The sequence below is a fragment of the Scleropages formosus genome, chromosome 6 (assembly GCF_900964775.1).
Source record: "Scleropages formosus chromosome 6, fSclFor1.1, whole genome shotgun sequence".
NCBI lineage: Eukaryota > Metazoa > Chordata > Actinopteri > Osteoglossiformes > Osteoglossidae > Scleropages > Scleropages formosus.
In genome coordinates this window covers 24,187,384-24,294,722 of record NC_041811.1, presented here as the reverse complement: position 1 = coordinate 24,294,722, position 107,339 = coordinate 24,187,384, and the positions used below count along the sequence as shown (strand labels likewise).

Sequence of the window (107,339 nt, the reverse complement as noted above, 5' to 3'; positions counted from 1 at the left end):
CACTTGTTATCCGAAGAACATCATCTTGGCTATGGATGCCGTGGAAGCGGAGTGGGTGAACTTCCATCTAACTGCAAATGAAGACACCCAGCTCACCAAGTCCACTATGTTTAAAACCAACAAAGTGCATGGAAAACAACAAATTCTCAAGACTTCATATGCGCATAGGACAAAACAGATTTTTTTAGGGGTGACTCAGAAGAAGCAATGAAAAATACCATATTTTTGATTGCATAGGTCAATTGCTCAACCCTAGGGAAAGAACAGCCATGTTTCAAACCATGATTATCCTGTATGATCTGCCGTGTCCAAAATTGATGAGGCACATAGAAGTAAGATGAAGACTGACATGTCATTTCACTTGGGGGGGAAATGAGACGCGACAGTTTGTTTTCATAGCTTTTTTTTTTTTTTTTAGTATATATTTAAATGCATGAAGTATACACAATGCAATCTATATCTATTACAATGTCCACACTTTCATAATGCTGGAGGAAGGTACATTTTGGCTTGTAATGAATGTGACAGCGGTTGGACATTTAAGACAAAAGCACTGAGCATAGACATGTTATATCTGTAATGCGGTACATTAGGCAACATTAGTACAGTTACCAAGGAAAGTAGAAATACAACATAAACTCATGTGCCTCATATATACAAACCAGTGCCTGTCAGAGTGAACTGTTTCTCAGTAAAGTCTCTCCACTAACATCAACACAGACTTGAGCCAGCCAGAAGCCATTGCAAATACAAACAAGGTGCTATGATTTCCCACTCCTTGACTACAACACATCTGTAAGAGACCCTCCTCACTAGCATTAACGCGCGCACACACACACACACACACACACACACACACACACACACACACACACACACACACACACACACACACACACACACAGAGTTCGCCAACTTTTTACCCAAGACCAACCATCAACGGCACACAGATCAACATGCCAACATTCAAGCTTCGCACCATGGCCTCCTGCAGTGGGATGGTCAGAGCTCGCCTGTCCTTCCTGGCCCCTAGGAGGGTCTCTCTGGGTCAGGCTCTTTCACACATGGAGGCTTTGACAGGGGAGTGTCAAAATAATCTGAGCTCTGCTGGCCCACTGACCTCATGTCTACAACGACTATTCTGGCCCAAATCCACATACAAGGAAGACAGTCTTTGACCGCAGTTGGAGTCTGAACTAGTGGTCCAGCATCAAGTAACTCTCAAGCAGTTTTCTACAATTACAGCAATGGTCAGCGAGTAAACTACTTCACCTCAATCATCGCTAAGGTTTCGTAACATTGCCCCTACCATTAAATGGCACCAACCTCTTTTATTTAAATTTCTCATGGTAAAAACTGCACAGGAAATCCATTTGGCTCTCAAACGCACATACACACACCCACACACATCTATACAAATGAATGTATGTGTAAATACAAAACAAAAAGTATTGTTAAACAAAATCAGAAAAGCTAACAAGTTTGAAAAGGAGGCTGTTAGCACTCGTACCTAAATTTCAACTGGATTTTTGTGCAAGTAGTCTCGAGCAGGTCAGTAAATGGAGTGTTTTTCCAAGTCTGTAAGGACAGTTTCAGGCACCTCTATGGCCATCTCCTTACCTTTAAATATCAGTAGTATATAGACTCCTCTAATGTTAAAGCCTTATATTTTTTTATAAGTACATTTTGTCATTCGGGGCAGTTTTACCCTATGAACATTGTCCTTTAAAAACCCCGCTGAGAATTCTCTCTGGTCCCGTGAGTGGGAGGGTACCTCTGACCAGCGTTGGGGAAGGGGAAAAGAGGGACGGGATGTCAGTCTCATGCCCTACTCCCCCTTCAATTTAGGTTGTCTCTTTTCCCTGGGCACCGGTCACAGTCTTGATGGAGCTTAACGTCCTGTTGAACCAGGTCTTCTTTGCTGCTTGGACTTCATTCAAGGCGAGACCTAAATGATGCTCTAGGTCCTGCAGAGAAAGACATATTTGATCAAGAAGGGGTTGTTTTTTTTTTTTTTTTTTTCTTTTTTTTTTGAGAGGGGAGTTAGTGGATCAACTTTTGGGAAAAATACCATGATATATGAAGCATTCAGAAAACACTTCATTTAAAAGTAATATTTTATCACCAATTTATTTTATTGGTTAATAAAAGGATACAAATTTATGAGTGAATTACTTAAATCACTTAGAGCTTGGGTGTTATTGAGACCTGGCAGCAGCTTTCAGGCCCGATTTGACTTCTAGCAGGCCCTCCCAAGGCACCACCTATGAGGAGACGTGGGGTACCTGGATCTTGCACTCAGCTTCCACCAGCTGCAGTTTTGTTTGGGCCAGCTCCAACTCCATCTCCCTCAGCTGGTTCTTGAGCGCCTCCTTCTCCTCATCCGTGTCCTCCTCGCTGCCCTCCTTAGTGGCACTCGGCACCTTCAGACGGCCCTCCTTGTTGAAGAGCACACTGCACTTCTCACAGCCCTCCACCTTTTGCTGCACAGTGGGGAAAGGGCCAAGGGGTAGACACAGGGGTGTCACTGGAGGAGGACATCCCAATGTCTTTTCTGCACTGCATTCTGGCTAGTCCTGCCACAGACACACGCCTGGCGAGACAGAGAGCTGTGAGCTAGTTCTGCTTATGGTCCAGGAAACCTCACAGGCAGGGGCATCTCAGTGACAAAGATGTCATTACCCTCACTGTCATTGTGGAGACCCTGGAGAACATTGCCATGTTTAAACTGTCACCATGGAGACCCGGGGTTTATTACCACTTGTGCACTTTTACCAAAGATGCGAGAAGGTCATTACCATACCCGCATTATGAGGAGGAACTCAACAATGAAAATTCTAACAAAGCTCTTCATTTTGGATTTGAAGCTCTCTATCACAATTCTCTCTTATTGTCTCCATTTTTCTGCAACACCTATCTTATTATTCTATGTCCCTCCCTTCCTTTCGCTGTATTTATACTACAAGAGGTAAACTCATCAGCTGCTGGATGCCAAGCATGGAAACACTTCTCAGAGCTCCTGCAAGTGCAGGAATGAATGCGGGAACTTCACAATGAAGTTGCAGAGATACCCAAAGAGCAAAAGTGGATCATGAACAATAGCAGCCAGTGACATGTCAAAGTAATAGAAGGGCACCCTTGATCTGGAAAGCACAAATCGTCACACTAACCAGCCCACTTCTTTGCAGAGGGGTAATCAAGGTAACCGCTCAAGAAGATGGACATCAGCTATCAAGTGAGTGAGTGACAGTTTGGGCAGTCTCAATCTCAGAGAAGGAAAATACCGTCTACTCTATGTCTCCGCCTTGTGGTCTGGGAGACTCAAGGACAGATGGTATGAAGGGATTGAAGGTTTATCAGTGGATATAATGAAGTGTTATCTGGGTGCACAATTGGATTATTTCAAATAAAAAAAACGTCTAACATTTGCTCCACTGCTAGGAAAAAAGATGTACTCACCCGAATCTTCTCCAGCTCCCCCTTATTGGCTGCCTGCTGCTTCTCTAGACGCTCACTGAGCTGAGAGCAGATCTATGGGACACAGAGGAAATCAGAACTCTCCAAGCACACCAGGACTGTAGCCCTAAAACAATGAGCACCTTTGCTTTACCCCAAAAGGCAGGAGAAAGGTTAGTTGAAAACCTGCTGTAAAGTTGCTGGGTAATATAACAATAACTTAAGTTCTCCTGTCCTGCCCTACAGTGTCTGCTCAGAGTTATCCCAGAATCTGGTGCTAGATAGAGTCTACACATCCTCTTACAGCTACAGCACTTACAACATTTCATTGCCAAAGTCATCATAAGATCACTGGCCCCACAGACACTAAAAAAGAATGCCTTAACAGCAAGCTAAACAAAATCAAAACTGCAGTTTTCAATTCTTGTTCTCAACTATTTTACAAATATGAAAATCCATATAAAGAAAAACAAAAAACTGACTATAAACCTGTAGCTATGAATAATTTAGAGATGCCCTTGTGATTTCCCCACACTACTTCAAATTGATCAATCTATTGCTCCAGTCCAGTGTGTTGTTTGGCCATCTAATATTCAGTTTTCATAACCCTATCATATGCTCTCAGTTTTTAGCCACACCATTTGGCAAAAACTTGACTTCATGAATGTACAGTGTAAGCCACACAGCTCACTGCTCAGTTTGTGAACATGATACCCATACAAACCTCCCAAAAGTTTTCTGCTTCACTTCACTAACAAGGGGACTTGATTTTCGAGTTTACACAGAATCAATCATAGCTCACGAAGTAGATAAGATGAGGAGATAATCCTTCATTTATTGTCAGGAGCATTTTATCCCTTTAATTCTTTAGTCGCACGTTATGGTGCGATTTAAAATGTACCGAGGAGCCACAAACAGTGACCTTTATTTTTTTCACATCAGATTATGGAAGCCTTTAAAGGCAACCCCGTTCCCATCCCCCCATGTGTCACCCTGTTAAACGTCTACCTCTGTCCACCACCAAAAATCACAATCTTTTCTACCTCATCGTACAGACATCCATACGTCCTCAGCTCTGCACATATGCAGAGGTGCCATACTACTTTCCTGCAGTGGAAAGGGGGAGAGAAGACCTTTATCTTGGCTCTGCAATAAATCAAGCTGTCACAGAGGCCATTAAAGTGTGATCACCAGGGGAGAAACCAAATCTGCCTTTAATGAAGCACATTTTCACCGCTATCTGATCTGAAGATTATTCACTTATAAAACAAGGAGTTGGGACACGCATGGGAGCATCATTTGCTTGGAGCATGCTGTTACCTGCAGCATCCAGGCTGCTTGCATGGAGTGGGAGTGCAGCAGACTTCAAAGTAGCCTCTGTTTATTTCTTTGTCTTTGCAAGCCAGTCAAAGGTGTAATGTAAATATCCAGTTTCATAGCATGGTTGCTGCTAAACTCAATAACACCTCGCTTAAGCTTGGAGAAATTTAGCATTACTTTGCATATTTTTCTTTTTACAATGGTGTAGGTGCATTATTTGGAGCATTCCTGTCATTTATCCTAGCACGTGACACCATACGATAGCATTAAGCTGTGTTAGCAAATACCACAAAGCAACTCACATAACAAATCCAAATTTGGCCACACAGCACTGGTTATATTAAGCAGGCTGCTATGCGCCAGATCTCCTGCTGGTTCCTCCAGATGGTATTGCACCTTTTACACAGAGACCCAAAATACAAACATCTACACAATAACTTCCAGTCCAAAATTTACTTTTGCTTATGTCACCACGCATGCCATATTTAAGAAAACAGAAGTTCAACTGAATGCTCCGAAATACTAGAAATACTTTTCTTTTGGCGGTTATTTTCATAAACTTATGGGTTCTAGCAGACTGCCACCAAATTTTAGTGGCAAAGCTACTTTTATTAATAGCTATTTTGAAAATGGTACGTTAAAAAGGTGCCAAACTGAGTTTTGAAAAATTACTTTACAGGGAGGTCAAAGAAAGAAAAAACTAAACTGGATCAGATGTTGGCACTTAGAAGTATCTAGCAACATCACAACAGGAGCAATTCAGGGTGTGTGTGGGAGAAAATGTGCTTATTTGTTGGTGATGTATATGTGTTACCTAAGACAAATGTTTACTGTATACTGGGGGCTTCAGTGTGATCCCAACCTGCTTGTATTCGCCTATAATGGAACCGTTCTTCTTGATCTCAGACTCTGACTTGTCCAGCTCTCGTCGGCACATTTCCTTAAGCTGGGAAAAAGGAACAGGTTTTTACATGCTGTATTGAGACAAAGCACCTCAGCACTGTGACTGTGTCTTCAGCCTCTTCCTGAGATGTTTAAATAAAATCACCTCACTTTTTTAATCAATTTTAGAAACGTACTTTATTTTATACTCTTGATGTATTTATTCTATTATTTAACCTTGTCTAGTCTCATTATCCTGGGTTGGTCAGGTTATATTTCTAGAGTAGTTACATAAGTTAAGAGCCAAACTATGATATTACAGAGGGCAAGGAATATTTCTGTTGATAATAATTAGTCAGGACTCGCACCTCCAGAGCATCATCATGATGAAAGTTTAGAGTGTAATTTGTTGAAGTTCTGTGTGCTCTCTTGATTAAATAGCGGTGAGACCCCCTAGAGCAGCTCTGATAACATATCAAGGAGAGATTCATTCTGATCAATGAGCCCAATGTGTACCTTTCCCGATTCCTCCTCCAGCCTCCTCTTCTCATCCTCAGATTCCACCAGCTTCTGTTTGGTCAAAAGTAGCTCCTTGTTGAGGGCATCAGCCTTCTCTTCTGCCTGTTTCACAACAACACAGGAGGGACACAGTACGTTTGCACTAAAGAGAAGGGATTAGGAGATTAGCCCAGTGTCTGAGGGAGGATAGCTCATCATCTGATGAAGTGATCACATGTGGAAACTGAAGAAAACTGTGTGTGGACCAGATATCATTCTATATATCAGACAGCCACCCCACCAGGAGTCATTGATGGACAATCACTTTCAGAGGGCCAATTTCATTTCATTTGTCAAATGCTGAGAATGAGGACACACACAGAAACCTGGTCTTGGTTTACAGATTAACTAGTCATATCATGTTACCAAGTAAAAAGGTAAAAAGGAAAGTTTCACAAACGACATAAAAACGCCTGCTCCAGACACATCGTTTCAGCATAATTCAAAGAACGCAGTTCTGACATTGCCTGTATCATTAAGATAAAAGTGGAAGCTATTACGAGCTGCTCTAAAAACAGTTTTAAAATTGTTAATAATCAGAGTACAACTAGGGGAGTGAAGTGGTCCAAACACTGGGCCATGCAGAACTTCTACCCTACGTATTCTTTTACTATATAAACTTGAACCAGTTTTTTTTCCCCCATGTTTTTTCCTGTCAAGTGGCACATCTAGAGGATGCTTAAACACTTCTTTCCTCTTTTAGTTTGACTGCACTACATGGGACTTTCTAACTAATCATTATTACTAACTTCATTTTGATTCTTGCTGTTATATCTGTTGTTTCTCACTGTAACAACCAATTATCTGGCAAAACCATTTACAGCCATTACATGGAATAAGAATGCAAACACAAACTGTTCAAACAGGAAGCACATTACCTTGGGAGACAAAAAGTTTTGCTCAATTTTCCAAAAACACTGGCTGAGATTACAGATGTCACTCTAAATTTTAACTGTATTATTATTCATGTACTAGAGAAAACGCACATAGAAGGAAGACATGAAGACACGGTGGATGTAGAAACGTGTTCCTGTGTGCTCCAAAAGGATGAAGATAAGCAAAGCAGAAGCAATTACACATACATTGTCCAGGTCCTTTCTCAAAGCGATCTTGCTGCTGACAAGTTCATGGGCCAGGTCATCATTCTCCTGCTCTAGCCGCATGTTGGCCTCTTGCAGTCGCCGGTTTTCCCTCTGTGATAGAGAGGCAGATGTGGTCAGACTCCTTCGCTGGGTTTGCACCTCCGAATCCTGTGGACCTCTCGGTGGCTGGGTCCCCATGACAAACTATCCCTCAATCTAATATTTAACAGTCCTCGTAAACTGAGCAACCTTTGATGAGTGTTCTTGCAGCATAGATTAAAAATTCACCTGCGCATTCTTTCTAGAACGTTAGCCAGAGCAGATCCCAGATGCAGACAACAAAGTGAGCGGTTCAAGGCAATGTGTCTGAACTGTGTCTTGCATGTCCACACATGGATGGCCAGCCATCAAAAACTCAGTAATGTATACAAGTTCCTCTCACTCCCAGTTAAGGTCACACAAACTGAGAAAGGAGCAGTATGTTTCATGTATATGTGCTTGCCTCTAAGCAGACCTCTTAGTTGTATTCCAACCTAAGGCTTGGCTCATTAGCAGGCTCATTCTACTTCCTGACCATGAGGTTTGTTTCTCTTCTCAGTAAATGTGGAAGCGCAAAGGGAGGTGGGGGGCACTGTTATTTCTTTGTGGAAAAGTAGCCTTCTGCAAACTGACCGAAACTTCCCAGGTACACTGGTGAGAGGAGCATCACGCTGGCAATCAATCGTTTCCTCATCTACTCTGAATGAGACATAAAGTAGCTGATAACTCCCACCCTGATTGTTTTGAGCCTCATTATAGGAAGGTTTTCTGAAACAGATATGCTAATTCCAAGTACCCTAGAACATGTTTAAAATTCAACTGTGAAATGTTGTCTAAGCTGGTAAGAGAGAAAAATAATGACCGCACTGAAAAAATATTCTGAGCAGTGTGTGTTTTAGGAGAGGTTGCTAAAAATCCCACCCTCTGATTTGTGACTAGTGCAAATTTTCAATGTAGAGCATGAGCCTTGTGGGCAGAACTCCTGCTGGTTTCTGTCCCAACTATGCATGACACCACATGATTTAACTAATTACCTACCGGCCTTCATTCAGCACATGAATTAATTAGTTGAATCAGGTGGTGGTGCACATGGCCCAAACAAATGCCTACACAAAATTCGCTCATAAAAACAGTTGTGGACCTCTTGCCCAGAGTCAATACTCTTAGTCTAGGCCCATAATATAGCTCATACCTACACAGAAATACGGTCTTGCCACTGCTTCATGAACATACAGAAATGAAATACCCACACAAATGCTGCACTGTGTACTACCTGAGCAAATAGTTGTCAAACCATATTTAAAGACAGCCACAACATCCAGGCTGCGCACTCTTATACCAGCAATGCTTCGAAGGCCTGCTCTAAATGATCGTTCACAAACATGTACCTCATATCTCTCAATGGGATCCTCCTGCTGGGCCTGCTGCTCCCTCATCATGTAGTACTCCTTCTCAAACTTCTTCAGCTTCTTCTGACTGATCTGTGCAGGAAACCAGGAAAAAGGGATGTTAGAAAAGCATGAGAAAATCTTAAGTGAAGGCCCATTTTCACACCACTGTTATCATCATGATACAATTCCCTAACCTTCTCCAGAAAGAGATTGCAGAGCTTCCATACTCTTGAGAAAAATACCAGGCTAGTCTACCTTATATTTCAATCTAAGGATCTTTACATAGGACAACAGGCAGTATAGCGGTTAGACCCATTGCAATCTGAAGGTTACTGGTTTTACACCTGCTCCTGCTATAGATCACTCAGGTTTCACTCCAGCAGGAATCTAGCCTCTGAAATACTGTTCCATGATCTGTGATCGTAGCTCATATTATTTCCCTGTCTCTTCAAGCACAGACCAGAAACAGATCCAAGGCCAGTGCTTTAAGCCATAAAATACCAGCTGACTGGACATGAACACAACACTAGGACAGTAAGAACACCAGGTCAATCATTACAGTTATTTCATTTTGTGGTAAAATGTGTCACATACTAGCAGCAAGGGTAAAATTCAGTCTCCAATCACTTCTGGCTGAAGTAAATATTTTCTTCCCTTGGTCATAACAAACTGCCATACCTTCAATGCAGAAGAAAGTCACCAATATTTCATTGAATTAATGGTGCAGAAACAAAATATTTAACTTATCTGGGGTAAAATGCATGTTAAGGCTATAGTAGTACCCTTTTGAAAAAGTTCCCAAGAAACAACCTCTGCTTCATCTAGCAGTTAAAATTACTTATTTGTAAAAAGCAAGGAAATCTAGTTTTTTTATCCCATTTTTGATGTTGTATAAAGTTTTTGTTAAAATTGATTACATAAGTAAATGTAACCCATTTACTATAGATAAAGTAGCCCTGCCTTCCGCTGCTAAGATTTGTACAGACCCCTTCATGTTCAGAAAATCCGAGCTACCAGCCAGTCCAGGTGAAAGCAGTAGTGGTTTACATGTGGATCTGCCATCCATTACAGTAGAGTAGTGTAATGGTGGTTATGTTAGGTTCCCCGGAGGCTGCTGAGTTACAGGGAGCTGAAACATTCATCACTCAAAGGGTGTGTTTGAGTTTGACAAGCTGACAGTGTTCTGGGGGCGTTCTGGGTGGAGCAAGCTGGACATGTGACCGAGAGGAACCTTTACCAGTGTGTGGATTTATTCATGAAATCTGCAACAGCTGATGTAAGGAGCATGCAGTACTGCATTACTGCACTCCTGACTCTCTTATTAAAAAGTCACTTGTGAGGGGACCCCTTGCTAGTAAAGCCAATTTTGCCTGATGGGGAAAAAACAAGAAACATTTTTCAAGCCTCTAACCTTTGCATCATTTCAATCCCTTCCTGCAGGGTCAAAGGAAAAGGAGGATAGAGGGAACAGCTGATTCTAGGGCATTTAGTACATTATACCCCAATTCACTCTTTCCAGAAGAAATGATGGAAAGCATCAGCTTCCCATTCAGAGCTCGTCTTATGTGCTGTTTCTGCCAAAACTTAAATGTAAAGGTCTGTGGGCTCAGTATGAAACTGATGGTGCAGTACAACTATTCATCTTCAACTCTAAAGGGCATACTCTAGTGGCTGTGTGCTATCCTTGCAACTTTAAAAAAGGGAAGTTGAAGACTTTTATATCAAGGCAGGAAGCTGGATCAGATGACTCGCAAACAAGCGGAACAACTTCAACAGTGCAACCCTCCATAAAGGTAACTGAATAAAAAAACCAACCAACCAACCAACCATCCATCCATCCATAACTGCTTGTCCAGGACAGGGTCACAGTGGTCCCGAGTCAATCCTAGAAACAAAGGGTGTAAGGCAGGGTACACCCTGGATGAGATGTCAGTCCAAGCTGAACAGCCCTTATGTACAAAACAACAGTACCCATGGTATTTTAATGACACATATATAAAAAATGCAATGAAGAGCAAAACTGAAGATTAGCAAAGTGTAAAATGTGCACTGTGTCCTGTAAGACTCTGTTGTACACTAAACTGTGCTTGTGGTAGGGCCAGGGGGATTGCTAGTGATAAAGAAGAAGATGCAAAGGTGGCAAGAGGAGGACAATAATAGTGGCCTGGCCAGGGGAGGAGGAGCACAAGCTATGGAGACACATTATTTGTCTTGTTCTCCACTCTAAGCTGACAGCTGCGGGAAGCACAGGAGCAGAACAGAGACAACATGTTCCTGCTCCACTCGGTACGCAAAACAGACCCCCCATCATGGGCGGGCCGTGAACTCGGCATGCGGAGCGTGACGGCACGGGTGAGGGAGCATGTCTGTCGCACGCAAGGCATCGACAAAAAGGCCTGCTCTGGCAGTGTTTAGACAAAGGCAGGCAGAGGCATCCTGACCCCACAGAAGCCTCTTTTGGGCAGAACAACTTAGGAGTATCTTGAGAAAACGTGGCAAATCCATGGCTCTCCATGATGGAATTTGCTAGTTTGTTAAACAAGAAAGATGGGCTGAATCCACAAATATACAAATGACTTGCACAGCAGAGAATGTCCACATGGTTACTGGAGCCTAAAATACTTTCTAAGGTTAATCTCAATTTGACAACAAACTAAGCATACTTTAAACAGAGCCATGAATACAGATTCCGGCTATCAGGCAAGTCAAAATAATGTTGATTTTATTTGAGTTCACCTGAAAATGACAAGGCAAGGACACCCTGAGAAAAATAGCATTACTGAAAAAGTAAAGCTAACTGCCAAGAATCATCACAAGCTGTTTGGTATTCTGAGGCATGTCTGACACCCAGACATTATTAAATTAGCAGCAGAGCAGGGAATGTGGTCCTCATATGTCACACTCCAACGGTCACATCACTGGTCACATCACTGGTCACATGGATTGAACACACACAGCAGAACAAACCATGGTTTTTGTGTACATTGGTCATAATGATACCCTGGCTGACTCAGTTAAAATGCAGCAACATCAAGGTAATTTCAATGTACTCTCATCTAATCTCAGACAGGACTACACATGAGCCTGGGGAGGGGTGAAAGAGACAATGTACATGAATATGACCGCGCTTTGCCCATGCTGTGGCTCGATGTGGCCTAACTACTGAAGATGCATACAAACCATCCTCTAAAAGTCCTCTAAGACTATTTTTTAAATAACTGTACATCTATTAAGTGGAAGGGGGGGGGGGGGGATTAAGTGAAAATACCTAATAAAACCCACCCTCCGTTTTTGTTATTTTTCCCCTTCAGTTGGGAGTGTTACAGGATGTGTGTTTGCATACACCACCACAGAATTTGGAACAGACCTAGAACGGAAACACAGAGCCGATCTTAACACTGAGAGACAGTTGAGATTAGTGCAGTGCCAGCGGAAGCAGGCTGAAGGTAAGAATTCAGTAACATTCTGTCCAAAGGCTGGAACACTTCCGATTCCTGGGGGTAGCCCTTTGATCCTGATTTAGCTTCAGATCTCGCCACCTGGCCAGCCTCCGATTCCCCCGTAGCAGAAGAGTGGCATGGTCTGCAAGCTCTAAGGACCCCATGACTTCTGCTCGCCCCTTAATCTTGTTGATCCTGGTCTAAAATTGATTGAGCTTTTGGAATAGGCACTGACTGAAAGAATGAGAAGTTCCATGAGAAAAGCCAGGGTGAGGAACTGGAGTCACCTGAAGATCCCTGTTTTAAATAATCTCTAACATCGTCATTTGGCCAGCCCTCAGTGTTTTAAAATCTGGCAGGAAAAGCTCTAAAACTACAGAACAGATGAGCAAACACTTGTTGTCACCTTCCTTTCTGTCACTCCACTTCTGCAGTAGAACAGTACAGAAGGTGTGAAGCAATGGCGCAGCTGTGTAGACCTGTACTGGACAGCACCACTGAAGCGACCACATCTTTTGTTCAGAGAAGGGAGGTTGCTTATGGGTTGCAGCCAAGACGATCCGATTAAAGCCTGGCGATGGAGTCATGGCATTACAGCTCAACGCTGACGGCCTGTATGCCTTCAAATCATGCAGTGCTACATATGTCCACAGAACAATCACCCCCATGGAGTAGTCCAACAGATGACTTCAGACTAGTGTTTTCAACCAAGTGCAAAACCGCACAGGGGAATGATGTCTGTTAACAGCGTGAAGAATTTCACCATGGAATTAGAGTGCCCTCTACTGGCTGCTTTCCTAACAAATGGGGATTAAAAAACACCCACTTCAACTTACTTAAAAACTGCCAAGAACCAGATTAAGGGATTCCAACAGCTACTTCTCACTATCTTTAATGCAATTATCTACTTGTTTAGTTCTTAACAGATAAGTACACATTTCAAAATATAAGTGGTAAAATTCCCTGCAGTCTAGCCCTAAGGGAGCAATTTGAACATAAGTGACTAAATCATTGTTAGTGTTATACTCTAACTGCCAAGTAAACATCTTGTTATACAAGCCAGCAGCATATTTTGCATTGCTCTCTGCTTCGACAGTATTCCACAACAAATAGGTTGACGAAAACCGAGCACATCTTTAAAAGCAATAGAGATTATTACCTTCATGCTACAGGCCAGCTCCATCAGCTTCTTAGCATTTTCCTCGGACCGGTAACGCTTTGGGACTGGGACCCGAAAGAACTTCAGTGCACCCTCAAAGTCCGTCTGAAGCAGGTCGTCCTTGGACGTCTGGAGAGAGACATGGGAAGGAGATGTTGGGCCCAGCGGAGTGGATCAGCTCCAACCCCCCCTTCTCATGTGGGAGAAAAGGAGACAATGTCAGCTCTCTGAGGCCTCGAGGCGGAGGCAGGGACAAAGCAGCCCTGCTCGCATTCTAAAGGGATGCCTGTTCTCGGCATGGCGCTGACATCACGGACTGTTCTCATGGTGGGCTGCCACAAGGCAGTTGCACGTCGTCGTGACAACGGAACTCTGGAGCCAGGCTGATGGTGGGGGCTGCGTGCACAATTACCCTTAAGGCCAGGCGGGCCACTCACTCACCCAAAAGGAAAAAACAAACTGTCGGCACACTATACACAGAAAACAACACATTGCACGGATACACAGATAGCGGGACCACACTTTGAGGCGTTCATAATATGGGAACAGAGCAGACTGGTCATCAATCTACACACACACACACACACACACACACACACACAATTACATGCAGAACAAGAGAAAGGACTGAGAACAGGGTAAATGGTCGGGGCTGGTTGGCCAATCAACATTCAGGTGTTCAGTCTATATTCAAGTCTAAACAAATTATGCTCAGGATAGCAAGCCCTACTTACAGCACAGCAAATGACCACAGGTAAAAGGCTCAGTGGCTAGGCCAAGAGTGGGAAACAGGTGTGCCCACAGACTGGTGTGAAGAACGATAAGTTCTACAGAGAAAGCACTGGAGATGAGAGGTGTGGTCAATGAAAGGGCAAACTCACCTTAAGCAATGCCAGAGCCACATTGAAGATGACACTGATACCCTGAGAGAATGGAGAGGTTTAGTTAGATAGGGGTAATGGGACCTCTGGAAAACAGGCAGTAACTGAAGAAGTTAGGGAAAGGAGAGGAAGAAGGAAAAGGAGGAAAGAACTGGGGTAGAAGGAGATCAGCACAATGAAACTGAAAAACTAGAAAAAGTAATTGTCGGAAAGCATTAATAAACAGCCAACACTACCACAACATAATCTGTATATTCTTTTAATTTATATCATACACATAACCAACAATAAATACAGCCTGCTGTTGTTCACTATATTTTTGTGTGTTACACTCAGTAAAATAATCCATCCTACTGTAGGCGTAAATATAAATTACTTGTAATAGCTAATAATGCAAGAATGATCTGATACAACTCCCTTGGGAACAGCCAAAATGGAGAGGAGAAACATGCCACGTTGGCCACAGGACACACCTCGCAAAGCAGCAAGTCGATGATGTGGAACACCATGTAGAGCGGGAACTTAGCAGTGAAGAGGGTGAGGAACCACTGAGAGGCATACATATGCGCTTCCAGGTTAATATTCAGGAAGTGATTGTACAGGTCTGGGATGTACTCCTGAGGGAGCAAAAACACTCTGAAGTCACACAGGAGTCATACAAGTGCACACACAGTTTGAGACACACTCCTGGGAAAGAGAAGGCACTGAAATTGAAGAGGGAACAAGCTAATAAATACAGTACGAACATTTCCCAGACAATGTCTTCGTAAATGCATTTCTTTCTGAAATTTCTTTTGGATAGAAAAAATGGCCTGTCTTTCTGTTTTCCATCACTAGTTTTTTTTCTTTTTAAAAAAAAAAAAACTGATTTTTCAGATGGATTTGAGTCAAAGAGTACTTTATTCTTTAGAATAATATATGAAATTTTCACACAAACTACCCAACAAATAAATAAATAAAGGAAGAGGTGTATTATTACGAGCGACCAAATGCTAACAAAAATGTTTAGATGATGAAGTGGAACCATCATCCTGGCCAGTAAAATACAGTCAGGATTTTAAGGCGAAACTTTTTTTTTTTTTTTAAAAACCTTTTAACTTTAATTTTTACTCAACACTATACTTTAAACTCACTCGCATTTCTGTACTCCACATTTTCTTTATCCTGTGGCATGTGAAGTGTAGAAGTAACATGGAACTATCCCACATGTCTAAAGCAGAACACAATACAGCGAATCAAATATAGTGAACGTTAGGCAATTTGTGTTACGCTTTTGTTAGAGGTCATAATCAATTAATCAATCAATTAATAGAGGTAATAAACTAAAAAGCCCAGTCTATTTTGCTTCCTGTCTCATGCCAGATATCTACAGTGCTGAGGAACACCAAGGCCCTGCACTGTATGAGTTATTGATGAAAACGGAATAAGCAAAAGTCTGACAGCGAATATTTAATTTGTTAGTTATAACCAATGTTTAAAGAAAACCAACCCATGAATAAATAGAAGTATTAAGCTATATTATTAAGCTTTTATTGATTGCTACATAGTGGGCAGACTGACAAACTAGTTATGAGCAAAAATCTGGTCCCAGTTGTGCTCATAAATTGAGGTCCAAATGTACATGCTGCATGCAGGGCCTGTAGCGCTTTGCACAACTGAGTTACGTGATTTTTTTTTTACGTAACCAGGATTTACATGGCATTAATCTTGTCAAGGTATTAAAAATTTCTAAAAATACTGAGCTAAAACAATTAGTAAATTAACAACTTACTAAATTAACAGTTCAGTAAGGACAGAAAAGAATTTATAATAAAAGGGCCAAAAATACTACTCACTGGCAAATATTCAAGGAATGATACCTAAATGTCTTAATTTGTTTAGGTCTGAATGTAATGAGCACCTACAAAGCTAGTAGGGTAGAACAGTCTAGCGACAGAAAAAATTTAATTTCCATTTAATTGCATGGCCAGTGTTGCAGTTATGTATCTATGAAGTTGGCAATTTACACATGTCCTCCTTTGACTCTTTGCTAGTGGGAACTGTTTACCTGCATGAGTCGCTCTAGCTGAAAGAATTTGCAGTGAAGGTCCTCAAAGTTCTGCTTGAAAAGCTCCCTGAGACCGTAATCAAACATGATCTTGACTAGCACGCTGAAGGCCTGCTCCTCTGGCATCTAGGACACAACGAGCACCAACAAACACCGTTTACTCTCCCTTTGTCAGTCACGTTAGAGATGCAGTGTTGCAGGTGACCTTTTCCTATGTCCATGCATGTTTCAGACTCGTCACAGATGAATTGTCAGTTTTTTCCCATTTTTATTACAAAATGCTTCAATACATGCTTTTTAAAACTGAAAGTAAGGCTATGCACAGGAGAAAATGACACTTTACACAAAGTCAGATGGAATCTATTGCCAGCATTTTCAGCCTGATCACGGAGTTCTTTTTGCATTCATGATTATTGGTACCTGGTGGTCAGAGACATTTCACCGCATACCTGGTTTACTTGATGACTACTATTTTTCATATTTTTTTAAGCCTGGGCAAGTGTATATACTTGGAATGACTGTCACTTCACATGTACTTTACCTTAAATTTGAAGATGTTGTGAGCCTCTACTGCATTTGCAACACAAAGCAATGTCAAAGGGTCCAAAAAGAGAAAGGGTAAAGAGGACGACCACTAGATGTCAGTGTAACACATCACATTTCACTGGGCCATCTCATTTGCCCTGTCTGTGACTCACATGTAGCAGCAACACTGCAGCAAGGAAGGACTGTCCCTGGCAGTATCCGATCTCCTGGTCATACACCGAGTATGCCTGCAAAAGGGAAAACGGCACAATCAACGGTGCTGTATTCCAGCTCTCAAGGCAAACAGGTTCGTGTCGCATGGGTTTAGAAGCCGAATATTTTTATTCTGTCGCTTAGTGAATGTTTGGATGTTTGAATAAATATTTCACTGAAGAAATTAAAACTCTATACAGTTTTTCAATCTTTACACTCTCATGGGGTTTAGACTCCATTTTTCTGCATTACAGTGAAAAAAAGAAATGAATAACATTGTTCTCTGACAATGGGTCACCACGTTGTGTTGGAGACCCGGAATCACGCTGCAAAATGCCACCACTGGACAACTGACAAGTTACATTACTTAACATTAATTGGTTATACCTAGAGTTTACGAAAGTCATGCAAATGTTAAGAATTTATTTAGTGTCAATTTGACAAATATGTGAAACATTACTTTTGCCCACAAGCAGATCAATCTGAGAAGGATATCTTACAAGTAACATAACCAATATAATTAATTCCACTTAATGGTTTAATAATGAGGCTGAAATTAAAAGTTATTAAATCCATATAGCCCAGACAATCAATCAAGATGCTGTGTGTAACATGCTGTCAATACTGAGATTTCTGCCAAAGGGGAGTGATGGAATGACCTGGGGCCCAGACGACCTTGTAAATAATTAATAATATGAAGCTGAATTTTCCATGTGAAAATGATCCATATTTACAATGCCATAGTAACTTTACAGATACAAAGCTCTGGCATTCTCTGGAGCATTCATGGTCGATAAAGTGTTCGAAAACTACGGAAAGAGTAGAACTTCACAAATCAGGCAAACAGAAAATAAATGGCCTTTATTACAGTTTATCGCATGTAACGGCCTAGGTCAAACCACCTTCAGCTTGCTTCGTGCCCCCAAGTGTCAGTGACATTCCCATACATCAGTGTTCATGTATACGATATTTTATCACCAATGCTGTTGCACCATATTATTAAAATGCACATAAATAATGAATAATTTCTAAATGTGTCGATACAATTCCATTGTCCTCTAGTAGCCCTGCGAATCATACGCCTATGAATGGACTTTTGCCATATTAGTACGTTATCTGGTCAACATGTAGTAAATATATTTATTTGTGAAGGAAGATACTGCCTCCTAGTGTAACATTTACTAAATTACTTACTAGCAATGTAAGATAGCAAGACATGGGTAATTGTATGATTCACTGAAATACCTGTCAAATACAAGCAAAAAGTGAAGTAGCTGTGATGTATTTGTACATCCACAGTGTGTCCAACTGACCACTCACCTTGCAAATCTTATATAGCGAGTCCTGGCCATCTCCTCCGGTGTCCTTAAAGTAGTCGTGTGCAGGGAATGTCCGGTTAATATCTCTGGTAATGGCACTGTCTTGAGGAGATTCCTGAGCAGAATAAGAATACAGACACATCAGAGAGCCAATCCCCCCAGACAATGGTTCTGGGAGCCAGGATTTAATACAATAAATTAACAGGCATCATAATCGCAATCACAGCTGCTTCAAAAAGCAAGTTCAAAAAGTCATCTACGAATAAACTATATGCAGAAAACAAAAAATGCAGCAATAAAAACAACATGCTGCCAGAAGGACCACAACTGTAAAGTTTCTTGTTTGCCCACTCATGCAGCTAAATGATGATGTTATTAGCTCACTTTCCATTTCATTCCTTTCATACTCAAAATAAACCTTAACAGGAAATGAGGATAAATGAAACTGATTTTTGTCACTTACATGACTGCGATCCAAAATTAACTTTTATTCCATTTTAAACAGCTAGTTGTTTGAACTGGAACAGGTGTCAGGCTCTATTGTACAACAGCAGGGACTTGAAGAGGAAGGTTACAAGTCTCAAATATCCATCCTTTAGCATGATACCACCCGATGCACAAAATATGTAATTCCTTATCAAATCACGCCAAGTGCAAAATTTCACAGTATGTACAAACAATGATAAAGGAATGCTAATGACTTTCTTACATAAGTTACAATAAAAACAATAGATACCAGTAACAAGCACGAGCAACAAAATAAAAACGTTCCTTGATCATTTTGCTGATTACGCTCCTAAGACCACAGCAGTACCATATACAGCTGTACTTATCACTCAAAGAAGGAAACCACACATTGAGCAAAACCACCCCTTTGATAAACAAAGGATCTAGACATATTATAATATGTAAATACTGAAGCTCCACATATGACTGACACTGATATCAGACCAAGGGAAGAGAGAGCAAGACAACAGTCTGTGTCCTTTATATGTAGTGCCTTAATTCCATGCTGAACCTATGTAACATCAGTTATTACAGCAGTGTTACTTGAACTATAACCCTGTAGGAATCAGTTTGTGTCCATAAACACTGCACTACCTGCAGCTGTAGTTAGCAGTTGCTTAGCTATAGCAGAAAATAATGTTCATGGTTCATGGCTATTATTCAGACTTTTTGCTTTTTTTTCCTCTGCATTATTTCCCACTGGTTAACAGGCAAACTTTATTTGGCAAATTATTAAATAACTTTCTGAAATTAGCAGAATGCACTGTACTCGCTCCCCACATAAACAATCTTGTAAACTCCCCTTGAACATTTATATTTATTTATTTAGCAGATGCGTTTCTCCAAAGCGACTTCCAATGAACTCTACGTAGCGTTATCAGCCCACACAGTTTATTCACCAAGGTGACTCACACTGCTAGATACACTACTTACAATGGGTCACTCATCCATACATCAACCACATCGACATTTTATGTCTCTCACATACACACGCCATGCTTTACTCAAAAAAAAAAAAAAAATGAAATAGTCACCGATTCTGTACCATCAGTTACCTGTCAAGGATGTGCAGATGTTGCAGATCTGAGGCTAAGCCACTCAGTCATAGCAGAAGGGTAAAAAAACAACTTATATCCCCCCCCCCCCCGATTTCTCTTCAGGCAACAAAGCAGCAAAGACAGGAGAAATTAAGCAAAGACTGAACCCTCAGTGTTCACTAAAGAGGCTCTGTTCAGATGGTTCTGAATAATTCCATTTAAATCTACAGGCATTGCTTTTTGCTTAACTTATGATTTCATGTAATACATTACATTATTACACATTTATTCAAGGGAATGTTCATTAAGCAAAATTCTAATTTCTTGCCATATGTATACTATCCTTGATTTGGGACCAAAACCCTTCTGGTGTAAAGTCACCTGGTTCTTACAAAGGTTAAAAAAAGAATGTCACCTAAAAATGTGCACAATCCAGATGCACTGGTTTCAGAGCAGATTCAGCAAGAGACCTCAGGCTCCTTGCCTTGAATGTCCAGACCAGAGTGGTCACAGCAGATGAGAAGAAACAAAACCGTTATTCAGAACGGTAAAAAGCAGTGCAATCACAGGACCAGAGAGCACAGCAGCTCCTTCACAATGCCCCACAGGGGCAGAGCCAATTTACAACAGGACTTTCCTGCAGTGAACTCTCCTGTTCTACACAGCATGTTGTTTTATGAGGGTCTCATGACCAGTGTGTGATCACATGACCAGCTCAGTTGCCGTGATATTCTCTTCTTCAAGCTGCTGTGCCCACCTCTCTGAGGAAGAAGGGAACAAAACAAGAGAGGACACTGCTGGTGACAAGGAGCCTGGGCATAAAATTCTCTGGTGGCGACAACTCTTCCATCTCTCTCTCTCTCTCTCTCTCAGTCACAAGTGCTCACCCTCCTAAACATGTTAGCAGGCCTGAATCAGAATGTGAGCTGAAGTCCCCAGATGTCACGATAATTTAACCCACCCTACAAAGTAATATTTAACTGTGGATTTGTTTTCAAACAGGATGTAAGGTGCTAAATCCTTTTCCGAGGGGGACGTGCTAATCCACAGTTAACCCAAACTCAGCTCTGTAATAAAATGCAACATAGTGATGTGTCATAATAGGAGTAAAGAGAATTAATGTTGAAACAAGAGGAATATTCTTGCATAAAGAGAACCTAACTATCAGCTGAAACTGAGGTGAACAGCTGGTCATTTGGCTCACTTGGCAGGCCAGTAAATCCATTCTAGAGCTTCCTTCTAATGTAACCAAACTATGGAACGGTTAAACTAAACTTCCTATTGTGGCTTTAATCTGGAAACAATAGCTATTTATTTTTATTCACTCATTACTAAAGTAACTGGGGAAAAAAATGTGAACTGGTAAACTACTGCTTTTAACAAAGTAAATTAGAAAGAAAGAAGCAAAGAAATTCAAAGGACAAACTAAACTTGAAAGCAAGAATGGCTGTATGCTTAACAGTATGCAAAAAAAAAAAAAAAAGAATCCAAATAAAAAACTATGCTTTTTAGCATAGTCACTGAAAAACCCTTTGTAAGGTGGATTCTCGAAAGTAAAATGTGTAACTATGATAAATTTAATGCTAAAAATGTTGTGTGCCTAAGCCCCCAAATTGACACTCATTATACTAAAATATCACCAAATTCCATAAAAATGGGAACAATTAATTAATATTTAACATTAGTTATAACACAACATAGCAAGGCAGTAAAAGGAATCAATGGAAACACACACACACACAGTCTGAAACCTCTTGTCCCGAGCGGGGTCGCGGCAAACTGGAGCCTAATCCGGCAACACAGGGAGCAAGGCTGGAGGGGACACACCTGGGATGGGACGCCAGTCTGTCATAAGGCACCCCAAGTGAGACTGGAACCCCAGACCCACCAGAGAGCAGGCACAAGCCAAACCCACTGCGCCACCGCACCCCCGCCATGTGGAGATGCATAGAATCTAAATATGGTCCTGGTAATGGCTCTGAAGCTGAAGTAAGGATGAAACTCTTTATGCAGTCAAATTCTCAATGTGAATGAGCCTACATATGACTGCACAGGTAAGAATAACAAAAACAATACTGTGGTTGGAGGACTCATTAAAATAGCAAACAGAACAGATAAGTGGATTCAAGAGCTTTAACTGGATGCATATACTTGTTTACATCACATAAAAACAAAGCAAATAATGGTTCTATCATTCCAAAGTCGTCCTTTTTTTTTTTTTTTATAAACATTTCTCATTAGATTATTTACAGGGTCTGTTCATACTAAATGGGAGATAGGAGGATTATGTGAAGCATGCAAGAACATGCTAAACACATTTACAGGATAGCCTGTTTAAAGGCTTCCTGTGGCGAAGGCCGCAAATTTTAATCCCCAATATAACTTGCTTAAATTGCAAGAATGGAGTGTAACGTATTGCAGAATCCCTACAGGTTACAAAATTTAACCCAATGATGTACTGAAACGTTGCAGTACATCATTGGGTTAAATTTTGTAACCTGTAGGGAAGTTTATCATTCAATGGTAAAATAAATGTGTGGTTACAGTACAAATTGTATAAACAATACAGTGCTGCAATGCATAAACAATTGAATATTCTTTGCCATTTGTACATTAGCATTCAAAAGTTTAGAATCACTCAGAAATTTTCATATTTTTGATTGAAATTAGTACTTTTATTCACCAAGGACACCTACACCAAACGCTGCCCCAGAAAGACGATGCGCATCATGAAAGATCACAGTCGCCCCACACGGGCACTTTTCTCTTCCCAACCATCTGCAAAACAGCTTAGGTCTATTCGAACCCGCACGGCTAGGTACAGGAACAGCTTTTACCCCACTGCTGTAAGAGTATACAACACTAACCAATGTGCCACCTTTAGTAACTAGAGTCGGATTACTCCACCCAAACACATTGGTAAATTACACTGTCACTTAAGCATTCTCATTCCCATTCTCTCGTTCTGAGTTCTCTGACTGTCAACTGGCATTATTGTTACTACTGTTACCATAATTTATTGCTATTGCTGTTGCACTACTCACTGTCATTGTTTTGTTTGTGCAGTATTTCTATTGTCTTTGTCCATAGCCTGTGGAGAAGCATTCAGGAAGATTTTCGTGATACATGTACATGGTACTTGTACCTATGACAAGAAACGTGAACTTAAATTGATCAGAAATGATACATTGTTACTTTTCATCTCATATAACTGTTCTATGCACCAAACTTTACATTCATCAAAGAATCCAGTCCATCAAAGACAGTATGGACAGTCTATGTCTATGGACAGTTCAGCTTCCCGTTTCTCCACCAAATAGGTTTTGCATAGCTTAGAAGTATGCTTTGGATCGGTGTCTTGCTTGGCATGATGAGTAGTAACCTTTCTGGTTTGTTATTCCTTGCACACTCTGTAAATTTCCAACTTTAGCAGCACCAAAGCAGGCCCATACATTTCCTCCTCCATGCTTGACACAAGGCTTCAAGCACTCCTCCAGGATGATTTCATTTGCTCTACGTCTCACATGTTCTCGCCCTTGATTCAGTCCATAATGCTCTTTTCCAGTCATCCACTGTCAAACGTTTGTGTTTTTTTTCCCGTTTTAACTTTTTCTTTTTATTCCCCAGCTTCAGATATGGCTTTTTCTTTGAAACACTGCCTCTAAAGCCAGCATCCTGGAGTCATCTTCTCACTGTTGCAGATGACACTACTATTTGGTGTGTACTGGAAGTAGCCAATGGAGGACCTATAAGGCATCTGTTTCTCAAACTACACTTACTACCCTATTGTGCAGTTGTACATCTGGGGCTTTCACTTCTTTTTCTGTCCTGGTTAGATCCAGTTTGCCCTCTTCTCTTAAGACAGTAGCAGACACCTTTGTATGAAATCTTCAGTTTCTTAGCAATCTGAGGCATTAAGCAGTAACAGCCATTTGCAACGTCTTGATATATTTTTAAATCAATTTGATGGTACTCTCATTAAAAAAGTAGTTCTTTCAAAAACATTACAATTTCTGGGCGATTCCAAACTTTCATCTGGTTTTCAAAAGCTCCCTTTTACTCATTTTAAACTGTGTTTTTCTCTTTTTGAACTCAGGGACACTATTACAACAGCCACCTAAGCTCTGCGGTGTTTATGAACCAAACAACAGCACTGAAAACACATCAACAAGAGGAAACGGACGGAAATACAGAAGGTCTCTAACCCGTTTTAAAAGACAGCACTATTAATGTTTTAACTTTTCTTATACCAGCTTGAAGGAGCTGTGCAGCCCAAAAAGTCACTTTTTCTCTAAAACTGATTGTTGAAATAATGTTACCAATTTTTTTATTTGCATTTCTTATAAATTTTTCCCCTCACTGATCTGTTGTGTATTAGTGGGAAAAGCAGCTTAAAGCCACACAGCAACTATGTCCCACTGGGACAGAATTTTTTCTTTTAAAAACCTGCCACTAGCTAAAATAACATGACTGTGGGAATGTTCAGTAAAAACACCATGTAACTGGCAAAAATGCCATTTTAGTTAATTATAAGCCCACTGTTTGAAAAAGACATATTTTGATAAGCCAATATAACAGTTTTTCTTTGTATGAGACCCCATTATGTAAAAGTTTAGGGTAAATCAATAAAATACAAAATGCCAGTAATTGTGCACCCCAAAAGCACTATCATGGTGTTGAGTGTTTCAGCAGTGGGATTTGAGGACATCATGAAATATTCAGCTGCATAGAGTGCATTGCTAGATCTCAGGCATTTATCAAAAACAAGGGTTACTCCTCTCCGCAGAACACAGGGCTCTCTTGAGGGGTCAATATCTGTCAACAGAATGAACCATAATACTGTTCCACCTTGACATGGATTCCAGAAAAACCTGAAGTATCCTTAAAATTCTTCAGTGTTAGCAAAGCACTACAGTTTCAGACAGCTGGCTTCACACTTTGCTCACATCAGCCCACCTCCACCCATCCCCACCAGATGTGGTTGTAAGTCGGTGTCCCGGGAGGCAGCCTGTTCCCACGCATGCAGCTGTATCCTGTTGCATTTTACGGTTTTGTACCAGTCACCTATGAGGGAAGCTAGAATGCCAAGCATTCTGCAGTGACTACGTGCTGCGTCTGCGAGGCGACATGTTCTTAAGGGTTCGCCACTCCTTGGAATCCCATGGGTAGCTATCGGCTGCCACAACGACAGCTGAAAGTTACCAAGCCAAAGTGAGCTGCTTTTCAAAGATTAATTACCCTTCTTTACATTATTCATGCTCTGTTTATCTGGAACAGAAAAGTCTCTAAATAATAGATTGTTCGCAATATGCAGAGCCAGCAGCAAGAAGGGGAGTAAAGCAGCACGTCTAGTCTATGGCACAAAGATCCACCAATAAAAGGGAGAGACTGCTGTCCAGATGGCACACATTTCTTTCATCTCTCATCTCACCTGGACTTCAAGCAAAAGCCAAACTGCACGGTTGCAAACTAAATGTGATAGAGGCAAAGACAGGGAAGTAGACAAACACTGCAGATCAGCACTAGTCAATTTTGTACACGAGGAAGACCAGCAAATGACAATGAACACTAACAGTTGTAGTTGAAGAACGAACAAAAAAAAAAACATTAAGAAGAGACAAAAAAAAATAAAGTATGTATGGTTAATCTGAGTCATCTAAATGTGTAATTTTAATTACATTATACAGAATAAAATACTGACATTTTAAAAAATATAGCAGCTTACTAAAGGTGCATTTATTTTGTATCAGCACTGTCAAAAATACTACGTACTGGATACACACTAATTGATTCCACCTATGAAGTAGTGACTACGTATCTAAAGAATATCAGTTCAGTGGACCTGGAACTGGTCATTCCAAATACTTATTCTTCTTACAGATTTGACAGGTTAAAATCTGGATAATGCCAGCAGTCAACTGAACAGATGCTACACAACTTAAGCACACAACCTTACTCAACCTTACTTGATCATAGTGAGCACCATGTACACATAGCAGTCATCAGTGAGTCCCTTTTCTTTTTTAAACTTATCACATCCAACAGAACTTCATGTCATAATATTGATTTGTCATTAATGCCTATTATGAATACTAATTATAGTTAAAGGGCTTTTTATTCCTTTCACTGAACAAAGTTCTTCCAGCAGCACTTATATCAGCCTATGATGAGCAGTGTTTTCATTTGGATATGTAAAGAATAATTGAAGGTTCTTTCATTTTCAGTTTAACATTAGAAGACTTTATAAAAAATAAAAAATAATAAAAAAAAATCCATGCATGTTAACCATGAGACCCAGAAAATTTGATTAACTGTATAGAAATGTTTAGCAAAACAAAAGCATATTTTATATAAAAATGTTTCACATTTCCACATTTTAATTTATGCAAAACGAGTATTTAGCAGGATGTTCCTTCCCAGCTTCCTTAAATGCTTTTTTTTTTTTTTTTTTTATTAAAACAACCCATTTTAAAATTCCTGAAATGGCATAATACACACTTAAGATTTCATTAAGGTTTCATTTCAGGATGGTTAACTGGAATTCCCTGTTCAGTCTGGATTTAAGGTACACTGGTATCAGAAACCATAATCCTGTTATCAGAAATGGTGAGGATGAAAAGTTCATAGCAACTTCAAGAAAGGCAAGAATGAAAGCACGGAAAGAATGGCAGGAAGAATGAATAATAAACAGCAAAGTTGCAGGAGTCATGAGAACAGCCCTTCTCCAGATCGGTTCATATTTCCCACGGTACACCCCCCCATCCCCCTGGTCAAAATCAAGTAGCTTGTGGATACACTTCAGCTCCAGTAATCAGCAACCTTTGTGTTACCTAAACTGAAAATGCACTCAAAACGCTAAGCTCCTCAAAAGGATTGTAATGTATGCTGATATTGACCCTTTGTATGTGTTGAGGAGGGGTGGTAAAGGGGGGAGAAATCAGAGTGAGAATGGGAGTGACTTCCGCAGGAAGGACTGTACTCTCACCCCCCCCCCCATTGTTTACAATCAGGGTTTATTCTGTAGCACAACAATGGAAAAAACATGCCTGTGTTTTTCTTGTAGAGTTGGGGTATGAAGGCTGCACTAGAGCGCTGAAAACCATGAGAGCTATGTCAATATCACCTTCCCTACAGTGGACAGGAAAACGAAAGAGTCGTTGAGGGGGCTGCCAGTTTCTTCATTACATTGCAGCCCCGCCTAAGTCTGGTGCAAGCGAAGGGTGCTAAGAATAACCAGCTGCATGAAAAGGGCTCTTATTCCGCTGCATTCCTGCTGATTAGTGAGGCAACTCCAACTGCATGCCAAGAGCCTAGACCCTCACGCATGGACAGCAAGGCGAGGGGGGTCACTTCTCTTACGGGGGTCTGCGTGGCTTCTGAACATTCCCACCACCCCAAAGGGGCTACAGCAGCTAAACAAAACACACTTGGACAAGATCCGAGTTCCTTTAAATAATGTCACATTTATTGTCTCAGTGCAGATATAATCAGTATATAAATATATCATCGACACTTGTATGCTCCAAACATACATTACAAAACAAGGTACTGATGCACCTCACTGACACGCCGCATACCACAGAAGATATTTTGCACATATCTCTAAATTCTAAGAAAAAATGTCTCTGGTGTATTGTGTTTTCTGCAACATACTGTATGCAAGAACTTGCAGTCTTATCAAAATTCTCTGTGTTTTGGGACATTTCAAACCAAAGTGAAGTTTATTTAGTTTTTTTCCCCCGCCCTCCTTTTATCAGATGTCATCAGACTTACATTTCTGGACCATGAGAACTATGTTAAAGAGTTAGCCGAATAAAAAAAATTGAAGGAATTATAAAAAGAAAGTTTAATACAATGGTCTCCGATAGTGCGCGGTAGAAGAAAATGGTATGGGGCAATACAGGGGGAGGTTTCCCCTGATAGAGATGAGTTTTTCCAGTCCAAACATACATGCTCCCTAAAAGTGGGCCCCAACCAGGTTTTCAGTCCTAATATGGCACTGTGGAGCAGGTCACCACGGGAGATTCGGTCCCCCGAGATCACTAGCCCTCGACTGATTCCAAGAACATCACAGTTTTCCCACAGGAAGAAAAAAAAATAAATAATAATAAAAAAAAAAATTACACATTGGCATAAAAATGTCCCAAAACATATACTGGTGAAAATATTGTACTACACTCAGAAATTTTTGCCGACTGCATAATAATGTTGGCTCCTCGTTCTCACTGAACGTTAAACCTGCTTGCATCCTCTCTTCTGTGACATACACACTTGTACATGAAAATGTTTAACACACTTGTTCAAATGGTCCAAAAAGGCATTTCTGTCAATGGAAATGGGAAGAAAAAATAAAGAATTCAGGAGTATGTACATAGTAAAACACACGACAGCCCAGAAGCTTGAATTTTAGTGCAAGCTTCACCATAAAATTACCGCAATAAGAAACCACAACTGCCAGGAAACTGGTGAACCTTCTACAAAAAAAAAAGATTGCCTGAAAGTAGGCTTAAACATACAAATGCAACAATGGGTTTTAAAGAATAAACGTCTGATTAACACAGTATTGCTCAACATTTAGCTATTATGCCTTTAGCTTGCAGCTGAGAAAAAGTCACACTGTTGAATGCACAGGTACACGATGCTGTGCTGAAGTCATTTGAGAATTACAATATATGGAAGTTAACAGGAACGCATCATAATCTAAGCTTCACAATTGTTTTTCTACTGTGTATTTAACAACATTTGGCGGAAAAATGGATACTTATTTGCCAAGGGACAGGAAACAGTCTACGGCCACTCATAACACTTACATTTACAAATCTGGCCCAAAGGACAAAAACAAAGTGCAAGGCCATCTGCGCATTCACCTTGCACATGGACACACACAAAACCCTGCAAGACGCACACGTTCAGTAAAGCACTGAAAATTACTAGACTCTTACAGGACACTCATCAGTCTAAGAGTCTGACACAGGAATCTTACTGCAGTCCTAAAACAGCAAGTGGACATACAGGAATGACACCTGCTTTTGGTACAACAACAAACTGACTTCTCTTTTGATGCACACTAGAAACACTTTGGAATTATGCAAGAACAAAGAGCCCTTTTCCTGTAATCAGTGATATGTTTCTATCATTGTCTCAAAAAAAAAAAAAAAAAAAAAAAAAAAAACTAAAAATGTACATATTGCACGATGCCCTGCAAAAGCATGGCAATAGAAAACAGTCTGCAAGCCCATGTTAAATATAACCCCAACCCCCTTTCTGCTTCCAAAACTCACAGTTCAGTTCATGGACTGAGTACAAATTGTTAGTTTGCTATGGTTTTGTATTTATAAAAAAAGGAAATATATGCGATACTTGACATGCTAAAGACAGATGTGACAAGTAAAAAATCATTATGTAGTCACATTCAAAGGTGCTTAACACAATACCACAATAAATTAAACCCCCTATATAAGACAACAGGAGATGTTTAAAACAATGATCACCAACAGTATTGCATTCAGGAGCCTGAGAGGAAGATAGACTCAATATCCACCAATCTATAATTCTGCATCTTCAACTTTACCGCCCAAATTCTGATCCGTCAACTATTTCAAACATCTCTTCAAGCAAAGAGAGCCACTTACTGCTAAATCATTAACTTTGGTCAATTATGAGGAATATCAATGTCTACTAACAAACATTTTATGTTATGCAAATGCATTTTTGTCAAGCAATTGGTTTTAAACACCAAAAACTCTGAAGGAGCACCATCTTCAAATGACAGCAATGGAAGACTGCAACAGCACGAGTCTTGTTCCACTCGCAGTGGACCTCAAACAGGCTCTTTGTCGACACACTGATTCAGAAAGACCACAGGAGTGTGAGGTCGGAATGACAATTCTGCTCTCAGGGCACAGTGTTTAGCACCTCCTCAGGTGAGCACCTGGGTGGGATTCCATTCTCACCCTACCATCCTAAGTACACAGACTCAAAACCCTGCGTTACTCCAGACCGTGCGCAATGCGGCCAACCTTGCCTGACCCACTTACACAGCAGCAACTGTCATACAAGTTGGCCTGCATCACTTCTATGAATCTGGGAAAAAAATGGTTGTCCTTTCTGACATTATGGTCTTTTACATGCAAGCTGAGAGTAGCAGCAGCTTCCTGTGATTTCGCAGTGGCAAGCATGCAGCGTGATGTCAGGCAAGGCAGACACAAAAGTAGGGCATTGATATTAGCAGCAAACCTTCTTCCTCAGCAGTACCACAGCCAACCTTCCTTTCATTAAACCAACAAAAAATACCACACCTGCACTATGTTGTTTTACAACGGCACACTTTACACTGACATGTTTACATGACACGTCCCCATCTCTTGACCCGTAAAACTGTGCCATCCGCAGAATTTTCACTATAACTGTATCCCCTTGTTCCCACATATATAAAGCCTGACAAAAACCCCTTTTCCAATGTCATCTCGACATAGTTTAGCCTCTTAGTCTAGCCACCATCGTTTTCAAAAAGCCAACTTTTTTTTTTTTTTTTTTTTAAAAACCTGCTTCAAAAGATAACGCCACTGTCCTTCTGTAAGTTAATATATGAAAAGAATGGCTTCGCTGTCTATGAAATTCATCCCAAATCCCAAACAGAAGCAAAATTATGTTACCCCAAGCATCTACTATGGCGCGCAGCAGTGAGAGAGGAAAAATAAAATAATAAAAAAAAATAAACCTTTGCTTGACATATCACACTGTGAAAAGTATCACATTGGTGAAACACCACATTAGCCACTGTGGCTTCTGGGACAGTTCGAAGCCAGGCATTAAAAAAAATAAACAAACAGCAAGGATCATGCACCAATGTGAAGCTTTGTGAAGATAAACTCCTCCAAAACAAATAAACACTTCTCTTTAGCGGCACTCCAGGGCTAGATTATTCACAAAGTATCTACTGAGTGCCACTAAGTATAATACCACGGCATGCGTGTGACGAGGGGACAGCATTATTGTAGGATGTAGTCTGGGTTTTTGCCTGCTCTGGAACAAAAGACTTAATGTAACAGTTACCTAACTGAAACCCTAACCCTATACAGATCTGCTTATTTACAATTGGGTTGACATACCAGAACCATCTCCAACAAACATGTCAGTCATCTGTACACCGTGCCTACATTAGGAAATTTCCTGGGAATGAGAAGGAATTGTGTGATTGCTTTTTTTCTTATCCTTAAACTCGATTTAGTTAAATGATATGCCTCACAAAGCTGTGCCCTGCAAAACAAAGCAACACAAAATGCCTGAGACAAAACCTTTAGAAAACCTCTGTTGATAACCATGTTAAAGCCTGCTCAATCAGTTGCTTTCACACCAAACAAGTTCCCTCTGCAGTAGTGCCATGGGAAGCAGCCCTCTGCTTTTCATCTCTTGAATATTGTCTTTTGCATTCCAGAAAGGCTTGGCATTTTACACAGCATTATTTCACACAATGATAGGATATGAACTGTTGTACATAATGAACTTTTTTGCAGCAGACTATTTGGCAAAGACTAGTGAGAGTATGTTATCCAAAATGAGCTCCAGCAAGAGCAGGTGCTGTGAGCTTTGTCCTCCATTCCAGCCACTCTGCGCCTGGCTGACATCTCCTTCGCCTCCTGGTGTGCTGCACTGCTTCTCTCTCGACAGCCTACGGGACATGGAGGGTACTCTCTAGACGTGAATTCCGCCCTGACAGCCAAGGCCTGGGAAACCCACAGCTGTCAAACATGGCAGGTGGAGTGTGCGGCAGACACTTCAGGAGGCTTCTTGCTCTCCACCCGCCGCAGGCAGAAGGAGCACAGACGCTTCAGGCCTTTGCGGAAAGCACTGTTGGAGAGGCTATAAATGAGGCAGTTGCAGAAGCTGTTGCTGATGGCCAGCCAGGTGGTAAGGAAAGAGGCCAGGGGATGTCGATAAATCCCAGCACTCTCCAGCAGGAAGTACGTGATGTATGGCAGCCACAAGATGTAGAAGACGCTAGTGATGCGGAAAAGAACCATGGCGTAACGTTTGTCTGGGCAGGCCTGGCCCTCACCAGGTTCACCCTCCTGTGGCCCGAAACGGGCACGCCGCTCATTAATCTCGCGCGTGTGCTGCTGGCAGATGCGGAAGATGTTACCATAGGTGAAACATACTGTAAGGGCAGCTGGTGCATAGAGCAGAGCCACAATGAAAGAGGTGAAGGATGGACTGGTCCTCCAGGAGGCGGCGCACCACTCCATTATGTCACCATGGTAGCCGGGCTTTCCCCAACCGAAGAAAGAGGGAAGGAAGATGAGGCCAGAATAGAGCCAAATGAGGGTGATGCAGGCACGCAACCGGCAAGGTGTCACTAATGTGGTATAGTAGAGTGGCCGGGTGATGGCAATGTAGCGGTCCACACTGACACATGCCAGCGATGCCATAGACACGCTCTTCAGCACAGAGACCATGTAGCCAAAGATTTTACAAGTGAGCTTCTCATCAAGTCCTTTCAAATGGTGCAGCAGAGACAGGGAAGGAACAACACAGCTGACCCCTACCAGCAGATCCGCATAAGTCATGGTTTTGATGAAGGAGCTGGTGGTGTGGTGGTTGAGCAAAGGCGCACAGTGGAAGACAAAGATTACCACCATGTTTCCACATATGATGAGGACTGTAAGGAAGAGAATGATGGCTACCTCCAGGATGCAGGTGTTATGGATTTGAGAGTACCCTACATCCAGAAGACAAAATGGTGGGATGCTCTGGTTCAAATCCAAAGAAGAGTTCATTTTGACACAGGTTTTTAGCTCTATCAAGCTCTCATCTTCTGTGAGGGGGCTGAACTTCTTTTCTGTGTACTGTCCTTTTCTTTATTTCTTCTTTCTGTTCCTTTCCTTTCTCAGCAAATGCTGGCAGTTGATGTGCCTCAGCAGCAGCCCACAGATGCAGCCGCATGCAGAGCCTGCCATGTCAGCAGCGACGCAGTCAGACCTGGGGAGGGGGCATAGCTCTGGACCGGCGCATTCCTCAGAGCGGGCAGGAATTGATGGCAAGCAGGGGGGATAGTCGCAGGCAAGGATGGGCATTAGTGCCGAAGCACTGTCACTTCCGCCTCCTCCCCCCACTATCCCCCGCCTTAAACGCCCACTGGTGAAGACGAACAGCCCTGTTGGAGCAGGGCAGTGAGATGCCAGTAAAGGACATATAATTGATAACGAGGGGACGGAGAGAAGTATCCTTGCCTTCAAATCCCGTCAAGGTAAACTACAAGAAATCCTGGCCCATTTGGAAGAAAAAAAAAAAAAAAAAAAAAAAAAAGCCACAGCAAATCACTCCAGTGTTCAGGCACCACGAAGGACACGGCAGCCAGACGGTCAGCAATTCATTCCCCAAAATGCAGTTAACCTCCAGAGGACAAAACCGGTAGCAGACCTTCTCACGCCAACTCCAGAAAGAGAAAGACAGGGATAGTTTTCTAGTCTCTTCCCAACGAAAGCAAGAATGTGAAAACAAACAAAGACGTGGGAGTATGCCGAGGTGACCGGTGTTTCAAAAAGCAGATCCCTCCAGGGAGACAGCGGTGTCTGGAATGTAAATGAGGGAGACCGCAGTCAGATGCAAAGAAACGGCTTCCCTCTCCAGTGTAGCCCTGATGCAACGCAGCTTGTTCTCCAGCTCTCCCTCCTTCCCTCTCTCTGTCTCAGTCTCGTTCCCTCTCTGCAGCAGCGGCAATGGCAGCAAGCTCCACCCCCTTCTAAAAACCAGCCAGTGAGCAGCTGCATCAGGAAGCAGGACCAGGGAGGAGTCTTTGTGTCCTCATTCACTGGGTGCACACACAAAATAGACATACATATATATGTAGCAAATTTCTTCCTGCACTCTAGAAAGGAACTAAGTGAGAACACTGACCTCTGCTTTAAAAGTTTACTGGAGCTGTGAACAAAGGAAAAAAGTCCCTTACACGTACACAAAGGTGAACTTAACACCAGGCTCCCTCTCTATAGAGCATGAGGACATCGAGAAAGACGCTCCTCGGAAGGGAAACAAACATGGGGGGATACATCCAAAAAACTTAAGTGTAATTAAACAACTGAAACAAGAAAGCTATGTGATGCAAAGACTACACAAGCAATAAACAAAAAAGGAAACTAAACATCAAAACAGATATTAACTGGTAACTCTTCGTTTCCCAAAAAATAGGTCAGTCTGCAGTTGTACGCGTAAAACTTCAGCTTCTGGTGAAGTTTACCGAGATCAGGGTCAACTCACTCCGTAACATATACACATTTACAAAAACACATAAACAGCACCCTCCCTCCTCACACAGACACACTAATCATTCAACTGGCATTCACACATGGCAAATGTGCCTTGTTATTTGTAGTAAACCAGCCACTTACGCTAAGTTTGTTTTGATAAACTACAAAATTTTAGCCAAATACAAATTGTCACAAAACATTAAATTTAAGACTATATTTTATTCAATTATGACTTCTTCTTTGCAGCCATACATTTAAATTTATTCATTTAGCAGACGCTTTTGTCCAAAGCGACATACATCTCAGCAAAAGTACAATTTATGCATTACATTAAGAGAAGAAGACATAGCTGCAGACATGAAAGTCTCAAGCAAACAGAGGTAGGAATATGGAGATCTCAAAATATCCCACAATTATTTCTGTGTATTGACTTTACTTTATTCTACTTTATTATAATTCTCTCTGTGACTTCAGAAGCCTGATGAATGTAGTGTTACTCCCTTTTTGTTCCCCCCTGCTTTGCAAATTCTCTCCTTTCTGAGGAGATGAGACAACTGACTGCTATCAGCAGGTCAGCAAAGGTCATGACTCAGTAAAAGAGGTGGTCTTGTTGTTTTATGGAAGCAAACAGTGGTACCAGAATGCCAGCCTGCATAGGTTCCACACACAGAGCGTGAACCTCAAGGTGGTTCTCGCTTTGGCTTGGCTCTCCTCTGGGGAAAACAAGGTCCTTGCCTCTGCCAATTCCAATGTATGGTCATTCTTAATAAACACCACACACAAAACATACCTCTAGGCTCTTTTCTCTTCTTGATCTCCTCTGATCTTCCATTTTGTTTTTCTCTTTTTGGTTTTCTGTGCATCTCCTTGTTTTTGCATGTATTATCTTTCCAACGTACATTTATGATTACTTGACCTGCTGTGTTAGTATGTGTTTCTGCATTTTTTCCTCGTTTCCTTTTGTGGTGGGAACGAACACTGCTATGTTATCACTTGGGACACGCAGCAGTAATAGTGTCAACCAAAGTTAACAAACCCACTGCAGCTGTCCACCTCTTTTCTCTTGAACTTCCTCATTGTCAACACAGAGAACTAAAGATACATCCAGGTGAAAGAGGCCAGCTGATGCCAATCCATTATCAAGACAGGGTTAGACTTCACTTGAGTGATTCCAGATTCAATTCATTCTGCCAACTCGAGAAGGGTGACAGTACATTTGTATGAGACATTTGGCTACTGCAAGTTTGTCTCACGTAGTCAGGCTTGATTAATAATTAGAGCAAGTTTATATAGCATGAATACTCCCTGAACTATTATTTTAATGGTATACAACATTTGCAGTGATTGTCACTCACCAGAGTTGCCAGGTATTTAACTATCAGGTAAAAACTGCTGAAAAGCTACCCATCATGTCCAAGAACAGAAGACAAAAAAAAGCTGCTTTATTCTACAGCATGTTCACCCTGGTGGTGCTTGCTGTATCTGTGCCTACCCATATGACCTACCAAAAAACCTCCATTAACTACACATCAATCCAAATGGGAGCATCAGTGCCAATGACCATCGTCCAGCTGCGCCTATCCATCTGCTCTGTTTAAACTTGCCTGTCATGAAGACTTACCACTCGCCTTGTCAGAAGTGATGCAGCGAGAACAAGATGAGCCTGCACAATCAAGACATCCCTAAGCGTAATAACAGAGCAGCATTAGCCCTTGCTTTGTGATGGTAGATAGGAATCTCAGTTTCTGGTCTTATTCTCACTGTCAGAAGGTTTAGATCGGTCTTAGTCTTGAGATGTCTGGTTTTCATCATCTCTGATGTTGACAAGAAGCCGGGAAAAAGCCAACAACTTGGCAAGGGGGGGATTATGTTCTACAAAGCAATTTTACAAGGGAAAATGCAATGTTATTACCTTCAAAAACTACAATTTGGTCAGATTTACATGATAGACCTAACAGGAAGCATTAGGATTTGCTCCTAACACATGGAAACATTTTGAGAATTTAAGTGTACAGTTAAAGTTAATGCAATGGACAACCAGTAAAATTCCTTAGCTGCTGTTAAAAAACAATACTAAGCATTCCTATAAATGCTCTAAAGATTTGCTGTGGTTTGGCTTCACGCCACCTCTTTAGTTTCCACCATCTTGGGGGACCTAGAACCAAAACACTTTCAAAGGAGAGTGCTGAATGCAATGAAGCTCAAATATATCAATAAGAAAATCAGGTTGTGTTGCCAGACACAGTCTCAGAAACTTAAAGTCCCCTAGTATAATCCAGTACGATGGTAGATTGAAATTGACATGGAATGTTGATACAAAGAGACGAAACCATCAAAGAAAGCATGAAAAGTACTAACTTGCATTAATATATACATACATTTGGAGTACATTTTTTCCCCAAAATATGGTTAAAAACACAAGGAAAAATGTGTAGGGGTTAATTTGTGGGGGCCATATTTTCCATAAACATGATGAGGTGTTATTTCAAAAGAGCAAGTTTATAGGAGCATGTCCAATAAGGTTTACGTGGTAACAGCATTATACGCGGTTTTTGGCTTTACACGCGATGCCAGCAGCAGAGCAATGCAACGCACATATTTAGAGTCAATTTAGTGACCAACTGGTCTAAAACATTTGTGAAGAGAACATGCTCCACACAGACTGAACAGGTATTGAACCCATGTTGAATGGCGCAGCCCAGGTGTTGAGAGACACCAGCACTATGAGGTGCACCAACAACCTGCCCAGACCAGAGGCAAACTGACTTTTTATATTGTGTTATAACTAATATTAATTACTGAAGCAGCCTTGTCAATTTAGATATGATTTAGTGATATTTCATCATAAATGAATGGCAGTTTTTTGACTCACATTTGTACCACCAAAACTAATGGTACTTACATCTTATCTTAAAGGGTTTTTCAAGAGTGCACTATCTTCTTATGCTGCACAAAGACTGTAAATATTGAAAATCTACAGTGCCCAGCAGTATAGCTGACTTGCACATTAGGGAAATGCCTGCATCATTTTAAATTGAAAAGTTATGTTTATATCTAATTTAAATATGAGACATTTCTGTTGTATTTCAAGCAATTAAATTATCTAAATTGAGTCAAATTCTTTCACTCACAGAACAAAATGACAAAAAACTAGTTTCATCCACACGTTATATCAGCAAACGATATCAGCGTCTCGTCAGACATTTATGTCTAAATGTGCAAAGATGCAGAAGATATTTAAGAATGATATCCACCAATAAAACACTGAAAGAGAAGCCTTGTGTGTTATCCATTAGGAAGGAGGCTCTCAACCAGAGATGTCTTTTGCCACATCTTACAGAGGATACCTTTTTCATGAGTCAATATAGAAAACACAGTACAGCCGTACATTACATTTATTTATTTAGTAGACGTTTTTCTCCAAAGCGACTTCCAATGAACTCTATGTAGTGTTATCAGCCCACACACTATTCGCCAAGATGACTTACACTGCTAGATACACTACTTACAATGGGGTCACTCATCCATACATCAGTGGAACATACTCTGTTACTTACACACTATGGGTGAACCTGAACAGCATGTCTTTGGACTGTGGGAGGAAACCGGAGCAGCCAGCGGAAACACACGCAAACACGGGGAAAACACGCAAATTCCATACAGCCTGAGCGGGGATCGAACCCACGTCCTCTCTCACTACCCAGGCGCTGTGAGACAGCAGTGCTACTCACTGTGCCACCATGACACCCTAGAGTACAGTTAGCATAGATACAGGGTGAGGGGGCAAAACCAGGGCAGAGGGAGAACAGCGACACATTCCCCAGCCACCTGGGACTATGCAACATGAAAAACATGACAGTCAATAAGAGAAAATACTCAAAGACACCTAGTTAAGCATTATGCCAATACTAAGATTTCTCATAGCTTCACGTTTTAAAAACTCACCTACGTATCAAAGGAAACCCATCCATCTATCAAACTTATGAATTACACATATAGTAGATTCAACTTTAGCTAAAGTCTGAACGCAACTTCGATCTCTCTTACATTCCAAAAAAAAAATAAAAATTAAATTTAAGGTGAAATCCGAAAAGGAGCATGACATCTTCAGCTTCTAGCTTGAAAATTGATCACATCTCATGATGAGGTCGGAACATGCCCTGGATATTTTCAGATTCATCCATTTTCACTTGTTTCATGTTCCCCTAGATTGATACACACCATAACACACAACTTTCCATATATGCAAACAGTTCACTTAGACTAAAAGAATCTTTCTTGCAAGCAAAAAGACGACTAATAAGAGACACACCAGCAGTCACATGACATTTAAACTGCATTAGATAAACAGCACAATTAATGACCAGAACAAATTTGCTATTGCTGTGGATTCATTTCACAGAGGGTTTTGTTTTTGGCAACTGCCATCACTGGGTAATACCACCTTTTTTACCAAATTTTTCCCCCTCTATGCTCTTCATTAAAAGGAATTTATCATCATGCATCACCGTGGAATAACTTCAGACATAACACAAGTGCTGTGCATGCTACAGCATGTTGTCAGATTTAGGCAAATCCAACTGGCAGAAATGACCTTTACATTGGTAATTTTATCATTACTTGCTTTAAAACATTTAATGCTATGATTTAATTTGATTATAATTTTAAAAATGCATTTTTGTTGGATGTATGGGGCTCATATTTCTGGAGTAGAACCTGATGCACAGAAGCTTCCCCAGATCAGTGTTTTCCTAGAATTCTTATGAAACAGTAATATAATCCAGTCAGTATCAGCCAATAGGTAGTTTCAGGACCCAGATTACTGGCAAGTTAATGAGCAAATGAAAGAATAGTATCAAACAAAACTAACAGTGCTATCTGTTTGTTGACTCTACTGACATCTGATGCTTTTCTCCAAAGTGAATAACAATGTTAAGCTACTTACACTTAGTAACCTATTTATACAGCTGGGTAATTATTACTGTAGGAATTTTACATTAAGTATCTTGCTCAAGGGTACTACAGCTGAAGATCAAAACCAGTGACCTTTAGATCCAAAGGCAGCAGCTCTGACCACTACACTACCAGCTGTCCGCAAGATAATATCATACGTATCATATTGTAATGCTGACCATTAAATTGTTTAGCTACATTTAAAACCACTGACAAGGCACCTCAGGAGAAATAAAGACAACAGCCACTGAGCTATATCAGCATTATTGTACCACACTAAAAAATTTAAAAACTGAAAATACTGGTCCACAGTCCCTTATCTACAATTCCAAATACAAAGGTTTTTTTGTAAGTTTTGTGCCAAACTTGTAAAAACAAAGTCAGATGACGATGGCAACACTGCTGTACCCGCTTTCTAAGATCCTCAAGCAACCAGGTGTAATGGTCATTTATTGCATATGTACTTATAATAATACTTATGCAATAAGTACATATATTAGTCTGAACTCATATACAGTATATGAGGTTTTACTGAATGTTTTCCTCAGAAATAAGTACTAGAGTATATACAGTGTATATTTATCCCATTATTTCATTTACCCGTGTCTTACTATATAAATAAATTACAACCCTTATTTCATTTAGGGAATACTTGTTATATATTGAGAACCTACTGGGTATATGCACCCTATTACCTTTATAAAATCCCCAAAAAAAAAAAAAAATGTAATTGATACACATTTGCTTCAGAAGCTTACAAATAAGAGATTGTGGACCCATATTACATGTATTGCCTATCAATAACACATAAAATCCTTTAAACTCATAGGAGTTTAGAGCACTGGTTACTCCACAGTAATGGAAAGCAGAAAGTGGCACACATGTAATTCAGAGAGAGCAGGAAGAACATGATGGGGGAAACTGGAGACAGAAGCAGCTGAGAGAAGGTACTGATAGGCTGGAAAGTAAATGGTAAGAGAATAAGGTGTGGGGAGCCAGTGAAGGCTCATTAGTCTAGCCCATGGCAATAAGCAGTGTATAGAGAGATCATAAACAAGAGTGGAAAAGGCACCACTGGGTATAAGGGTTAGGAAATGCATGGGCTAAAGTCTAGTTTTTTCCAGCAGTAGTGTGACATTGTTAACAGAGACTTTAATGGAAAGTAGTTGACACCTTCCTTATCACACACTATCCACTTCTGTATATTGGCGTGAAAGACTCCAACAGTACCAACCGTTGTATGTGCTTTACAAACAGCATTTGTCTTTTTTACTCTGACTTTATACAGTGAGCAATATTTTACATTGATATTTCCTTTACGGTACCGTTTTATCCTGCCTTGCATTACCTAAATCAATTTCTAAATTTGTATGCTGCCAATTCTGAAAATTATCCAAAAACATTTCAGGGGTTTATGTGCACTATAAATAATGACTAAGTAATAAATTAAAATCATAAATGATCATTTAAATGGAGTGCTTAGGATGCAAAATGTCATAATCTGGCCTCGGAAATTCAGAAAGACAAGTCTTCCAGTTACATAACCCACTCAAACACATCAACAGATTAATCTATATGACGTCTGGCAGAGGGAACCAGTTAATCCACCAGATCGACTGAAACAAGAGCAAGGCAGCCAATGAGACTGCAGACCATGTGTAGGGCAGCCAGTAAGTCTCCAGTGTCTGAAAAAGGCTGCCAATGAAACTTCATTTGCATATAAAAAAAAAAAAAAAAAACTGGCCAATGAAGCTGCAGCCCCCAATCAGTTTGCAGTCCTTGAACATGTCAGCCAGTGAGATTGCAGTCCCAGAGATAACAAGCCAGTTAGCCTGCAGTTCCTGAACAAGGAGGCCATTGAATCTGCAGTCCCCAAACCAGGAGGCAAATGAAACTTCAGTTCCAAGAGAAAGGTAACAAGTAAAAAAGTATTCTCCAAGCAAAACAGACAATGAGACAGCAATCCCAGAGCACGCTGGCCAGTGAAAAACTCAGCTTGTTAATATGCACAGTTCCACAGGTCGGAACAGATGCCTACCTTGGTGATGAGAGTACGATACTCTTCCACTTGGTGGTCATTGTTATGGCAACCAGCCAGAAGCTGCCACACCTCTCCCCTCAGTGCCTCTGGGACACCACTGCGGACCAGTGCTGGAAGCTGTTTGGGCCGCACAGCTAGGTTCAGGTGCCTGGAATCAGACACAAACCATTGATCACCATTACATACAATGACTGTAACAAATGCAGTACCAGCAGTCAAAAGACTTCTGCACTATTCTAGAGTATCTAGGGACCAAGGAACTGGAAGCAGATGAAATGCTGGTGATGGTTTGGCGAACATCTCAAAAACCACAACGAATGCCATTAACCTCTGTAGTCTGATGTCAGAACCTAGACCTTGCCTACACAGATATGCAGCAGTCATTCAGGTCCTTGGGAAACCACTTTATGCCACTATCACCCAGGGCATTCTGCTGATGTCATAATATGTTGTAAGAAGATCTACCGCCAGTGATTACGCAACAGCCAATGAATCAGAAGACAACTGTTGCACTGATTAAACTAGAAGAACGTTTCTGATGCTTGATCTTTGAATAATAAACTATGATTTCACAAGGGCTGAAAGCATTAATTTTAACCCATGGTCCCATGTTTCTCAATGCCTTTATACAATTCACAAACAGCTGGCCCATCTGTAGGGAAATAAAATACTAAAGTCTGCATATTTCACTGTGAAAAAGAACTTGCACTCCAGGACTTGTACAAGGTTCCAACCAGCACATATCAGAATGGATGGAGCACAGTGATTCATTGTGCTCCAAGTGCTACCTTAACTGCAGCGCAATTACACAGCAATGACTCACTGGTAAGACCTTTCCTGCTCCTTAAAGTTTGGACACACGTGACAATGTTCTGACAATGTCTCAGGAATGGCAAATGAGTTCTTATTTCACCCCATTAACAAAGCTACAGCACTTAATATATTAAGACAACATGGTTATACCCAGGGACATAGCTAGCAATTCCCCATAACAGCCTATTGCTCTGCCCCCTGAGAATAAAATAATTATTGCTGGAAATTTTTGGGGCTTCTCAACATGTGGAGTCACCATTCACTACACTAGTGACAACCCTGGCTGTACCAAAAATAACCATTCACATCTTAACTGCACATTCAACAAAAAGTTTGACAAACTTCATTTTATCTAGCACTCTTAAAAGAAGCTTCTCTTGGTACCTTATAAATCTATTGCTCTTCTGGACCAATATCAGCATTATACAGCAGTAGAAAATTTGTTTGACTTATGGTAAATTAGATGATGCTTATTTTTATGTTTATTGTACTAGCGTGAACAAGAAAAAAAAAACTGAGAAACTCTGCTATGATAAACACACTGAAAGAAATCAGGTTCACGTAATATATTTGAGCTTTAAGCTGAAATAGCAATTTCAATTGTATTATTATTACTTCTCCAAAAGGAAGTCAAAGTGTTATGCTCCTTACAATTATTTATTTATGCATATAATTAATTTTTACTGGAGCAATTCATGGGAAGTACCTTTCTAAAGAATTTACTGTTATGTTCTTTTGGTGGCAAAGTCATTTTACAACACTGAATGCAGCTACTGAATACAGTAACCTAAAATCATGACACATTTTTGTTTTTTTTTTGGAACCATAGCCTAATCCATAAATACAGTAGAGTTCACTGTATTGCCAGCTCGCCACATATGGGGACTAGAAAATGTGTTGACAACCCACAACTTAGTAGATTGCTCCATGTCAAAAGGAAAAAAAAAAATCTTATTTTGGGATCCTCAGAGCTGTAAGAATTGTATCACAAAATGATCGCAACAACTGCTTCTTACTTTTCCATTCTACACCTGTCGACATATTTCTTCTCTTTCACTCTGTATTATACATGAATGCTGAAATCAGTTTTACTAGGTCAGCAGGGTAATGGTCAGCTATTTGAGGAAATTTTATGAAGGGACAAAAGAAAATTTTTAAAAATTCATAAAGTAATCCATGCATGTGGACTGCCTTAAGGTACATGAAGGCTATATGTCACATTTAAATAATTGGAAAAATAGAACGTTAAAGCAGAAGAGTCCAAAACAGAGAACGTTAACTGATACTTCAGAGTGCTGTACCCTTTTACCACGATGCTGTGAATCTCAGTCTCTCTCACACAGCTGCTTAATACAATTTTCAAATGTGGTGTCAGAATGTTGCGGACCTAGACCCCATGTGGCAGACCGGATAAATGAAAACCTGGACCAATTAGTGGTAAGAGGTATTAATATTTGTAGATCTGACATATGGAAAAAACCAAATATCAACAGATGATTAAGGGGGAAGCAGTATATAGTAGGACTGTGTATCACCAACGTCACGATACGATATGCATCACGATACTAAAGCCACGATTCGATACGTATCACAATATGGGTCAATTTGAAATTTAAATTCCTTTTGAGCAGAATTTGGTAACAGTAATATCTGTTTATTGTACATTGAATAACCAGTATTATAACAGTTGTGATAACTGAAAAACAATTTTGTTTTTGTCATAAAAAAAAAAAAAAAAAAAAAGTGTTAAATGAAATACAAAAAAAAACTTAGAATTAGCTCTTCCTTCTGCTTTTAAAGTCTCTGCTTCAATAACTTAAATGACAGGTATAGTATCAAATGCTGAAGCATGTCAACAAGGCTCAAGGCCTAAACAAAACTTAAAACGTATTCCATAAAAGCAAAAACTGTAACAAACAACTTAGTTTTCTCAAACACTTCACATTTTTAAACACCTATTTAACATAGTGGCAGGTTATCCATAACATACGACTGGGTTGATCTCGAATTCCAAGCATCGCAGGAAATGGGAAAAACTCTCACTGCAGAAGAGAGAGTGAGCAGAACGTCTCGTTTAACTTCATCATACAACCAGGGAATTGCAGTTTCTGTTAAAAACTGACATGTTGGTATTGCGTAGCATGGTTCACACTCATGAAGCAATTGTCTGAAGCAGTTATTTTTGACAACGCTGTATGGCTGTAAATCCTGACATATGAGGCGCATTAATGCATTTGTTATCTTTTGAGAGCACCAAGACGTGGATGGGAGTTTTGAGGTAAAAGCATCGGGCAACGCTGGCTGCCTCTGAGATGACAGGTGTGTGCTGCTACCTCCTGCGACCAGGGCCGGCTGGTCTGGATGATGTCTTGTTATATACAGAGAGAGGTTCGTCATGTTGCTGCAGTACTTAACTTTTGCTTTGCAGTTCTTGTATATCACATGACTCATGTCTAATGTCTAACTCTCCGGTTTAGTGTAAAACCCAAAATTGTCCCATATTTTTGATTTTACTTTTGTCAGCAGTGGCAAAATCCTCTTATCCATTTTGAATAGTGCGCTGCTGCTAACATTGCTAAAAATCGGCGTCACGTGATAATTCAACAAAGCGTGGTAGAATCGATACGGCAGCAGCTGTATCGATACACGCATCGTCAGGAGTTCATGATGTTGTATCGCTCTATCGATATTCTGAGCACAGCCCTAGTATGCAGTAAAAACACAAGTCTTGGCACAAAGCTGGTCTTTAGGAGAGCAAGGAAATCAGGAAAAATACATATGTCCATCTGTTTAATATAAAAAGTAAATATGTGTAGTCAAAATTGATCTGTAAAGCTAGAGAGGGGAGATGACCATGCTTTTCTTCTCAGACCTTCAAACAATCAACCTTTCTGTTCTTGTCTTGAGAAAGCACCTCTTTCTGATTAGAATTGTTCAGAGCATCAAAGGGGCAAAAGTAGTCAAGGGATATTTAGCTGGCAGTTAGAGGGGTACCAGTCTAGCATTTTCTCTGAAAACTGATTGCTGAGTAACAACAGGGAGCTCAATGAGCCTTTGCCCTACAAAGCAGAGGTTACAGGAGAAAGGTTGTGAGCAATAAGACCTGAACAATCAAGACCTTCATGATCTGTGACAATTAAGTCTGAATACAATTTTAGATTCTGGCTTTAGTTAACTAGATCAACTGCTGTAGTGATAACTGCCTGTTATTTTGCTACAACACTTTAAATGCAAAACATATAAAGGATAGAGGTGCAACAGACCTGAATCAAAGAGAACTGAAATGAGGAAATCCCATCAACATCTCAACTAATTCTGGATCACTCACCACCTGGACAGCAGGTCGCCCCAAGTCTCAAGGATCTTCTCAGCACATTCCTTTGACACATCTCCTGAACCGCTCAGTAAAGGCTCGTCATTGTCTGTGGCAGGAGGGGTACAGAGGGTGGTGACAACACAATACCGATAAGTAAAGTTTCATATGCAGAGGGTAAGGATACAATAGATGATTTTGTCATGAAGAATACATGAGTGACAGATAAGGCACTGGAGGGCTAAGACCCACCTTCCTCTTCATCATCCTCAGGGGGTGAAGGTACCATAGAACCATGGGAGGCAGATGGCAGGATGCTGGGGCTGGCAGTGGTCTTCTTCTTCTCTCTTTCAGACTCACTCTCCAGACTGACAACCTCATACAGTGTATCTGTGTTACTCTTCCGGTCCTTCCTCTCCATCTGGCAAAAAGAGGAAAAGCCTGAAGAAAACATTTCCTTTAATGCTTTTCATGTAGACAGCTAGAGTAGAGGTGCTCAATATAAGCCTCAAAGGGCAGTAAACGGTGCTAGATTTGACAGCTTCAGGATTATGTTTTTCACTGAAGTGATATTTGGACAAAAGGCCACTTAGCGTTTCTGGTTTTTCATTTAAAATTTACTACAAAACCTGTACCATCAACACTACAAGATAAACATTAACATTATGCACAAAGATGAAGTTGAGGGTCAAAGTCAGTGTGTTAACATTATGCCACAGTGTTGAAAATTCAGATTGAAAAGCTGGAATTTCAGAGGAAAAAAACCATACGCTTTCATACCTTTAAGGGATCATCTCACCTGTTTAAGTTTCAGGTAGAAGGTTTCAGTGTAGTTTCGCTTGCTAAAAGGCCAGAAGAGTCTCTCGTTGGGTGAGCAGACTCTAACCCGCGTTTCCAAAAGGAACCGCACTGGCTCTTCAACTTCAGTGATGACTAAATCCACAGCAGTGGTCATGTACATGAACTTATCTGAAGAATACGATTGGGCGTGTCAAGTCAATTGGTGGGTCCTTTAACAATAAAGTATTAAAACTGGCAAAACAAACTGAAGATTGCCTCTATGGGCATACCTCCTGTCACACATGAATTGCATACCTTTTGGGGTCTCCTCATTGACAGACTGAAAGTGAGGTGTGTTGGGATTCCAGCTTCCCGTAATGATATAGGACTTCCCATCAGAGCTCTTCCCCATAGACTCCTTTGGGGTAGTTGAAGAGTGCGGAATTAGAAGTAGAAACAGAGCTGTTGGGGGGACAAGGATGGCGGCAGAACATTCAACTCACCAGATCAAGGAGATGCATGTCACTGTTTCGCACATCTTTACCTGGACTCAGCAGGAGGCCGAAGCACCTGGGATACAGAGAATGCACCTGATGTATCGGGAAAAGTCAAAACCCCGCAGACAAGGTTCAAAAGTATAACAAATGGACAGATACCATATAAAAGGATTTATATCACCATATAAAAGGATTCTATCATTGCATCTATTAAAGATAAACACTGTAGATGGTTAAAGAAAAAAGAAAACAGTTTCCACAAAGTACTGATGCAAGACATGTCTTTACCAATAATGCTTTTTGAGGAAGCTTTGTAAATCTAAATTCAATACACAAGGCTTGTTAAAACAAAAAAGTATTTTAAGGATAAATCCTATTGCCTTAACGACACTGTTTTCCTTTTTTAACAGAGTGGTAATGTTATTTACCATTGTGAAAGTGCTGCTTACTGCACAGATGTAGTTGATTATGAATATTATGAAGTAATTTTGACTAAAATAACTATGTTATCATTGACTAATGCCAAACATGTCAACTACCTCTCAATCTGCAGCTCTTTGTTGGAGGTCTGCTGAACATAGATGACAATCTTCTTATCCATGCCTGGACGTAGCTTAAAGCTCTGCTTATCTTTGTCTTTTGACACAGCACTGCAGTAGTAAAACAGAACATTTCAAATTACTTTTTTCACATTTGCTGTACATTGCATATGCTTTAAAAGAACAATAACTAATATCTTCCTTGCGTATACACTCTGCCCCTAAGCGGTCCACCTGTCTTAGGTCTGTCATGGGGGGTAAAGATATTTAACAAACTTATTTCTTGTTATTTCAATAATTTACTTTGAACAGAGTGCTCAGGAAACTGAGAAAAGAAAACCTTTGTCCTATGTCACTATTTTGTGGATAAAACATCTCTGACAACAGAGGCCCTCAGACTCATTTCATAACATGCAATATATCTTTGCCAAGCTCACAGTTTATACACTGCCATCTAATGGATACCTCATGTCCATCAAAATCCATTTATGGGAAAGTCCACTTCCTAGTTTCACAAACACATGAAAGTACTAAGCTTTACACAGCTATATTATTGTCCATACTACATTATCCTGATTTGACTGGGCACAAATCCGCAAGGAGTATTTCAGAAGCCTCTAAGCTATACTAAAGTGCCAGAAGAATGACATATCAGTTTACACTTGAAGTGCAGGCCATACTTTGAACACATAGCCATTGCCTACTGACATGCTCATGAGTGAACACCTCTTTTCTGAAACGTCCAAAAGTCCCTACAAACTTAATTGCAGCAGCCATCTCTGATCTTTCAGTTCCATAGATGAAAGGTGTAGGAAGCCACAATACCCTCAATAAAAATACTTCTTAGAGAATAGTTCAGCTAAAGAATTTGACTGCTTAATACATTATCAGCTTGGATACAAAAATTTTGGTAACTGTGGTCAACAAACTACAAATGATGTGCCTGACCAAAACAAACAAAACCAAAAACAAAGTAACACAAAAATGTAACCCATTTATGTAGCAGGGTACTTTACTGGAGAAGGCCACCATTCTCCCAGTTAACATGATTTCTTAAAAATACCAAAGCCTGGCTTATATTGTGTATTTTAACAAGTAAGAGTTCTTATTCTCCCGAACAAATTGTGAGCTGGTGGGCAGTCACACCCAGGGCAGGAGCATCATGATGGACAACTCCCAGGGATTTGCCATATTTGAATAATGACAGCCAGCTGCACCCACTTGAAGACAATAAGGGAGATTATAAAGGCAACTGGTTTGAAAACTGGGTGAACGGTATTTTGGATGGTATTGTGGAGGGCATCGTGAAGAAGGCTGTGTGTTTTCATTTTATTTGTTGCTGCCCAAATGGGGCTGTTTTTATAATAAAACAATTTTGGTGAAAAGTCCTGCTGTCCTGTGATTCAGTTCTGCCCTCTGGCCTCCTCTGGCCCACAACCAGTCATTCCATGTATACCAAGTTGTACTCTTGAGTGTTCATAGCTCAATGTTAATTTGCATACATAAATCGGTTTCCACATTTCTGAGTTTAAATATAGCTAAGTTCTATAAGCAGACAAAACAATGGAGCCCTGCCCAGGTTTTAAACCTGAGGCTTGCTAGTCAAGTGTCCTCTACTCAATACTACTAGCTTACATCCTAACTCCATAGAAAACTTAGATCAAAGATCCTAATCAGTTATGGACTTTGTTCTCCCAAGGCCTAAAAATAAGCCTCCTTTGTTTTCAAAACAATTCAGAAGACTGGTGATTCGTGAGGTAAGGGAAACTTTTGTACTTTAACTTCTAAATTGTGTAACCTGTCATACTTAGATTAGAGCAGGAAGTGACACAAAAAGGACCAAGGGTCTGAACTGGAGGTGGGGGTCTCAAGGAATAGCATTGGGGGGATATTGTAAATATCTTACAAACAGGGAGAGACTATATAATCCTCACAAACCCCCCTTTCCTGTCACTTTAATGGATTCCTGTGAAAAAGCACAGCTTTTCTGTCTGAATAAGTCTCTTTGTGGACACCAGGATCAGAAAGAGCTGGGATGGATGACAAATTAGAGGAAGCATGTCTCTTAAGTTCCAAGAAAATTGGGTTCCAGATATTTCATCATTCTTTTCTTTAAACAGACGTTCTTTCCCACAGGTTTAAAAAAAAAAAAAAAAAAAAAAAAAAAAAAAATCTACATAATATTTACTTTGAAAAATGTGCTATATGATTCTAAAATTAAACCAGCTATGATTTGTTAGGGAAAGTATTAGTATGGAGCTGACACAGTGAGTGCTAAAAGCAAGCACACTGAGCCACTATTTTTGGAACAGCATCCTTTGTGCAGTGGTGCCCCCCCCCCCTACCCCCACCACCTCCAAAAACCTACTATTCTCAAGTCTAAGGAACTCACCTGAAGGAACCCTTCCCATCATCTTCTTTGATCTCAAGGCTGACAGTGAAGGTAAAAACGTCACTATCAGGTGTCAGTGGCGGGGGCTGGGCAGCCAAAGGGGCCTTGCTGGCTGACCGCCTGAAAGCCGTGGCAAAGCTGTACAAGATTCGGCTGACCTGCAACGTTAGATGTTTCTGTGTAATTGTGGACACTTTTTTTTTTTTTTTTTTTTTTAAATGTAGTCAGTCTCACTGACACTCTAGGTGATACATTAGCAGAGATCCACTTCCATGCCCACATGCTACAGAGAAACTTCACAGGAAACCACTTCCTCTCTCCCTTTACGGCACAGGACTGTGATGGAGGTCAGGAGAAGGGGACTGGAGTGCATCAGCAAAGAGGAAAATCAGGTAAAGAGATGGGCTTGTGCTGCCATTACCAAAGATCACATTAAGTGTGAGGAGCTCAAGTGATTACCGCAGTCACACTTCCAGATAACATTATAAAAACTTTCCGTTTAGCCATTAGAGATTTGAGTTACACCATGACATATATAAGACATGTATTTTCTAGATATTCCAGTCTGTATAACTGGAAATGATCTCCAAACATGCAATCAGTCCCTGACTGGCATTAGTACATGGATCTAATCTATGCTATTTAACCTGCGGTGCTTAGACTACAGCAGCGTGACACAGGAAGTAACCACCCTCACCAGAAAATGTTACATTACCATATTAGGTCAGGAAGGACACATAAATGAGAAAAGCACCCAGTAAAATGCCCTAGGAATAAGCTTTGCATAATGTGTGCTTCTATCAGCATTACCACTGGTGGGATATACACTGTGAGAAGTTATGCATTAATCCAGTGTGTCCGTGCACCCCCTGCAGTTCAGTGGCAGAATTTCTGCATCCCGCCCCTTACCGCTTCCTGGATTTCACAGCGGAAGACATGGATGCGGAAGATCTCAGCATTAGAGTGGCTCTCTGTGAAGGCAAAGCAGTCACTTTCAGGTGTTCCATCGTGGCCACGCACACAGAAGAGTATTTTATAGATCGGGTAGTTTGCTATTTCCGTGCTCATCTGAGGGTCCAACAACCTGAAATACAAAGGGAAACTCTGTATGAGGACATTGTCCAGGTGGTGACTAGGAAGCCTTAGGCAGGTACTCCAGAAACTCACTACAGACCCATGCCAGGGCTGTGCATCAGCAGAGTGACATGGTAAGAACTCTGTGTGACACAAGAGTGTGAGCCAAGATAGACATCCCAAATGATGCAACCCAAACAGAATCCACCGCAGTTAACATTAATTGCCTCCTATTAATTCCCTCAGTTTTAGCATATAACTTTAAACCTATCATTCAATGTGTAACAGAGCATAATTCTGTTCTCATGAATCTAACAAATTTGAAAACTAGCAATTGTGAGACTCCAAATACCTAGCATTTAATGAAAAACCTTCTCTAACAAGTCTTACTACTGTTACGACTGAAGTTAGTATTACAACTTAGTATGGGTGGGTCGGTGGGCCAGTGGACCTTCTACCAGTGCTATAGCCTCAAAACCAATAAATGTGTGTATACAAGTGAATGTACTAGAGTGGACTGGCATCCCATCCAGGTGCATCCTTCCTTACACCCTTTGCTTCCAGGACTGTCTCTAGAGCATAGCGACATGTTTGGAAGAGTAGCCAATATCAGTGTCCCCTGACTGTATGAGCATTGACACCATTCTCACTCTGTGCTTTGTGGACCAAGGCCATCACAGAAATCTCCCACCTGACGGTCCCCTCAGAGACTCCAGGTACGGAGAGTGTGACGTCCAGGGGCATTTGGCACTGGCCGCGGAGAATGCTAATCATGCGCAGGGCCTCCACCTCACTGCGGGGAGCATTGACGGAGGCACAGCCCAGGTAGGTTAGCTTGCTGAACACCACACTATCCTCATCTGGCACGGGTGTGCTGGGCTCAGAAGAATCATCTGCAGGTATTGAACAGAGCACAATGTCCAGTCATGCATCACACAATGACTAATTACATTTAAAATCCTTCAGTTTATGTGCTATGTCAGGCATGAGCCCTGCTATGAAATCAGCTTTACCATTGGTTTTCCCCTTAGTGACAGAGTGTGCAGAGATGCACCATTTCACCTCAGACATCTAGTGACCCATGAGAAACAGTGGACATTTGGTATAGTGCACATACATGTGTTTACAAAGGTGAAAACAGCATGGAATGTTGCATTAACAAATCTTGTCAAGTTAAATGTTAAAACATAATCTTAGAAACAAATATCAGGTAAGCAGAACAATAAGAAAATATTACTTTAATACATTTTAACCATATTTTTACATACTTAACTAACCATTAATGGCATGGCAAGAATATAACCCCCTGCACATACCTCCCGGCTACAGTCTTCCTCTTACTGAGGATTCAGCTACATGAAAACAGTCAAAACTAAGCACAGAAAAATTTCTACTGAGTCTAAAGAAATCCACTCTCCTTGCCCTGGCAAATAAATGTCTCTCACTCACCCTTGTACAAAAACTCGCCCTCCTTTGTGGACTGGACTGGGAGCAACATGTCCAGTTTGGGCAGAGCACCTGGTGCAGTGGAGCATACCGGTGCAGCCGTAGCCACGGTGGGAGCTCCTGCAGACTCCGCCTGCTCCCCACTACCTGCCTGCTCGGCCACCGACGGGTCCATCAGCACATCCTCTAGCTCCCGCTGAAGCTGCTGCTCACTGCCGTTTCCAACAATCTGAGGAGGTGAATAAACAGAGGGAACGACAAGCAGGCAGAGACCCAGTGTCAAGAAGCAGACCATATCCCACTGCATGCTGCACCCTGAAGCCACACAGTGCAAAATCCAGCACATTTTTGAAAAAAATGGTTAAGTGGTATGATGTGCTCACATGGGGGATAATTTGAGCACCCAATTGCTTCATCTGTGTGATTTGCTAAACTACGACAGCTGGTGAAGAACCTGATTTGCTGTGTGTTTTGTAGAATTTCATGGACAGGCCAAAAATCTTACTGAGGTTCATTGTACTACTGAACTGCTGCCTGTGAATGATCATGTATACTTTGTACATCTGGGAAATCAAATGATGGTGCTTGGCACATAAAGAAAACCAAAAAAGACCAAGAACACATCGTAAGAAACTTTTTGTGAGCTTTACCAGCATACACAGGCAGATATCAAGAACTGCATGTTCAACCATTATGGAATCACTTTAGGTCTTCACTTAAAAAAAAATGCTTTATATGAAACAAGTCATTTCATGTTTGGTCTTGTATACTTAAGTCAACAGAGTAGGCAATGTCCATTATATTTCTACAGCAGCGCAGACAAGTCATCTTAGCTGAACTTTTCACTAGCAAGTTACATGGTTCTCATCTATAAATATATTCATAAAAATGCAAAAAGCAACTAAGAAGCAAAGGTCGGCATATTAAACTAAATCACCCCAAACTAACAACTTAAGGAGCGGGCTTTGCTGTCAAAAATGTTAATGTTGGGCTGGCCTACAGCAGGGGAGGCCTTGAAGCAGTGTGGAGGAACACAACTCAGTCCAGGAACTTCCTGTCCGATTGTGTCTTTGCCCAGATGAGAAGACTGTCAAATGGGCTGCCAGTCAACGGAGAATCAACACAGAGGACAACAGAGCACAGACAATGGCACCACAACAGAAAATAGAGGAGAGAGACTGACCTTAAAGCTGACACCTTCCTCAGAAATTACCTGTGTAACAAATGACACGTTTAGAGACTCCTGTCACATCCCCCTCTTATCTAACTGCATGGGCTGCAGGGAATAAAACGCAGTATCCTGTCCCTTTAGAAAACAAATCAAGACATAAAGGAGATATTCATTTATACTAATGACTTCTTTGTGTTAATCCGGGTAGGAGTCCATTTTTCAATTTTTTCAAAAGTATGAAGGAGGTGGTCTTGGTAAATCATCAGAGGGTTGCCCATCTGGACAATTAAATATTCAGAACACGTTTGTGTGTGCAAGTTTAAAACGTTAAACCTATCAAGACAATGTAAAGCTGTACTGAACACAATCTAGCACCTAAATTGAAAGCACCTCCAGCTCCCTCTTCTGGCAGAAACACACCAGAAGTACAAATGGAACCAACAGCAGATGAATAACAAATATACTTCGGACAAGGAATCAGGAAACGGCCCTTACTAAAAACACCTGACATGTTAACCACTTACTTGCTGGCAGAAGTATATGAAGTTGTTTATTCTTCTGTGCAAGCAGAAATAACTGACATTACACATTTCCACTAAGATTGACGTATCATAGTAATGACCACCTTCATGCTAGTGTTTTACTTGTCAAATGGTGACGTGTTGTATACTTGCATTGTTCCTCTTAGTGTGAAGAACCTGAAATTGTGTGTTGTTCCTTACATTCAGGACAGAAAATCTAACTTTTTTTTTGCTATGTGAATAAGGGACTGAGACTGCACTCCATATAAGAAAGGATGGTGGTAGACCCCAGCCTCCCCTCTCCCATGGGCTGTGTGACATTTTCAAGAGTTATTTATGAATGCCCTCAAAACCTTCATACTAATAAACAATACTGTCATCTGTGGGAAGTCTGTGTGCCTCTATTTAATCCATAGCTTCTGGCTTCCTTATAGTGTCTTATGTGGCTTAATGAATATTACTGCATGACTGAGTGGGTCTCATTGGCACGAAACTGTACACTGCACAGGAAACACTTAATATGGTGAAAAGGAATTACCAACAGAAACAAAGTAAGGTATGGGCAAATCATTTAATACTATAGCACTGGAAATCCTGAAAATGTGCACATCATCTGACAACGATCTGAAATGTAGAATTTTAATTTCTATGTGGCAGAACACCACATATCCTCTTGCGGCTTTTACCATAAATTTGATTTCACTACATTCATATACTGGCCCCTTGAGTGCCTGAGAAACCAGCAATATTGGAAATGTTGCAGAAGCTCCCAACCAGCAGTCCACAAACAATGTACATCTATATTTGCTAGGGGTCATTTAATTAGCTGACACTCTTCTCCAAATCTACTTGCAAAGTTAAGCTACCTACAATTATTTATCCATTTATACAGCTGGGTAATTGCTACTGGAGCAATTTCAGATAAGTACCTTGCTCAAGGGTATTACAGCAGTGCATGGGATTCGAACCTGTGATGTCCTGATCCAAAGGTGGCAGCTTTAATCTTTACACTACCAATTGCAACAACAACTTAGAACATTAAGCTTGTAAACTGATGTAATATTTTCCTGAAGCAGTTCAGGGTAAGTACCTTGCTCAAGAGAATTAGCGCAGGTGGTGGAATTTGAACCTGCTACCTGAGTCCAGAGTTGTCAGCTCTAACCACTACAATTCCTACTACTGTACTTCTTAAGGACTGAAACATACATCCATATTACAGAGTATGCAATGTCATGTGATGATGTCATAATGAGTGCAACTAAACAACTAAAACCAATACTGAAAGAAGAAATCTATAACTCAGGGTATTTTTTCAGCAAAGCCTGGATCAAATCATAGACACTAGTATCTTGCATAAAAATAAAGCCTGTATACATACTGTCACATGTGAAAACATGCCAGCCTCTGCAACAACATAAAGCAGATACACTTATCGAAAGCAGCTCACAAGGCAAACTTAGTTATACAAGTGTTCCAGGATTGGTAGTAAAGGTTACTTTGACCAGAAGACAACAATTGTTAACATGTTACACAAGGCAGACATTCAGTTACAAAGGCCACAGAAAAATCAATCCTCATAGATGATGCTGTGACATAGGGCTATTCAACTACGATCCAGGAGAGCCACATCCAGGAAAACATTGCTTTAGCTTAATATCGCTTAACGTGCTGTGTTAAGAGGGCTTTGTCAAGTCCCTTTCTGAGCTCAATGTTGTAAAAACAGTTAGGAACCCTGCTGGACTTGACCTTCCTGAAGGGAAGAAAAAAGAAAACCCATGCCAAAGACAATGGCAACTGATACAAGAAAAAGAAATGGGCACATGAGTCTACACTGAATACTGTGAGACACTGTCCACTGCGGTACTCTTTTTAAAGAGTAACATATTGTTAACCACTACTAATCATACGTGAAGTTTCAGAAAAACTGCAGAATGAGACGTGCTTTCTGTAATAGATTAACCTGTCAGCATCTATAACATGAGGATCAGAACTAGGGCCCAAACAACCAATCCAGTAATCCCTCATACCATATCAAGGCACAACCTTTACATGAGAAATAGTGTGTACATTACCTGAAAGATTGCAATCCTGAAAATCACTGCTTGCTTCAGCTGTGCTTGGCTGTGTGAACAGCTTAGCATTCCTGGTTGCTAAAGTGTGGCAAACTAAACACTGCTGTGACCCAAGAAGGTAAAGCAGTCATATTGTGTAGTTTGGGAGACACATCCAGGAAAACCAGAATGAGACTGATTGTAGGCTTATAGCTGTGCTGTTAGCTGCAGCCTTAAGAAGCTGTCAGAGGGCCTTCTCTCCTTCCAGCTGGAAAAGTTTTCTACAGGAAGATGTATTCTGCTGGTGTTCTGTAAGAAAGCTTCAAATAAAAAGCTGTGACTTCACCTTATGGTCACTACTGAAAGACTGTCATATCTGTGTAGCATAAACTGGTTGAAAACAGGCTGATTCATTGTGTGATGCATGTCCAAACCCACAGGTGAGAAGCGAAATGAGAAGGCACAATGCTCACAATAAATCAAGGAATAACAAATTGCACTTAGTGACATGGACATTTCATCCCTGTCACTTATTCTTAGGGTTGAATTAAATGCCAGGACTTAAAGCATTAACAAAAGGGGTTTTTGAAATCAAACAACTGAGAGTGAGACATTCAGATAAGAAAGCCAAGATGAATATATAGCATTATTCAGTACACGACCATATAACAAAGTACAAGGGTAGAGTAGGCACGGATGGTATGTTAAGGCTTTTGCAATCAAGGCAAGGAAACAAATGGAGTAACAACCTGTGAATCATAACTAGCACATCTTAAAAATAGACATGAGCATGTGAACTAGGAATACTGTTCTTTCTCTCTTAGAGCAAAAAATTTACAAGAAGAGCATACAAGGAGCAGAGATCATTCTTTAGGATAGTGAGAAACTGACCATTCACACAAAAGTCTGGTCAACCTTTAACTTTCTTGGGGATAAAAGTACATCCTGATTATACCGTAATATGTGCCTTACTTATCTAGCATCTCTCCATACAGGACACTGCATTCTCTTTAAGGGTATAGTTATCTTACTTTATTGTGAATGTGAGTATTTTTCCACTGATGGATTATGTACAGCCGGCCCATCAATTCCACAACGGCATGTGAAAGTTATTCATTATGATGCAAAATTTATAAGACTGGTACAGCTGCCAAGGAGCAGTTACAATTCTAGATAGGAGACAGTTCATCTGTTCAAACAAAGATATACTATGGTTGTACTGAGAGAGTAACATCCTAGAATGTCCTTTCAAAAACAAAAAGGTAAAGACAGACAGAGAAGATACGTTACTGGTTCTGAACTTGAGGGTATCTGGAAACATACTCTCAGATACATGTAGGTTTTTTGGCTGACACTCACGATAAGAAGTCCAAAAAAAAAAAAAAAAAAAAAGTGTTGTTACATGGACCTTATTCCTGCAAATGTTATAAAATCATATATTTCTCAATATTCAAGCAATACTAAAGGATCAGTTTGCAGTGGATACTGGCCTTGCTGGGTGACATGCTTGTTTGAAACAGGCCAGAAATTTATTTTCAATAGTCCAGTGCAGCCATCTGAACAGACAAACCATAAACACATGAAGGCATGGGATGGGCCTGTTGAATGAACTGCGTGAATGGGCATTGTAAACATCTAGGGATATAGGGAAATGATGACACACACATAAACACGAGACCAAGCTAAAAAGAAGGGTGTGGCCAGTGTGTAGTGTCCTAAAAAGAGGGGGAGGTGTGTGTGAAATGAGACAGAATAACACACACCATCCCAAAACTGCTCACAGAAAAGTACCTCCACCTGCCACCCCACAGATTTCTGGACTGTTTTTGGGACTTTATGCCCCCCAAACCCCCACCCCACAGATTCCTGGGCGCTCTTACCTTCAGTCCTGTCTTTTCGTCATCGCTACCGTTATTAGTGGAGGGCGTCTCGTCCCCCTGGCGGGACACCAGCACAAAGTCCTCACTGTTGAGGGTGGAGACCGAGTCGGACGACACGCTAATTTTTCCAACCGAAGCCTTGTCATCCATGACTGCTAAACCATGCGCAGCACATGAATGGAGTTAAGTAATTAAAACCACCTAGAAAACAAAAGCCATAAAAAAAAGACCATTCAGCGGACACTCCTGATATCAAGGAGCTCTACTGGAGTTAAGGTTAGAATACTGGATCTCCACCCATTGCAGGGAAGGGCCTCATTGACTGTGTGTTGGTGGGGTTGGTTATGCAACCTCCAGTTAGGAGCAAAGAGAAGCACTTTTGTTAACAGTGCAGGAGGAGCTGCTGCAGGGTGTGAGGCAAGGAAGCAACAGGGCAGGGCAAAGATCCTCATTTCTGCAGATGTATCTCTCCTTTCAGACAACTGGGTGGTATTCCACAGTCAACACTGAAATGCGATTGAATGTCATGGCAACGCAAAATGAAAGGCCCATGCATGCAGGAGGTGGCGATGGAAATGAGGGAGCTGCTCAATGTGCAGTCGCTTGGACTGGGACTGTATTTGTGTGGACGTGCAACATCCAATATCCTAACCTTAAAGCAATACCATCAGTCAAGTGTGCTTCGTGGTGCAACTTTTTAAAGAGTATCAAGTCAAAATCAAGGCAATAACAGTTAAAGCATAAAAGAACCAACTCATAATACAAAAAAATACATGGAAATCAATGAGTAAAAAGCAAACATTCTAAAGCAAAATTTAAAAAGTGATGACAGCAATCATAAGTAACAATACATGTATTTCTATCCCACGGGCCACCAGTAATCAGTAAACTAACATTTCATTTTTATGTGACTAGACTCAGCAAACATTTTTTTAATTAAATGCACTTCACCTCAAACTTCAAGAATTTTGGTTTTAAATGCATTACATTGAAAATATGCAATAATTTTATAAATTATTTTCTTTTAATAAAAAAGGGCAGTGAACAACATATGGTTATATCAAACTAAGTTGTTATTCACTCAAATGTCCACTGACCAAACCACACCCCTTTATTTCTTTAATAGCAGTACTGCTACTGTTACACAATAATGGGGGAAATACAATAATGACTAACAGGAAGTCTGCAAAGGTACCAATCTTACTAGCTACTAGCTGCTGCTAAATAAATCAGAAATTCAAAATAAATAAAACCAGTGATTGTCACTGCTCAAGCGGTGCAGGGAAGTAGCACATGGTGGGGAACAGGGACATGGAATAAAGATATCAACCCTCAAGCAGGCCACAACACCAACAAGGCTAAACAAGCAAACTTCACTATGCTGGCAGTGCTCCTTCCTTCAAAAGATCATGTTAAACTTTGGAGCTTCCAGCACCCTCGCAATCAGCAAGAGGACGCCAGGGGAGCATGGAAGACCAATGATCTAATATCATGCTACACTCAGGGCAGGAAACAACCAGCCAACCAACCAATTTCAATAACCGCTTGTCCCAAGCGGGGTCGTGACGAGCAAGAGCCTATACCGGAGACAGTGGGTGCATGGCTGGGGGGGAGAGAGACCCTGGACAGGACACCAGTCCATTGCAGGGCCACAACTAGTTACCTAGGCACACAGCCAGGCGAAGGTACCGGAGCAATTGCAGGGCAAGCACGCACCTTGCACCTCTGCAACAAAGACAGCTGGGTGTAAGGAATTGGCCTGAGTGAGTTCTATGAAGTAAGGGTAAGACTGAGATCCCACATGGTGCTGACCTACTTTCCTGCAAGTTTAAGACACTGCCAACTACCCTTCCACCCCCTTCTCTTCACAATACCTGGAAGCCAATACTGGAGAGGGGTACGTGTGGCAAAAAGATCAATGGTCCAACCCATCTTGACCATTCATATGAAAAATGAGCAAACTGGAACAATGCAAAGATTTTGTCATGTAGGAAAGACACAATGCTGCCTTTACATGAAAACACTAGAAAGGACACAATGCCTGGAAAAGTACATTATTTACTGAGAGAGACAGACAGGGATAGAGAGGCGTGCTGGAGCAAAGTGGTGCAAGGAGGAGGGAGAGGAAGAAAGAGATGCCATCCTGCAACAGGGAAAGCAGAGGAGAGAGACACAGTTTTGGCAGCTATCCAAGGCAAGTTCTCGCTGGCTATATATAGAGTCCACAGTGCCTGACCATGCAAAGAAACACATTGGAGGCAATGGGGTACCCAGCAGACACATTACATGCAGCTGTGATATGCACATACTCTGACAGAAGACCTGCAACAGTGGTCTGCAATGCAGTAAAAAGAACACTTGCAGATCCACATTTACACATGTTCGAACGAACTGCAGGAAACCTCGTTTCCTTTACTGTTCACCACACAGGATTTAAATCACTTCTGTCACAAAGACAGGGTGTATTCAAATCCACATGCAATTGCAGACTTGCAGTACCATTAAAGGCAACATGGGGGAAAAAAAAAAGTTGAAATTTATAAAAATATACATGCCTGCCACAAAGCTCTCTTCAGTAAGACAAGTTTAATTGGAAACAACCAACTTGAAAAAAGATTTCAGTAACAGTGATTAAAAAAGAATGGGTTGATAAGTACCTTTTTCACTGTTACAGATAAAACTGGAAGACAAATGTTTAACTTATTTTTTATTCTATGCCAAAACGCAGCAAATTGCATCCGTCCATTTTCAGTAACAATTTCTCCACTTCAGAGTCATGGTGCCTCAAAATCATTCCTGGGAAGCATAGGATGTAAGGCAAGGTACACCCTGGACAGCACAGAGTCCATCACTGGGCACAATCACACAATAAGGTGTCTTTGTGGGAACAAAGAATGAAGACAGGGAGAACATGCAAACTCCACACAGAGCTGGATTCAAACCCAAGCCAAACCCCAAACCCAGGGCCTGTGAAGTTTCAGCACTACCTACTGCCCAGTCCACTTTGATTTACAGATTACTTTAATCAAAGCCGAGAAATTATCAAAACATAAGCAATTTAGGCAATGTATTCACAGCTATGATCAAGGTTTCACAAACTAAAGAATGTAATTAAATATCACTTTATAAATGTATTATATTACATCAGAAAATTATTTTTTTATGGTTCTCCAGTGCATTCTGAGTATATATGTAAGGGAAGGCTTTTTCTTGACCCACTAGAACATGCAGAGTGCTTTGAGTTAGTGTGGCACTTAAATTTGTTACTGAAGTTTCTGACAATCTGAAAATACGGTGTAAAGTAAATTACAGAGTACAGTGGAAGGTAAAGTAATGGACATCTATAAAGTACAGAGGAGCGAAGATTACCTTACGTTTTACGGAGGGTACAGGTTAGGTGTCATCAAGCTGCACTTGACTCACAGCAACCACCAAGTTAAAGGAGGACAAAAAAGTGGTTTTAAACTGCACATCTTTACACCATAGGAGGAAACCCAAACAAACAGGGACAATATGCAAACTCCACACAGGCTGAACCAGATTTGAGCCTATGCCTGAATGGACAACACTGGAGATGTGCCACGTGCACCTCTTTTAATTTACATTTATTCATTTAGCAGATGCTTTTCTCCAAAGCGACGTACATGTCAGAGAAAAATACAAATGTGACAACCATGAGTTTAATATTGTGATAGAAATATAAAAACACCACCTTAATGATTTAAGTTCACTGTGTTCCATGAAATGCATAGAAGCTTAAATGAACTACTGAATAAAAAATTTATAGCAGCAATCTGCAAGTTCTCAGTTTTTATGTACAAAGAGCTTTCAAATATAAATTACTTCCTAATGAACGAACCAAGTGCAGAGTGTGGCTTGAAATGCAGTCCAAGCCAGCGATTAAGTATCACAGTAACTGCCTACAGGCAAGTGTAAACTAGTTAGATGGAGGTACAATGGCTGCAGATGTGATCCTAATCCCCTGAGCACAGCACTGTCACCAACACCACAGACTCTCCAGAGCTCAGCTGGGTTGGTAAGCCCTTTACACACCCTAGCTTCAGATCATGTCCTACATCATCAACATCATAGCCCAGTGGCTCGAAGCCACCCAGAAACCAGGGCTCTATGAATGACACAACTGAGCCAACAAGAGGTTGACAATAAGGTTCAGTAGTAAGACTGAATGAAAGCAACACAGCATGAAAGCATGGCCAAAGTTAAACACACCTAAATAGAGTATACCAAATCCTAGGTGTGAAAGCACCTGAACTATCTAGCTAGTTAATCTGACACTAAACTGCCATTTCCAAATGAAATGAGCTCCAGCAGAGAAAGCAGACAATCTCTTTACCAGACTTCTGTGGCATGGTGATATTTGTATTTACGTATTTCGCTCTCACTTTTCTCAAAAGCAAATTATGATGTTGGACATAACAGCCTGGGTCCTTTGGGTCCAAATGCAGCAGCTCTAACCACAACACAACCTAATGACCTGTATATTGTAATATTTATATTACCTTAGATTATCTTTCCTTATTACACTGTATTGTTATTAAACTAAAAACACACACAGTTGGCACACACAGGGGCAGCAAGCTTGGCCGGGTCCCGCTTTCTGGCGTGTCTGGGGTTTGAGTCCTGCTTGGAGTGTCTTGTGACGGACTGGCGCCCCATCCTGGGTGTGTCCCCTCCCCCTCTAGCCTTGCGCCGTGTTGCTGCGACCCTGCTTGGGACAAGCGGTTTCAGACTGCGTGTGTGTGTTACTGAACTAGCACTTACACACCATCTCCACTGCAGGTAATGTAGAAATCCAAGGCTAGTGCATCCCTGATTCAGTGGACAGGACAGTTACCACATCAATCTGGTGGACAAAGTACATTTAGAAAGCACTTAATTGTGAACTAAATGATATTTACATTACAGTACAACTTACTTTAGATTTTTAAAGAAAACTACTCAAAGGTGTGTAAAAGTCATGCATAATGCCTGCACAGGTAACGTCATCTTCAACATAAGTGAAATAAAGGAACACTTTACATGTTATATGATATGGCGTAGGGTACAAACCATTGTTTGGTTGTTACATGAAACAGAACAGGGTTCATGATGGAAGCAACTGAAACTTTTCACTGCTACTATGTGCCTGTTTTCATGTAGGAAGCATCTCATCACCTATCACATAATCTCACCAAGTGCATTTCAGCCTCATGCTTGCTATGTTCAATGACAGATTCCCTAAAATAGATTCAATGACAGATTCCCTAACGTCCAGGATTGAGTAGAAAAGTGTACTTTCAGAAGGACTTAAACCAGTGGTTAATCAGCTTGTAATTCACAGATGGGAGGAAGGTGCCTTGGTTATACCACATTACATCAGCCCTTCAGACTGTGCATGAGGTCTCAAACCTTTCTCACAGATTGAAAAAGTTTTATGCCATCTCAGTCATGCTCAGAGAGCATGCTGACAACAGAGAAGCATAAGGTTTTACCATGTGGTCAGAGGAACTAAAATGAAAAGTGAAAGATGCTGCAGAAAACAGCAACGTCCACATACTCCTGTCCATATACCGTACCCTGAACAGTTCACAACAAAAATTACTGCTAATGCAGCTCTTCTGGTTACAACTTTCATCCAAACTGCTGGAATGCTGCTAGCAAAATTAAAAAAAAAAATATGTAACTCTGAAAAGATAAGCACAGTAACTGCAATGAGGAATTATATCACTCAGAAGAGATTAATTCTCAAAAATGGCCCCATGTGCTACAGTAGGACAGCATTCAGAGCCATTTTTACATGGAATATTAAAATAAGGGTTTAAATTAAAATGTGTAAATTTACCTTTAAAATTAAGTAATTTGTCACGTACCCAATTTTCCTTCATTAGCTCGTAACTAACTTTATGTCCTTCAACACAGTAAAGGCCCCAAACATGTCATGACCATCTAAGAAAAAATACAGAAACAGGAAGACCTTCAATGTTTTTTTTAGCAGCACAGCAACTTAACATCAAAAACACTGCTATAAGTAGAAGCAACAGGAAACAAACCTGATACAAACTGAATTTTTTCACATTTTTAAAGAGTCCACTTTCCCCACATGCAGGCACTCACATACACACAGGATGGAGCTTAACACCAGTTCACACAAACACTGCACACTGTTCAGTGCTGCAGTCCATAATAACTGCCTTGTGAAGCTGTGAACCTGTTACTGCCTGCAGAAGTGTAAGCCAATGTCAGAAAGGGCTGATGGAGGAGAACAGCCAAAAGGCAAACTTATTTTTCTCCAGACACTGAAGGCTTTGCTTCTGCAGCACCCTTAGGATGAACGATGTACAGCGCTGGCAGGTGGTCCAGAAAGTCTCACACCTGCATCTGTAACCTAACAGACACCACTTAACTACAACAGTTGGTCTTGCACTAAACAGCTGAGTGACCAAGTCAGCAGTGAGTGCTTTGAATTTTCATCACAGCCAGTTTTATTAAGAGAGGTGGCATTACATTAAAGTCCAACAAAAGTTAGTCAACTATATAACCTGACAATGAAAAACAAAACATACTAAAATCAGCACAGTAAGTCTATCAATACTAAAGGCTAACTAAAGACAAAACTTTAAAAAAAGTAAATCTTCAACAAATTACCAAAAAAAAAAAAAAAAAAAAAAAAAAAAAAATTTCAGACACAGGAAAGATAAAGGAGAGGTCTACAGACTCCAGGTATAAGGAAATTTCTGTGGAGGACTGGCTCATTTGAGTTGTAAATGCCTCTTTTTATTTGTCTGTACACTCGTGCAATTTCCTTTGGAATGAATGGTTTCTATATCCATCTACAGTGGTGCTTGAAAGTTTGTGAACCCTTTATAAATTTCTCTGTTTCTGCATAAATATGACCTAAAATGTAATCAGATTTTCATGCAAGTTCTAAAATTAGACAGAGAACCCAATTAAACAAATAAGATAAAAACATTATACTTGTTCCTTTATTTATTGAGGAAAATGATCCAATGTTACATATCTGTGTGAGGCAAAATATGTAAACCTCCACTTTCAAAAACTGCTGTGACCCTCATGTGCAGCAATAACTGCAACTAAGTTACTGTTTCCAGTAACTGTTGGCCAGTCCTGCAAAATCAGCTTGGAGGAATTGCAGCCCATTCCCTCCTTACAGAACAACTTCAACGCAAGGATGTTGGTGGGCTTCCTCACAATTTAGGGTAATTACCTTGCTCAAGGGCACTACAGCTAGAGGTGAGGCTTTAACTTGCTACCTTTGGGTCCAAAGACAGTAGCTTTAACCACTACACTACCAGCTGCCCCCCTGTTTTAGGTCATATGTATGTAGAAAAGGGTTCACAAACTTTCAGTGACAAATGTATAAAGATGGCCAGAGCTTCTCAGACTAGCTCCTAGAGAAAGGCACACAGTATGCACAGGTGGAGTAATGTGCATCTACCCAAACTTCAAACAGCAAGTTCAGTGAAAGGGAAGAGCACAGCTCAGGTGAGGAAGTGAAGTATAACACTGTGGGAATCACCATTTTCTCATTTTTTTAGATAACCATGCTGAAGCCAACGAAAACTTGACTAACGTCTGCACGTCCTTTAACACACCATTCTCACAAAAGTCCAAGTCAAAGTAAAATTTACACACAAGACAGTACCTGTTCAGGAAAATCAAGAATTGCAAATTATCATTATTAATTTGACTACACAGGTACACGGGTTTGTTTCATCCACTGTCAGAAAGACAATGGTATTGCTTCAGTGCCAGGAAGACTTTGGCAAGGAAGAGCAGAGCAACACATTCTTGCTAAGCAGGTAGGTCAGGTGACTTGCTTCCCACCACGGTTCTACTCAAGGTGTGCCAACTACAAAAGGTCAGTTGCCAAATACTACTGTCTTAGAGACAGGAACCATTCACCTAGTCCATGATTTAGATGACACACAGTGCCACAAAAAAAATACACGAATGCAACAATGTCAGCAACCTTGTCGGATAGACCTGTTGTTGCTGCCAGTTTAGCAAATGTGAAGAACACGTTCTCCAAAAGTGGGGGGACACTACATTAGAACGTATTCAGGTCTGCCGAGTGCTCAGCATTGTTACTTATATCAGAGGTACTCAGCGTCCCCTCTATGGCCTCCTACACCAAATAAATGCTTCCTATCCAAGGCCAAGAATGATTGTGCTTGCAAATATTTACACATGTTCTATTTGAGCAAGGGTATGGGTGTGATGGGAAAATAATCTTTAGGAACTAATCCAGATATGCAAAACAGTAGGTTTTACTGTTACTCTGAGAACAATTTTGTTTTTTTTGATGTATTTATTTTTTCTCTTATGAATCGTTCATATTAGCAGACATTAAAATACTGTTGTTTTATACTTACAAATTCAATTTTTATTCAGCTAATGTCCCCCCCCCCCCAAAGTGACATGCAATGTTACTACTTACATTTACATTTATTCATTTAGCAGACACTTTTCTCCAAAGCAACATACATCTCATACTTACAACAATTTGCCCATTTACACAGCTGGATTATTTTCACTGCCACAAATCGGTTAGCACCTTACTCACAGGTACAACAGCAGCAGCATTCTAACAATATTAGAATGAAACCACCAGTTTGGAGTTTCTTTCACTGATCAGAAAAATGACAGGCAACTGGTAGCATAGTGGTGAGAGCTCCTGCCTTTGGACCCTAAGGCCACAGTTTCAAATCCCACTTCCAGCATTTGAAACCCATAAAATGATCCAACTGCATAAATAGGTAAAATAACTGTAAGCAGCTACACATATCATAAGTCACTTAAAAGCATCAGCTAAATTAATAACCCTAAGCATAATATTATTAACAGGCAGTGCATAACATACTTGTGTACTCCTGGAACATTCCAATCGCTAATCAGCAGTGCATGACACAATTACCGTAGACATTCACACAAATAAAAAATCCCAGTAATCATCTGCAATAATCACATAAGCAATAGGGCAGCAGACAACACCGGAGGTACTCACAGTGGATGTTAACCAAAGTGACAAGTATTGTGCATCATGCATAGGATCCTCTTGTGACAATCAGTGGTAAACAGGTAGTGCACTTCATGTCAGGTATTTTACCTCGGATGATCTCACCACTACTGCAGGAGCAGAAGGCAGTGCACGTTTGTAGCCGGGCTACTTTTTTACCTGTAATAACCACAGCAGAAAAAGTGGACGGGGTCTACACCTTGATGGGACACATAGGTGTACAAGGAGTGACAGTCACAGCACAGAGAACTGAACCCCACACTCACTCAGCGACAAAGAGTCGAAAGACGCGGGTCATGCGGTGCACGCGCAGTCGTTCATCCTTTCTTTAGCTACTAGTTTTAGCTTCCGACGAACTCAGTCCGCTACCTGCACTGCTCAGCACAGCCAAAAAAACCAGTGCAGGACACCAAGTTTATTCAGCAGATGGGTATTACGCCCAAACTTACGGTTGCTTTTTTTTTTAATTTTGAGATGCCGCTGCGAAAACTAGGTGTTGAAAAACTGAAAATGTCACACCCGTGCTGTGCGGGCAGCTGTGCTGAGGTAAAAAAAAAAAAAAAAAAAAACGGCGGACGCGGCGACTCTCTCTCTGCTCTGGCGGCTCTCCAACCCAGAAACGCTGTATTATGACACAAAACAACGCTTGAGGTCGCGTTTTTAAACACAGAACATCTTAACAAATCAACCAGGTGTCCGCATTTTTGCCGCTTACTTGTAACTTCACTTGAAAAACAAATGAAAAAGAAGAAACTGACCGAGCGCAAGCGCGACAGGCCCGAGGGGAACCTCGCATTTAAACTGCAGATTATAGATCGATGAAAACATTTTAGTTGTAGATATTTGTAATTATTTCTAACGGGAAATACACTTTGCAGCGGTTATACGCTCAGTCACCGCCCGGAGATATGACGGAGGGGCCTACTTACTCTGCGAGCCCCCATGATTTTTCCCTCTTCTTACATATTGCCAATATGTTTAGCAATGCATTTAAACTTTGCGCCTGAACAATCTTATCCCTGCATAAAAGCTTTAACGACTTAAGCATCCTACCTGATTCCTGTATACTTTTTAATTCCAGAAAGGGTTGTCATAACGTTGCACTACATACAGTGACTGATAGAGAAGCTGTAAACACAAGCTGAGGCCGTCGGCTGGCCAGTACGCATGCGCTGACCTTGGCCGCGGGGGGGATGTTTGCAGTCAGCGCATGCGCACTGGCCGACTCGACAATTGAAATGTTTCCCCCTTACTTATAACAACCTCTCTACGTTTTCATCATAGATACGAATATTTCAAACATTATGGATGCAATATTTCTCCGTTTTCACCTATTTGTGCAGTAGGAACCAAGTTTAACGTGGAAAAGTTCTTTATTTTTTAGGTCAAGGGACAGGTTACATGTTCAGAAATAAGACAATCTTTGTTTCTTGAACTGCTTGAGCTACTGTAGTTTGTTTTTTTTTTTTTTAAATAGCTGCCCGGGTCACTTGGGACGTGTTGCCATATTTAGACTGTATATATTCAGTATCCCAGGAAACCCAAGGTTTTTCTTATATGATTTTTTAATTTTCTAATATGTAGACCTTGGCTGTTGAAAATGTTCTAAAATGATCAATCCAAACTTGGCTCAGTTGGAATTGAACTGTGGAAAGATCATGTGATTCAGTTATTAACGTTGTAAGTAAGTGATGTATTGATCACAGATTGATCAGATCAAACAACTGGGTATGTGGTTGGAGCAATGCATATGCAAATAAGTTTGCCCTTGGTGAACAGACGGATAATGGCTCAGGTGAGACCGTAACTCTTTGTAGCGGGGCAAATGGTGAAGTGGAGATTATCGTACTTTATTTATCATGCAAAGATCATCTTCCCTCAAAAAGACTGGGAAAGCTGAAGGAAAGGAAGAGGCTGACCTGCAATCAGATGGATGGACAATTAGTGGATGCACCTTTTCAATGCTAAAGTTACTTGTACAGGAAAAGAAGTGTCTGGAGGGACTCTATGTGTTCACAGTTGGCATTGATGGAACTTAATAACAACCTTGATGAACAGCACAGGGACAAGGCCCTAGAGGAGCCTTCAGCGGGACCCTAGTGTGGTTTAAAACTGCCAGTCCTTTCTGTGTGACATAGTCTTAAAGCAGAGCTGCGATGCTCTAGTCAAAATTTCAGTAGCAGCCTAAAGACAGACACTGGAATGTAATTGTGCTTTGAATTAAATCTTCTGAACTGTGACATTGGTGGAGACTTTTAAGGATAGGACAGTGAGGAAAACAAACATTCATCTGGAATCTGAGCAAGCCAAAAATGAAGAACACAGCATTCTGGAGGTATCCTATGTGCTAACCAAGAGTCAACATCTACTCTTCATTACTGGTACTTCACTAAGTTTTAGAAAATTAAATTAATTTCCAGGATCCAGCAATGACATTGGGGGGGGGCTAAAATAAGAGTGTGAACAGCATATGAGAACAGCCCTTCCCCTGGGCATGCTTGGAGCTGTCAGTCCATCAACAATCATGGGAATAATGAAGGTGACCACCTTGCCTTCACAAGGCTATATTGCAGCACCTTCACCAATAAATGAAGCTGTATCACACAGCCTTTAAAAGAGGTAATGCAGTAATAATATATAGATGGAAGCTGCACAAAACGACAGGGAGACGATTGCAATTCAATGAACATTTTTTGCATCTTTATTTTAATACATGCAAATACATTTCAGATACTGCAGTCTCCTTTCCATTTGTATTTCTTTGCTGCTCCACACAGGAATGCAGGCCTGTTAGTGCTAGAGCAAACATTTAATGAAAATAATCCACTCTTTTCTATTTGCCACATAAGACAAAAGCCAGAGGTCATCTTGTATTTTAATCCAAAATGCTTAAACCAAAAACCTGCACAAGTGGTTAAGTAAAAAGAAATAAAATGGAATAAAAATCATTCACTTGGGCATATCCCATTTCCTGAAAAGTTTTTTTTTATTATTTTAAATTATTTTTTCTATATCATTATATATTTAAATATAGCTGATTATGTCATAAAAATGAGCAGTAATTCCATCTAACGATGGTGCCAGCTGTATACAATGACGGATGTGTACCATCTTTTATTTCATTTACAATTCAATCGAACAATAGATTTGCAAAGAAAATGTCTAATACAGACGTAAAAATATTCAAACGTCAGCTCCATTACTGGTTGTACAATTGACAAACAAGCTTCTCTTCTTTTCAACCATACCTCCAAAACAATCACAGCTAAGCAAATTTTTAAAATTCAAACAATACAAAAAGAGGACTTCTTTTATTTCCAATAAAATACTACTGATAATATACAATAAAACATTATAAAAGCAGACAGTAAATGCTGCAAGCTAACCACGATACTCAACGTGGCCACACAGTGGGCATGTGCAGAACATGTACAACGGCGGGTGTGTTGTATCACAACTACAGAGTAATGTCTTCCATTGCCCAGCTAAGGGACAGCATGCATGGCCTTGCTTGGATTGACCCAGGTTTGGTTTGGATGGGTGGGAATGCAGCAGGGATCCATCCTTGGCTGGGTGGTGACGTAGGACATGTGATCATCTGAAGCAGTGCTGCACTTGCTATCACAGTGGGGAAAGGAGTCCCTCCCTCCCCCACCATCATTAAAAGTCATACAGCCCTGATCTCTCTATGCAGGCTGATCAGGGCTCAGGACCAGAGCTGCACTCAGTGTAAGATCAAGGTTGGTGAATTTGGGGATGGGAGGAGGGTTCAAGACAAGTAGGACTTGGGGCAAGTGTCAATCTGTACCTCTGAGGTACTCTGTATACATACGCCTCTTCGTTTCTATACAACTCCATGCAGAGGTCACCAAATATAAATCCCTTCCAGTGCAACACAAAAAAAATTAAACATTAAAAAAACTCCTTGGTGCACACATTTAATTCAAAAGGTATACAATATTATTTCATGTAATATTTGCATTCACCCTCAGTTAATGCTGAGGATGCCATTACTAGCTTAGCAATAAAAAGGAGAATCTTCCCTGAGGGCTGCAGATACTTGGCTTTGGCGACCCCTGCAGTAATAAGTTTGGACAACAGGAGACGAATTCCGGTCTTTACTCAACTTGACCAATCTTCTGGTATAGGGATCTTTCCCCTTTGTTCAAAATATCAGTCTGAAGGGTTCTTATGGTACCCAGTGCACAAAATATCCAATAAGACATGGCTAATGCCATCCTGAAACACAGGCTGATTTTCAGTGACAATAACAAGGCATTTATGTAACAACATATATTCAGTCATACCAACTGTTTGTATGCAACATGCTACATACTAGAAGTAATTTTGACCTGCACATTTATAGGAATATAAGTACTTTTCATATAATTCATTACAGCAAAAACAATACCTCGACATTAGTTTCATAACAGATCAAACTGGAAATACTTAAATTTAATAATTATTTAGTCAACAGTAAGGTGTCCTCATTTTCCTTTTTAGCCTTTGCTTAATTGAGATCCATCTGTTACTCTTACTGACTGAATGTTATAAAATTAATAAAAATCTTACTATCGCCAACTACAAAGCACTCTCACATGAGTGTGAATACAATGTTTCACTTAAAAAAAAAAATTCCTTGCTCTCTAGAGAGGACATAATCATGCATACATACAGTACATAAAGCAGAATAGCAGACCTGCTTTTGTAAAGTTCTATTTCCATAATGAATGTATACTAAGATCAGCAACTAGGCAACCATCAGGTTACAAAATTCAATAATGCTGAATAAAGTCTATTAATACTGTACATTTCAAATTGTACAACACCTCCATATTTGCAAAATAAGTACAGATATCTACTAAGTATCAATTATAAAATACAGTTTTGAGTATGTCTCTCTTGACTAATGAAAAGCACAAAAAGCAATGTCCTGGATCAATGCACAAGGTCTCAAAAGATGCCTGCAGACTTCTTGAGAAAGAAACAGTGACTGTAAACAGGCTCTTAAGAGCAGCAGATAGCATCTGGAGGATTGGTCAAGTTGGTCCTTGCTTGTCCAAACTACTGCTTTATAGACATTAAGTATAAAACCTATTCAAGAATTTCCCTCAGAGCTGTATCATTCAGCATTGCTTTTGAAAATCCTTAATCCCCTCAGGAGAAGACATCTACCCAAATGTCAAGTACTGTACACAAAAAGAGTAAAATAACATTGACCCCTGTGGTCACCGGTGAGTGGTCTGAGCAATGATCAAGATTTCCATGTTACGGACCATGTCAGTCAACTAGCAAGAAAACCACATTAAAAATTAACACCACAAATTAACTGGTTACATTTTCAAAAATGAACGAAAAAAAAGATCCTGATACAAAATATTCTGACAAACAACTTCACAGAAGTTAGAATGTTGTAAAATACGCAAGATCTGGAAAGTCATAAATTGAAAGAAAAAAAGTCTGAAAGGGCATGAAACAAGAATAGAGCCATTCTATGCATGTGAATGAACAGAGCAAAACAACTACTGCGTACGATGCCTGTAAAACTGTACCTGTCAGTTTGGTTTCCTGCACATGGAACTTACTCATTAAACATGCTGCAATGTAAGCAACATGTAGCACATTTACCAAATTCTTCAGTCAGAAACCCTTGCTTATCATGCAATCACCTAGATTAAACAGCATATTTCAACAGAAACCTGTTACTGTATACCTTGTACAAATCTATAACAATAATTTTGCTCTGCTTCTAGGCAATTCCCCTATGTTATAATCTACATTATGTACCGAAACATTTTTTTTAAATTTAAGGTGACATTTTAGAAGGCCATGGCATGAATGTAAAGTTAAGATGAAAAAGAAAAAAAAAAAAAAAAAAACTATCATACAGTGTTAAACTACCAGGATCTGATTTATTTTAAATTAAAACTTTCTGAGAAAGATGTTATCTCAATATTATAGTAATGTATGCTAAACACAATTTATTTTATATTCAAATTTAGATATAGTTTTGGTACTGGTGTTTACATAACCTTATGTTGTCTATTGTGATAATAGATTTGAAAATGTCCTTACACAAAAAAGAATATACTTGATGTGCAGCCTATATTAATTGTCATTCAATTACTACAGAATTACCTTGGAAAGTAAACACAAACATTTGCATAATTTAAGAATATAAAACATAACTTCTGTAACTGCAATTCCTGTAATGCTATATTCTAATCAGTAACCACTAATGGTGAACAGGTCATCTTCCGTTTAGCTGTCTGATCAGAGCACTATTACTGTTTTCCGCATGTTTGCAGAACAGTGTAAAGAAATAACTTGTGATAAATAAACAATTAGAAGCCATTAAGAACTTGCACAAAGGTAAGCATGACCTACCTAAATGGCAACTTTTGTCTCTTGTAATAAGTGCCTTACTAAACTTCATTTCAACCAGTGCTACAAGTCAGAAGAATAAAGGTAAAACAATTTAAGAAGAGCTGTAAAATATGTGTCAAGTCAGAATACATGATGCAGTTTGATAAGAGGAGATTTCAGTGCTGACCTGCAAGGAACTGGAACATTTCTTTTGTTACATGACTAATCTGTGTCACATACACAGTCCTACCTGCACAGACATTTGATCTCTTTCACCAATAAAGGGAACATATCTAAAGTGTCACTGTGTAGTTTCATTGCTAATCTACTGGCAATAATGTTCTCTCAGCAGAACATAAAGCAAATCCAAAAAAAACAAAAAACAAAACAAAAACTTACACACAGTATGAATGCAAGGCCTTGCTACTGTTAAGCTCAAGCCATCCAGTGTTTAAAAATACATCAATGGTCAGCAAAGCTCTTACAGCACTGCAAATACTGAGTTTTAAAGTAAGACCTAAATGTGAATATGCAAATACAGAAAAGTAAACAAAAACAAACACATACTTGAAAGGCCTTTTTGTGTAACCAAATGTACCACAGTAAACAGGAAGGTATGAGGCATTTTTTTGAGAATGCAACACTACCTGCAGTCTAAACAGCACAGTTGTTATGGCCTTGACACATGACGCTAGGACTGTTGACCATCTGATGGTATTTATGTGACCATGTGATATTGCAGGCTTTGCTAGGGGCTCTTACTTGCTAAGAAAAGCATTCTATCTCCACCCTACCCCTCAGCTGCCGTTGAGCAGCATCTCAGCACCAGACCCAGGACAGGGCCCTTCCCCCACCCCAGGCGGGCCTGTCTTTACCAGCTTACTGACGCTGAGCCCAGCTGAGCCAAGCCTTCCAGGGGATGGGGACTTCCTGAAACACAGAAAAAAAGACGTATGCTGCCAGTCACAAAGGAATCAGTGGATGCAATTTGGTGTAAAATCTGTCCTTCTTACAAATCTCCTCCTGCAGCCATGCAAGGGAATTGGGGCTCACCTGAAGGCCATCTTTTTTAGCAAATGAACTTCCATCTTGTCAGGAGAGAGTTGGTCTTGCTGGTTTCTTTGGTGTCCGTTGCCAGACACCAGGCCATCAGAGAGATGGCTGCCATGTGACTCTGGCCCTAGTGTCTCCTGCACCACCCAAAAAGAAGTTGGATATCCATGTTCAAAAAGCTATTTCTGAAATAACAAGCTCATAAAAGTCATGATCCATTATTCCCATTTAAAAAAAAAAAAAAAAAAGTCACATAACAGTAAATTTCGGGGAACTATACGCAATAAGTCCATAAAATAATGGTAGAATACCAAAGTGAGTGAAACAGTCACATAGCTTTGAGTCTAGAACATCTAGCAATTGTCACAGTGAAACCTAATTCTCATTGGTTTCACTAATCCCTATATAGGGTAACACAACCACCAGTGAGTGAAGAAGGGGGGGGGGGAGGCATTTAACGTGGTAGGGGACATTTCCATCTGGCATACATTATAAAGCTTCCACCTGTATTAAATCATAAGACCAACATCGACACATACCTCAAAATTAAAGAAAATGTTTAAAAATTTAAGAAACTCAATTTTTGAAATTTCTTTAAGCCAGACCTCAGCCTTGTCATCCTGTGAGCTAACATCTTCCATGTCAAGGGCAGACAACTCCAACTCAATGTCTCTGTCCGGCTCACCATCAACATTCACAGCATCTTTACAGAAATCAGCCTGTGACAGAAGAAAGGATACTTTGGATCGCATAAAAATAGACATGATTGCCTTCTATCTGCAAAGCGCTAGCCCCTCCTCTATACCTGCAGCAGATCTGCACTCCGGCTCTCTCCGCTGCTGGAAGACTTTCGCCGGGCTCTAAGCTCTGGGGCATCAAGCTGATCACTGGAAAAATAAAGAAACTATCAGATATTTACTCTTCTCCTCCTGTCCAAACCCAGTTTGCTCCAGACAGTCGATTTGTAATGTGAGGGTCCAGAAACAGAGGAAGATATTGCCATTAATACTGGAAAACTTTCAATCTGTACCGAGAACAAGTTTACTCAGAAGTGAGACAAAACATGCAATATCTTTCATAGCATTATTCTAAGGTTATATTGTTTCATATATTATTTTACTAATCATTATCCAACTAGCCACCACTATTACCCGTTTCCTTAACTCATTACTGTCAGTTGTTTGATGTGATTGAATTGGTGTGTTATGGATATTCTCCAAGCAGAGTGCAAGTGTCATGACAATTTTCACAGTTACACAGAGAAAGTGCCAAAAGGCTAATTTTTAACATCTTATTTGTGAGCTCTTTAAGAAATATGTGCATGTAGCAGAGATAATTGACTCTGAATTTCAGCATGAAAAAGGAAAATGCAACAGAGCACACCATGGACACAGTTTATCAGTGGCTGGCATGAGGACTTTGGAAGCAATGTGATGTTCCAGGAAAAAAGGCAGAAAACTAGGCCCTGCAGCGCTTGGGATGGCATACTACAGCTTGCGTCTAACTTTGCGATTAATTTTGTTAGTCTCTCTGAAAATAACAATGTGCAAATGAGAAAACAATGCAGTGCTTTTTGTAAACACAAACTAAAACGGCTTTCATTCACCGAGTCCTCCGCTGTATGCTCAGCTCGCTATGTTCATCTGTTGAGATTAGTTACCAATGTGAGCAGGCCCTGGTTTGTATGGTTTGAGACATTTCACTCCAGATTTGATGCACTTACAGACCAAAAAGTTGATAAAACTGAGGATGGAGTCTTGGAACAAAATTACATATTCCTGAAGTCCAGGTAAACTAATATTCATACTCACTCTACTGACCATATTCATTTTTTTTGCAGCTGATATAATGCATACTATAACCTGAAATGCAAGCAACAAATCCTGCCAAGTTTCAAAACTGCAAGCAAATGGCCCCTGAGAGAACAGCAGCCTGTTGACTGAAGCTTTACTAAAGTCGTAATACCCATGTCAATCTTCACAACTTCTCTAAATCTATGGTGTACAAGTCCAGTTTAGGGGAACTAAATGCTGTACTGCTTTCATTCAGCTTCAGCTTTACCAAAGAGGCTGGACAGTTCACACGGAGTCTCAGGTATAAATTGGGTTCCTAATGAAAATGTATTCTGAAATATTCAGGACTGGATTTAAAAGTGACAAAAACCAGTCTGTACCTTTCAAGAAAACTGGAGGACCCAGACCCTTGTGAGCTCCACCGGTAGTCACTGTGTGTCATGTACGAGCCGTAGTCTGTGGAGATGAAGCATAAATACAATCTTAAAATGGTCTGAAATTGTCACCATTCCTCCTTCAGTGCAATCCGTACTGAATATCTCATAACATAGCTGTAGGCAGCATTGCTGGCAATCTTAATTCAAACATCAAAACAGGGATGAAAGCAAAACCACTTATACTGAACTTCTAATCCTCCTGGAAATAAAGATGCTTCATGACTGTCACTTTCATTTCTTTCTACTCTCACAGAGATTGGAGGGATTCACTTCCTATGCATAAAAAATTACAATTAAAAATAACCCAAGCGGAATGAAGGCCTTCAGGTTAATATTGTGCTCAGACTGCATAACTGGCTGTAAAATGTAAACAATGATAATAATCCCATTAACTACAGAAGTATGATTTATGTAAGAAGCAGCATAATAACCAATGAGTCAAATCAATACTAAGGGGGTGTAATCGCTACACAAACAAGAACTCCAGTGGGACATGACAGCCTGCAGCTCTCCCCTACCTCGGAAGTTAATGGGTGTGGTGGTAGCGCTCCCCTGGGAGGCAGTGGCCTGCACTGGGCCCGTTGTGTGGTACTCCGTGCGGGAGGCGCGCGAGATTGCTCCCCACTTGGAAATGATTGGACCCTCCCCAAAGGGGATGATGGGGTCCTCTTCCTTCAACCGGCGGTAGGGCTCCAACATATGCAGTCTTCGCTTTCCTCCACAGCCCTCCTGCAAGGCAGAGCATTAGCCAACTGCTGTTACACGTTTCATATCTGCAAAATCCTGTGATTTAATACACAGATGTTTTCCTTTGCCTATACTTTGTGTTATTGTTGCTAATATTACCATAGTTACCGATTAATCAAAATAAGCATAATTGTTTACAATTTCATTTGGTTCAGAATGTAGCTCAGCATATTTAATGGCATCAGGGCTGTACACAGGCTCTTCAGAGGGAAATGTTATAATAAGAAAAAAAAAATGAAGCTCAAAAATCTATTTCTGACGTGAAAAAAAGGGGAACTTTGGACAAGTCAGTGGCCGGTATAACATTTCCCACACCTCTAATAATACTTCTGTAGAAAGAAAACACTTCCATTTTTTTTTAAAAAGATGGGTGTTTTGACAGTTCAGGTTTTATTTTATAAACATTTGCATTTATTCATTCTGCTGATGGTTTTTGCTAAGATTAAGCTACTTCCATTTACACATTTATACAGCTGGGTAATTTTTACTGAAGCAATTTAGGTTAATTACCTTGGTAAAAGGTACTACAACAGCAGGTGGGATTCAAACCTTGATGTTTTTGAACCCAAAGGTGGTGGTTCTAACTGCTATGCTACTTACTGTCTTTTACTGTCAAAAGTTCTTTAAAAGACGAACATTTATACCAGATTAAAATGAAGTCTAAAATTATGTTCTCTGTCCAGTCGCTATCAAAGTCCAATTTTATAGAGTAAAATGTATTATCACGTTCATTCAACAGTTACCATATTGTTTCTATGGTCACAAGATGGGGGAGGGGGGGGGGGGGTGTTTTTTTTTTTTTTTTTTTTTTAAACTGAGATAGCTCAATCTCTGTCAAAACTGAACCTAAGTCATTAAAAATCAAATGGTAGTTGAATGACATATGAGATGTTGTGCATGGTGGTGCAAGACTTGTGGAACAGCTGACAGCAGGGTGAAACTCACAGCCAGCTCAGTTGTTGCCATAACGCTGCGTGGCTCCGACTCAGCCGTGTTGATGCAGGTGCTGATGGTGCCACAGGACCAGGGCGAGTAGTGGGTCAGGTTCTCCTCTCCACGGTACTTACAACCTGCACAGTCACTTTCTGAGATCTGGAAGTAGGAGAGGGTGACAAGAACCACAAAGGAAAAGCAAACAGACCAGCATTAGAGCACATACGATGATGGTCTATGTGTGCTCCCACAAACATTCAGCACACCATAGAGTGCCTCCCACAGCTGTTTAAAGCATCACCCACACTGAGTAAAAATTCCTGAATCATATCAGCAGATCTGTGATAAAAGGTCAAAACCTCGTGGCCTCCCCCCCCCCCCCCGATAAACTTAAGGTATCCTTACCAAAAGGTATTTGTACACTATTTCCTCATTAAAAGAAAAACTTTTTTGTGGTAGGGATAGCCCTGTATTTACTGATACCAAAAATCAAGTCAACAGCAAGTCAGTAAACCAGACAGGCCTTAAAAATAATTCAGCAGGTTATGCATATGGTTTTGTCTTTAATTCAGCATAAAGTAAGCCCATGAAAAATTGCACTGCAAAGCAAATCAGACTAGGCTTAGGTTTAAAGTTCATTCTTAAAGTTTTGCTTCTCACAAAGTCAACATTTGCTTGGCTACAGCTCTTCAGTGGCTGAAACAGGCTTCAATTTGTTTTCATATTTACAATACTTGCGCAAACATCTCTGAGGCACAGGCAGTAATGACCTTTCCTTAACACAACTTAATGATTTAAAACGAGTTAATTCTTTTGATATCATTTTACATTTCCTTAATATTACTTTGAACTGTCACATGCCATGATACAAACCACAATGGGCCCATAATGCAATACATATCCTGTTTTACAGCACTCCAGTGGAATAAAAAAATAGCCAGAGGAATAAAAGGGCAGAGAAAATGCTTAATGAATGAAGATGGATTTTAAACACACAGACATGCACAGAACTACTGTACCTCCGAAGTAAAGTCAACAGTGAAGAGAGGTGAGGATGGGGAGGGTCTGCTGCTGTGCTGCTGGGCCCACTGTTCAGGTTTCCGCCTGATGAAATCGCCATACCCGATGGTCAGTCGGCTATACGAGTCCTACACCAAAAGAAGGGTAAAGGCCTTCGGTCACCAGTATCAAAAGCACCTTCAGCTCTTATGTTCAAAGATGACCACTAAAGACAGCACTATGTGCTACATACACACACACAAAAAAAAAAAAAAAAAAAAAAAAAAAAAAAAAAAAAGACACTTGTTCCAACTGTTCACTTAAAACAATTTCGACAAATTCAATACTACTTCAAGTCTTCAGGAATTTTAGTATACTACAATCATTACATTTTCTGTATCCTAACTTTCAGATCTTGACATCAGGGATGCTAAAACAAGGGTTATGCCCTATCCTAGAGTCCTGAATCCAGGATGTCTTGGTCCAGTTGGTAGTGAATCAGCTGATTCAACTTACACTAGGACAGCGGAAAAATAGGTAAGGGACACCTAATGGATTCAGTCCTCCATTACAATTAAAAAGCCTTGGTACAGCTTGTTGCTGGATCATTTCTAGGTGCTGTGGGGGCTTTGAAAAAAATAAAAACAACAAAGTAAGCTGGTTACCCTTTGCAGTGTAGCCCTCTGCTCCCCTGCAGTGCAATAAGGTCCATCTAGCGAATTGAAACGCTCTCTCAATGGGGGCTGGTATACGGATGAGTGCAGCACTTCAGGGGGCAACGAATTGCTGCGTGCATCCTCCCGGTGGTACATCTGTGGGCGCCACATGCGGCGGCTGTCGTACACGGGAGCGTAGGCACCATTGACCGAGGCCAGGTGGCCATATTGCAGGCCCGGGCCATATGGAGCCTGGCTGGGGCCAAGGCCAGCCCGCTCCCGTGGTGGGAAGGATGGATGCTGTTCTGGATAGCCAGCTACAGGTGGAGGCAGTGACGATTCAGGCATGTTGTTCGAGTACAGAAAGCGAGTGACACAGGGTTTTGGTGGGGGCACAGTGGGGGTGTAGTAACTATCTGGAGAGGAAAAAACACAACCAAAATTTTAATTCATACAGATCAGCAAAAAGACTTGGTAACTGCTAGGCCACAAGGGTTATCAAAAAAGTAAGATGTCTACCCTCGTGATCACAAGATCAGCACAGCGGTGAAGTTCAGCACACATACACAAAAAAAAAAAAAAAACTAATAATAAACTAAAAATAATATGCATACGAAGGTTTTTAAAATTGATGGCAAACAACATAAAAGCTTCAAAATACCAACTACACACATAGCATATTTATGAGATTTCAGCTTTCACCTGACTTACTGGAGGGTGGGTAGGAAGGTGTGTCAAAGGAGGGCCGTGGCTCCTGGCAGTAAACTTCAGGTTGCTGAGAGTACAGAGGACCCCTGAGGACAAAATGCCCAGGTTTGGGGTGCGAGGCGCTGCCATCCACCATGGGGCCGAGGGCAAGAGGTGAGGTAGCTGAGATGTGATTGACAGGTGTCTTTGGAGGAGAAATGGACTTCCTAAACCAATGAGTGCAAACAGCCAGCTGTCAGACTGGAGATGTTTTCTCAATTTTCTGCTGTGCACCTAAACTAAACATGGAACACACGAAAATGCCTGCTGTGTTACGATAAGCAGCATGGTTTCATTCTGAGCAGTTCATAGTGCAAGTGTGTGGTGCGTGAAGAGAGGGTCTGTGAATGTGTAGTTACACTTCAACTTTAGCATGAAAACAGCACGAGAAATCAAGACAGGGAGAGAAAAGGTCTTTAGTGTCACCAAAGCAGCCCTCCCCCCCCCCCCAACAATTTTTGTTTAATCATCCTATAGGATCTGTTGATAATTATGTTTTTCTTCCTGCCTTTACTGCAACAATAAAGTACAGCACTCATTACATGCTAAACACCATGAAAGTCTCAGAGAATCCAGTTCACAACATGACTTGTGGGATTACAGGACAGTTTTGTGCTTGAACTGAAGTAAAAATAGTGAGAGTAAGCCTATTTAAAAATATTAGCTTAAATCAAGAATTGTCATGGAATGAGTTTTAGGATGTTTGATGTCCAGCGGGGGAAGGGAATCTGGTGCAGCAAGGTGTAAACTACATGGAGATCCCAAATATCCAGAAAGAACAGATCAGAAACATCAAAGCCCTTACTGTTCTTTCTGAGCTGGGGAGGGAGTGCCAGGACCACTCAGCCTGTTGGATCCATTCCGGACCCCTCTCTTCAAATCCTCCAGCGTGTCTCCTCCCCGAGGAATGAGCTGGGGTGGTACTGTGCCCTCTGTCAAGGATGCTCCTTTGTCCGAGCCCTCCAAGACTACAGGTGATACACCTCCAACTGGGGCAGTGCCCACAGTCGACACTCCTTTCCCTACAGCTGTCTGGGGTGGCGGGAAGGGTCGAGTGGCATTACTAATCTTCTTGTTCCTCATCCTGAACCTGATGAACACAGAAAGGAGGAAACAAGAGGTGAGAGAAACTGTCGAATGTGTCTTCGGGGGTGCACATTTGTGTGTCTTGATCACTCACTTTTCCAGTTCATCTTGGGAGTGGGCAAAAGTGCAATTGGTCCCACGAGGGCAGCCCCCCTGCATACGCAGGTCACGACACATACTCGTCTTATACTTGCTATTGGGTTGTGGCTGGAGGAAATAGTAAACCTGTAAGCTATCAGTCAAGAGCATGTCTTTAAAGCTGGAAAAAACAGCATACGTCATAAAGTGCACACAGACTTGAGAGTTAAATTTCTTAGAAGGAGGCTGCTAGTACCTGAGGGGTCTCATGGCTCTTTTTGCTGAAGTTTTGGATAAAATCAACCAAGCCATGGACCACCACTTTGACTGCCAGCATCACCTTCTCCAGCTGTTCCCACGTGGGCGAGGCAGCATCTTCAAATCCAGAATTTCACACACACAAGAAAAGCAAGTCACCCTCACATAAAAATACATAAAAGAAAATCTTCATATGGTAAAACACCTAGTAGTCCCAATTTGTGGTGATCACAGATTAAAATCAAACATGTTAAAAATAAAATAAAAATAAATAAATCCTTAGGCAATTACCTGGATTGTGATCAATGTTAGCCAGGAGCTCCAGCTGAGGCCTTAGACCATTCAAATTGGCTGGATCTCCTGTCCTCTGAAGAACAATGGTCAGCTCCTGAACGCTCTTTGCAAATGATTCGGGGGACTGGAGCTTAACGGAAGCACATACCACAACAACGAAAATAAATTGCCACTATAGAGAAATAATCACTACTCCAGACCTTTGTAAGATAAATACATGGGCATTATTGTTTTTATTGTGTGGTATGATGCTAAACTATGATATGCAGAGAAAGGAAGGTTGTGAATTACATTCTCCACACACAGAGGCTCAAAATTGTTGATTATGTATAGAATGGAATATGCCCCCTACACCCTAGTGTACCTTGTCAATGATGGACTGCATATGGGATTTGTGGACTAGATCCCCATAGAGCAGCGAGGACCACTGCTCTGGTGAAATGCGCAGTCCCGCCTCCATAGCAATATGGACAATCTGAGCATCATGCTCACGTCGCAGGGCTTCATATGTGCGGAATTCCTCCTTTAGCTGCATAAGCGATGAATCCTCATCTCGCTTAGTCACCTGGGGGATGTATTCATTGTATTTCAGTTACCAAGTAATAGAAAGTAGTTACGTGTGATTCAGCAGAGCTTCCAAGCCTTCATTTCCTAATATTCTGTAGTGTTGGAACCTAATAACAGGGAGGTTCAAATGCCACTGGTGTCTTCAGAATTAAAAAACTCAAGTCAAATCAGGTGTGAGAACAATTGTTCTCACACTCATAATCTGCCCTATGAGTGATCATCATTAGACACCAAAAGGACACAGAAATACACATGCAAATACTACTACACACACAAAATCAGCTATATTTAGAGCAAAGTTAATAAAACTGCATAGGATTAAAAAAATACAAAGATCATTCCACAGATACAATACAGGTATATGTATGTCCGTGTTAGCATATTTAATATAGAAAATGTGAGCAGGCCATAGGACATTCAACTCAATTTTTTTTTCAGCAAGGATACCATTTAATGCTAGCACAAGAAAGAACACACCCATGGTCAGTAGTAATATGTCATGCCACAACTATAATTTTAACCCTAACCCTTAGTATGCACCTACTGCACCTGCTGATGAGACACTGACACTTCCTAGAGCCACCAGACTATGCATTACTTCAACTCCGGACATTCAACATTGGGACATTAATCAGTACAAATTCCATATACATGGAGCATAGCCTAGCCATCATGCTAAAAGTCCCAACTGTGTGACAAAGCCTGGGACACAGCCCAGCTCTTACACTGAAAAATCCCGTTGGCTGAAGCAGACTTGAACAGTACCGATCACAGCTGCAGCTGCGCAAGTGTGGAGTGCAAGAGCCCTCTGAGGAAAATGGTGGGGATTCTTACCCCTGCAAGCTATACTTTCACAAGTCACCTAGTGTCTTGAGTTATTATTAATACTGACTCCATCATTTACATTTTTGATTTATAGAAATACAAATATTGCTTCTCTAAGCAGTGTTCCTGAGAAAAACTTGTATTAATTATGGTACTTAGGGGAAGACACACAAAGCACTGCTAAGTTTTGAGGAAAAAATGCAAAGGCATGTATACAGTCCTTAAAACCTAAACAGTCATACTTTTCTTCTCTTAAATTACATGTGCTGTAGTAAGAATTACTTTTACAAACCGAGGCACAGCTGCATATAGCCAAGATTGTGCTTACCTTAAAACAGGAAGCCCGGTACAGAAGCTGAACCACATGGCCAATGCTGGTTTTAGAGGCCTGGGGGAAGCGTGCCTCCAATTTTTGCACCACAAAGAGGACAAGCACCTTCCTGGATAGTGCAGAGCCATCCTCCAGGGCAAGCAGGACCAGCTTCAGGGCATCCTCCTGCATGGCTGACACATGTATGACAAAAAGCATCATCACAGACATGCAACCACTCAAAGCCATTCACACAACAAGCAGCATGCTTCAAGCATGTTTCTACAGTGCAACTTCACACAGCCATACAGTAACTATGCTGTTGAAGTGACAGAGGATTGTGACTCTCAGGTGTCTTCAGACCAAAAAAACCAATCAAATCAGGCATGAGGAATAAGTGTCCTCTGTAGACTCAGAATCTGCCCTATGAGTGATCATCATCAGACACCATTGTACTGAAGAGCTGAAGCAGTAGTGACAGACAGAGGCTGCACCTCCCCTCCACAGTGATGTCGCTGAGACGCAGTGGAGATATAACAGAGCCACACCTCAAGCCAAAGTACACAAGCAGGCCAAAGTCCCACAGTTGTTAACTAACAGGACAATAAGCATTAAGACTGGGTATGTTATAGCACTGACAAAATGTTTCCCAAGTTACAATATTCCAATATACTGCAACACAGCCAACCATCCCTCATGGACTGTGACAGAGAAGTCCGAATAAACCAAGCCACGTAGCCTAACCCACAGCAGAACTCAGCGACAAACAGTTGCCAGAGTGGGAGTGAGGTGGGCAGGTTGCTGAGGAGCACACAGACGAGTGAGTGCTTGAAGCACTCCACACGTACACATACAATCCTCACACATGAAAACACCCACAGAGTCCACAAACATATAAACCTCACACATACGCCCACAAACCATTGCACTCATCACATACACATTCAGTAGTTGCATACATACACTTGTCAGATGTTCTTATTCAAAGTGACTTACAGAGCCAACACACAGACCATGATCTTTCACTCACCAGGTCCTAGGAACTGACAGCCCCTTGCTCGCACAGCAGCCCACAGGTTGGCAGAGAGCTGCTGGGGATTCTGGTGTTGTAGAATGAGCTCCGTGACTGTCCTCTCGCCCAGGGAGCGGCAAGCTCTCAGGGCACGAACCCGCCCCTCCTCCTCTACCAGCTGGCAGTTCACCAGCATGACCAGCTTTCGCTGCATGGGCCGACTGAGTGTGCTCTGGCTAAGGGTCGCCACGCCTAGGTTACACATGAAGCAACAACAGCATCAGCTTTTAGCTAAAGCAAGGTGAGGTGAAAGAACATTTACAAATGTCTGTATGTTACTAAAAATGAGTAAGAGATAGCTGAAAATTGAATTTTAAAATGTTTAAGGCACACATCCTGATCACTTATTTTCAAACCAACAAACTAATAAACAGAAATCAGATAAATTGGGAACAAATTATAATCCAGTGCAAGGACTTCCGCATGCATCTAGCTTGCACAAAAAATGCTAAATTAAGTAAATTAACCAACAACGAACTGCCTTGGGTGCCATTTTTGAAAGAGGAGTTTCCATGTGTCACACTAACAAAAAGAACTAAAAATTCCTTCGATCTGTGGTCGAGGTTCTAGCAGTTTTTTTCCCCTTAAAAGAGTAAGCTGGTGCCAGTCACTTCTTACTGGTCTTTACTGACTACCATTCACTCTATACTCTACTGTTCTGCTGAAAGTAAATGCATTTTTCGGCAAAGTTATATTCCCATCTACAAAGAATGTGTGGCCACCCAGTTGTTTAACATCACCACACTGATGCTACGTAGATTCTTAAAGCCTTCCCAATAACAAAATCAGTAATGTACCAAGCATATTTGGGATTTTCTGGACAGACAATTGCTTCTTTTCTCTATCAATCAGATATGAGCCGACTTTACTTCCTTATGGAACAGTGGTACCTCATTTTTGCCGCAGAACTCAAGATGAGGGTAGATTTGCATCCAGGCTATTCCAACCACTTGAGATGGTTAAATGACTCATATTCAATATTTTATGCCTAATTTCTGTACCTTTCCAAACTTGATATGAAAAACTGATAATTATATAGAAGACACAGCAAAATTAAGTTGGAATTAAAGTTAGAAAAAAATTGTAGTCACTTTCCTTTCTATAAGAGGATCTTTAAAAATATGCACCCTTCTGTCATGGGAAACCTCTGTGAGAGAGAAGCTTGGCTTTGTGTGCAAAACGTGTCACGTGAGAGACACTGCTGTTCCCGGCAGTGCTCTCATTCAGTGTTTTAGTTTCGGTTACAGTGAGAAACAAACATAACATGCAAAGAACAGGAAGTACTCCTTTCCTCAGTATGAGTTGCTTTTGCCCCGCAGTTTTTAACCCTATGCCCTCCTGTGGGGGTCTGTAAAAAGCACTAAGCATAGGCATACCTTTCCCTCCACTGATAGGCTTTAGGTAGAGTGCCATCTCCTCCACACACTTCCTTGCCACTTCATAGTGTTTGCTCTCAGTCACACTGTTAAGCGATGCTGCCTGAGCATCTGGCACCTGAGCAGTAGAACAACTGTCAGTACTGGTTAGAATATAAACTTGTTACAAGAAGTTGCTGGTTCAGGACCAAGGAGTGGCCCTGTGGTTATACCCTTAAATATAGGTTATAACCAAAATATAAACATAACTAAAATTACATGCTATATAACTTACAAGTAACGCTACATGCTTTGTAGCATAGTTCATTTTCTGATTAAAATGGTTTGCTAATCAACTTTAATAGCATAAGTGTACAGCACAGAGTAATATTAATTACTGGATGAAATTTCAAATGTTATTTATCCACAGATTAGTTTCAGTACTACCACTCTGCATGTAACCTGGATTAAAGTAATCATCTCCTGATATTATACCTGAGCTCCAACCAGTTGCAGCAGAGCACAATTGACAGGGAGCAGGTCGATGTCAGTGCTGATGGCGGTCTGGTCGAAGGGGCAGGCCTTGCGGTGCAGCTTGTGTAGGCAGGTCTTGCAAACGGTGTGGGAGCAGCCCAAGCTGATGGGCTTGTGGCCGCTCCCATCAAACTCATTGTAGCAGATGGGGCAGGAGAGGAACTCCGTCCACTGAGCCGCTTGCACCGGCATCCCGTCAGCTGCTGAGGGTGCCGCTGCACTCAAGGGGATCGCATGCCGCCACACGTAGACGGCTTGCAGACAGCTAAAGGAGTGGGAATGGGGAAAAACCAACATGGAGGGGAACAAAATCATCACTGTTACTTTAACACAGTTACAGCCAAATTGTATTCTCGTCTTGGCCTGCCAAAGCATTCCCATGTATTTCCCCACCTTGTCTTTTTTCAATGGCTTCCTGTAGCTGCCTGCATCAAATGCGAGAATCTAGTTATGGCCTGAAAGACTGTCAATGCATCTGTTCCCCCATGCCTATAGGACTTGACTACTCACTATGCTCCTGCCAGACTGCTGGAGCAGTCCAAAATGAGAAGGGGAGAGAAAAAAAAAAAAACAATGGTCTGCCTTTCTTAGTCAGAACTGCTGAATCTCTCTCATCATTCAAGAAGGGTCTCAACTCACATCTCTTTCAGACTCACTTCTCCTTTGATCTCCTATGTGTTCAATAAACATGTAATATGTTTTTTTTTTTTTTTAAAAAAAAAAAAAAAAACTATATGCAGCTACTTGTGCAATGTATGCTGGTTTATATGATAGAAGACAACGTGATTATACTGAACAGTCTGTTGGTGTAATACACTATTGTTTTTTGAGACGTGTCACTTTGTAGAAAAGCATCTGCTAAATAAATAAATGTGTTACTCGCCCCTCTATCCCTCAGTACTGCTGTACTCCTTTCAGCATTAAAGAACAGTCTCAGAACTCAGCCTTTTCAGACCCATTACCCTCCTGAACACTTGAAACCTTAGGGTTAGGGTTAATCCTTCACGACTTACCAGTGTATATCTATGTAATTTTATATTCAAATATCACTTCTACTGGTAGCTATTGGAACATGTGCGCTATCAAAAGTCACACAAGCTACACTAATTCAATAAATCTGTACATGTAACAAAACCCTCTGCCTGTTGTGGGATGCACTTTTGTTTACTTGGCGCTGTATGACGCTTTGGAAAGAAGCATCAGTCAAATGCATAAATGTGAATATAAAAAGTCAGCAATAGAAAACACGTACAACATAAAGAGTTTATGTAGCTAGAAAACTGATACTCTGATGAATGCTGTGTAAAATAAATGCTTGGCAAAAACAATAAAAGTGGAACATGCAATAAATGTACACAGAATCCTCCATCAGGATATGCAATATTAATAGCACTTGGTCTTCAAAACTAAAATGGTATAAAAGATAGTGCTGAAAGAAGTATGCACACCATCACTGTGGCATAGGAATTCAACAGTTACACCTACAGCCAAATGAAAACTTACCCATAATGAATGGGTTCCACAAGCTAGGCCCCTCCCAGTAAAGTACCTGACAATGTGAAACTGGCTGTCACTGAATAAGGTTTTAGAGACACCTGGAACTATTAACTTTCTTTGACTGCATACAACTTGCATGTGTCACACACTCTGAAACACCCTCTTTCTGTCCTACTCTTTACCCATACACACCATGTTCATAGACTGGACTTTCAAAAAAGTAAGCATGACTGCAAAACATATGCTATAATTCACAATTACTTCAGGTTTATCCTGTCAAACTCTTCCAATAAATCAGTATACTGAAGAAATCAGTTTCTGATTTCTTTTATAAATTACATTTGAATATAGATGCCATAAAGGCTATAGTAGTAATGTGTCCATTTAATAATAATTTCCATTCTAGGGGAGGGGGGGAAAAAAAAAAAAAAAAAACCTGACATAGCCTGCAGCCTCTGTGGATGCTATGCATATCCTGTGAATTCCCAGTCAGACTGGAATCACACAGTGTGTATTTAATACCTATTCTGGTGTTTGCTGTATTTGCCGTTTGCTGCTTTTGTGGCATCCACACTACACCCACCCCTCTCTGTGTGGACAGTCAGCAAACAGACCTTGCCTCTTGTGCAATGGGAACTAGTCCCATCTCCTGGCAGGCTGATCTACACCCCACACGTCACTTTGATTTACATGTTCTGCTATTTAGCACTATAAATACAGAGAGTGGAACTGAAGAAGATGGAAGCAGAGAAATAAGAGAGAGAGAGAGAGAGTGTGCGGATCTGTGTATGTCAGAGCGTAAGCGATATCCTTCTCCAACCCTATGCTGGTGGCAGCCTTTTAAAAACGTTTCAACACAGAAAAGTATTAATAACAGTTGACGAGGAGAAAAGGCTTCAAGGCCACCAATCCTGAGAAAGGAAATATTATCCATTCAATAAATGCATGGTATAATGTGCTTTATCTCCTTAATACACACTCAACCAATAACAATAAAAACAATAATCACAGATAACCTCTCAAAATAGGATCTGTAGTGCAGTTCCCATCTGGGTGCTGTGTACAAATGAGACTGCACTGGTTGCATTGTTCTTTCTTTTATGATGTTTTTTTTTTTTTTTTTTTTATGCAATAGTCCATGATCCATGGTTACTGAATTTGTTAAAATAACATTGTGGTGGAAATGGCATTAGATAAGTGCCATAATAAGCACATAATTCCTAACTACATAAATTTAGTATTTATTTTATTGCTGTTATTTCATTGCATAGATGACCCTTTTGTTCAGGCATCTTCATGTCATATGAACATAAACTACAATTGAGTTAAATCCAGGAGACCTTTCTGAGTAATATGGTGGGGTGTCATCATTAAAAAGTAAAACATGCATACTGTTCAGTGTGTACTAACTTGTATCTACAACATGCAACACACACTTTTACATAATTGATAAGATAAAGCATCTGCAAAATCTTATGTTCAAAGCATCAGTCATGTACAATGATTAAAATTGATTTTAAATGGATGAACTTCAAAAATAAATTGGTTAATTCTATGTTTTTCTGTCTTACTGGTAATCATATGAGAGAAGCAGCACACACACATACCTTGGTGAAGTCCCTGGGTTTGCCGACATTTTGCCAAGCTGAAGCCAGCTTTATTCTGCAAGTCATGTTTTACTAATAGAATATGGAATATATGGTGACTGTAACTCCACGTAACTACAAAGTGCATGATGAAACATTTTTTGAGGGAAAGTTTTCTAGCAGAGAAGCTGCTGTGAGGAAGTTGTTAGAGGTGGGCATGGCCGTTCTGTAAATAACGCAGCGCAACTGTGAGTCAGATTCACGTGGATGACCACCTGCTGCATCCTGTTATTTGATCTCCTAGGGTTTAAGGTAAAAAAGCAGTGGTATTATTAAAAAAGAATTAACAAAAACAGTTACCTGCCAGGTTATGTGTTACTTATGGTTCTAGTACCTTAAAATGTCATCTGAAGTTATGCTAATTACACTGAAGCTGTGTACTTGCTGTAACAGTTCTCAAAAAAGGAGTATGACAGTGAACGGGTGCAAGTACACTGTTAAGCTGCTCCACTACCCGTTCCAAGCTGCCTGTACAAGATCCTTAAAGGCTGGATTGCACTGAATAATTTCTTGCCTTATACTTTTGGAACTCCAGACAAAAATGGATGTAGAATAAATGCAAGAAATGTCTTACTGGAAGAACAAATTTGCAAAGCTTTCAGAAACATATAGTTATAATTTTTACATAAATCAAATCCTGCACACCCAAGTCACCCATGGGAAAAAAAAAAAAAAAAAAAAATTATGAAAAAAAGACTATAAAATGTCATCCAGTAACTATCTTACGCTTTCATAAAAACAGGAAGTATTTGTTCATGCTCATGTGACAAGTGTAGGTGAGCTGAAACAGCCCAACAGTCACAGAGAAACCACGTTAAAGGGCAGCTCTCCCCAATGCAAATTTTGCACTACAACTGCCATAATCACATGTTATTTTATCATAATCATCCAGAATAATACCACTGTCAGCCCCCCCCCACCACCACCACATGTGAAGTACTTAGACTCTTGACTCAGTGCTTTGGAAGTTCCTACAGAAAAAAAAATGCCAACATAAATAAAATACAAATGTCAATTATGTTATATGAGCCATCACAAACTAACTATTAATAAAAATCCAGCCAAAAGATAAGGGCACAAGCTCAACAGGTAAAGTTAAAAGAGTCTTCAAGTTCATAGGAGGCAGTAACATCATAATCCCACAGGAGTGGGATGTATTATACTATATAAGAGAGAGATTATGTGGGACCTGAAGGTAAGTGATAGAAGGATGTGTCCAAGGCAGACTACTCCTTGGTAAACCATGGATGATGGAAATCTATCATGAGCTGCTGCAGACAGGTGAAAGGCAAAAACTCTTTTAATATATTTATGTTGTTAGGTGATTCTTTTTTCCAAAGCAACTTGATTTCACCAATTTGCAGTTAAATATCTTAGAACTATTAAGTTTGTGTACATTGAATGGAGAGTTGCAGAAAATTGCAAGAAGAGATATGCAGGTGTATCCAACTGAACAACATAAGTCTGCAAATGTTTGGGCACAATGGTTGCACAGCAAGTAGCACCGCTGTCTCACAGCACCTTAGGGGAGTGAGGGGAGATGAATTTGATCACTGCTGAAGCTGTGTGGTGTTTGCATGTTCTCCCCATGTTGGTGTGGGTTTCTTCCAGGTGCTCCAGTTTCCTCTCACAGTCCAAAGACATGCTGTTCAGATAAATTGGTGACTCTAAAATCATCTATAGCATGTGTGACAGCAACACAGAGAACGTGTGTTTCACTGGGAGATGGATGAGTGACTCATAGTAAGTATTGTATCTAGCACTGTAAGTCCCCTTTGGTGAATAAGATGTGGACTAATACTACACCACAATGTTCACTGGAAGCTGCTTTGGAGAAATAAATAAATCTAAATTTCAGAGATACAACAGTAGTGCCCCACCAAGAATTTGAACACGGCACCTTTAAGTTGCAAGTCTGCGTCCTTAACCACCACAGGTCCCATTGGATTTCAAGAAGATCTCATTGCCAGACTCAAAAATGGAAGTCAAACTGAGGTCATCAATATGATGTTTGTGATGGAAAATCATTACATCATTAGTTCAGCCTTTTGACTGTATACAAATCTTCCAGTAATAACAGGCATATGATATATGTGTGATGGAAACTGTACAAAGCCACAAGTGGGTTTGTTGACTGCACCGTTACAAGGTCTTGCAACCATCATATGTAGCAACTGTGCAACAATGGCACCAACTGGAGTTTTGCAGCACCACATCAAAAGTTTGGAAAATATATTGCAGAAAAAAAAAAAAAAAAAAAAAAGTGTACTACTATAGCTTGTGCCCAGGCAATGGAAAATCTCCAATAAAGACAGCACCAAAAACCTTAAATAGTCCCCATAATGTTAAACTTCTACAGTAAAAATCAAATGTCTTCACAAATACTTTATAACAGAGCAACCACCATGATTTAACAATGGATTGATAGGCTCTTCTCAGTTATCTTAGAAAAGATCGTATTTGAGAGACAAACAGGATGTCTTGGAAGCCTGTGGAATTTCAAGTCAGTCCTGCATGCAGCATACAGAAAACATTCAAAGTGTAAAAGTCAAAGCAAACATTCCCAGTAGTTGAATACAAAAATAAGTGATTTGGCACAGAAAAACACGTGATTATTCTCACAAATTTAGCTGCAGTGTGTCTGAAAGGACATGCTTTGGCACATACTTCAGCAGTAGCTGGTGCAACACAGATGACTGATTCATGCTTGGATCATAATTTACACCCACTTGTTATCAATGAAGAACAAAGTAGCCTAACCCTTGGGGTGCAAACAAAGCCTGTGATGATCATCATTGGAATCCAACCTGGACTTTTACCTGCATTTACCTGTGGTAGGACTTGCAGTTATTAAATTTGTACAAACCCATCCCCTTCTACAGTAGCTTCAAAATACAGACCTGAACCAGGAAAGGTCTAGAGAATAAATAATGTGCAAGTTCAAGACATGTATTCCTCATACTGCTCAGGCACAACAAATATGCACATAACTACGGTTTTCATCTTGGGTGGTTTATCTGACAGTCTTTGCCATTTTGTAGACATATTTTTTGTTGTGTTGCACTGAAAACTACACGCAAAGTAGTGATGAAAAATTTTTTTTTTTTTTTTTTACACAAATGCACAAGTGTGCAATTGTGACAGTAATTCTTGATGTGCAGATTTCATCATACATGCAGTAGAGTGTCCATGGCACCTCCATTGTAGCCCTAGTGATGCAAAAAAGTGACAGACACACACAGACACTATACTTGAAAGGAAAGATATCCAAAAATTACCACCCATCTACTAGTTATGGCAGAATAAAAACCAAAACATTAAGTTAGTGGGCACTTGTGTGTCATTATCAATAGTGAGAAGACCATGCCATGGTGTGCTGCTAAGCCTAAGGACATGATGATTAACATCGTGGGTAAAATGTCTATGAAACACAAAGTAAAAATTAATGAGAAACGCTAAGTCAGACGTTATTTGGAAGTGAAAGTGAAACAAAACACCTCAGGCTCAGTAAGTAACAGCCCCAATGCATCTATATTGTCAATTAACCTCTTTAAATTAGTGTCTCTCATAATACTATATAGATATAACACTCTGCTTCGTAGCCAAGCACCCTGCCAATAAAACGCAAACGGTACTTTAGAATATAAAATAACAGGACATGATGATGCACAGAAAAATGTAAAAACAAATTTAACCATAACTTCCTCAGAGGAATACCGTTCAAATTTGATTACATTATCAGTTTAAAATGCTCAGTTAAACACACCGGAGAGGTACAGTAGATGATATTAAAACTGCACAATCTGAACTTGAAGCAGCACGAACAGCGCGCGCGCGCACACACACACACACACACACACACACACACACACACACACAAATATGACAACAGCAGTGGTGGAATGGCAGTGTTTGCGAAGAAGAGCCAGGCTAGCTAAGGCTAAGGCTTCCAGCCAGCCAGGGATGCAAAAAAAGGAGGAGGTTTTCGGGAAATTTCTACTGCCTGAGACTGAGAGAGTCAGAGTGTGTCTGCTCGGGCCGGGTGGTCGCGCGCGAGCCGAGCCGAGCGAACCGCCGCAGGGCAGGGAAACACCAACCGGCAACTCCGCGCTCCAGCTACTCCCACCACTCTAAATATGCGATTAAAATGCAGAAGAACGCGGAGCGGAGCCCGCAGACTGCGGCTGTTAGTTACCGACGGTTATTCGTTTATTAGCTGCCATTACATAACGTGGGTACGGCCCCGAGGTTGTGGCGACACTCCGACTCTGCTCGAACACTGACGTTACTGTAAATTGTTGGAAAAGCAAGCAGGGAAAAGTCACGACTGTCAAGTCACTCACCTCAGGCACTACGGTGAGAGAGAGTAATAATATCCATCGCCTTTCTCGACCAAAAAAGAGCAAATGCGGGAATATATACTTTGTCGAACACAACTTCACAGAAGCGGCAAAAAAACGGCAGCTTTTTATTATTTTAAAAAGCCATTCGTCACGACACGGTGTCATGAGCAGAAATCTGACATGTAATCCGTCGCGCTGTTGCAGAAGGCTCCCTTACGACGCGACATGTTCGAACAGTTCACTCCTTCGGATTGACAGCTGGAAGGTGCTCCACGCTCAGTATCACTCCGCCGGCTCGCGGGCTCGACTTGCGCCGCGCGCGGACGCGCACCCGTCGCCGCGATAGGCGATCCGGGACCGTCCGAATCCGTCAAATTAACTGAACGTTCGAACCGCGGCGTCGCGCTGCGCTCGCCGTGGCCCCGTGTGCGTGGTACTATTTTCATCGGGTGGGCAAGGATAAAGATGTAAAGGGGCAAAGCCGGAACAAGCCGCTTTTTGAGGCGTAGGCTGCGACGCTTTTAAAGAGACAGGGATGCGTTTGAGATGCTCGGCGTGTGTGCGCCCTGCACATTTTCATTTATAAACTAAAACCTTTCACCGCATACCAAGTTTCCAAGTAATACAGCTTGGTTATGTTTTATATTTTACACTACGCGGTTCACGTATGCCTCGGTGGCAAACTACTAGGCTGCAGAAAATTCAATTTCAGCATTTCCTTAAATTATTTGTATGCGGTGCTGCATCGTTTGCAAGGGCGGTTCTTGCAGTTAAATTTAACGGCGTTCGCTTGACGGTAGAATGAGCTTGACTGCACGTTGACTGAACGAGCGCGTCGGAAGGGCTCCGAACAATCGTGTAACACACGTCGTTGTTACGATGTATCAGTTGCATTGCCCGGTCAGTGTGCATTTTGCGGCGGTGCCAGCATCATAAACAAAGGCTACCTGTTGCTACGCCCACAGAAATTGTGCAAAGACTGCCTTTGACTGCCATATTCCTGTATATTATATTATTTCCTCCACTTGCACTCACACCTAACTGCTGTAATCTGTTGCTCGATAAAGACGAGCATGTTCTTCCACTGTACTTGTTCTGTTTTGGTGATTGAGGGAATCAGACCACAGGCAGCAAATACTTTATATATCATCATGTGTTCTTCTTTCCAGTCGTGCAGGCTTCCAATATATATAATATAGTATATTATCTGTGTTTGCATAACACTGGAATGTAGGCAACAGTGGGGTAGGAAAGTGCTTCACAGCTCACCATGCTTTCTTTTAAAACTGCCTAGCAATGTCCAGGAAAAGTGGCACATAACAGGTAAACTGGGACAGTCGTGAACAGTCAAAACACCTCGGATTCACCACAGCTTTCGAAACGGTGCCGCCGCCATCCAGGAACCAAATTTACCTGGATTTTACAAATCCTAGTATTATGTAGTAAAACTATGGACGTTTCAGAACAAATGTAGACGGAGCATGAAATCTGACTGAAAAATCTTGAATCAAAATAACTTGTAAGGTGTCATAAACCCACACAGGCTTCAGTGCCCTACTTCTGCTTCAAATTTCCATTATAATGCACAAACAAACCATAAGTGCTGCAGAAGCCATATCAGTAGTGCTGTAAATTTTGTTACTCTGCCACACAAGGTCACACTGTGGTATTAATACTCTGTGGGAAAAAATAATGTAAGGTTCCATAACCTCTTTAGCACTGCAAAGAAATTCTGAACTTCATTTATGATAATACCTGTCTCTTTGCATTGCTTGCAGTCCATAAATTCTAAAAAAATTCCTGTATTTCAAAGAATTGGGTACCTATATGGGCCCAGCGTAGAGTAAATTTTAACATGCAGCACAAACAACTGCAGTTGTTTCAGTTTCAAGAACTATAAAAAGAGCTGCTTATAGATAGATAGATAGATAGATAGAACTTTATTGTCATTGCACAGTACAGGTATATAGCAATGAAATGCAGTTTAGCATCTACCAGAAGTGCAAATAGTAGAACCGTGCAAATGAACAAGTGCAGTTAAAATATAAGAAATATATCTACAACAAGTAAATAAATAGAATATGGCAGAGAGTATGTACAGAAGCTGTTGAGCAGGTAGCAGAAGGAATGTATATATATATATATATATATAAATATCTATAGAGTATGCACAACAGTAGCAAGGATAATGCACCATGTATGTACAGATAATATACATATTATATATCTATATTATACATATATAAAAAAATAAATATATACATTTATCCATATTATATACACATATATACATATACACAAAGATAACTAGGACATTCTATGAATTATCAGTTATTTACAATTATAATTATTATTATATAAAGATAACATCGGAAGTACAAGGTGGAGCAGAACCGCACAATGCTTACAGGCAGTTAAAAAATAGTAAAGCGTCAGTGTGACCTCAGTGACCTAATGGTTGAGTGTAGAGTTCAGTAGGGTAATGACTGTAGGGAAGAAACTGGCCCTGAACCTGCTGGTTCTGGTACGAATGGCCCTGTAGCTTCTCCTGGAGGGAAGGAGGTTGAACAGTTTGTGACTGGGATGCGAGGAGTCCTTGATGATTTGGTGTGCTCTGCGCAAACATCTGTTATGGTGAAGAAGCTCAATGGCAGGTAGCTGTGTGCCAATGATGCGTTGGGCGTTTTTCACCACCCAAATGAATGTCACAGAAAAATATTTAAGATAAAAATTGGTCATACACAACAACAAAGCACATTAATAAAATGAGAAAGAAAAATAAAAACTGAGAAAATACTTATACGTTGGTTTTGAGAGAATATGGTTTTTGGATAATATTTTTACATTATGATAAAATAAGGACTATCTAACTAGTTTTCTTTCACAAAATGAAAGAACTTAAACAAGCGAAAGACCATATGTTCAGTGCCTGCTAAGCTTCACTGTTAACAACACAAAACAACTTCCAGAATGTATTCCGACAATTTATTTGATTTATGTTTCCCCCGGAGAAAGTTACCCATGCAATGCAATGTGAATAGTCAAACTTGACCGTGTAAACATTAATTCCGTTTCTTAGTAGTTTGTTTGTCAACTTGCACTGTGTGCCTTGAAGGTGCAGAACGTGGCAAAGCAAAAAGTACGGAAGATGAAAAACAGCTAACTTTGTTCCCCTCCCCCGCATTTCCTCATTCATAATGAAGAAGTTCTCCACAGCACACACCGAAACACACAAACACACTGTAGAAACGTGTGTGATGACCTACTTAAGTTCTGCACCGGGGCCTTCGGCCGCTTGAGAATGGTTAAGAAAGGCAAATGTGAGCTGTACAAGGCGCACCTGCTGAAATTATAACAATAACATAAAAAAGGTTAGAAAAGGGTCAGCAACTTAGAGCATGCAGAAGTGTCGCCTAGACTCGAATCCAGTACTATATTATGATATTAATCACAGAAAACTTACTATCTTTTGGGAAATTGCATTTCCCCTAATCATACATCCAGATGTCTGGTTTGTGACATTAGTGCAATTACCCAGATTGTCACCAGGGAATCAGTATAAGGATGTGCACCAGTCTGACACTGATTTGAAACAGCATGTGTTTTTATAGGTTCTGAAGTTATGTCGAGAAAAGTGAAGACAAATATAATTAATTTGGACCAGAAGTAAGTGGAGTTCATACATGAGCTAACTTTATACAATATCAGTAACTTTATACAATATCGAATTAATGAACGTTTAGCTGTAAGTAGGAATGAAAAGTCATTATTTCTGAGAATATTATTAAAAAGTGATGTGCTATTAATAGATTTTGAAAATTTCACAGAATTTCACTCTGACTTAGAATGTGAAAATACACACACTGTCTGAAAATGCTTTGCCCTGTGCGGGGTTGTGGCGAACCGGAGCCTAACCCAGCAACACAGGACACAAGGCCGAAGGGGGAGGGGACACACCCCAGATGGGACCTCAGTCCATCACAAGGCACCCAAAGCAGGACTTGAACCCCAGACCCACCAGAGAGCAGAGAGCAGGACCTGGCCAAACCCACCATGCCACCAACGTAAAAATAGGGAAAAAAAAAAGCAAAGTAAGGTAAAGGATTTAGTCCTCAATTTCGCAAACAACAGAAGGTTGGTTATTGCTGGTTAGTAGTATTACGCACAATACATTAGTGTGAAAAAGAGATACAATATTTTTGTAGTACGGAAGAACAGAAACGTAAGTAAAAAGAGAGATGACTGATTTCAGAAACTCACTGTTATGTGTGTCAAGGTAGTCTCCAAAGTAGACTGTTATAGCAATGTATTGCACTTAGGGACTCTCTGAAGCAACATAGTGCCAATGAATAGTGCATGGCCCCTTAGAGTGGTCAACACAAATTTTGAGTGCTTGCCGCCTTTTGCAGCCCCTCCGAAGCACAAGCCTAAAAGAAACAGTGGACTGCGCGCACGCTGAGTTGAGCGAGGGTGACATTTCTGGAGCAAAGACGGAGGATTGAGGGAACCCTCTCAGACGTGCTAGCAAATCCACTCATCACGCATTCATGCTCATTGATGCACGCAAATAAAGTCAGGTTACATGCAGGCCGTTCAACCTCCCAAATGAAACGTACCATATCCCGTTCTCTTTCACACACGTACGAGTTCTAGTGGTTTCCCTGGCTTTGGGGGGAACGCAGTCCTACCAGATGGGATCTAACACATTTGTGAAGAATCAAAGAGTCAAAAACTAAATGAAGGATGGGAATCTCCACCCCTACAGTACTACGGGCTTTGTTGTTTCCTTCTGAAATAATCCACATAACGACCCATGTAAAACAGGGCTGAAACGTTCAGCTTCTTTACCCTGGTCTTAAATTATATGCGTCCAAATCTACGTTCCAGAAATACAGACAAAGCTTTGTAAATCAAGCATTGAAGGTAATTATTTCCAACCTTAATTATTTCTGAGCAAAGATTTTTATGTGACATGAGAAGTTCTCCAAGTCTGGGATATACACTCCATATCAATTTGTCAGTACTGAAGTGACATACAAACCTCGTTTTACCCGTCTGCATTCCCCGCATTTCACCACTATGCGTCTAAAGTGTCAGATCAAGATAAAAGTCCATAAAGATCCACATATAAAAATTATTTTAGGTCCCTTGATATTATTCTGGTAAGCTGACATGTTTGTAAATAATTTCCATGACCTGCTCTTTAATTTTTGTGACAGAATGATCAAATCTGGCCTGCAAATATTTCCATTGTTCCTGTGATGACCTTTGAGGTTGCACTAAATTTGTCTGTTGATACATCCCGAAGTTTAAATTTTACCTGTAAACCAAAAGTGGTCCAACTTAACAACTGTACTTGTATTTTTTATAAATATTTTTGCTATTGAAAGAAACCTGAACTTTAAAATATATGGACTGTGTTTCTTGCTTGACCAACTGTGTGCATTGTGCTCATCGCAGTGTGTTTGTAGTTCTACTTGAAATATAAGACATTTTTTAAGAATTATGTTTAATTCCCACTCCTTCCCATACTGTTCTCATTTGCCTAGTGCTGGTCGGCCACAGAATTTCAAGTTCAGTCACACATGGGGTGAACGAAGCATGAAATTTGTCACAGAGTGTGAAAATCCATAAATTCCCCTGATTAAAAGAGGAGAAAACGAAAAAATTACTTAAACGATGATTCAGAAAGTTCTAATTATAGAGTAAAACAAAGCAAGATTTTTGATTACCCAAAAATTCAGTGTGAAATCGATATTTTCGCCAGACAAACCAATTCTTAGAATTTGGCAAAATATCTCAATTCAGTCTACCTCTGAGTTCCACCTCTAAGCTATGTATTGATGTGATTAAGTGTTATTGAACAAAACAATTGTCTGAAAATCCATTTGGAAAGATTTGTTTTTCTTATGTTTGTTGAATCAATATGTCTAGGTAGTGAGTTACATTGTCGTTAGGGCAGTAGCTTTACAATCTCAAGGTCCCTAGTTTGAATCCTGCTCTCATTTCTGTATCTTGATCGAGGTTCTTACCCTGAATTTCTCCGGTAACAGTACGTACCATTTTTAATTTTTTCCATTTCCATCACTTTCTTGTCCAGTGCATGGTCAATGAGGTCTGGATCCTTTCCTTGCTGCAAAAACTGGATAGACAATTGTAAGTTATCTATATAATGTTGTATGGATACAAGTACATTTATATTTACATTTATTCATTTAGCAGATGTTTTTCTCCAAAGCGACATACATCTGAAAGGAAAATAGAATGAGGGCATTCTATTCTTCTATCAACAGAAGGAGACATTTAGATGCCAGCATTTGATTCTAAAGTACAGTTAATTTGTCACATTCCACTATATGAACCAGTATACATTACACAAGTTGCTGGATAAACGTTTATCCATTATTCAAAAAATTGTTATTAAAAACTTAGTGAACATAAGCGCTTACTTGTTTATCATGCACTTACGAGATCAGGGTGAGTGAGTCTGAAATAGGAAAGTTTTGAGACCCTTTGTAAATGTAGTGAGAGATTCAGCAGTTCTGAGAGAGAGGGGGAGGTCATTCCACCACATCACAGCCAGAACCAAAAACCTCAGTACTTTTGATTTTGGACCTTTTGTGTGCAGGATCACCAAGTGGGCAGAGGTGGAAGACCATAGCAGTCTGGTTGGGGTGTAACGAATGTGATGTCTTGATATTGGGGGAGACACTGAGGAGAAGATCAGTTGATGGTTTTGCAGGCTGTAACCAGAGTCTTGAATTTGATCTGGGCACCTATAGGAAGCCAGGTACCTATCAGAATTTACGGAACAGGATAAAAATGAATGTGTTCAGAGTGTGGTTTGGCTGTTTTCTCTTTGCTGCCAATTGTATAATACTGAATACAATGTGAAAGCATTTGAAAAGTCTTGGTTACTATAGCTTATTTAAAAGTCCAGTCTGTCACACTTTTATTGGTAACATTTTGTAGACACCAGTTCTTACTAGTTCTTTGAAGGGAATCTAAGCAAATGCGGGCAACTGAATCTTGTAATTTTCACTATTAATTTTGTGGCAGCGCTATCATCTTTTGGTAGAAATAGTTTATACTGGATGATGAATGTGCCAGTCTAACTGTATGAAGAACCAGACTATTCTAGAACTGGCAAAACTATGGATTTTTTAAAGGTTTCTATGTCTGTCCAGTTTATGAAAAACTACTAACACAGCACAGCAAAGGCGAGGATGTTATGAAGTAAAAAAATTAATGCATTTTGATCTTAATAATAATTGTAAAGCTTATTTTCTCATAAATATTGCATCTTAATTGCTTACCTAATTTTTACCTGAAAATCTGTTCAACAAAAAAAAAGTTCTTCTGAAAAAGTTACTCCCATTATTCGTATAGGAAACACTTTAACCTAGTGATCACTAAAAATCAACTGCCCAAAACATAAACAACCATTAGGAACATTATTCAAAGGGTGTCCAGTTGTGGGTGGAAATGGCCATATGAGTGGGACAGGGCCAACGGGGGAACATGTTTCCCAAATGAAAAGGAATCAATTTACACATTCACCAAGAAACATGGGAATCTGGCTTGTTCTAGGTAGAAGACAAATACGCACACATCGACTGAAGCCGCTTGTCCCAAGCGGGGTCGTGGCAAACAGGAGCCTAACCCGGCAACACAGGGCGTAAGGCTGGAGCGGGAGGGGGACACACCCAGGACGGGACGCCAGTCCATCACAAGGCACCCCGAGCAGGACTTGAACGCCAGAGCGCATGACCCGACCAAACTTGCCCCCCTAAAATAGTGTATGGTCCCTTAGAGTGACATACAAACCTCGTGTCAAATCAAATACAGAAAACCAAGAGAAAAAGTCCATTTACTGTGCATCTACTGTGGGCCCTCCTAGTCCCTCCTGGGGCGGGTTATCAATCTCAGCAGGAAGCTCATCCTGTTAGTTCACTCAGAGATATTTCATCTGAGTTGGTGCGTATACAGACCAAAAATTCAGGATAACCAGAGGTAATGTCTTAATACAAGGCTGAGCGGTACACTTTCTTGAAGTCCTGGTGAATGCGTGAATAGAGTGAATATCCGCGTATATCTGTATGATGAGAGTCCGTGTAGCGAGGGATGGGTGTACATTTTAAACTGAGAGCCGCTCATATACAGCCCATATAGATGACTAGACAAGACTGTCAACATTGTTTTGAAATTGCCATTTCAGCCATTGGTATCTAGTGATTCACACAGGTCATCTAAAAGGCTCTGTTGACGTTGTCTTTCGGTTCTACTAGGATTAAAGTGCCTCGTTTATTTTTTTGTGTTTTTGTGTCCCCTGCCTCTGATCAATAAATTCTCTTTTCATTTCGGTTTGGAGCGAACGGAGAACAATAAAAAGTTCTCATTCCGCACGTTCAGTTTACCTCCGATTAAGTTATAGAACGCATCTAATCAAAATGACGAATAAGCCTGACTAATTAAGGTTTTAGATGGAAAGATCCTCTCTGGGCTGTGAGGCCTGGAGCTGAGAATCTGAGTGTTAGTCGGTTACAAAACTGACATAATGGGAAGACAGAACCCAGTCTCTTGTGAAATTTTGCACAAATGTTACAGTACCAAGGGGGTGTTTAGGCATGCTAAGTAGTACTAACAAACACGTTGACAGTATTTCCCAATAGGAAACAGTCCTTGTTTTTGTCAGCACGTTTACAAAATTTAGCAATAAGCTGGATTTGCGAGTTGAAGAAATACCCTGACTTGAGGAGCCCTAAGAGCTGGGAAATGAGCGGGACCAAATTCTGGAGCCAGTTGAAGTAGACAAGGAGAAGAGGTCTGCAAATGCAGCAGTGTTTACTGTCCTGACAAAGCGAAGAAGGGTTAGAAATGCTGCTCAAATATACATAGAGCAAGTGGTTTTCGATCATTTTTGTCTTGAGTGAAAAAACAAAATCATTTTTTCTTCCATTCATAGGATACATTCAATAATTTTGCAGATGCTTTTCTCCAAAGCGACTTCCAATGAACACTATGTAGTGTTACTATCAGCCCACACACCTTATTCACCGCGGTGATTTACACTGTGAGATGCACTACTTACACTGGGCCACTCATCCATACATCAGTGGAACACACTCTCTCTGTCACTTACTCACAATGGGTGAAGCTGAACAGCATGTCTTTGGACTGTGGGAGGAAACCAGAGCACCCGGAGAACAGGCAAACTCCACACAGACTGAGCAGGGATCGAACCCACGTCCTTTCGCACCACCCAGGCGCTGCACCACCACCTCAGTATACTCACTGTCCATTGTCCAAACCTTTCCTTCTGAGGGTGTTCATTCACAGTTCGGGTGCCATTTGTAACCATCTGGCTAAGGAGTTAGCCTAGATCCTCAGGAGTATTCCAGAAAAAAAGGTGTATAAGTCCAGACGGACACGGAAGAATGGAAGCTCTTCGTTTAATATCTTGTAGGCAACTATGGGCGACTTATACTTCACACAGCTGTCTTCGTGATAAAATAAACAACATTACATTCCAAAAACGTGCGGGGCACAAATGTGTACACAGACAAGTATAGCAGCAAGCGCGCGCGGGGGGAGAGAGAGGGGACCGGGGGGGGCGACAATAATACATCATCATTACAATGTTCAGATACTCCAAGCTAAAATCAAAGAAAGAAAACGTTGATAAGGCCTGACTAATAACCTCAAGTTCTTTGCATGTCATGTCTCCATGTCTAACAACATTATCGTACAGATTTTTAAACGCCCACAAACACCTATCCCGACCTATACTTAGAAACAACTCCTGCATTTAGCTATAAATTCATTAAATTGTAGTCAACTCCAATGGATACAGTAACTGAAGTAAGAGCTCACCATTTAAATCTGGCTAGACATCCTCTTGCTGCAGGGTGGTTGTTGACTTGAGGGCGTCCCACGCCCTTCTCGGGCCGTGCCCGACTGGCAGCAGAGTGGCGCCCTTCCTCAACAAAAGCGATCCCGCCAGAGGTGCTGGATAAGCCAAATAATAAGTGAAATTTCCATTTAAATTAATGTACCTTTTGAATTCTGGTTATCTAGTGTAGTGGTTGGAACTGCTGCCTTCAGAGCTGAAAGTTGTCGGTTTAAATCTCACCTGCCGTTGTTGTACCACTGAGCAAGGTACTCAGCCTAAATTGCTCAGGTAAATGATCCACCTGTATAAATGGATAAATAATTGTAGAAAGTTTAACATTATAAATTGCTTTGGAGAAAAGTGTCAAAAAACTTTAATGTATTTCTCTTTATATCTAGCATAAACAGTTTTAAATTTTTTATACTGTCTGAATTTATGCATGAATGGACAGAAACACACTTATAGTAACACAGAGGGGTAATAACCAGTCAGGTATTGAGATTAACACTAAATATTTACATTAATACTCAGAGGAGTTATACACAAATATAGACAGATTTAGTTTCTGCAGTGGCGTAGCGGGCTTGGCTGGGTCCTGCTCTCCGGTGGGTCTGGGGTTCGAGTCCTGCATGGGCTGCCATGTGATAGACCCGCATCCCGTCGTGGGTGTGTTGCCAGGTTAGGCTCCGGTTTGCCGCGACCCTCCTCGGGACAAGCGGTTTTCAGACAGTGTGTGTGTGTGTGTGTGTGTGTGTGTGTGTGTGTGTGTGAACATTTAGGGTTGTGCTGTAGTCTATGTGCAATACTGTATTTCCTGGCTCCTTGATTGACAGTTATTTTCGCTGAAGAAAGATTTCATGTTTAGTCACGATGCTGCCACTAGGGGGCGATATTTACACAAGAAAAGGAGCCATCGGCACTGACGCGTGATCTGGCCAAATTAATTTGGGTCATTTTTCACTAAATTGCGTCTACATTTCAATTATTCCTACATGTATTTTAAGACCCACATCACTTATTTTTTGAATAAATTTTACTCCATGACTTCCTCAAGATTAAAATGAGCATCTAAAGTACATCTTTGTCAAAAAAAAATGGTTTTGCATGTACTGAAAAATATGATATATAATAAAAGAGGAAATCATACATAAATGATGTATGTCATATAATACCAACATTATATATAATATAATATAATATAATATAATATAATATAATTATGATAAATATATATTATTTGTCATTTTAATAGGTTCATAGTGTTGGAAAGGCCTTAAGAAAAGGTTTGCTGAGGACCCCGAAGCAGTATACACTGGGTCCTCAATTTATTAGCATAATTTGGTCTGAAAGTCTCTTCATAACTCAGTATGCAGTAAATCATACCGCTATAATACAATGAATAAAAGTGAAAACGTGTCTTTTAATTTATTCACGGGCTTTTTAAAAATAAAACTTCAAATAAAGCCTTAATCAACTAAGAATTTTCTAAGAATTTATTTATTCTTTTTCATCACCTGCTCCTCTTCTTCAGGGTTGATTTTTCTAGAGCCTAGCCTGACAAAATAGGGATTGCGATGCAGGGCACAGCATAGATGAGATGCCAGTCCATTGCAGGACGATTATTTTATGATTTTTTTATCAACCTGAACAGCATGTGCAACACGTTCAGTTTGCTTTGTCACCTGTGCAATCAATATTATTCACCACGTACATCCCGTCTTGGAAACAGCAATAATAAATATTTTCCGGCCATTTAACTTTTATTTCATATAACATTGTTTCCAGAAGTTTGAAAGTGATTATTGTGAAGACCAGGAACACTGTTACATCAGTGTTTCCTAAATCCTGACAAAATGAGAAAATCAAGAAGGGTTATAAATGCCGCTCAAAGATTTATAGAGTAAGTAGGCGTGAATGTTCTTTGTATTACGTGAAAAATACTTTGTTACCACAAATTCCTACTTAAAACTTACTGTTGTTTATCCCATAATCATGTACAACATGCATCATTTATTTTTTATTATGGACATTCAGTAGACATGAGCTGGAAACGTTGTGGAAGTGAGTTGAATTAATCTTCTCTCACGCTGCAATTTCATTTGGAGGCGTTTTGCTGCCAGCTAGTCGCAGAAATGAAGGTTCAGCCCACAACAAACTTCTTTTTGATACAGTAACGGACCCAGTGTAGTTCTTCACTGAAAAGGACAATGACAGGACAAAGAGAATCCAATGGTATTTACTGTTTAAAAGATGTATCATCACCATGGTTTCACCTGGTGTTGGTGAGCTACATTTCTAAATGTCACCTTCCTCTCTTTTAAAACCATAATATCAAAGTTCTTTGATTGACATCTCAGTTTATGCCATCCAACTCTGGAAATGTGAGCCATAGACAGGGTTTGTACTTTCACGACAATGTAGCATTACTGAAATAAATGTGCTTCGGAACAGGGGGAAAGGAACTTATTACCCTATTCTTACCTGTGGATGAAAGTGTTGGTGAACTGCCCTTTAAAAACCTACAATTTAATTAAGTTAACTAAAACGATTTTAAACATCCCAGGATTTTGGCAGTTTCCATCAAAGCAGCTAGGAAACATATTAACTATTATGGGAATTTTATACATACAGAGAGCACATGAGGTTTCCGTTGCATTTTTTTATCTGACCCAATAAGTCAGTTAGTGGCAGAGTGTGTGATTTTGGGTATGCATGGATCAACAAGCTGGAGTGATTCACATATATTCGCATCAGCCTTTCACTTGTGTCAGGAAACTGATGAAAATTACCTACCGCTGAGGCACAGTGATGCAGCAAGAGGTGCGGTGCTTGGGTTGCGCAACTGGACATACCTGGGTACGATTCTCGTTCAATCTTGGTGGAGTTTGCATGTTCTCCCCATGTTTGGATGGGTTTCCTCTGGGGTGTCTTGTTTCTTCGCACAGTCCAAAGACATGTTTCAGTTGAACTGTTGACTGAATTGACCTCGGTGTGTGGGTGTAGGCTACGCTGCAATGGACTGGTATCCTGTCAGAGGTCTAGCCTGTCTTCTGGAATAGGCTCTGGACCTCTGTGACCCTGTCTTGGGCTAAATGCTTGCCAATAGTGAGTGAGTACATACTTTGCTTGCATCTGTAGGTGGCTGGACCCTATGGGGAAGCATCCCCTACATGTCTGTTTGTGCAACTTCCATCAGGTGTAAATGGTGTAATTTCAATGAGCCTGAAGAGTGTAGCATGAG

General features: G+C 40.6%; 3 protein-coding genes across 9 annotated transcripts; all 3 read right to left on the bottom strand.

Annotated features, from left to right (window-relative positions):
• Nucleotides 1–289: 289 nt before the first annotated feature.
• rabgap1 (RAB GTPase activating protein 1) lies at nucleotides 290–67,766 on the bottom strand. Of its 5 annotated transcripts, XM_029252787.1 has the most exons (28): nucleotides 67,664–67,766; nucleotides 66,599–66,769; nucleotides 57,574–57,774; nucleotides 53,134–53,163; nucleotides 51,954–52,179; nucleotides 51,196–51,397; nucleotides 50,340–50,514; nucleotides 49,431–49,588; nucleotides 47,039–47,149; nucleotides 46,506–46,572; nucleotides 46,318–46,420; nucleotides 46,022–46,191; nucleotides 45,475–45,643; nucleotides 45,238–45,331; nucleotides 41,094–41,244; nucleotides 18,314–18,427; nucleotides 16,954–17,028; nucleotides 16,256–16,381; nucleotides 14,682–14,825; nucleotides 14,209–14,250; nucleotides 13,328–13,456; nucleotides 8,726–8,818; nucleotides 7,299–7,409; nucleotides 6,175–6,279; nucleotides 5,639–5,722; nucleotides 3,460–3,531; nucleotides 2,286–2,483; nucleotides 290–1,967 (listed from the first exon to the last, which is right to left on the bottom strand). In XM_029252787.1, exons 3-28 carry the CDS (start codon nucleotides 57,721–57,723, stop codon nucleotides 1,845–1,847), a joined length of 3,222 nt encoding a protein of 1,073 aa, XP_029108620.1. In that variant the 5' UTR covers nucleotides 57,724–57,774; nucleotides 66,599–66,769; nucleotides 67,664–67,766; the 3' UTR covers nucleotides 290–1,844. The 5 variants fall into 5 exon arrangements, with proteins under 5 accessions (XP_029108620.1, XP_029108619.1, XP_029108621.1 ...); XM_029252786.1 differs by lacking the exon at nucleotides 66,599–66,769; XM_029252788.1 differs by lacking the exons at nucleotides 53,134–53,163; nucleotides 66,599–66,769.
• LOC108932895 (probable G-protein coupled receptor 21) lies at nucleotides 31,601–33,056 on the bottom strand. The gene has a single exon (XM_018749606.2). The coding sequence runs from the start codon at nucleotides 32,630–32,632 to the stop codon at nucleotides 31,601–31,603; it is 1,032 nt and encodes a 343-aa protein (XP_018605122.1). The 5' UTR covers nucleotides 32,633–33,056.
• A 4,748-nt stretch (nucleotides 67,767–72,514) lies between the features above and the next one.
• Nucleotides 72,515–94,678, bottom strand: rc3h2 (ring finger and CCCH-type domains 2). 3 transcript variants are annotated; one of them, XM_018754932.2, is made up of 20 exons: nucleotides 94,207–94,678; nucleotides 86,682–86,985; nucleotides 86,208–86,325; nucleotides 84,790–85,023; nucleotides 83,778–83,953; nucleotides 82,422–82,622; nucleotides 82,055–82,187; nucleotides 81,762–81,880; nucleotides 81,522–81,634; nucleotides 81,147–81,431; nucleotides 80,297–80,508; nucleotides 79,604–80,010; nucleotides 78,959–79,087; nucleotides 77,952–78,098; nucleotides 76,778–76,988; nucleotides 76,203–76,278; nucleotides 74,835–74,916; nucleotides 74,635–74,748; nucleotides 74,030–74,166; nucleotides 72,515–73,906 (listed from the first exon to the last, which is right to left on the bottom strand). In XM_018754932.2, the coding sequence occupies exons 2-20, from the start codon at nucleotides 86,910–86,912 to the stop codon at nucleotides 73,774–73,776; spliced, it is 3,258 nt and encodes a 1,085-aa protein (XP_018610448.1). In that variant the 5' UTR covers nucleotides 86,913–86,985; nucleotides 94,207–94,678; the 3' UTR covers nucleotides 72,515–73,773. The 3 variants fall into 3 exon arrangements, with proteins under 3 accessions (XP_018610448.1, XP_018610456.1, XP_029108798.1); XM_018754940.2 differs by having other exon boundaries at nucleotides 72,517–73,906; nucleotides 80,306–80,508; nucleotides 94,207–94,677; XM_029252965.1 differs by lacking the exons at nucleotides 72,515–73,906; nucleotides 74,030–74,166 and having other exon boundaries at nucleotides 74,653–74,768.
• Nucleotides 94,679–107,339: the final 12,661 nt, after the last annotated feature.

Coding starts and splice junctions, on each gene's coding strand:
- LOC108932895 (XM_018749606.2), bottom strand. CDS start 32,632: ATGAACTCTTCTTTGGATTTGAACCAGAGCATCCCACCATTTTGTCTT.
- rabgap1 (XM_029252787.1), bottom strand. CDS start 57,723: ATGGATGACAAGGCTTCGGTTGGAAAAATTAGCGTGTCGTCCGACTCG. Junction 52,180..53,133: donor AGGAAGGTGTCAGCTTTAAG/GTCAGTCTCTCT, acceptor TCACCTCCTCAG/ATTGTTGGAAACGGCAGTGA. Junction 17,029..18,313: donor CGCTATATAAGATTTGCAAG/GTGAGTGGTCAG, acceptor TCCCTTTTGCAG/GCATACTCGGTGTATGACCA.
- rc3h2 (XM_018754932.2), bottom strand. CDS start 86,912: ATGCCGGTGCAAGCGGCTCAGTGGACGGAGTTCCTCTCCTGCCCCATC. Junction 82,188..82,421: donor TGCAGTCCATCATTGACAAG/GTACACTAGGGT, acceptor GCTTCCGTTAAG/CTCCAGTCCCCCGAATCATT. Junction 73,907..74,029: donor CTAAAAAAGATGGCCTTCAG/GTGAGCCCCAAT, acceptor TCTGTGTTTCAG/GAAGTCCCCATCCCCTGGAA.